Source organism: Heteronotia binoei, chromosome 21 (assembly GCF_032191835.1).
Source record: "Heteronotia binoei isolate CCM8104 ecotype False Entrance Well chromosome 21, APGP_CSIRO_Hbin_v1, whole genome shotgun sequence".
Lineage (NCBI taxonomy): Eukaryota > Metazoa > Chordata > Lepidosauria > Squamata > Gekkonidae > Heteronotia > Heteronotia binoei.
In genome coordinates, this window is record NC_083243.1 from 150,600,999 (window position 1) to 150,741,977 (window position 140,979).

At 41.2% G+C, this 140,979-nt stretch overlaps 2 protein-coding genes across 2 annotated transcripts; both read right to left on the reverse strand.

Moving 5' to 3' along the window:
* Positions 1-18,827: 18,827 nt before the first annotated feature.
* RPS13 (ribosomal protein S13) lies at positions 18,828-24,441 on the reverse strand. The gene is made up of 6 exons (XM_060262616.1): positions 24,245-24,441; positions 23,339-23,387; positions 21,602-21,680; positions 19,761-19,930; positions 19,463-19,563; positions 18,828-19,012 (listed from the first exon to the last, which is right to left on the reverse strand). Exons 1-6 carry the CDS (start codon positions 24,265-24,267, stop codon positions 18,979-18,981), a joined length of 456 nt encoding a protein of 151 aa, XP_060118599.1. The 5' UTR covers positions 24,268-24,441; the 3' UTR covers positions 18,828-18,978.
* Positions 24,442-29,153: 4,712 nt separating this feature from the next.
* PIK3C2A (phosphatidylinositol-4-phosphate 3-kinase catalytic subunit type 2 alpha) lies at positions 29,154-111,269 on the reverse strand. The gene is made up of 33 exons (XM_060263156.1): positions 110,795-111,269; positions 95,492-96,656; positions 91,582-91,682; positions 89,737-89,894; positions 87,758-87,878; positions 86,528-86,639; positions 83,627-83,703; positions 83,460-83,523; positions 81,118-81,261; positions 80,544-80,586; positions 80,255-80,465; positions 80,035-80,157; positions 78,452-78,619; positions 73,609-73,714; positions 71,491-71,633; positions 68,747-68,935; positions 68,536-68,629; positions 67,640-67,734; positions 66,217-66,397; positions 64,159-64,263; positions 62,897-62,989; positions 62,606-62,735; positions 60,264-60,400; positions 57,493-57,662; positions 56,555-56,711; positions 56,120-56,229; positions 49,696-49,903; positions 42,874-42,998; positions 40,606-40,723; positions 40,435-40,516; positions 36,884-36,993; positions 36,483-36,608; positions 29,154-32,356 (listed from the first exon to the last, which is right to left on the reverse strand). The coding sequence occupies exons 2-33, from the start codon at positions 96,587-96,589 to the stop codon at positions 32,174-32,176; spliced, it is 5,082 nt and encodes a 1,693-aa protein (XP_060119139.1). The 5' UTR covers positions 96,590-96,656; positions 110,795-111,269; the 3' UTR covers positions 29,154-32,173.
* Positions 111,270-140,979: the final 29,710 nt, after the last annotated feature.

Below are 140,979 nucleotides of genomic sequence, written 5' to 3' on the forward strand. Positions count from 1 at the left end.
TCTTTAGATATACCGTATTTTTCGCTCCATAAGACGCACCTGAGCATAAGACGCACCTAGTTTTTAGAGCCGTTTGTGTGAATTTAGAGGCATTTGTGTGAATTTTTTGCAGTATTCGCTCCTTAAGACGCACACACTTCTCCCTCCACTTTTTTGGGGGGGGAAAGTGAGTCTTATGGTGCAAAAAATACAGTATGTTAACTGCAGAATGAGTAGTATTCACAACTAAGTGGAAAACTGAGGTTTGCCCAAATCTTGAGAACCGGAAAGATAAACAGAGGATTATGCTAGGGTTGCCAGGTCTGTGTTGGAAAATACCTGGAGACTTTGGGGGTGGAGCCGGGAGAGGGCAGGATTTGGGGAAGGGAGGGGCCTCAGCATGATTCAATGCCCTAAAGTCCACCCTTCAAAGCAGCCATTTTCTCCAGGGGAACTGATCTCTGCCAGCTGAAGATCAGTTGTAAAAGCAGATCTTTGGAGGCTGGCAACTCTATGACAAAATTGACAAATCATATAAATGAAAGATCAAATAGTGGTTTTGAGAACAATTGGACAGCTTTTTATATCTATTATTGATAAAGCTGTAAGGAGATATGAAATTTAGGGACTTTAAATTGATAAAGATCAAACAATTATAGTAAGCATTGCAGTTATTGTTTTTAATGTTAATATTTTATAGCTATATATCTGATTTATTATTATAGAAATCTTAATTTTCATATAGAATACTATGTTCTGCTTTTTCTTTATTATTGCAAATCATAATGTTATTTTAAAACTATATATGAAGTCAAGAGAACTCTTTTCTTCTTGCCCATTTGTTTTTCTTCACAGCCTTCTAGAATAATGAAAATATATTGTTGAAATAGTAGTATAGTCTGTCTTTATAGTTGTAGCTATTTATTATGACTTTTAATGTCTTATATTTTCATATTAATATTTGTCCGTTAACATTTGTAAAAAAAAGTTTTGTCTCTATTCTTTCTCTTAAACCTTTTTTTTATTCTGTATTCTTATAAAACATTAAACATAACATTTTAAAAAGAATGTGCAATAGATATTACCAAAAGGCACAGAGTATAGTTTTACCTCATGGGATGGACATGGTATTTATTTACTATAGTCATATCTCATGTTTCTCCTGCTCAACAGGACTTAAAGTGACTTACATTACATTTACAAATGAATGCAATATCATTTTTCTTACAATATTGTATCAGAAATACAATACATACATAAAAGGAAGAAAGCTGGAATGCTTCAACAATGTGCTATTGAAAGCACAATGAAAAAGCCTCTAAAACCTATACAAGGTTGAGACTTTCCTCACATTCTGGGGAAGCCTTTTCCACACTACAGGCACAGCCACAGAGAAAACACAAGCTCAAGCAGCAACCGTTCTTACTGGCCTGTTTGGGGTGGGGGGACAACTAATAAACCCTGGGCCAATTATCAGAATGATCTTGTGGACAAATATTGTGGAGGCAGGCTCGTAATACCCTACAATATGCATTGTAGATCCAGCTACAGTATTTCAATGGCAGTTTGATTCCATGCACAGAAAAGCTTGTAACCAGAATTAAATTTTGTCTTAAAGATGCCACTACTCAAACGTTGCTCAACATGGAAAATCATTACATTCAATAATATCTGGAGAGAATTTTAACTTATCCTTAATATTGATTTATTTCATTCAATTTGTTGCCCCCCCCCCCTTCCCTGCAATGAGGGCTCAGGGAGGCTTATATCAAGAATCAGATACATACAAATGAAAGTAAAAATATTAAAATACATTAAAATAAGACCTCCAAACAAACAATATTACATCCTACATTCAAGATGGCAATCATTTCAGTATCCACAAAACCACCTGGGTGGAGGGGATGTGGGGAGAAAGAAAGGGGGTGGTGGATGGAACAGAAGAGTACCATTTTCTTTCAACCCTCTCGCAAATGACAGGTTTATGTTTACTTAAAGACATATTATCTCCTAGCTAAAGGAGTTTGGAATGAAACTAACCAAGAGGTAATGCAATTATAGGTTGCTCCAGCTCAGATTTATCTCTTTATTGTGAGACAAATGTAAGATCAGGGACATGGCATAATGGGTTTTATTTTAAAAAAATCTGGCTTGCCTGTTTTTCATCTATATGCATATTTAAAAGGTCTGATCCAAACATAAAAACAAACTGTCCTTCACTGATAGCAATACTAAGAGCTATGAGCTTGTTACGGCCAGGGATCAGATCAGAACAAAATTGCTAGTTGTAATAAAGACCTTGCTTCTACTAGAAGTGTTTTGTAGCTTTTCTTAGGTTAGATTTTTATTTCAATTGTTAATAATAATGCAGCCCCAAGAAAGAGAAAGATTAAAAAGAGAAAATCATAGCAAGAGCGTTTTGTTCCTTAGTCATAAAATGGAAACTCTTAGCATAACTCTGTGTGATCAACAGGCCTGTCATTTGCCAGAGGGTCGGAAGAAAATGGTCCCCACAACTCTGGAACATTCAATGTTGGTAGAACACGGCTGCCTCAGGAAATCTGTGGGAGGATATTGCTGTGTTTGTAAATGGCTGGCCTTTGTGTTGCTCCCATGGTTTCTTTTAGTTCAACTTTAATTTGCACTCTTTGAAAAGCTCTTTTCAGGACTCATTAATCTAGACGCCGAGAAAGCTTTTTAACTACCATATACTACCACATACCCAGTTTGCCTGACTTTTAGAGCAAGCACAAATCTCACTGAAACCAAGGGGAGCTGCAGACGCCTCCTGTTTTTCTTACAAAGTGGCAACTGCTTAGAGGCTGTGTATAGGAGCTTGACCCAACAGGGAGTGTGTCATCCTTGATTACTCATGTGCAGTGCTGGCTACTCCAGCACATTAATTACCCACCAGCCTGCCTGTCAAGAACTGTATCGAGAGACCAACACACCAGAAGTCTCTAGCCATGCATTTATTTTATTGGTCTCTCCCTGCCCCCTCAAGTACTTATTTTTGCCATATCTTTATATGTCTATACTTATTTTCATTTAAACATTTAGCTTCTTCTGAGTAAAAAAGTATAAAGGCCAGCCCCCATGACAAAATAGCTCATCCAGGGCCTTTCACAAAAATGAAGTGTCTTATCGTGAGACAGGATGTTAGACAAAGGTAAAGATATGCTATAACTACATAAAAATTGGAGGCATAGGTGTCTCCAGTTGAACTAGAATTAAATACTGGTGCCAGTGCAAATGACAGGTATGTAAACATTCTCTTAATCTGCTATAGTCACATTATGGGAACTAGTTCACACCACACAGTAAGAAAGGGAAAATATAGTCATATGACAATAGATACACAATTGTGTCCATCCTTGCAACTCAGCACTCACAGGCTATATATTGGATTGCATAAGAATCACACATAGAAAGAAAATAAAAGCTTGTGCAAGAGCTTATACAAGACTTGTTAGCAAGGGCCCCCCTTCCTAGATGTGTGCTATCTGCCCTGATTCCATTGTGGCTAAATTTGCCTTGACACCAATGTTAGGAACTAGGAATGCCTTGCTTTCCAGAAGGTGAGATCAAGGCACTGATGCCTTGCCATCACCACAGGGCTGATCTATTAATGTAATTTCATCACCAATTGCAAATTCTAATTACTGTCAAGCAGCCAGGTGGGTTTGATTACTTTTTCTGACTTTGAATGTCTCCTACCAGCCTACCTTGGGCATTGGCAGAACCTCCACCCTGCCTGGATACAATGACTTTTTGTTACCTTTCTCCCCCATTGACTCTGCCAGAGCCAAGAAATCCACGTTATTATCCTGAACTTAAGAATTATTTCTTTTATATTCTTTTCTGTTGGCTTCTATAACTATTCTGCCAGCCAAAATTGTGCAGTCTAATTCCCACTGCTGGCTCTATTTTTCTTTCTCTGGGACTTTGGGACATTTCCTCGTCACACAAGAATGTCCCTCTGCTACCTTAATTTCCCATTATTTACTCAGAATCTTTGGAACATCTTCTTAGAGGTTCCCAACATAAGTGTAAAGTATGCGGGGCTGGGGGGCTAGAGCCCCCCCCCCCAGATTTTCCCATCAGGGGCTAAGCCCCCGCCCGGCAACCAACACAGGAATTGGGGCTTCGAAGGCATGAATGGGGTAATACAGGCTGTGTGTTATTTTCCCTCTGAGCTGCAAATGACTTTACAACTTCAGCTCTTCAGAAATGCTAATAGAGCTCCCTCCAGAGCCTAGGTGTTAATATGCATATTAATCTGTGGTGGTAAGCTTTAATTGTGTAAATTGTGTAAATCAATATATTCGCAGCACACATTAGAAAAGCGAGAAAAGTGACTATTTTTTTCATCCAGCCAGCCAATCTAGAGTGTTGAAGGACACTCTAATATTGATATTGTAAGGTAATTACTAAAGTATTGATATTCAGCACATATCAATCCTTATAAGTTTGGTGTCTGTTGGAAAATAAAGCCTGGCTGGCTGCACCAGGCTCTCTTTGGTGGATTCAAAATACTTGCTTGGTTCCAATTTACATTTTGGGGGAAAGTGAGATTGAGTGTGGGTGGACATGAAGATCAGAGGCCTTTAAGAACAAAATTTGAGGCCAGTGGCACCTTTAAGAACCAACCAGGTTTTATTCTGGGCATCAGCTTTTGTATGTATAAGGTATAAGAAAAGGCCTTCATGGTTAACAAACAAAGTAATGGAAGCTGTAAAAGGTAAGAAGGACTCCTTTAAGTGGTGGAAAGCTAGTCCAAGTGAGATTAATAAAAGGGAACACAGGCTGTGGCAAATCAAATGCAAGACTGTGATCAGGAAGGCAAAAAGGGACTATGAGGAGCATATTGCAAAAAACATAAAGACCAACAATAAAAATTTCTTCAAATATATTAGAAGCAGGAAACCAGCCAGGGAGGCAATGGGGCCCTTGGATGACCACGGGGTAAAAGGATTACTGAAGGATAGGGAAATGGCTGAGAAGCTGAATGCATTTTTTGCCTCCGTCTTCACTGTGGAAGATGAGAAATGTTTGACTGCTCCAAAACAACTTATTTTGGAAGGGGTGTTGAAAGACCTGAGTCAGACTGAGGTGACAAGAGAGGAGGTCCTACAACTGATAGACAAATTAAAAACTAATAAGTCACCAGGTCCGGATGGCATACATCCAAGAGTTCTGAAAGATTCAAATTCAAAGTTGAATTTGTGGATCTTCTGACAAAAATATGTAATCTTTCATTGAAATCTGCCTCCGTTTCTGAGGACTGGAAGGTAGCAAATGTCACCCCCATCTTTAAAAAAGGTTCCAGAGGAGATCCGGGAAATTACAGGTCAGTCAGTCTGACTTCAATACTGGGAAAGTTGGTAGAAACCATTATCAAGGACAGAATGAGTAGGCACATTGATGAACACAAGTTATTGAGGAAGACTCAGCATGAGTTCTGTAAGGGAAGATCTTGCCTCACTAACCTGTTACATTTCTTTGAGGGGGTGAAAAAACATGTGGACAAAGGAGACCCAATAGATGTTGCTTACCTTGACTTCCAGAAAGCTTTTGCTAAAGTTCCTCATCAAAGGCTCCTTAGTAAGCTCGAGAGTCATGGAGTAAAAGGACAGGTCCTCTTGTGGATCCAAAACTGGCTAATTAATAGGAAGCAGAAAGTGAGTATAAATGGGCAGTCCTTGCAGTGGAGGACGGTAAGCAGTGGGGTACCGCAGGGCTCAGTACTGGGTCCCATGCTCTTTAACTTGTTCATGAATGATTTGGAGTTGGGAGTAAGCAGTGAAGTGGCCAAGTTTGCAGATGACACTAAATTGTTCAGGGTGGTGAGAACCAGAGAGGATTGTAAGGCACTCCAAAGGGATCTGTTGAGGCTGGGTGAGTGGGCGTCAACGTGGCAGATGAGGTTCAAGGTGGCCAAGTGCAAAGTAATGCACATTGGGGCCAAAAATCCCAGCTACAAATACAAGTTGATGGGGACTGATGGCAGAGACTGACCAAGAGAGAGATCTTTGGGGTCATGGTAGATAACTCACTGAAAATGTCAAGACAGTGTGCGATTGGAATAAAAAAGGCCAATGCCATGCTGGGAATTATTAGGAAGGGAATTGAAAACAAATCAGCCAGTATAATGTCCCTGTATAAATTGATGGTGCAATCTCATTTGGAATACAGTGTACAATTCTGGTCACTGCACCTCAAAAAGGATATTATAGCATTGGAAAAAGTCCAGAAAAGGGCAACTAGAATGATTAAAGGGTTGGAACACTTTCCCTATGAAGAAAGGTTGAAACGCTTGGGGCTCTTTAGCTTGGAGAAAGGTTGACTGCGGGGTGACATGATAGAGGTTTACAAGATTATGCATGGGATGGAGAAAGTAGAGAAAGAAGTACTTTTCTCCCTTTCTCACAATACAAGAACTCGTGGGCATTTGATGAAATTGCTGAGCAGTCAGGCTAAAACGGATAAAAGGAAGTACTTCTTCACCCAAAGGGTGATTAACATGTGGAATTCACTGCCACAGGAGGTGGTGGCGGCTACAAGCATAGCCAGCTTCAAGAGGGGGTTAGACAAAAATATGGAGCAGAGGTCCATCAGTGGCTATTAGCCCAGTGTATATATGTGTGTGTGTGTGTGTATAATTTTTTTGGCCACTGTGTAACACAGAGTGTTGGACTGAATGGGCCATTGGTCTGATCCAACATGGCTTCTCTTATGTTCTTATGTTCATGTACACTGTTTCATTTAGATTGTGCACACACTTATTTTATCTGATATGAGCCTTTTTTTGCTATTAATCATTGATCTTTATTGTTTTACTGCTGTTGGTTTTATGATGTGAGCCCATTTTGTGGGGAGGGCAGAATATGTTGAATACATGAAATGAAATGAAAGTTTGATTTCTGAGTATAAGTGAAAACTGAATGATTTAGGTATCAGCAGCAGCTGTAAACTGTAGCATATACTGAATCCAACATATAGTTGATGACAGCCAGTTTGGTGTAGTGGTTAAGTGTGCGGACTCTTATCTGGGAGAACCGGGTTTGTTTCCCCACTCCTCCACTTGCAGCTGCTGGAATGGCCTTGGGTCAATCATCACTTTTGTAGGAGTTGTCTTTGAAAGGGCAGCTGCTGTAAGAGCTCTCTTAGCTCAACCTACCTCACAGGGTGTCTGCTGTGGTGGTGGGGGGAGGGGGAGAAGGTAAAGGAGATTGCGCTTCAGGGTCATCAGAAAACAGCGGGGGGAAGGGAAATGTTCCCCTAAAGCTTTTCTGTATTGCCTTTTACTGTCAAATTTGTGACTATTAGTTTGTCCTATGCACATGATATTTGCAGATCTTAAAGTGACTATTCTAAAAGTGAATTTCAAAAACAGGACGCAGCAAGAGACGTCTGAGATACCAGTATAACCACTGGCAACTCCCACCTTTTTCTGGGTTTGGCCCAGTCCATGGGCATTGTTGGGGGGAGGTGCTCCCAAAATTTATGGGGAGGGAGCTTCTCCATAAATTCATAGGTAGTGATAATGGCGACCCCTCCCTGTGATGTCACTGGCTCCTCCCTATGATGTCACTGGATCAAATGTCTCTGGCTGGGCCCTAGCCCCCCGCCTCCCCCCCGGAAGTTGAAAAGTCTACGCCCCTGGTTCCCAACACTGAATCTCTTGGATCTGTATTCAGTTCAGAAGATGGAAGATAGGTAAACTCCTTCCCTGTTAATTTCTTAAAACCTTCCCTTTCCCCTTCTTTTAAATCCCTCTCTCTCCCACTCCTCCTCGTAGGTATTTCCTAGTGCAGAATTCTTGCTCAGCCAGAGGCTTGGCTCTCTTTCACTTTCTCTTCTCTCATGTAACTCTTCATATGCATATCCTTATGAACACAACAATTTTACTGTTCTAATGATTGAGCATCTTTTCAACTTTTGTACCCCTGTTTCCATCAATAGATTCCAACCCTTGCTTTGGAAAAATCTGGTTGTTTCACAGTTGCCAGTAGCCTATTAGAGGCACTTTGAGCTTGCTTGCACACTACCCAGGTAAAGATCCCTAAATCGTATGTTGTTCCTCCCACATGGCAAGTCCGTCATTTTTCAAGCTAGCCAGGCTGTGAGTGTGGGAAAATATTTCCTCTGACACGGAGCTTAATTCCTGCAAATTGTTTGTGGTTCTGGGCAAATGTCCTGAACTCAAGCTAGAAAATCCACACGTCTGCGTATACATGTGATTCTGTGAAAGGGAGAAATTGTGGTAACAAAGTCCACACAGTGCTATAATAGACGTTCCATAGCCATTTTCATGGTTCCACAAGAGATGACACAAGTGGGAAAATATTGCTGAATTTAGTTTCATCTCCCCCCTAATGTTTCAGCCCTTCCTAGAGACTTTGGAGACATGCAGCCTGTATGTTAAAATCCTAGTTCAATCATGAACTCTCTTAAGAAAAGGATAGTTTTAGTAATCATATCAAGTTGGTAAATTGAATATGTGAATGCTTGTGCAACTATGATTTTGCTCCATGTACTTGTTGGGAAGTGGAGATTTATAAAAAGAAACATGGAGGGTACTAGATTCCCCCAGCCCAAGTCCTCCTAATGTAATGTGTGCTACCAAAAAGGGGGCGAAAAACACAACCCTACATGAGAAAGGTAACCCAAAAGGGTTGAGACAAAGAAAAACAAACTAAAATACACATGTAGTGCTAATGCACAAAATACCATATATAATTTAATTATACATTCAAAACTGCTAAAATATTTAAAATCCACAATCCTATGGTTATGCATATGAGTACCTAATCATCATCAATAATAAAAAAAAGCCCTGCTGCGGTGGCAAATCTGAGAATTTTAAGTGGTTGGATGTGGCCTAAGCAGGATTGGTTCACACACTGTCTCTGGCATGCCATTGGCTGATTCTGCTCTCTCCCGTCCACTGCCGGCCCCGTCAGGCAAGAACGCCACCAGGTCACTGACCTTTGAGGGAAACAATTCTCTGCTGACAGATTCTCCTGGGGTTTACTGATCACTACTACCTCTCCTCAGGACTCACTGTAGGAAGTCCAGGACAGACTGTCTCCCCCACTGCCCCCCCCCAAATGCTGTCGCAAAGCTAACAGTGAAGCAAACAGTAAACTGTGAGAGATATGTTCATGAGACAAAACAGTAGCAGTTCCTTCTCTTCAACTGACACGAAAGGAATGTTCATTCACAGCAGCAGATAAACAGGCTGCCCCCTTTTGAGAGATCAGTTCCCCTTGGAGGGGAGGGAATGCCTTCACTTGTGGGGGTGGGAAGACAGCAAGGCGGGGGGGCACTCACCCAGAAGCCTTTAGTGATATCTCTCCATGTTGGTGGGAAATTCCTAAGGTATAACTGCAGGCCTCTAAGGGAGAGGTCTTTCCTCCTAGGGAACCACTGTTGCCAATCTCCAGGTGAAGGCTGTGGAAGCTGACTGGGTGATTTCAGACCAGTCCCAGACTTTCAGCCTAACCAGCCTCAGGGGGTTGTTGTTTAGATCCAAGTGGGAAGAGGAGAATGATGTAAGCTGATTTGGTTCCCCCCCCCCGCCATGGTGAAGAAAGACTGTCCTTTTCCTATGTGGAGGCTACAGGGAGGGGGCAGGTGATGGAGAGCTGAAGTCAGAAGGGGAGATAAAGAGAAGAAGATAGGGTTGCCAACTCCAGGTTAGAAAATTCCTGGAAATTTAAGGGGGTGGAGCCTGCAGAAGGTGGGGTTTGAGGAGGGTAGGACCTCAGACAAGTACAGTGCCATTTCCTACTGGGAAACCACTGGACATCGCTCAGATTTACAATTGCTCTCTTGATGGCAGAGATCAGTTCCCCTTGAGATGTGGGGGGAGTGAGTGCCTTAAATTAGGTGGGTGGGATAACAGGAAGGGTTGCAGGCACTTGCCCAGAGCCTCCTTCTAGAGCCTGTTAGTTTTCTTCACAACAGGCCTTACTCCTAGTTCTAATATAAAGACAAATGTCCAATAATATAAATACAGGTTAAAAGGTACATGTATCCATATACATGAACCAATACCAAACGTGTTTTGGCTAAAACCTTTCCTCAATGGTAAAATTCAAACTGAACACTCCATACATTTAACAAAAAAAATGTTAAACTCAACATACACAGAATGGACCTAAAAGGAAAGGGGGAGGGGGAAGGGAAAAATATAATTATGTTTGTTGGGCAACAATTGTTTTCAAAAAATTTAAATATTTTGAAATATATGGAATTAGGATAACTACCTTACTCACACTGAGATGTTCACCGATGGAGTAAGTGGTAATAAATATTCTTGAGATGCAACATGGGCAATTCATCAAGATGTACAATGTTTCATATGCCCATGGATCTAAAATATGCATTAAGCATATGACTAAAACCCTGCAAATTAAAAAGTCTCCTAAATGTTAGGAAGAAAAGTATGGAGCTAACTGGGGGGGAAAAACCTATATGGTACTGTAGCAGCAACCTTAGCTGTTGGTGGTCAGGCAGAAACGAGGCCACAGGCGAAATCAGAAAGAAACAGCCGTTTAACATGTACACGGACCCCAGATCAGACTCATATCTAAACGAATCTGGGAGCCCCGATTTCAGGAAGGTTTACAGTTTTGTAGTCACAATCATTTCCAGTAAACAATCGCACAATTACAGGAAAAGACCACCCCCATATCCCATACAGCATTACAAGTATCATATTACTAAAGGAACAAGGAGGAGACAGGGTCTTTCCATACATGGCATTGATGTTGCTAACACTCTTGCAGCAATATCCTTCATCAAAAACACATTTGTACCTTTGACTTGCTCCCGAGACATTTTCCAAGGTACATTTGCTCAATGCTTATTTTAGTGCTTATTCCAGCAGGTTTCTAGTTCCTCTTTTAGGCAGCTGCGGCAGAGTCGGTGGGTGAAGAATTAACTTTCTCTTTTGCTGCCCTATGCTTCTACAAGCTGGACACACTGCTAACTTCCCTTTCCTTACTTTCGCAATCTAGAAGAATTATTTCACAGAGGCATCTAGCAAGCACTTTTAAAATCTCTTTGTTTGACCTTTTGTTTCCTTGCTCTTGTGCCTAATTGATGGCTTTCAATTTACCTTATTTAATATCTTTTTATTTCAGCCCTGCTTCAGTAAAATATTTACCTACTTAGGCTCAATCTGCAATGCTCAAAGCTCCAATGGAGTGCTCAAGTACAAATAGGAAAGAGTCAGCACCATTGTTCCCTCTAAGTTGAGGTAGCATGAGCTAGCTCACAGATTTTTAACCTCCAGCTTACAGATTTTTGTTTTAGCTCAGGAAGGATGACCCCAGAGAATAATTTCTGCAGTAGCTCACAACTTTAATGCCAGTAGCTCATAACTTTAATGACAGTAGCTCACAATGTAGAATTTTTGCTCACAAGTCTCTGCAGCTTAGAGGGAACATTGGTCAGCACTATGGTAGTCCATCCCCCTGAATTAATAGAAAAGGTGGGGGTGGGGAAGAAATTGTTTCAAGAAATTGGAGGGGGGGGAGAGACCCTAGAAACTCTTTGGGGATACTCTTATGACCAAGGTCAAGGGAATGTCCTTGCTGCAGCCAACTGTTACTGCAGTAAAATATTATGGTGATACAAATCAAAGCAATTCCTTGGGGTAGCCAGCTGTAGAGCAACATTTTAACTGGGCCAAAAGCAGTTTTAAAAAGGAAATTAACAGTAGCTCAGCTGCGCAGCAGAGAACAAGTGGCAGTGGCAACAATGCGTTTGCCAACAAGATCCAGTGTTTGGTGATTCAGAGCAAGCTTTGAGCTGCCAAAATTGCACAGAGTGTCTTTTAATTACCCTTCTTGGCACTGGCCAAGCAATGGCCTGAGAAAAACTAAAAATGTGGCTTACAGTTTAAAGTATAGTGAAGGCTGTGTCCAAATATAACACTGCTTGAAGCACAGGGACCTCTACTGATTCTTTTCAGCAATAGCTGCATTTAGGCCCATTTAAATCATAGCCTAGTATTGTTATTCTGCCCCAGAAAATCTGTATTTTCTCCTTCTGAAGCATGCACTTTGTATGACTTGATTTTTTTTAGAAGTGTTAAGACTACATAGCTCAAACTGCCATATTCTGAGGACTGCACACAAGAATGGATTCTATAAAAGTTTCTCTCCCCCAGAGAAACCACAAACTTTTCATTTGATTTTGATAAGCCCGATCAATCTTCTTAGACTTATAAATATAATGGAACAATCAGATAAAAGTATGCACCATTGACTTCTGCAGGAAAAATTTAAACACCAAGAAGACTCCCTCTGAAATCAATAGGCCATAAAGAACTTAATTTTTGGTGGCTGCATTTCTAGGCAAAACTTGAATGGTTTCAGCAGAAATGATGTATTACTGAAATTACCTGTTCCCTTTAATTTTTTTAAAAAAACCTCTTGTACACAGTTGAAACATTAACTGTTAACTCAATGACACTGATGTTCATAGCTACATGTTTAAGTATATAAAATTGTCTGGTTCTTCATGGCAATGTGTCCCTGCTCAGTTACCATATAAAGTAAAGTAGTGTGATCATATTGCAGGGATTTTGCAATTCACTATATCAGTACCTGCTTAGTTTCCAGGATTCAGCCACCCTGAGACCGTAAGGGGACGGTGAGATATAAATTTGATTAAGTAAATAAATAAAATTAATTCAAGGTGCTTACAAACTGTTTACTACTTTAAAAGCTTTTCACGACCTGGGACTATAGCCCTCCCATTATGCTTTACTGCATCACCTCCATTAATCTGAACAGGATCTTCTCAAGCCTGCCCCTCCTGAAGACAAGTGCAATATGTTGTACTCAGGCTCATCTTGCTGTAGTGCTAAAATTTAACAAAGGAAGTTAAAAAGGCTTCATTACCCTCCCCTTCTGCTGACTATGTAAAACCAAACTTATTGGGTGTAGGGCTTTCTATAAATTGGTTTGTCATTTTTAACAGTTTTAACGATTTCATTTTTACTAGTTAATATTTTATTTATTGGCTTCAAATATTTCAGTTTTATTGTTTACTGGTTTTATGAGTGATCCATCGCAAGAAATAGTTACTATAAAGGCCATAAAATCATTTCTCCCAGTTCTTGGAATATTAAATGAAAATTAGTACGCACAAGAGCAGCAGACCAGGCAACCAACTCCAGTTCCTTTGTGGATGTAGTTGCAAATGTTAACATTTCCCTGGCAATAGAATCAACTAGTCCAACCCCCTGCTCAATGCAGGATCAGTCTAGAGCAGGGGTATCGAACTCATTTGTTATAAGGGCTGGATCTGACATAAATTAGACCTTGTTGGGCCATGTGTGCACCTGTTTAAGATTAGATAGGTTTGTAAACTTTATAAAAGACGCAAACACAAAAGATTTTTTTAAAGCTTAAAATATGCTTAAAACACTAGCAGTCTTAAGGGTGCTTTCTTTGTATTTCTCCCGTGGGATCCAGGGTATTGGGCAAAGGAAGCTCTGGATCTTTCTCTCCCTCCCCAGAGGACCATGAGCTTCAGCCAATAGAAGGAAGAAAGACTTGGCTCAGTAGCTTTGTTGTGTGGTTGAGAGAGCCTGGCAAAGCAAGCTCTGCCTCCCCACACTTCCTCCCCAAGGGAGGAGCCTCAGCCAATGGAGAAAATAGAGGTTTTGCTCTGTAGCTCTTGTGCGATTGAGCAAGCCTTGCAAAGCAAGCTGTTACGCAGAAGGAAGCAAGAGAGGAAGAAGGAAGCAGATGAAAGCCAGTTGCTGGAAGGCCTGATAGAAGCCCTCCGGGGGCCTGATTCGGCCCCCAGGCCGCATGTTTGACACCCCTGGCCTAGAGCATCCCTGACGTTTGTCCAGCCATGGCTTGAAGACTGCCTGTTAAGAGGGAGCTCATCACCTCCCTAGGTAGGCGATTGTACTGTTGAGCAACTCTTACTGTGAAAGTTTTTCCTAATATCCAGCTGGTATCTTTCTACCCTTAATTTAAACCCATTATTGTGAGTCCTCTCCTAGGCTGCGAACAGGAACAGCTCCCTGCCCTTCTCTAAGTGACAGCCCTTCAAATACTTAAAAGAGAGCAACCATGTCCCCCCTCAACCTCCTGTTCTTCAGATTGAACATTCCCGAGTCTCTTAGCTTTTCTTCGTAGGGCTTTGTCTCCAGGCCCCTGATCATCCTTGTTGCCCTCTTTTGCACCCGGCTCCATTCTGTCCACAGCCTTCTTGAAGTGAGGCCTCCAGAACTGCACACAATACTCCAGGTGCGGCCTGACCAATGCAATACAGGGGGATGACATCTTGTGATTTGGATGTTAGTCTACCCATACTCCAAGATCTTGCTCACACACATTGCTACTCAGAAGTGTATCCCCCATCCGGGATGCATGTTGCTCATTTTCATTACGCAGATGTATAACTCAGTATTTATCCTTGTTAAATTGAGCCTTGTTCACATCCATCCACTCTTCCAGTGTGTCTTCTGATACGTTCACTGCTTGTCCCAATTCAGTGTTATCTGCAAATTTGATGAGTAGCACCCCAACACACCTCATCCAGATCATTTATAAAAATATTGAAAAGGCCTAGAACCAAGCCCTGTGGCACCTGACTGGACACCTCTCTCCATTCAGATGAAATGCCACTGACAACTACTCTTTTGAGTTCAGTTCTCCAACCAGTTCCCTATCCACCTAACTATCCTAGAGTCCAGTCCACAGTCCTCTAGTTTACCCATCAGAACATTATGGGGAACTGTTAGAAGCTTTACTGAAATCCAGGTAAACAACATCAATAGCTTTCCCTCAATCCAGTAAGCTTGTCACTCAAAGAAGGAAATGAGGTTGGTCTGGCAGCATCTATTGGGAACAAATCTGTGCTTATTTCCCCAGATTGCCAAATTGTCCTTTAGGTTTTTGTAGATTGATCCCTTCAAAATCTGCTCTACTATTTTCCTTGGAGCAGAGGTCAGACTGACTGACCTGTAGTTTCCTGGGTCATCCCTCCTCCTTTTTGAAAAATTGGAGTAACATCTCCCTGCTCCAGTCTTATGGCACATCTCCTGTCCTCCAAGAGGTCTGGAAGATGATAGAACTAATTAATTCCTTTGAAATTATGTTAACTTTCAAAATTGTCACGTAATGTATTGACCAATAACATGCTCAAACATGCTCCATGGAAAAAATGGGTGAGTCTTAGCCACAACATTGTAGCTTCCATGGTCACTTCAATGTCAATCATGCATTTTTCACTCAACTGTATTTCTTAAATAGCAACATAACTTTGCCTATACATCAACATTTTTAAGTGGGAGGAAGTACTTGGGACAATAGATGAGCTTTTCCCCAGTTCTTACATAAATAAATAGCTGAAGCCTCAAACATGCCTGGGACACCTATTGCTTTATGTAGATAGATCCAGGTGGGCAGCAGTGTTGGTCTGAAGCAGTAGAACAAAGCAGGAGTCAAATATCACACTTAAGACCAACAAAATTTTATTCAGAATGTAAGCTTTCATACGCATGCATACTTCAGATGAGGGGATGGGGTGCATACAAAAGCTTATATTCTGAATAAAACTCTGTTGGGTCTTAAAGGTGCTACTTGACTCCTACTTTGTTCTAATGTTTTATACACACAGATGGAAATGTAGAATGATGCAGAAAGGGTGCACAAAACAATCATTTCCATGGTCTAAGAATTTTTTTTGCTTTAGCTCATGGCAACATGAGCACATTAAGTTTGAACCACCCATTCTCTTCCCAACTGGCCAGCCTCCGAAGTGCTTAGAAGCAGGAAAAGAACTGCTTTCCCTTCAGTACTGCAGTCCATCAAGCAGAGTCATTTTTGTCCAGTTTTTGAGGGTCAAAAAGCGTCGTGATGCGACATCACCCCAGAGTCGGAAACAACTGGTGCTTGCACAGGGGAAGAGGAGTCTATGGAAGAGCCACACCCATCAGCACTAGCAGGATACAGCCCAATGTTAAAAATCTGCTTCAGAAACTTCATTTACATAGAAGCCCTGAATACACATATGGCTGCTCTCACATTACCAGAACTGTGCACCTTCCATGCCTGCCTAACAAGCAGCAGCTATTCTATATGCTGGTGCTATTCTTTAGCAAATACTATCAAAGTTCTGCAGTGTCATGTTGAAATAGGTTAGTGGATTGCCTTGGGAATAATTAATCAGACCATCTTCTATTGGTGCAGAAAACCCCAAACTTTCCATTATGTAACCTCTTCTTAGTACTGGAAGCATTGAATTTGAAGGCAGACTGAAAGTCAAGAACAGTTTTAGATAATTTTATCCATTTTTTAAATTTGGCTATCTAGTTCTGACACAATCATTAATGTTATCCTAGCTTTGAAACTTAATACTGCAAACTCAGATCCTTGCAATATGTCTACAGCGTAAACCCCAAGTAACACCAAGCCTCTGCTGTTCAGATTCTAGTATCATGCCTCTTGTAACTGCCAAAGACTTTAGGGGAAAAATCAAATCCATGCCCAGGACTAGATTAGAGTATTAGGCTCTTATGTTCTATTTACTCAGAGAGATTAGTTCCTAAGCCATGTTAAAAAAACTGAATCTAGGTATAATTCAAATATTTTATTCTCCCAAACTGAAGGAAAAAATATTCTAGCATACAGCTTGCAATATCAGCCCTTCAATGAAATCAACTGGAATGGGTGCAGGAACTGTTTCAATAATTCATCAAGACTCCAAAGGATGAGCATGTATGCAATAGTAAGAAGTACTCTTAGTAGAAAAAGACCCCAGAGTACAGGAAGCTGTAGTGAAGTTAATCAGGCTACATGGATCTCCTGGCTATACCCACACCACTACTGCTTCTAGACTCCACTGGTTCTAGAAATTCTACCATGAAGTGCAGAGGATTTTTGTTTGTTTATCCCTCACAGCAGCCACCAAAACTGGGGAAGGGTAATTCTGCAGAGCACCTTTCGCAACCATCCTGCAGCATCCAATGTGGTGTTTGTTCCTAACATCTTCCACTTATTGTTTAACTAGAGCTACACACAATTAATGGGGAAAAGTAAACTAAAGGAATCTCCTTTAATAATATTCCTATTTAATCTACAGATGAGAAGGCCCAGAAATTGGAAATTGAGCACAGAACTCCCAAGGAAATGTTTTCTTTTGAAAGGAGTGAGGAATTCAAGACAAAGATAGGGCTCTATCAACAGAAGTATAGTATCCAGATCCAGCGAAGTGATAGTATCACTTTGCTCTGATTAGACCTCATTGAGTATTGTGTTCAGTATTGGGCACCATAATTTAAGAATACAGACAAGCTAGAACGTGTCGAGAGGAGGGCAACAAAAATGATGAGGGGTCTGGAGACCAAGTCCAACAAGGATAGACTGAAGAAGCTGGGTATGTTTAGCCTTCAGAGATGACTGAGAAGTTATGATCACCATCTTTAAGTCCTTGAAGGGGCTGTCATATAGAAGATGGTGCAGAATTGTTTTCTGTTGCCCTAGAAAGTCAGACCAGAACCAACAAGTTGAAATTAAATCAAGAATTTTCAGCTAAACACTAGGAAGAACTTCCTGGCAGAGTGGATCCTCGAACAGGCTTCCTCAGGAGGTGGTGGGCTCTCCGTCTTTGGAGGTTTTTAGACAGAGGCTAGGTGGCCATCTAACGATACTGATTTTGTGAACTTAAGGGAAGGTATTTGTGAATTTCTCCATCTTCTGGGCTTGGAGCAGGGGTCACTGTGCGTGTGTCTGTGTGTAAGGGGGAGGTACTTGTGAATTTCCCACACTGTGCAGGGGGTTGGACTAGATGACCCTGGAGGTCCCTTCCAACTCTATGATTCTGATTTGCTCTCTCAAAATGTGTAGTACAAAGGATTTTTAAAATGTAACACTATATATACAGTTCATGTATACAAGTGTAGTTAGCACAATGGACTAGTTCTGGAACACCCAGCTTCAAATCTCTTCTTTGCCATGGAAGCTTGTTGGGTAAGCTTGGGCAATTTACTCTCTGAACCTACCCTATCTCAGTGTTATAAGGATACAAGAAGAACAGTGTCATAAGCAGCTTCAGGCTTCTATTAAGGAGAGAAGCAGGGCATAAATGTTTAAGTGCCACAGATAAATATTTTAGAAAATATGTCATGCTGCTTAACTGAGATAACTTTTGCTCATAATATGCTATGTATAGTATACTGCTGAACAATGTGGTGTTATATGATTTAACTTTATATCCCAATGTTCTTCTAGCCTGTTGTGATTGCATGATAACATTCAAATAATACTTGTTTGCATCCAAAAAGATATTTAAAAAAATCTATTGTTTCTTCCTTCATATGGTAGAAACCAAGATAAATGCACTGACAGCACAGGATGTAATTGTTTGCAGCTCTCTGTAACATTGGGTATACCAGTAGCTGTACTTTCAGAAAACTAAGGCATTTGTAATTTTAAATTCCATAAATATGGCAGACAGTACTAACTGATATGGCAAATTTTAAAGTACAAATTTTATTAACCTATCCTGATAGTTCTGTATATCAGTTTCTTCCAAATTTCAGGTTTTCTACCTAAAACAAATGTTTTCCCATGGTTTCAAAATTTCTAGAAATTGTTAACTCTAAGCAAATTAATATTTTCACCAACATTCAGTAGAACAACAATTAAACAATATTCAGCTTCTATAAAGATGCTGGTATGGCATTCTCACATATTTCAATACACCTAATACCCATTTTATTAATCATGCATTCTAAAACACCAACAGGCAGTTGCATCATCAACAGCACAGATGTAATTTTATACCAATAACTCAATTCATAAAGCTGATGGAAAAATCAGATGCTTTTATTGGTATGGGTAATTTATTTTACCACAGCAAACAAGGAAGAAGCCTCTTTATGACATCTTTTTCTGGCACAGCACTGGAAGGGCTACTGAATATTAATGAGTTGGTTCCCATAGCAAACAGAAGCTCTTATGCAACCAGAGCAGAAGCTGTAGATGATTCACTAGGGGGAAAAGGGAGGGGGGGAAAGACATGCATTAGACAATGGCATCAAAATTAGGTAGATACCACAATCCCAGGATTAAATTTACAATTCAGTTGTAGCAGCTCAATGAGTTATCTAATCAAAGCTGAGGAAAACCTTATTGATATAAACTGCAGATAGCTTTAATACAACCATCACCATTAGCAATTTTTCGTGTCCTAAGCAACAGAATGCTTGAACTACAGAGAAAATCTAATTTGTTTTAAAAGGACTAAAACATCTCCTATACCATTTTGGACAAGAGCGTTCATCTAACCTTATTAGAGCTGAATACATAACAAATGTATCCCAACAGTAACTCATACTTTGCTTCTAAATTCTACTCATTACAGGCTGGGAAACTAAAATGTTGCCTGTTTTTTTAAGCAAGATTTTCATATCAAATTAAACAGAGCAAATCATACTTACTACTTCCAATTAGGTGGCAGTACTCTTTTGGTCTTGTAGTAACGAGCCAATCTATGAATTCTGCTCTCAATTAGAATGAGTCGGAATTTGGCATCTTTATCCTGACAACAAAAAGCAGTTCAGATAAATGACATTTCAGTGTGATTTTGGTTTCACATATACTCAGTTACATCTCACATCACTTTCTTCAAACTTGGGCCACAATCTCCTGAATAAAGAACTCTTCCACAATTTCAGTCATTTCAAAGTGAAAGTCCTATTTCACCATTTTGAGGATGGAATACAGACGTCTATTTACCTTCCGGTTCCTTTCAAGATGCTTACGAACAGCAACCGCCTTTTTGATTAAGTGGTAAAGGTCCTCTGGAAGATCAGGAGCAAGCCCCTTGGATTTAAGAATCCTTAGAATTTTGTTGCCTGTCACAAAACGAACTTGGGCAACTCCATGGGAGTCCCTCAGGATCACACCTAGAACAGAAACAGAATTATGCATATTGAGAAGTTTCTTGCAATTCTGCCATACAATCAGGGTTGCTCACTCAAGACATCCGAGGAAGATTTAGTCAATACAGAGGAAACTGGTGGAAACTTCTGGTGGAAACTGTGAATGGTTATAACCAATCATCACAGTGAGCAAGAAAGTATTCTACATCAATCTCTATATCAGTTGGGTGCAAACAGCTTTTTTAAAAAAAATCAGTTCAAAGTTATGTATTATGCTTTTTACCTTGGAATTCCAGTGAAGATGACAGAACCCCAGGACCAATACTAAAGTAAACACAGATCTTTGTGAGTTTTGTGGGATATGGCTGTTTATGGTGTGCACATCTGAAAAGAGCACTGCTGATGATATTTAAGTGTAAATATCAGTCTGCAATGACACTGCTAGTTTCCAAAACCAATCTAAAGCTTCCAATCTTACCCATCATTCAATATGACTTAAATGAGACATTTGTGCTTAACTGTGGACCAACTGCAATTTAATCACACATCGGTAATAATTCTTTAACTTAATCACACATCGTTAATAATTCTTAAACTGTTGTCCCAAAGGTTTCTAAACAGTTTGTGCTAGTATGCTTTAAAAAAAAAGTCTGTCCCCAGCACTAGCAAATCATATTATAAATTATAACTAATACTAGTGATTATAGATTCAGGTGGGCAGCAGTATTGGTGTGAAGCAGTAGAACAAAGTTTGAATCCAGTGGCACCTTTAAGAGCAACAAAGTTTTATTCAAGGTATCAGATATTCCAAATATCTGAGGAAATGTGCATGCCACTGTATCACTGCTACACCACTGAAGGCACCCAACTTAAAAAGTGTGGGCATGATTAGCACACCATTTAAATATCAAGTATTTCTTTCAAATCATTATCATTTCAAATCTTTCTTTTCCCAATCAAATGTGGCTTCTGAAAAATTAACACCTCTGAATGCAGAACTTTCATTGTTATGCACGCAAATTTCAAACAACTTTCATATTTACATGGACTTCTCTGCTCTTTCATAGGTTAGCTGGTTTTTTATTTGGTATAAATTGGGGGGGCCCAACTCTCTGGGTGCCTTTGGTGTTCTGACACAGTGTGATGGGAACAGCCACAAAACGGCTGCCACAGGGGGAGAAGGCAGCCACAAAAAAGCAGCCACAACTTGCTTTCAGTCACTCAATGATGATCTTTGTGCTGACATAGCAACTGCTACAAAAGCAACATTTTTTAAAATCGGCACAGCCAATCTATTCTTAATGGTCAATCAGAAGTCTTGCTAGGCAGAAGCCCACCTGGCTCCACCTACTTTTTAAGAGCATTTGGCAGGTGCCATGGCACCCATAGGCACAACATTGGGAACCTCTGGAAAAAATGGTTCAAAACAGACTAGTACCTTCCACATGCTGCAGAAGACAGAATAAACTGCAAAAAAATTGCATAGTCATGTAACATATGCCTTTCTTGGACTTTATTTCCTAGAGTGCTCCTGCCCTTGTTCTGTTTGTTCATATGCATATAACACCAAGGATAATGCTTCATACGTCTGACAGAGTGCTCCATCTCACAAAAAAGCTATAACAGGACGTTAAACAGAACAAACATGATTATTCTGCTTTTACTCTGTATGCTACATTTTAGCTGAAGACATACCAATCTGCGAGGGAGTCAAGCCTTTTTTAGCCAACTTGTAAATCTGTTCTTTTACATCATCAGAAGTAAGTTTCAGCCACTGCAAAATTCAATTGAGAATCATATTACTTCACAAATGGCTACATTCAGATATGCAAGCAACAGTTTGCACCAACACAGGTACACAACTGATTCTGCAAAACTGTTCTTAAAGGGAAACTCACTTGTACAGAAAGTCATCTTGATGTACCTTACAATGCTATAATGCAGGGGTGGCCAATGGTAGCTCTCCAGATGTTTTTTGCCTACAACTCCCATCAGCCCCAGCCACTGGCTGCAGCTGATGGGAGTTGTGGGCAAAAAAAAAAATCTGAAGGGCTACTGTTGGCCACCCCTGCTATAATGTATTTATTACTGGCCTTATACTCAGATCAGATTTAATTACTGTGCACTGGCCACATCATAAAGTTTTTATATATCATACCACAGAATCAATACAATAAACAAAAATGTAATTAGAGCAGTGTCTGGTTTTTTAAAAAGTGAGTTCACATCAAGGTGCCAGACACCTTCCTCTGTTCATGCTAATACACACACACGTGTATGTATTTTTTTCCCTGGTGACCAGCAGTTGACAATTTACTTTCAAATAATTATATTTCCATCAGTTAAGCTACCAGTTTTCACGCCACACTGGACTCCAAATACACTAACTGGATATAATGTACCACATTAATACAACATTAATTAAGAGCCTGCAAGACAAAGCTGCAGCCTTAGAATTTCCTGAACTTCATGCAAAATTGGCTCCAATAAAGCCTTTTGTTTTGTTTGAGGATTCTAAGCATACAGTAAACAAACTGTATAAGATATAGAGATTCAAAGGATATTTTGCACAATTTTTAGTGTTGGGGAATGTTCTGTGTGTACTTAAGTCAAGAGAAAATTAAGAAACAAACAACTATTTATTAAAATGTCTCATAATGTTCTGGTTATCACTTTTCTACAGAAAGGAAGCTCAACCTAGCTAAGTCTACACCAGGGGTGTCAAACATGCGATCCAGGGGCCAAATCAGCCCCCCGGGGGGCTTCTATCAGGCCTGCGAGAAGTCTGCTAACTTCTCCCCCTCTCTTGCTTCCTTCAGTTATCAGAGATTATTAAATAAAATATTGCAAGACTGCTAATCTTTTAAGCATGTTTTACTTAAAGCTTTAAAAAAAACCCTTTAGTTGTGTTTGTCTATGTCCTTTATAAAGTTTATATCTCCACTACCTGGCATTATATTTTATGACACACATGGCCTGGCCCGACAAGGTCTGTTATGTCAGATCTGGCCCTCCTAACAAATGAGTCTGACTCCCCTGGTCTACACTAAACATACACCACCACATCAATATGATCCAATATATGTATATGAAAGAATTAGTAACTATTTTAAAATTGAACTCCCAAAACAGATAATCAGCCAATTCAAATGTTCCAAGAACAACTGAATTTTGCTCCTCACAACAATTTGGAAACCTGATAAAGGTGCCCACTTGCCAGACCATTTTAAGGTGGCTGGTATTTAGACAGTAATTTAGAAGTCTATACAGCACGGGAGATTATTCATTCAAATCTGACTGTTCTTATGGGCTATAAACTAATGTTGTTGGTAATCTACATTAATGTTGTTTTAATCTGCACCATTAGGCACTTCTCACACTGAGTGAAAACAGGGTCACAGTAACAAACAGATCACAAAGATTGCTACTTACAGTGGGTACACTTCGCCTATATGGCAAGGCAGACTGGGATAAACCCTTTCTGTTGAGCAGAGAGAAACATTTTTAACATACACATCAAAAACAGGTTGGAATAAGTTTCCAAGCTCAGACCAATAAAACACAGTCACCGCACTCCCTGTGATCCCATCAACAAATCACTCCTCACTGAAGCAATGTGCCAAGAATTGGAACAGAATTACTTCATTCCATTTTGTTCCAAATCTCCTGCGTAGCTGTGAGCATGGCAATACTAATACACAGTGGTAAGAATACCTCATTTCAACTATCCACTGTGCCATAAACCTCACTGTGTAACCTTCAACCAAACACTTCCTCTTAGCCTAACCTACTCCAAAAGACTGTTTTAATAGAATGTATTTAATGAAATAAGGAATAGCATAATTTCCAGTTTTGTTAAAACATGTCTCGATGAAAACTGTATCCCCATATACCTAACTTGTTAAATTTTAGGCATCACCAGATCAAAGTGTTTCTGTAAATCAGGCTATTATTTTGTAACCTGCACGTGTGGCGGGGGCGCGCAAAAAGGGGCGCTAAAGATCAGAGGAGGCAATGCGAGGGTCTCAGAAACCAAGCCCGCATTTCTTTCTTGCGCCTATGAAGTCAACAGCAAGCTCACGACTCCCACCCTTCCACGCCCAAAACCTCGCACCGCTTCTAGAAACCTCTGTGGGGTGGGGGGAAGACATGAAAGAAACCCGGAGCTCCTCACAGCCCGCCTCAAAGAGTTCCTTTTCCGAGAGGCCGACGGTCAGCCAAGAAGACCTGGGAACAAAACGTCTTCTCTCTTCCCACACAATGTGACCCCAATCTACAACACGAACCCAGTAACTGCAACCTTCGGGAACTGTCTGTACCCCCGGCCCCGGCCCTCACCCTGGAGCGTGCATGCGACCCATGATGGCGACGAAGAGAAAGAGCAGCCCGAGCTTACAGCGCAGATCAACCTTATCCCGTCGGAAGTGACGTCAACGCGCGCCACGGGCCTTGTGCAACGCATAGTCGGAACCAAGAAATACAGCCCCCATCATGCAGCAGGGTGGAGAGTTTGTAGATAGTTTAATTCCCATGATGCGCTGCAGATGTAGCGCAGCTCGCAGTACCGCATTCCGTTGCCTGATGAAGTGTGCGTGCCTACGAAAGCTTACCTTCCGAATAAAACGTTGTTGGTCTTAAAGGCGCTACTAGGCTCTTGCTTTGTTCTGTTGCTTCAGACCAACACGGCTGCTCACTTGGATTTATCATGATGCGTTGCGAAAGGCATTGCTCTGAATGCTGATTGGCTCGTGTTGCCAGGGTAGTCTATCCTTCAAGAAATTTGATCGAGTGAAGCGTCGAGAGTGATTTTTTTGTGTTACTTTTCTTCTTTAAAATGAAACGTTAGTCGGTGCTTCAAAGACTGACAAAATGTATTCTGGTATAAGGTTATATTTTTCTTAAATTGGCACCGGGTCTGCTTTTGTGCTTTGCTGTTGCAGACTAACACGACTACTTAGCTGGAATTACTTGCTTCTGTAGGGATAGCCGCCTGGTTTATAAAACGCCGCACTGCCTTGAGAGTGAACAGACAGTAGCTCTTTGGGTGTCACCTCACCAATACTAGGCAGTCTAATGGCCACTGATTCCCCCACCCCTCCGACCTGTTTGTGTTCTTTTCCCATTTATTTATGTAGGAGCAGCGAGCACTTAGAATCCGTGCATTTATTTTAAAAACTAGGAGTAAGGCCCGTTGTGAAGAAAAATACGAGCTCTAGAAGGGGGCTTTGGGCGAGTGCCTGCCACCCTTGCTGACTTCCCACCCATCCAAGTGAAGGCACTGACCCCCCCCCCCAGCCCCCCTTTAAAGGGCGTTAATGTCTGCCAGTGTGAATTTGAGTGATCTCCAGTGCCTCCCCAGAAGGAAATGGCATTGTACCTATTTGAGGTCCTATCCCTTCTCAAACCCACCCTCAACCTGGAGTTGGCAACATTATATCCTTTCCTTCCTCTGACTTCAGCTTTCCATTGCTTTCCCCCTCCCTGCAGCTTCTACATAGGAAAATAACAGTCTTTCTTCACAGTGGGGTGGGGGAGGGCAAAGCAGTTTGCATTATTCTCCTCTGCCCCATGTGATCTGAACAACAACCCTGTGAGGCAGATTGGGCTTGAAGTCTATGTCTGGTCCAAAATCATGCAGTCAGCTTCCACAGCAAGAACCTGGGTCTGGCACATTCCACTCTGAAGCCATAACTCATATGTCTTCAGATTCTACCACAATCTCCAGGAATTTCCCACCAACTTGGAAAGGTACCACTAAAGGCCTCTGGGCAAGTGCCTCCCTGCAGCCTTGCTGTCTTCTCACCCCCCCAAATGAAGGCATTAACTCCCCCCTCACCTCAAGGGGAGTAGTAGATTGATCTCTAGAGGAAGAGGGAATGGAGTGTACCAGAGCAGCAAACACTGTGGTGTGGAAAAATAAAATGAGGGTTCATAGAAGGCTTAGCATAAACCTTGGATGGTACAGAGAGAAGGGAAGCCTTAAAATACTAATATTGTTCCAGCATAAACTTTAGGACGACAGCCAGCTTCTTCGGATGCATTGTTATGGAAGAGAGAAGAGAGTGCACTGTGATGAACTGAGAAGGGTGTCAAACATGCCACCTGGGCGCTGAATCAGGCTCCCAGAGAACTCCTATCAGGCCCGAGTGACTGTCATCTTCTTCCTTCTCCCTCTCTCTTGCTTCCTTCTGCATAACAGCTTGCTTTGCGAGGCTTGCACAATCACGCAGGAGCTACAGAGCAAAACCTCTATTTTCTCCATGGGCTGAGGCTCCTCCCTTGGGAAAGGTGGGGGGGAGAGCTTGCTTTGCCAGGCTCTCAATCACAGAGCTACTGAGCCAAGCCTCTCTTTCTTCTATTGGCTGAGGCTCCTCTCCATCCTGGTCCCCTGGGGAAGGGAGGAAACAGCCAGAGCTTCCTTTGCCCAGTTCCCTGGATCCCATGGGAGAAAGACAAAGAAAGCACCTTTAAGACCAACAAGTGCTAATGTTTTAAGCATGTTTTTTTAAAAGAAATCTTTAATTTGTACACACAAGGCTCAGCCAACATGGCCTGGCAAAGTCTCATTTATGTCAGATTTGGCCCTCATAATAAAATGAGTTCAACACCCCTGGGTTAGTATTAGTCCAATTAACTACACTGTGTTCTCCAACAGACTGGAAACTCCCAGTGGGAAGGCAGAAGGTACAAACAGGTACAGCTGGAAGAACAACTAGGTGGTGATCCTCTCTCAGATTCAGTACTTGAATATGCAGAGTACCTGATCCTACTTGCTGTTCATTGCTACTGTTCATTAACACTATACAAGTGTATTTTGACTCTTTCCAGGCATTCCTTCAGGATGGGGCCCAGTCAGTGCAGTGCCTATCATCTGCTATGCTTACAACACAACCATCAGTGGCAGTGGTATTTATCTAGATGCTCTGCTATGCAATCAGCAGATTTTTTTTGTTCTAGCCTAGCTGCTGCACCAATGTTAGCCACTTAACACAGTTGTTTGACAAATAGTGTCAACAGGGCTTTCAAAGGTACTGGATTCTTAATAGACGAAGAGACTAGAATTCCATTCATCTTATTTTTTAAAATTTGAATTGCTTCACTGTGTGGCTCTTCTAGTGTAATTTAGTAATAGATTTGTGCCCACGAATCTGCTCATTATCAAACCTCATCTATCTTTAAAGAGTTGCACTCCCACTGGGAAGGCTGATAGAATCTTCTAGTGTCTGCATAGTTATGCATAATGAGGGGTTCATAATCCACACAATTACTTCTAACATGTTGGGAACCATGCAAGTCTACATATATGATTGAGAAAGAAGATTTAAAACAAGGATTTAGAACAATGAATGAAGTTGGCTGTGGTAATTAACTTTATGAGTGCAGCAGAGATGGCTGCTTGGCAAGGTGCTAATCAAAATAGGTTTCTGAGGAAGTCAACTCACATGAATAGTGATAGCATGATTTGCTCTGGCAGTGCCTGGCTTCAGCTGTGCCTGGAACTACTTCCAATCATCTTGTACATACGGTAATCACAAGCCTTCCAGCAGCATCTTCAAGCATTTCAGAACTGAACAGCATCATGTCTTTCTCTATGCTTTGTCCTGCATTGGTACATGCATCCCATGTGTGTTTCTTAGGTGTGGTTAGAGGAACACTTGCACTACGAGAGATATAGGTTCTAGTCCTATTTTGTTGCTGGTCAAATTATGTGCTTTACCTTGTTTCATTTTTGCTTTCTTCCATCTGTTCCTTTGGGATCTGAGCACTACATTCCTGTTTCCCATATATTTTTCTATAATGAGCTACTGGGGAAATGGCAAATACTTTTCATCAGTGTGAGGCTCCTCCCCATCCTAGTCCCCTGGGGAAGGGAGGAAAGAGCCAGAGCTTCCTTTGCCCAGTTCCCTGGATCCCATGGGAGAGAGACAAAGAAAGCACCTTTAAGACCAAAAAGTGCTAATGCCTGTGTCTCCACCCCCACCCCACATTGCAATAAGCTGCTTTTTAGGGTACCAGTCTCCCCTCAACACACCCACTCCTGTGTGGGAAATGCCATGGCCTTCCATGGATGATTTTCCTGCAAGGTGAATTGTGGAGGTGTCTGGGTGATATGGCTGGAGTGGCCATGCTTCCTTCTGTGCATGTCTGCCTATAAAAAAGTATGCACTTACAAAGGGAATCTGACTCACACACACACATTTACAGAAATCTTAGTAGTGAGACTTCTACTGGGCACACCATAGTCTTCCCTAGAGTTGAGGATATTTTGTTACCTTTGGTCCTTTCCCTACTGTGAGAACCAGCATAAATAAAATAAAATAAATAACCTGTACTCCAAGTAGGGATATTGTGACAGAGATGGGTGCTGGTATCAGTGTGTATTAGTTTGGCTGCTTCTTTATATGGATAAAGCAGGAGTCAAGTTGTACCTTTAAGACCAACCAATTTTTATTTAGAACGTAAGCTTTCGTCTGTTCTTAAGCACACATCAGACAATGAATCCAGCACAGTGAGCAAAGCCATACATAGCTGAGCAGAGCCATACATAGCTGGTAGGCAGTTGCCCAGATTGCAACATGGTACAGATTTAAGAACCAATGACACTGAAGTAAAATTAACTGGCAGGCAGTGTTTTGGAATGTAAAATGGTACAATGACAAATAGTAAAATTAACAAATTGAGCAAACCTTTGATTTGAGTAGCATGAGCATGCGAAAGCAACAAAACAGTAGTATGTAAAAATGTGAGATTGTCTGTAATGACAATGAGAAATGGGTTCAATGTCATCGTCATTGGTTCTTAAATCTGTACCATGTTGCATTCTGGGCCACTGCCTACCAGCTATGTATGGCTTTGCTCACTGTGCTGGATTCCTCTGATGAAGTGTGCTTAAGAGCATACGAAAGCTTATGTTCTAAATAAAAATTGGTCGGTCTTAAAGGTGCAACTTGACTCCTGCTTTGTTCAACTGCTTCAGACCAACACAGCTGCCCACTTCAATCTGTCTTTATATGTATGTTGTCATACTGCACCATGAATGGTGGGCAATTTCACTATAATCTCCAGTGCAGTTGCTAATCTCTCAGTTCCTTGACTTGGGAATTTGGAGGCACCTGTTTTCCCTGAGAATGCAAAGGATATCAATAGCTGCACTAGCATCAAGGGTCTAGGACTGAGCTGTCCTGTTCCTGATCTTCCGTATCTCCACATTATTTAGCAGAAAGAGGAAAAGAGACAACACATTATCTATTCCAGAATAGTGTTTAATGTAATTGTAGAACAGTTATGGAGTCACATTTAACCCATGTATTATGGGTTAGGATACTGATAGAAATACTGTACATCTTTATTATCTATCTGTGTAATATAACTGAAGTATTTGGTTCTTAGAGATAAATAGACAATTCAGGGCAAACTGCTCCCAATAAATTGCATTATCTATAAATTTGCTGTAGTTTCAGTCACAGTATGAGAGTATAAAGCATAGGGGGAAAATTCCTATGGATTGTAATGGTACAATATTGCCTGAAAAATGTTTCTTTATGTAACATGCAGAGGCTACAATCCAACACAGACTTAAGCATGCTTCAGCCCACCATTATCATAACACGCCACTGGACTGCTGCCATATCTTGCAAATGTTCTATCTGAATGCTGCACCATATAGTATTCTAGAAAGAGCAATTGATTTTAAGGCAAGATACTACACAATTTTAATTTTAAAAATAGAGAAGTATCAAAGATCACTCATGCTGTGTGTGTGTGTGTGTGCAGATCATAAAAAAGACGGTAATAAAAAACTTCAGTGCAAAGTCCTAGCCAGGATATTTAATACAGAAAATCTGGAGGTTGTTTTTCTTACAGGAAGATGTCCTCCTCAAAAATTGAAAAATAAATGTAAATAGACAAATTGTTTCCGGCTGCAGTCCATTATGTTGCATAAGAGTTTATTCGATTAAGCAAAGTATAAAAGTGTCATGGTACCACCACCTCATTTAAAAAAAATTAGTGAAGTGTTAACTTTCATCCCAATTATTCCCTTCCACATTCTATTGTGTTTTGTCACTCTGAAAATCCAGAGCATATTTTCTAAACTGGAGAACCATCTGTTTTGGATCAACACTACTATAAATAGTACAAAAAGATGAAAACTTGATGTTCCTCTACAATTTTTGATGGGGATAATTTTTTTTTCAAGAGTACAAATAACTTTTGTGAAATGTTAAAAGTGGTGAAGGTGGGCAAAGGCCCAGGCTAGAACTATGAAAGACACTGACAAAAGCTACCAAAAGAAGTATAGCACATGAGCAGTGGCAGACAAATGTTATGGAAATAACTCTTTAAATGTCTAAGTTTGTGCTGCAAGATACAGCACTCTAGTTACAGACTGCAAAAAAAGCTGCGCATATTGCTTTTAATTACTTTAATGGAACGTTTCACGAAAACAGTAGTCTAAATTTCCTGCTTAAATGACTTGTGGTTCTGTGGATGGAATGGAATGAGTTTTAAAAAGCATCAAGTGATCAGGAAATACAATCTAGTTAGTTTATTCTACTTACTCTATAATAACTATTTACATATTGAGAATAATTACCAGTAGGGTTTTTTTTAAAAAAGCAGTTTCTTTTTAGCCACAATGCAGTTTTAATATTCAAGGACACATTCTAACATTTTATTGTGTATAGTTGGACCATGGATGTTTTAGGCACCAAATATTCATGTGCTTGTAACTTGCTCTATTGGGTTCAGAGCAGGGGTCGATCAGCAATGGTCACTAGAGAAAATAAATTAAAGCATATTTATCTCTGGGCAATTAAAACAAAGATTGTCATGGTCTTCCATATTTTCATTGGTCATTGCATATTTTGTTTCAAGTTCATTGTCATGGAGATTTGTTATCATGTTTACGAAAATATTTGGGCTTAGCATTAAAATATTGTCCATTTAAAAGCTCTCTTTCAACATCAGACATAAGCTGCATTTACATACAATCTACCCTTAGATGCCACAAAAATGTTAAATTTCAGATCAAGTTAGTCAGTGATTTAGGTTACAGTCTCTTCAGGGCTTGTGCAGAACATCTTCCATTAATTTCAGTAAAGGCAAGCCAAGTTCCACTGAAATGAATAAAGTGCTTGGCGGATTACTTTTTAGTGCTCCTGGAAGGTATACCTAGTTAACTCAAGGTACCACTGTCTCAATTTCATCACCAAAAGTTACCAGTGCAACTTATTTCTAATCAGCAATTGATACTATGGTCCTTTGCTCTTTGAAGTAAATTTAAAAAAAACATTACTAATGGTACAGAGAGATTTTTACAGAGGACTGCTAGAAACACAATCTGTAAACTGAATCCAAAATCCCTACCTAACAATCCATAATCTAATCAAGTTTCTAGAACCATATGTGTTGTGTATCAAGCCATAACTTAGTCAGTTGAATGTGCATCCATATAATATTTGCAGCATCAAGATACTTCCTAAGAGCACATAAATGGAGGTCCCAAGGTAAAGTGGATAAACATTCAAATGTTTGACATCATTTGAATTTGACCTAGGAAGCTGAACAAGTGTGAGGGAAAATATTCAATTAAATACTTAAAGAGTGAGCCACAAGAGGAAACATTCATTTTAAAAGAGCTAGATAAAAATGCTGTTTTTTTAAATATCAGAAGTGAAATTCAAGAAGCAGTTGAATGACAAAATAAGGCACTATAATTTGTAACTTTCATTATTGGCACTCATTCTGATAACAGCCTTGAAGTTTTATGGTGTCCTAGTGTTATAGGCAATAATAAAGTTTCTCAGTTGTCTGTCCAACCTTTCCTTTTGACTGTGCAATGACTAACACTTTCCTAAAAAGGTGCATTTTTTTACCTTGGTATTTTTACAACATGGTGATGCATATGACATCAGCGGAAATATAAAGCAGCTTGCAATATATCAAAGGGCAAGCAATTCAAATTTGAATTAATAAAAAATTTGGAACATCTAGTCATGGTTTAGAACATCGTTATTCACAAGTATTAAGTGTACATTATTAATTTACATCAATGCTTTGATATTATAGTAAAAGCATAAAGCTGAACTGTTTTTCCAGAAGTCTTGTTTAAGCTTTTTGAAGGCTGGTCCAACTATAATTGGATGCACTGCAGTGTCTTATGCTAAAAATGTATAAGTTATCTTCAAGTAGGAAAAGTGACCAGAAAGCAGTGGAGTCAAGTTTGATCAAATCTATTCTTATTATAATCTCTATGAATTGTCAAGCTCATATGTATGGTACAGCAGTCAGCCGATACCAGTTGACAGTCTCCTTATTCAAGTTAAAATCCTTTAAGGAGAGAGTGACACCACCCAGGAAAAAGTTCTCACGTAGCGATTCGGCACTGAGTACACTCAGCTGAAGTATCCTCTGCTTTAATGTTTCTTTGCTATATCCACTGTATACAAGCTATAAAAAAATCCAGAAAGGATGAAATTTTAGGACAGTTATATACAAATTATCCAGGACAAAGTTACAATGTTGATGAGTTGGACACTTGAACCCACAAAGGTGTCTTATTGGACACTGGTCTATCAAGGACAGTTCTTTCTACCTGGTTAGCAGTGGTTTTTCAGGGTCTCAGGTAAAGAACATACCAAATGTGGGTCCTCCTGCATGCATCACATGCTTTACCACTCAGCCATGATGCCTTGCCAAATAGGACATAGGGATTTCTGTATTTCTTTAGGACTTAGTTTTCTGCCATCTGCTACATGTTTAAGACAAAGGCAACTCTCCTTCAGTCTAACATTTGGAAAAAAGATTACTCTTTCTCAAGAGCACCAATGTATGGCTTCAATGCTTTGTTTATAGCTCAGCAACAGAATGCTAAGACAAACTGAAGTATTTCTTTTAAAAAAACCAAATAATTACTTCATCAGTTCAGAGTTACTCAAGGACAGTAGAATTGATGCCAACGAACTTAAAAAACTGGAATATGCTTATCAAGCTACATGAAGCCAACTGAAAATATCTCAGGAGGATTAAGGGCCATTAGTATTCTGATGACACCCAACCCAATTTTCTCTAACAAAATCAGGTGGGTAAATGGACATTGTGGATGTTTGGGACAGCAATGGATTGGATGCAAAGCAATAAACTGAGGCTCAGTCTAGGCAACAGTGAGATGGTGTGGGTCAGTGATGAGCCAGCTTATTGTTAAATAGGGTTGCACTTCCCCTAAAGAAGCAGGTGTACTTGCTTCTTCTATCAGATCCACATTTACAGCTGGAGGTCTTGGTTTCTTCTGTGATATACAGTGCCAGTTACCAACTTTAACTAGTGTTGTGACAGACAAGAGGCTGTCCTGCCCCTTAATGGTGTGTGGGGGGGAACCACTCAGCTGAACCTATGGGCATGCTGCTCCAGTCTCCAATCACTTTTCAGAAGGGGAATGGAATGTTGGAGGAACTCACAGCAGGAGTTCAGTTCTGCCTCAGGGAGAGAGCAGTGAGAGCTAAGGTCTGGCTCAGGAAAAGAGCAGACAGTAGAGAGCATCTCTGCTTGGTAGTATGGCAGAGTGTTTTAGCTTGACCTCTGAGAGAGAACAGAGTTCCCAATTGTTACACCTATCTCTGATAAGAAGTGGACAGGCCAGACCCGTAGTCACGGGGGGGGGCACAGCCCCTCCATTGAACCCCTCCTTTGACTAGTGTGGCCCTCGAACTCCCTGCCACTCTTGCGGCCCCCACTACCCTCCATGCGGCGCCTCCCCCTCTCTTCCTCCTTCCCACCCCGTGAAGCACTGGCTCCTCTTGGGGCTCTTTCCAGCCCCCCTGCGCCGATCATGGGGAAAGCCACGCGGGGAGGCTGGCGGTCCTCTGCTGGCCCCCTAGCGCTCTCCAGAGCTTAACGCTGGGGCTGCAGCGAAAGGAAGCCCTGCAAGAGTGCCCGCCGCCTCCGAAGAGGGAAGTAGGAAGAAAGCAGCAGTGGTGGCAGGTGCTCTTGCAGGGCTTGCTGGTGCTTCCTTTCACCGTGGCCCCAGTGCTGAAGCTCTGGAGGGCTGGCAGAGAAGCGCCAGCCTCCCCACGTGGCTTTTCCCGTGATCGGTGTCTGTGGGGAGGCTGGGAGGAGTCAACGCTTCATGGGGTGGGAGGAAGGGAGGGGGAGATACCACGTGGAGGGGGGTGGGGGCCACCAGAGAAGCGGTGTAAGAGAGTGGGGGCCGCGAGAGGGGGGCCCTCCATCTGAAATTTTATTCTGTGGGCCCCTCCACCGAAGATTTTCTGGCTATGGGCCTGGGGCAGGCTGGTGTGGGTGAAATCCTGCATGTGAGATGATCCAACTTAGTGGCTAGTCAGTAAAGGTCTGTTTATGCCTGAAAGTATTAAAGAAAATTCAAATTACTCTCTGAAGCCATTATTAGTTTAAATTAATGGGCATCAGCCAGATTTCTCCACTGTCTAGATGTGCTGCTTATCTGTCCTTTTAAACCAGCTTCTAAATAAATAAATCTTCTGTGTTGCTAATATACAAGTCTTGCCTCAGTGATCTCTGTATTCTATTTGCTCACCATAAAATTTTCCTCATGGTATTGAACCCTAAGCCTATACACTTGCTACCTTTAGAATATTTGGTAACTGCGGGGAAGGTTTATGGTTTAAAACAAACCTAGTCCCCCCCCCAGAAATCACAGAGACTGTGCAGGTCTCCTTAGTTGATAGAAATGGCCTGTCACTTGGCTGTTTTATTTATTTATTTCTATTTGTATCCCACCCTCCCTGCAAACAGGCTCTGTAAATCTGGAAACTGTAATCTGTGCAACATGTTGTAGCTAAATTACTGATGGAAGGTTAGAGATAATGTCACTATAGTATTAAGAGAACTATGCTGGCTACCAGTTAGCCTCCAGGCCAAAATATTTCTGTTAGCCCAGGCTTTTAATTAGAGGGCTAATTTCAAAAAAAATAAAAAAAAATTCAAAAGGAGCCCTGTGCTGCAGAGTGGTAAAGCTGCAGTACTGCAGTCAGAGCCCTCTGCTCATGACCTGAGTTCGATCCCAGCGGAAGCTGGTTCAGGTAGCCGGCTCCAGGTTGACTCAGCCTTCCATCCTTCCGAGGTTGGTAAAATGAGTACTCAGCTTGCTGGGGGGAAAGTGCAGATGACTGGGGAAGGCAATGACAAACCACCCCGTAAAAAGTCTGCCGTGAAAATGTTGTGAAAGCAATGTCACCCCAGAGTCGAAAATGACTGGTGCTTGCACAGGGGACTACCTTTTACCTTTAATTTCAAACACTTTTTTTGGGGGGGGGGGACGAGGGTGTTAGTCTGGAAAAAGCTGCTCAGTCGATTTATCTTTTTATGGCGTTAATTTTTTATGCTGTGGCTGGGTTTTTTAATGCTGGATTTCATTAATAACTTAATGTTCTATTTTTTATTCTTTTTCTTTTAAAATTTATTTTGCCTTGTTCAGGTTTCCTCAAAAGGCAGCACAGAAAATTTTTAAATAAATGTTTCTGGATCCAATTTAAAATATTATGTTTAAAGCCAGGGTCTGAGGCCAGGACACTTGAAGGACTGTCCTCTTCCCATACCTGATCTGCATCCCCAGCCTGGCTTTGTGTGTTTCCTTTCCACCATCTGAAGTCAGGGGGTGATTAGTGATGGGCGTTTTCAGTTGTGGCACTTCAGCTGTGGAATACTTTCCCCATGGAAATTCAAGTGATCCCTATTTTGTTTAATTATCAGGTGAACCACTGTAAGCTGCTTGGGCTTTTTAGTGTCACATTTTAAACCTTAGATCTGTTTTGTTGTTGCTTTTACAATTTGTATATGTAACTTTAAAGTTGCCTTATCCATTTATTCCATGGCTTAATTGGAAAACTCAGTTATGAATAATTGGTTTGGGATAAAATAACAATGCAGTTCAAAATTAATTGTTAGCTGATCCTGTGAATTTAGGGAGAGATATTTATGAATTTCCTGCATTGTACAGGGGGTTGGACCCTGGGAGGGGGTTCCTTCCAATTCTGTGATTTAAGGTATTCTGCAATGGCAGCACTTTGGAAAGATTCTTATAAAGATATATAATGAATAAAATAAGGTTCAAGTGAAGAAGAGGAGACTGGACTTATACCTGCCCTTCACTATCCAATGGAGTGGCTTACAATCTCCTTTGCCTTTCCCTCCTCACAACAAACACCCTGTGAGGTAGGTGGGGCTGAGAGAGCTCTGACAGAAACTGCTCGAGAGAACAGCTCTGACAGAGTTATGACTGACCCAAGGTCACACCAGCAGGTGCATGTGGAGGAGCGGGGAATCAAACTCGGTTTTTCCAGATAAGAGTCCACGTACTTAACTACTACATCAAACTGGTAAATTGATCACACACATTTTCAGGGAAAAAATCCAGGTACTAGGATCCAATTTGAATGGCATGTTTTTGAGAAGTTCCTTTCTTCAACATCCAAGCTGGTATACAAACACAAGTGGATGAATGAACTTCCCTGTTTTAAAAATTCCAGCTACAATGGCTACGCAAAATGAATTTGACAGGCTACTCAACACTCTTGCATAGCATGCTGTTTTAACTTACCATTTCATTGAATGTAGGATTCCTTGTCTTCCGTGATATTTTGGTTTTCCGTTTAGACGTCTTATGTACATCTGGAAGGAGGTACGTTTTCACATATGGATTTGGGTCTGTGCCATCATCAGTAACCTGATAGCAACAACACACTACAATTACAATTATGTACACGTTCCTGTATGTTTCCAAAATAATGGTTCATTTTTTCAGCGACAATATGTAGTGGTTAGAGTACTGGATGACAACTTGGAAAACTGACACTCACTGGATGACCTTGGACAAATTTCTCAGCCTAATCTAGCACAGAGGGTTGCTATGAAGATAACATAGGAGGACAGGAGAACACTGTACATGATCTTCAAATCATTGGGCAAAGCATGGTAAAATCAAATAAATGTTTTGCTTACCAGATCTTTAATGTGCATCACCATGATAAACAGAGTACTGTTCCTATATGAGATGGACAGCTTAACTTCTCCTCCTACTTTGCCTGAGGTGGGACTTGAAGGACATGCATCTAAAAACCAGTAAAATGTAAGTATTTTTTGCCCTGTGAGGTCATCCTCTTCTTTTGCAGAGTCGGAGTGGATATTTAGTTAGTTTATGAATTCCTGCCCTCTTTAAATAGTACTAGGCCCCTATTTAGTGTTACACTGTGTTACCTCTTTCTTCCCCAGCTGAGCAAAACATGATAAAACTTCCTGTTTCTGGGAGTCTTTGATCTAACCACAGTGACATTTGAGTGTAACACACAATTTGTTTTTGTTCATATGCTGGGATTCAAAACAGGATGGTTTAGAATCCTGGTCTGTAGGGAAGAAACAAACTCCAATTTGTCTATGCAACCACAATCACATGTCATGACTGAAGATTTCAAGAACTAGGAAGTCTTCAATCATACTCTGCATAAATGGGAACTGAGGAAGAATGAATGAGCACAATTTTCCTCCATGGTGAACAAACCTACATTTGAGAGGCCTAAAATGGCACGAAAGAACGTAGACAATTCTAGAAACAGCATATTAATCATACTCATTTGTGAGTCAAACAATTATTTAAAAGGTAAAGGTAGTCGCACCAGTCGTTTCCGACTCTGGGATGACGTTGCATCACGATGTTTTCAAGGCAGACTTTTTATGGGGTGGTTTGCCATTGCCTTTCCCAGCAGGGTCGTAGCCAGAATTTTAAAAGTCAGGGGGCAAAAAAATTTTTTGTGGGGCACCCATTATGCTTAGACTTTGGCTTATAATAAATAATTATGTCATTTTTCACCCGTTTATCAATTAAATACATTTCCAGTTTATTTCAAAAATGCTAACCATTACAGATCTTTTGTTTTGCCATGTTATCTATCTATCTACCATTGTATTACTTGTCATATTTGTTTCTCAAAAAAGTTTCTGGTTCTGGTCCTTATTTGTGAGTGCAGCAGTACTAGATTGTGTTTCTGCTGATGGGATATCAACAGCTGTTGTGGTTTCAAAACATGACTAAGGCAAGAGAATTCTGCCTCACATGTAGCTGTGGATGCTCATCTGGTTATGAGCCTGTCCATTTCCTGGCAATATAACATACCTTTTCTCACTAAAAACAGAAAAAAATTGCACCATGTATGCCTCCATAAACTCTGGAGACAACATAAGCTGTATTTTTTTTATCTATTAACACTCTCTGATATGACTCTGTGTCCTTGTGGCAGAAGAACATAAGAGAAGCCACGCTGGATCAGGCCAATGGCGCATCCAATCCAACACTCTGTGTCACACAGTGGCCAAAAAACCACCATCAGGAGGTCCATCAATGGGGCCAAGACACTAGAAGCCCTCCCACTGTTGCCCCCCTCCCAGAAGCACCAAGAATACAGAGCATCACTGCCTCAGACAGAGAGTTCCAACAATACACTGTGGCTACTAGCCACTGATGGACCTCTGATCCATATGTTTATCCAAGCCCCTCTTGAAGCCTTCTATGCTTGTAGCCATCACCACCTCCTGTGGCAGTGAATTCCATGTGTTAATCACTCTTTAGGTGAAGAAGTACTTCCTTTTATCCATTCTAACCCAACTGTTCAGCAATTTCATTGAGTGTCCATGAGTTCTTGTATTGTGAGAAGGGGAGAAAAGTATTTCTTTCTCTGCCTTCTCTGTCCCATGCATAATCTTGTAAACCTCTATCATGTCACCCCTCAGATAAGGCACTAAGCTGAAAGTGTGGGGAAAACCCAGCTGCTGTCTCCAAAATAGCAGCAAACACATTAACTCAAGAAAAGCACACACCCATACCATGAATTGAAGTCTGGCATCCCAACCTTGAGTCTGCCTTGGCATCTAATTCCCCTCCTCCCTATGCAAACCCTGGAGAGGCCTCACCAATCTGAGCACATAATACAGACTTTGATGGGTCAATGGTGTGATTCAGCAGGGCAGCTTAATAGCAATTGTATCACAGTTCTTTAAATGGGGATCCCCAGGTTGGCAGCATCCCATTCCAACCCACCCACCACCGTGCAGAAATTTAATGACTCTTTAAATGAGGATGCACAGGAGACTGAAACTAGACTGAGCCTGGCAGCAATTCCATTCCAACCTCACCCCCCTCTGAATGGGGTTCCCCAGGTCCCACCTGAAGCCTGACATCCCCACAGACAGTTTTTGGGATAGATTAGAATGCAGTTTACACTGCCTTGGAGGCTGGACTAACCCTCAATTTAGCACCAAATTGGCAGCATCCCATTCCAAACTGCCCCCCCCCCCGTGCAGAAATTCAATGACTCTTTAAATGAGAGTCCCCAGGAGATTGAAAGTGGACTGGCAGCATCCCTTTCCAACCCCACCTCCCTCGCCTTTTGAATGGGGATCCCCAGGTTCCACCTGGAGACTGGATGGGAGGCGGGGCTAAGGGCACAATAGAGCAAGAGATTGGGCAGCTTTGGAGGTGGGACTTTCCTCCTTGCTGGGGCACGGCTGCATTGCAAGCAACAAGGGAAGTGTGAGAGGCTTGGATTTTTTTCATGAAATAATGTTCTGTACTTTCTTCTTCACTGGCCGCAGGCAGCCCAATTCAGCGTGGGAGAGGGGGGCTTAAGTGGAGGGTGGGAGGAGCTGGCTTTACATGGATTTTTTGGAGGTAAATTAGGCGGCGGCAGCAGCAGTTTCAGGAGCCTGTGAGGCTGCAAGCCTTGCTTGAGGTGGGAAGAATGCAGCCACTGGCCGCACACGGGCTAGTAGAGTGGGTGGGAGAGGGAGGCTGACTCTCTGAGAGCCCGGCTCAGTGCAGTGAGACCGCACGAGGTGCCGCAGCAGTAGTGGTGGTTAAAAAAAATGTTGGAGGGCCAGGTAGGGCTTGAAAGTCAGGGGGGGGGGGCTCATGCATAAATCAGGGGGCTGTGCCCCGGGAGGCCCCCTCATGGCTACGGGCCTGTTTCCCAGTCATCTACACTTTCCCCCCAGCAAGCTGGGTACTCATTTTACCGACCTCAGAAGGATGGAAGGCTGAGTCAACCTTGAGTTGCTACCTGAACCAGCTTCTGCCGGGATCGAACTCAGGTTGTGAGCAGAGAGTTTGACTGCAGTATTGCAGCTTTACCACTCTGTGCCACGGGGCTCTTACCCTGATACAATTAGCAAAACATTAATGAGAAGTGTGAAACTAATTCTTATGCTTCTTATGGAAAGTACAATACAGACTTTTGCTGCAAAATAAAAGAACCTAGAGCTATGCTTCACAATTAAGCACCAAAAGGGAAAGAGAATGCACAGAAGCAGGAAGAATCCAGCTACACCCTTGTTCAAGGAAATTTAATTTGCCTGAAGACTGTAGCATAAAACATGTACATACAGTTTTCTTTAAAAGTTCAATATGTTCTTTGCTTCTTTCATGCTTATATCCTCCCTCCCAATAGAATATTTCCACTATTCACATGATACATATCATCCTTATTGCAAAATAATATTCTTACCAGTACACCTAGCTATTCCATCAATTCCATCAGCTTTTTCATCACGGAGTAAAGGATGGAAGAAAGTATAAACAAGATCACACTGGTGATAAAGACAAAAAGTTATGTTGAGTTGACTATATTAAGCAATAAGTTCTGAAACCAAGTAATTAATATGCTTTTTGTAATCACCTCTGACACATCAGTTGATGTATTCATTAAACTCTGTATGTAGCTATTCAGCTCTACTTTCCTCTTGGCTGCCACATCCTTTATGTGAGTTCTTCCTAGTACCATCTTGTTAGGAAAACTACAACACAGACAGCAATGATTATAGCAACAAAAAAATTACTTTTCACTGAAATCAAAATATTGAGTAAAAGCCATACAATCTACATTTTTGTAGCCCAAAGGGAGATTTGACAAAACAGAGATTCAGTGATACTACCAACCATGTTATTGCCACATTCCAATGTTTCTACAATATAACGTCTATTCTATGAAAGACAACATGGAAATATAGTAATTTAAACAGCCTAAACACAATATTCAAACCCTTTTAAAAACACTCTTCTTTCCAAATATAATTTGCAGAATCACCAGCGCTCAAGAATCAGATGTCATTATAGCAGTTCTTGCGCGTGGGGGAAGAGAAATTTTCATGTGGCTATGTATCTTAAGGGAACTGTATTTGTTACAGTTGAAAATCAGCTACTAAAAGCAGACTACAAATTCAGAAACCTTTGTTTTCAAACATTATTACAAGACCCTTAGGGTCAGTTAGGTGCAGGTTTCATATCTTGAGTGTCTAAGCCTTCCAATGCTATAAACTGAGATTTAGGGAGATACATTTTATTGGAAACCAACTTGGAAGATACAGAATTTGCCCAAGTAATGGACATTTTAAAAAGCTTGGTAAGTCAAACAGCACCTAGATGTAGTAAAACATGTGAATGTTTCAGACCTATGTACTGTAGGGTCTGTTTACTCAATATTTGCAGCTCTATCCTTTGAGACCTTGTCTTTTACAGACAGAATTTGTCCTGGAATGGAATTTACTGGAGATGCATAAACAGGGGGGGGAATTTCTAGAATATGTAATGAGACTTTTACACTTTGATCAGCATACTCCAATTAAAGGATCTAAAGCACCTGTTGCTGAGAACGACCTCTGTCTGATACCCTAAGAACATAAGAACATAAGAGAAGCCATGTTAGATCAGGCCAATGGCCCATCCAGTCCAACATTCTGTGTCACACAGCGGCCAAATATATATATATATATATATATATATATATATATATATATATATATATATATATATATATATATATATATATATATATATATATATATATATATACATACACACACACACACACACACACACACACTGTGGCTAATAGCCACTGATGGACCTCTGCTCCATATTTTTATCTAACCCCTTCTTGAAGGTGGCTATGCTTGTGGACGCCACCACCTCCTGTGGTAGTGAATTCCACATGTTAATCACCCTTTGGGTGAAGAAGTACTTCCTTTTATCCGTTTTAACCTGTCTGCTCAGCAATTTCATTGAATGCCCACGAGTTCTTGTATTGTGAGAAAGGGAGAAAAGTACTTCTTTCTCTACTTTCTCCATCCCATGCATTATCTTGTAAACTTCTATCATGTCACCCCTCAGTCGACGTTTCTCCAAGCTAAAGAGCCCTAAGCGTTTCAACCTTTCTTCATAGGGAAGGTGTTCCAGCCCTTTAATCATTTTAGTTGCCCTTTTCTGAACTTTCTCCAATGCTATAATATCCTTTTGAGGTGCGGCGACCAGAACTGCACACAGTACTCCAAATGAGACCGCACCATCGATTTATACAGAGGCATTATGATACTGGCTGATTTGTTTTCAATTCCCTTCCTAATAATTCCCAGCATGGCGTTGGCCTTTTTTATTGCAAACGCACACTGTCTTGACATTTTCAGTGAATTATCTACCATGACCCCAAGATCTCTTTCTTGGTCTGTCTCTGCCAGTTCACACCCCATCAACTTGTATTTGTAGCTGGGATTCTTGGCCCCAATGTGCATTACTTTGCACTTGGCCACATTGAACCGCATCTGCCACGTTGACGCCCACTCACCCAGCCTCAACAGATCCCTTTGGAGTTCCTCACAATCCTCTCTGGTTCTCACCACCCTGAACAATTTAGTGTCATCCGCAAATTTGGCCACTTCACTGCTCACTCCCTGGAAAACTGTTGCCAATTTAAAGTAGATAATATTCATAGGTAAGAGTGCCTATGGGCAAGATGCAACTACAGCATGCTTTGAAATGCTGTAGTGTGAATTTATTCTCAGAGGTTCATTGTAGAGCAAATCTTAGGAAGGCAAAACATTATGTCTACGTAGAGAGGAAACTTACTGCCAGTAAATGCAGTATTTGAACATAAGAACTGTTTGAAATATACCCTGGTAATTTCCAAAGAGGAAACAGGATGCCAAGCTTGTTGTGGAGTTCCTGAAATTCATCAAATGTTCGAAAGATGAATGTGGGTTCAGCTTGCCCCTCTCTCAAAACTCTGACAACATAGATCTGCCAAATCAGAAAGCAAATAAATACCTTTTCAAATGAATGTATATAAGATATATCTGTTTTCCATCAAGCCAAGAAGAAAAACAAAGAAATAGTGTCAGCTGCTCAGATTTTAGGTTTTAAGGACCACAACTGTAATATCAGAAACTGCCACTGTATTTAATTATTACACTTCTCTAAAAGGTCTTTTGAGGGAAGATCAGGAATTGAAGTCTACCGGTAAGGTAGTTAGTTTAGTTTATTTGATTTATATCCCGTCCTCCCCGCCGAAGCTATACTGAGAAAATTAACTTGAACAGCTATACTGAGAAAATTAACCTGGCTGTTTTGAATGTGGAGGCTCTTTCCCCTGTTCACCATGATAGCATTTTGCTATGTATCAGAACAGGAAATAAAGCAAGGAAAGCAGTGCCACGCAATGCTATTTTTAAGTAGTACTATATGACAATATATAAGTCTAGAAACATATTCCTTTGCAGGCATTGCATCATCACAAGCAGTGTTCCCTCTAAGCTGAGTTAGTGTGAGCTAGCTCATAGTTTTTTAGCCTCCAGCTCACACATTTTTGTCTTAGCTCAGAAGAAATGGCCCCAGAGCAAACTAATTTATGCAGTAGCTCACAACTTTAATGCCAGGAGCTCACAAAGCAGAATTTCTTCACACAAGATTCCACAGCTTAGAGGGAGTATTGATCACAAGGCCTGGTTTTGGTCACAACCTGAGAGCCATAGCTGTTGGAATATTGTTAGATTCTCATACACACAGAAGTGTATAGGAATTGATCATGGTTTGCTAACCTGAGGATGAGACAAGAAAAGCACACAGGTAGAATCAGCAGCCTTGGAATAGTTTTATGAACCTCTACACAGTGTTGTCCCACTTCAGCAGCCCACACCAGCAACCTCATATTGAGCACATACATCCCTTTTATTTCTCTTTCTTTACACTACAGTAAATAGTAGGTAGCAAATTTGTAAACAGCTTTAGCATTTTTTCTGTTTTGTCTTCAAGGTAAACTCAATATTGATTTCAAGATGGGTAGCCATGTCAGTCTGTCTTTAGCAGTAAAAAAGAGCAAGAGTGTAATAGCACCTTAAAGACTAACAAAATTTTTGGAAGGGTATGAGCTTCTATGAGTCACTGCACTTGCTCTTTTGTACCTCAACATTTATTTATTTGTGGTATTTATGCATCCCACCTTTCCCCTAACACAGACAGGATTTACTACAAACACAGACAGGTAACAGTAGAAAACAGCAAAAGTCCGGTAGCACCTTAAAGACTAACAAAATTTGTGGTAGGGTATGAGCTTTTGTGAGTCACTGTTCATTTATTTAGTGGGTAACAGTACATATGAACATATGAAGCTGTCTTATACTGAATCAGACCCTCAGTCCATCAAAGTCAGTATTGTCTACTCAGACTGGCAGCAGCTCTCTAGGGTCTCAAGCGGAGATGTCAGGTCTATTTACCTGGACCCTTTTTAGTTGGAGATGCCAGGGATTGAACCTGGGACCTTCTGCTTACCATGCAGATGCTCTACCACTGTCCCTCCCAAAACAGTAACAGTGAGTGACACTAAATGCAATAAAATATTAATTAAACCAATTAAAACAGTTAATTAAAACACATATGTCCAAGCCCACAGATAGTTCTGTTAGAGCCTCACCAGACGGTCCCAAGGCTAGGTGCTTCCTGGGAAGCTGCTCCATAATAGTACAACAACAAAGGCTTGGATTATAGGATACTGAACCCTTGAGAATGAGGCAACTGCTGGGAGACCCCCGTGAGGAAAACAGCACTCCCTCTACCAGTCTCTCGGAGGCAATTAGGAGATGTGAGTGCTGAAGTCAAGACATGTTCCTGGTTTGCTGAAATATGACAGTAGCTTATACATGACCAGGATGCTACTGAAGCCCTTAATATGAAAGTAATCAGTAATACTTATAGCACCAGTACTAGATGCCTTACAAATTTGGTGACTGGCTAAAAAGTAACATGCTATATATGCACTTTTCCTTTTGAGTGTGCAGCTATATAGCCTGTTTGCAAATCAAGAAGCTCTCTTCAGTAGTAAAGGCAAGAGATTACCTCAGTCTTTTCCCAAGTTTTTCCTATAAAGTACTCATTCCATCACCAGATAGATTTCATTGTCTGTCATTTTATTATTATTGGGTCCTGAGCAACCTTCCCAACTCGCAGAGTAGCTAGTGACACACCCCTTAGAACCCATGAGCAAAGCACCAACACATGTGGTACCTTTAAGGCAAAGCCTGTTCCTTGTCAAGAACTAACCCTTTAACCACTCATTGCCAGATTAGCAGGTGGGATGCAGACTCGAGCTAGGGGTAGGGAAACAGGAAGATGAATCTCAGCTAGGATGTGGGAGCAGCAACAGCTTCCCACAGTAAATGCTTCAGATCCCACAGCAGTTCCAGATGGGCATGTCGGAGCGGGAGTAGCAGAGTGAGGGAGATGACTTGCCCGACACAGGGCTTCAGGAAAGAAAATCAGGCAGACACGTGCAACTAGTGCCAAAAGGTGTATTAACATATATACACAACAAGTGCTCTCTTGTGCAGTCTATACAATATCACCTCCACGGACAAAGTGCTTCGCCTAACCACCATCTCACAGGGAGAGACCTGTGTGATGCACACACAGATCATATATAGTCCAAGCAGCCAATCCTGGCCGTGCTGACTCAGCAGATTGCATCACTTGGCTTCTGCCGGCTCAAGCCGGTCTGCTGATCAGGTCACTGTGACCTAGCCTGGTAGCTAGATCACCAGCTGTCATACTGTAGCTGTCAGACTGGGTTTATGTAGATTCTTGCTCCAACACACCTCCTAATCTATTTAAACCCAGTGCACCAAAACACTTTACACAGTTTACATACATGTCCACCAGCAACATTACAGTTCATATTTACGTAGCTCGGAACCCTTTCCGGAATTCGTTCAGGAACTCATCATGATTGTAAAACACATCATCGTGTTCCTGTTCAGCCAGCTCTTTCAGACGCTTGGCTTCAGCCTCCTTCTCCCTTGCCTCGCACTCTGCCACCCAGGCTTTCCATTTCTTAGCCTTTTCTTTTAACATTTCCTCAAATCCGGGTGGGTCTGGATTGACAGTCAGAGTGACATAGGGACACTTGTACCTAGCGGGACGTTGGCCTTTGGTGGACCTGGCAGACACCCGTGGCCCTGTGCTTGGACCAGCTTTGTCTTCTTCGGGTTGCTCTGTTCCCACCTCCTGGGCTGGTTGCTCTGCCCCTGTAATTGGGTGTTGAACCTCCTGACTCTCACACTTTACCTCCAGTTCCTGCATTTGAGGCTCTGCCTCCTGACTCTGCTCGTCGGGCTCTGTGCCAGCATTCGGCTCACCTTCTCCAGCCCCACTGGGTGCCACCTCCTGGGCTGGAGTTCTGGGCTGCGCTCCAACATTCTTATCAGTACTTGGCAGCATTCCCAGGTCTCTTTCCGTAGAGTGCAATCTTGCCCAGCTGGACTCACTAAATCCAGCGGACCTACTAAAGGTTAGCTTCGCCCGCTTATCACAAAAGCGATATGATTTGGTTTCTGGCTGGTAGCCCAGAAAGGTTAGGCTCACTGCCCGGTCACCTCCTTTCCTTCTATGTTTCAGAGGAATATTCACCCAGGCTTGGGTTCCAAATACCCTCAGAAAGCTCAAATCTGGGCAGTGGTTATATAGCCGCTTATAAGGCAAATCATTTACAGGCTTACACCAAACCCTATTATGTACGTATGCCGAGCAATGCATCGCTTCCGCCCAATAACGAATTGGCAGCTTTGCATCCTCGAGCATGCTGTGCATTAATGTTTGTAACACGGCGCCTGTTCGCTCGGATAGCCCATGTTCTTGGGGCGTTGCTGGGTTCGTCAGACGGTGGGCAATGCCCTTGTTCTCCAGCCAACGTTTCATCTGGTTAGATAAGAATTCCCCCCCTCTGTCGGTTTGTACAGCTAGGAGATTAACCCCTAATTGTCTCTCCACTGCTTTGACCCACTTGGTGAATGTCTTATACACCTCAGACTTATGCACCATGGTGAAAACCCACGCGTACCTCGTGTGGTCGTCGGTGGCCACCAAGCAGTATCTCCTCCCCGACAGACTCTTTGGCAATGGGCCAATAACGTCTAAATGGACTAGTTCCAGGGCTCGTGTGCTTTCCCTTGAGCTTTCTTTAGCAACAGCACACGCCTTGCTTTTGGTCTTCTTGCAGACCTGGCAATCCAAGTAACATTTGCAAGGATTTACTTTCAAACTAGGCACAAGCTCCAGGGTTTTCTTTAACGCCCTAAATCCGCAGTGCCCAAGTCTCCTATGGAGCAAATGTATACAATTATTGTGCACAGGCTCATTCGACACCTGAGCCACCTGGGCACAATCACTCTGGACCACATACAGTTTACCTTCCCTCTTTCCTGTCACAAGCAACTTTCCCCCACCTCCCAGGATTTTGCAGCAGGTTTTCTCAAATCTCACCTGGTATCCCTGGTCAAACAGTGTGCTAACACTCAACAGGTTAGACTGCAGTGAGGGTACATACAACACATTTTGCAACATACATTTCAGTGCAGGAAATTCCACATTGCCTGAGCAAACAGAATTGGCAGTGGTCCCATCAGCCAATCTCACATACTTATGCTCAGGACTGTCAATGTTTTTCAACAACTCCTTCTCGCAGCAGAGATGGCTCGTTGCCCCGGAGTCTAAAATCCAAGCAGACCCTGTGCTCTCTACTGCAGACGTGACCAGCCGGGTTGCTTCCTCACACGGGCTGGCGGTCCTCCGCTCTCGCCGCACACGCCCCCGCCTCTTCTCCCTCTCAGGGCAAGCTCGGAGCAGGTGCTGCGACGACCCGCATCCATAGCAGCGACGGACTGCAAACGCAGTCGGCTCCACTTCCTCCACCTTCGGACGCCTGCCAGCAGCAAAAGCTGGCTCATTCTAGGCTGTCTTCCCGGACACACCGATAACAGCACGCTGCCCGGCCGACACCCCCGGACAGCTCACGGCCGCAATTCTCTCTTGGAAGTCAAGCAGGTGGGCACAGACGTATTCCATGGTCAGGGTCGCTACGTCCACCGTCTCCAGAGAAGTTATCAGGGGAGTGTACTCAGGTGGCAACGACGACAGCAAAATGTACACTCTGTCGTCTGGAGCTACAGTCTTGCCTCTTGCCTCCAGCTCAACGAAACAGTCCGTTAGCCGTTTGATGTGATCTTTCACACACCCTCCAGCCGGCATAACGGTGCGGAACATCCTCCTTGTCAAGGCCATGAGGGAACCAGCAGTGGTGCTAACATGCACCGCACTCAACGCGTCCCAGGCAGCCTTGGGAGTGTCCTTCCCTCGCACATAAACCAGCTGGTCATCTCCTATAGATAGCACTATGTTGGCCAGTGCCTTATCCGATAACACCGTCTCGGCAGGAGATAAGTCAGCAGGGGGGTTACTCACGAACAGCCATTGCCCTTCACGCTTGAGGTAGTGTTGCATTCTCAGGCTCCACACCGCGTAGTTGGCTGAGGTGAGCTTCTCAACGGCTACTCCAAGCTGTTGCTGAGCCATCGTGCCGACTCCTCCTCACAGCTGGCTGCCGACGTCCCTCTGGCTCTCAAACAGAGAACGGTGGTGCTTCTGTGTCCTTCACCGGCGTTCCTCGCCTCCGGCTCTTTCCAAACTCACAGTCAGCTCAACTCTCAACTCTCTCCTCCGCGCAGCGGAACCGCCCTGGGCCCATAACCCTGTCGGAGCGGGAGTAGCAGAGTGAGGGAGATGACTTGCCCGACACAGGGCTTCAGGAAAGAAAATCAGGCAGACACGTGCAACTAGTGCCAAAAGGTGTATTAACATATATACACAACAAGTGCTCTCTTGTGCAGTCTATACAATATCACCTCCACGGACAAAGTGCTTCGCCTAACCACCATCTCACAGGGAGAGACCTGTGTGATGCACACACAGATCATATATAGTCCAAGCAGCCAATCCTGGCCGTGCTGACTCAGCAGATTGCATCACTTGGCTTCTGCCGGCTCAAGCCGGTCTGCTGATCAGGTCACTGTGACCTAGCCTGGTAGCTAGATCACCAGCTGTCATACTGTAGCTGTCAGACTGGGTTTATGTAGATTCTTGCTCCAACAGGGCAAAGCCTCCAAAGGGGCTGGACTCAGGATAAGCTGGGCCCTTCATAAGGCACAGGGGAATAGCTCAGAGAGGACACCCTAGATCTTGCTCCTGAGGTTGAAAGGAGTAGGATCAAGAGAGAGGTGAAGGACCAGGGTGACAGAACCCTCATTCCCTCTCAGTCTGAGGTCTGTGGTAGGGTACACAATGCCCCCTGATGGCAAGGGTATTCCAGACCCGGGGAGGCAATCTACACATTTATAGTCTGCCCTTCTCATGGAACCTCTACAGTCAGTGAGCAGATTACAATATATGGTAACATTCAAATCTAATAGCAAAGTATAAAGGAAGTGAACAACAACAATTATCTAACAGAGACTGACAATTACACTAACAACAAAATGAAAAACAGCAACATCTAGAACTGAGACACATTATGGATGGGGGAAATTGGAGACATGATTAGAAGTGAATGGGAGAATGCAAGGTGGCAAAACAGATTTAGAAAATATCCTTAGAAATCAAAATAAAACACACTCACATAATATTTATCTGGACTGTATCTCTTGTGGTATGTAAACACAGACACTTCCTTGATACGGCCATCTTGTTTAAGTGAGTATGTTTTAGGAGAGAAAGACAGGATGGGCTCGTCATTGGAAGGTAGACCTGAAAAACGGAGCTGAGCAAGGTTGTGAATGAAGAAGTTAAACTTCGTGGCAACGCTTCCCAAACTTGATTCAATCAGTCTGAAACAAAGGAATAACTAATTACATTCTGTTCCAAGTACTGAACACTCATAACGTTTTGGCTGTGCCATACTTTCAGAACTAGCAAGTTACCAATTCACAATTAGAATTTCAAACCACTGCTTTAGTACAAGGGTCCCCCAATCTTATTGAACCTATGGGCACCTTTGGAAGCCTGACACAGAATGGTTGGCTGCCAAGGAGGTAGAGCTGACCACAGAATGTCATTGAGGTCATGTTCAACTCTAGTAGTCTTGAAGAAAATGTACAGAGAAATTAAGACAGGAAGACAGATGGCCCTTGACAAGGCATGAGGATATCTCATCTCAGCTATCAACTTTAACAGTAACTCTTTAACATTGCATGCAGAAACTCTTTTTAATGGATGCCTTGTAAAATTAACATACTGTTAAAAATATTTTCTTTCATACATCTTCAGTCATGCAGTGAAGATCTTTATGTTGGGGTGGCAGCTGCTGCTGAAGCATCTTTTCTGAACAAAGATCTCTTCTGACCAGAAGTCCTGTTGGGTAACAACCCCACCTGGTCCACACACTTTCTAAAAACACTTGGTGGGCACCAGTATGACACCCCTGGTATGCCCTACAATGGAAAGAAGCCTGCAATGCCTGAGTTTACATGACCCTAATCTGCAGAACACCTCAGGGTACCCCCCCCCCCCCCACAAAAAAAGTACCTCTGATGAATCTGTGGCTAGCCTTACACAGCCATGAGGCAGCCTAACAACACCAGAAAGAGAACGTCAGCCTTGACTATGTGTCATATGCCTCCCCCCACCTTTGGTAAGTATTAGGTTCAGCAAATCCCAGCATCTTCTCCCTCTTTGGGAGATCTTTTTATCTCTGATACCATTCCTCTGTGACACATTTGCCTCTGTCCTTTCATGGTCTCTCTCTCCCTTTGTAGTATGAACATCTCTGGTCACCCTCTCTGAAACAGATTTATGATAGTCTTCCTGGGTTATTATAGCAAAACAGATTACCTTTTGAAGTATCAAAACAGATAGTATCAGCCATTTATCCAACACACACAGATACACCCCAATGGGGTGCCATAACACTTTACTGTTAAGCATCTGGGGCACTCCTGATCAAAGCTGGGAACCTCCTGATCAAAGATGAGAAAATTCTCAATCCTTTGTTCAAACTTATACCCCTGCCTCCAGGACATCTTCCCCAAAAGGTATGAATAGCTGACCAACAGCTCTGTGCATCACTCTAAGAGCACCTATATAGAGTTGCACCCCAACTTCACCATTTTTGAGACCCTGGATCATGATACGCTGGTCGTTCATGATCTCTCTTCAAGAATGTCTGCACATTTGGATTGGTAAATATTACTCCCAAAACTCCTTTATATGTACTTAAACTTCTCTGTTTCTCTATGGTCTTGTTTGCGTGAATTGCTTGCTTTGTGTGAATGTGTTGTATTTAGCAAGTATTTTTCAATAAAACAACTTCCTTTTACAATTAATCTCAATTATTTTGAGAGTCTTCCTCTTGGAAATTGACCCTGGTATACATAGGTGTACAACCCCACTTGTTAGCCCCCTTGCCACCTTTGCCTCCCTGCTAACTCCCCCATCAGAGCAAGACTGGCAATTAGGGTAACACCAGGAAAAGTGATGGCAGGTGCCAGGGTGCCATGTTGGGACACATGCTTAAGTTAAAATGGGCACATTTTTCTCATTAACTTTTTATTGTGTTTAAATATCTCTTAGATTTTATAGAACTAGAGGGGACTGTTCCCCCCCTCCCCACTTCAGGTATTTTTAAGAGGCGACTTCTTCCTCTGTTACTATACTGAACAGCACTTCAGATGTCTGAAAATCTCCACCCCTTAGAAGTGACATAAAATAAAATTTCCTAGTTGTTGTTGGCAGCTCCTCCCTTCAACAGCTTCAGCTATCATTGCTCCTAACAACAGTTCTGGCCATTAGACGTTGGTTAAAAATGGTCCTCTGTGAATCCTCAAGGTTTTTTGTAGCATTGTTATATCAAGTGATTAACCCTATTGAATGTAGTTGCCAAACTGGGATTCTCTGAAGAATATCTGAAAAGCCTTGGTTTCTTTGCAGCTAAACTCATAATAAAGATTATTTTATATATGTGGTCAAGAAGATAGTGGCTCTTTAGGGATCTTGAGAACAGTTCCTTTGTATCTCACTTTTCTGTCCTGCCCTTGTCAGAAAATGAACTCCACTCAGACCAAATTAGAGTAGGGTTGCCAAGTCTAATTTAAGAAATATCTGGGGACTTTGGGGATGGAGCCAGGAGACATTAGGGGTGGAGCCAAGATCAAGGCTGTGACAAGCATAATTGAACTCCAAAGGGAGTTCTGGCCATCACGTTTAAAGGGACGGCACACCTTTTAATTCCTTCCTTCCATAGGAAATAAGGATAGGGACACCTTCTTTTGGGGCTCATAGAATTGGACCTCCTGGTCCAATCTTTTTGAAACTTGGGGGGTAGTTTGGGGAGAGGCACTAGATACTATACTGAAAATTTGGTGCCTCTACCCCCAAAAGATAGCCCCCCCAGTGCCCCAGATACCTGTGGATCAATTCTCCATGATTTTCTATGGGAATAAATCTCCATAGGGAATATGAGTTCCCAGCAGACATTTCCCTCCCCTCCCCCCACTTTCTGACGACCCTGAAGCAGGGGGAAGGTCTCCAAACCGGGGGATCCCCTGCCCCCACCTGGGGATTGGCAACCCTAAATTAGAGCCATTTTGAGGCCTCTGGCTTCCTTTCAATTAAACACTATTCCTTTGCCTAGCATTATTCTTACTGGGTAAAAGGCTGCCTCCAGGATTATGCTGCACGCTGCTTTTTCCTGTGTCAAAATATGCTCCAATATTAGAGCCATTCTGCTCTTCTAGCTACATGCTGGTATCTTACCTGGCTTTGTTTTTACATAAAATAATGTATAGAGTAAGGCACACCACATACAAAACCTCTCATATCAGCGCCAAGCTTGCCCAGAGAAAATGATAATAAAGTCAAAGTGAACTAGCCCCCAGTTTGAGATATGCCGATAAAACTGAAGAAATTTGGGAAGAAGTCCATATCCTAGAAACATCCAAAGGGGATAAGGTTGCTCATTCTATGGATCAGGGTTTCCCAAACTTTTCTTTCCCATGGCCCGGTTATTTTTACACTTCTCCTTCATGGCCCACTAAAATTTTGGGGTGGAACCAGGAGACTTTAGGGGTGGAGCTGGGAGACAGGAATTATGTCATTTCCTGTGGTGTCAGGGACCAAGTGATGTCACTTCTGGGGTACATTGAACCAAAACTCCACCTTTTCCTGTGATGTCACTTCCAGAGCACTCCCCCAAACCTGCCTCTTCTTCAGAAGTAATTTCATTTTCAGAAAAATCTCTCTGAAACTCATGCTAAACCAAAATGGGGGTGGAAAGTGGGCGGTCCTCTCTTTTCACCCCCACACCTGCATGCACCTATCTGTTTGTGTATTCTTCTCCAGCTTGCAAACACTCCTAATGCCCATGTTCAATTGCCTGCGCCACCTACACATCCCTTCCTCAACAGCACTGGCCAGTGTATGCAATTGGAAGTGCTGTTGCCATTGCCATCAGGAATGCCAGCACTGTGTACCACCCACACTGGGCCCTGGCAAGCTGCTATATCTCAAAATATGCTGACACATTTAGTAGGCCCTTCCTTCAGCTGCTACTACTGAAACCCTGCCTCAAGCTACAACCAAGCTTGCTTGGTTTCAAGAAAATTTTTCGACAGCTATTTTTCATACTTTTCTTTGGATGAAACACGAGGAAATTGCTGTGAAAGGTAGCAGAGAATTGTATTGCAATTAATGAATTAATTTCAAGTTATATGAAGTTCATGCAAGCTTTTCTGCAGTTATTCCAAAAAGGATATTTATGAGGGGCTTGCAGCTTTTTGGTGTAGGGAGAGCCAGTTTGGTGTAGTGGTTAAGTGTGCGGACGCTTATCTGCGAGAACCGGGTTTGATTCCCCACTCCTCCACTTGCACCTGCTAGCATGGCCTTGGGTCAGCCATAGCTCTGGCAGAGGTTGTCCTTGAAAGGGCAGCGGCTGTGAGAGCTCTCTCCAGCCCCACCCACCTCACAGGGTGTCTGTTGGTAAAGGAGATTGTGAGCTGCTCTGAGACTCTTCGGAGTGGAGGGCAGGATATAAATCCAATATCATCATCATCTTCTTTTTACTGACTGTGTTTCCCACGCCTTTAAAAGCAACCTGTTGTGCAGATACTTAGCCAGTGAACTACTTTCATCCTTTTTAATATCTACAGGAGGAGTTTAATTTTGGTGTCAGACAGCTGTTAAAAGCAGGACCAGTAAAATGGTACCAAGTTCATAGTACCATCTCTTTCAGTGGTGTTGAGGTATACCGCAGTAATCTCCAATAATCTCTTTCTGCCCCACACCTCTTACTTTCACTCGCTCACACAGAAATCTCATAGAAGTCCAACTGGCTACAACTGGGGGTGCCAACTTTTCATTGGCAGAGCTCCTATGTCTGTAACAAAAGTATGATGAACAGAAGGAAACAGCAGGAAGGAAAGGAAAAGAAAGACATGGAAAGAAAGAACATCACTTGGAAGGAAGGGAGGAAGGGAAGAAAGAGAGAGAGAGAGAGAGAAAGAGAGAGAGAAAGAGAGAGAGAGAGAGAGAGAGAGAGAGAGAAAGAGAGAGCGAAAGAGAGAGAGAAAGAGAGAGAGAGATGACTCCAGCCAGCAAAAATTCTGCCCAGGGGTCATTTGGTAAAAAAAATAGCTATTGGTATGCCCACTCTCCACCCCTCCCGGCTGAAAAAAACACACACACCCTTTTTTGCAACCCAGGCCTCCTGGGGAAATCTCCCCAAAAGACATACTGCAAGGCACATGAAAGCTCATACCTTGAAGAACACTTCATGGGTCTAACGTGGCAGCAGATGCTAGCTTTCCTCTCAAACACTGGGAGCGGGGGAGAAGGAAGGAGAGGCAGCCTAGTTCCTCTCTGCACAACACAGAGATGGGGCGGAGCTAGCTTTGCTGGGGGTGGGGCTAGCTTTGGCTTTTCTTGTGACCCGGTAGTGAGGCTTCCGTGGCCTGGTACCAGGTCACAACCCTGCAAATGGGAAACATTGCTATGGATGATTAAACCAATAACTGATACAAGGAGGATAGTCAAAATGGCAGGAATAAAACTTCACGCGCATCAGAAAGGAGGATCTTCATATTTTCTGTGTGAACTCCTAACCATCTCATCAGCGCTATCATGTGGGTAAGATGGTGCTTTGCTGCATTAAATGTTAATATGAAAAGGACCATGGAGTAAAATGACAAGATATGGATGTGAATTCTTTGAGGTGTGCTAAATGAACTTTGTATATATTCTGTGCCATGGTTCACTGCTCTGTCTCTGTTCATAGGGCTCTGAATGATGGGCTCAAGGTATTTTGTTAGCCTCTAATCCTCATGTGACAGGAAAGAAAAAGATGTATGCTACTTACTGTGGGGGTCTGGCCAGCCAATGCAGAGCCATTTTGGAGGGTGAATAATTACTTCCCTAGGCCAGTAGTCATGGATCCTGGAAGTTAACTTTTTGATACCCAACTACCTTGACTCTCCTTTGCTTCACTGAACTAATAAAGTTTGAATTCTTGTTTGTATTCCTGGAAGAGTTGCCAGCCAGTTCCTCAGCTGAACAAACAGCAGCTGGCCCATCAATCACTCTCCAGGCACCAGTGTCAACTGTTGACAATCAATCTCCTCCCAGCTCTCCTCCTCCCATCTCAAGAGTTCGAAGCAGGCTCCAGAAAGAACTTTCAGAGCTAAGACATGAGGCACGCCGATGCTTCAGGTCTCTCAGCCCTGAGTTCTAGCAGAGTCACTGCCACCCAAGGAGCAGGCTGATTGAGACTCCCATATAGCTCCCACTTGGGACCTGGTAACCTTGTGGAAGCAACAAGTCTACTCTCTGGCTTGCATCCATGCTCCTTCCTGATCCTGACCTGCTTGATTTCCTTGGCACCCTGACCTTTTGGCTTTTGGATATTGACTTCTGATTCTGGTTTGTGATTCTGCATTGGTGACTAGGCTCCTGCTTGACTTCCTGGACTTTGACCTTGGACTGGCTTTGGACTCCTGCCTGCCTGCACCCTGAGAATGTTACACATAATACTTTTTAAATCCCTGTTTTTGTTGTACCTTGTGAAGAAAATTGTAGCTTCCGCATCTGTAGTCTGGGGCTGAAGAGCATCCTGGACATATTTCAAGTCTTGCACTCCAGTAAGTTCTGGTAATCCAGAAGAGAGCATCTATAGAGGGAAAAAACATACCTTAAATCTTGCAGCACCTTTAAAGATTCTTTGTTTGCACAAGTAAATTATCTGTTCTTTTCCATTTTAAGTGCCACATTTCAAATTTAAAGAGGAATTTCTTGTGCTTGAAAACCACACAGTCAATATAGAATCATAAGGGTTGGAAGGGACCTCCAGGGTCATTTAGTCCAACCCCCTCCACAATGCAGGAAACTCACAAATACTGAAAACACATCAGCTGGCAATTCTTAACTTTTTTTAAAAAACAACAACAGCTGATTTACACAGATCAACCATACAAGACACAGTTTAGGACTATTACCAGTGACAGCAGATTAAGAAAAAGGTTGGCTTGTTTCCGGATTAAGTTATAAGCTTGGCAGCAGAGATCAACAAACAACTGGAAACGAATAGTAGGTTTTTCACCCCCATTGATGACATAGGCCATATCTGATGTCAGTACAAAAGGAGCCCGGTCCCTTTCAAAGAAGAAGGAAATATTAGTACAAAGTCTTAAGTAACAAATTCAAGTTGTCTGATCTAGAATGTGCTACAGCATTTAATTTACTTCAGAGATTCTCATCGGTGAGATTTTTACCTACATCCTATGCATCTAAGGAAAAAGATCAGCAAAGAACAAGCCTTGATCACAATACATAGTGGTACAATTAGAATGTCTGGGTTTCAGAATATGCTAAATTATGACCACTACATCAGAAATGGACAGATCAGTAGAGATGCCAGTGACATGCCACAGTGCTGTTTGCTGAAAAAGCCAGTTTAGAAGTCTTAAAGGCTTAAAAATTCACTTTTCATATTCTTTTTTGGTAAATCTGTAAGTTGATGGAATATTATCAAAACACTCAAAATAGGACAGTTAAACATGTTACAGCATTTGTGAAAAATTTCACACCCAAATGAAATGCAACCCTTACCCTCATTTCATCAATTGCTCACGAGCAGGACCTGGACAATGTTTGCCCTTGACAAGTGAGAACAAGAAACACTGAAGACAGGACACAGAAAGACGATTCAGGGCAAACTTAAATCCGAAGTTACAACTTAAGTCTGGAGAAAGCATTTGCAAAGTGGTCTTACCTTTTCACACATAATAGTCTTTTAACAGAACTGACAGTAAGCAAAGTATGTTGATAAAGACTGCCAGTCTTTATGATAACCATAAAGATAGATACACAGTGTCCAGAATACAAAACTGAGATCTGTCATCTCTTTTTATTTTTTCATTGTTCCATAGCATACCTCTTAAAGCTTCCAAACATCTGTGCATGGCCCAAAAACTTTCCAAAATCAATATGAAACATATGCCCTGTGCTGCGAAGCATTATGTTATCGTTGTGACGGTCACAGATACCAAGGACATATGTGGCTACGCAACATCCTGCACAAGAATAGATGAAGTTTTCAGAAGCCTAAAGTAAAAACAAACACAAAAGCAGTTACAGCTATATAGAGAAAATTATACTAAAATATGGGAATCAGTTAAAGTAAATCTGGGTAGATGGTAAGCATTACAACTTTCTTGGTTTGGAAAAATAAACAATCTTAAAAATGATGATCGTTCCAAGATTCTTTTTCTTTTTGATAATGTACCAATACAACAGACAAGACAAATACAAAATTCAGGGCACAAAGAATTCACCACATTTATGACTAATAAACCAAAGGTAGCATCACACATTTTACAAAGAAGAGAATTAGAGTGTGAGCTGGTATGTGCAAACATAGCAAATTATTACCATGCAGCAATATTAAAGACTATTCATAAGTGAATACATGCAAGTCAAGATTTCTATCGCATTGTATTCCATGGTATGCTTCTGAAGTAAAAATTATCAAGAGAAATTGTATTAAATTTAGTAACACAATGATTGATGCAATAATTTATATCTGGACATCTTTTAGAAGGACTTTAAACCCCCGAGGTTCGTTGTTGCTGTTGTCTATATTTAATGCACTTTAAAATCATGCAGCCAGGGTCAAACTGAGATAAAACAAACTGTAGTAAGCTATTGGATGTAACCCTTAATGGTAATTGTCTCTCATATCCTGAAGTAAAAAAACCAAAACGGCCAAAATGGTTTCAATTTTTTCAAATATGTAGCTTTATAATGGCAAAGCAGTGGGTAAAAAAATATGAATTTATGTTTGACACAATTTAAGAGGCTATTTAATAAGACAATGACTTTTCTCAGTCAATTATGGCTGTTTATCTCCAGTTCCATAAATATCAAAAAGCAATTTTGCAAAGAAATGGCATGAAATCATTAGTGAAATTACTGAAAAAGAATGGCAAACTTTTCTTCCTCTTCTGCTGCTACAAGAATACACGAGACAAAATTTTTACAAGATCATCTGTAATTGCTATTTAACTCCACATGAATTAAATAACATGTATCACATAAACCAATATACATGTTTCCAATGTGACAAAAAGAAGGCTGATCTTATACATCTGTTTTGGCAGTGTCCAATGGTGAACATGTTCTGGTCTAAGATTCTTACAGAAATGTATTACATTACAGAGACTACTATCCTTTTAGGTTCAAAGGTAGTATTACTGGGACTAGTTGATGCCTATAGTCCAGGACTGGCCAAACTTGTTTAATGTAGGAGCTACAGGTGTTTGAGAGACACAAGGCATGAATATCAGATGTTTGAGAGCCACAAGGAAGGAAGGAAGGCAGGCAGGAAAAAAATAGATGAGGGGAAGGAAGGAGGGAGGGGAGTTGGAAAGAAACCAACTTTATGCACTCTCCAAGCCGCTGGCTGGGAGAAGTGATTTAAGGAGAGAAATGCCTAGCCAGCCGACAGGGTTGTGGGGGCTTCGAGAGCCACACAATATGTGTGAAAGAGTCACATGTGGCTCCTGAACTGAAGTTTGGCCACTCCTGCTATAGTCTAAAAGCCCATATAACAGTGATTCATGACATGATTACAGCTGCAAAGCTGCAATTAGCAAGAAATAACAAATAAACATATCACAATCAAATCTTAGATGCAAGTAGTATGGGGTATTGCAAACCTATCAAAATTGTCAGAACTTGTTCAACTAAGAGATAGTCATATTAAATCATATATTTCTGATACTGTGCATCACTTTTACATTAAGTAGGTTAAATAAATGAGTAAATAGTCAAAACTGAGCATTATTAACAAACTTTAAATTTCATATTTGTAATACTGTAATGGTCGCTTATGTTTTTTTGGTGAGGGTGACTTATTTCAAAATGAAAAAAAAAGTGAACAACACTGTGTTGTGTTTTTCTTTTTGAAATAAAATTATCTTTTAAAAATGTAAAGTTAGACCCCAGTAACAGACTAAGAATAATTTGGCTCTCACAGTTCCTGATGCAGGGCTAACAGTGAATTGTTACAAACAATATAATTAGGGAATTTTAAAAAACAGTTCATTTTGCTAGCAAATTAGCAGGATTAGGAAAAATAAGGTATTGTATTGGAAAAATAAGGTATTGTATTTTTTTAAAAAAATCTTAAGATGGAGGAAAGGCAGGAGCAAAAGGAGTTTTGTGTTTATATGTTAAATAAGCAATGTGTGTAAAATGTATCATTTAAGCACCTGAATGTGCCTGAAATGAGAAAACAATGGCTATCTATCCAATAACCCTGACATTTTGAACAAGATGGACCTCCCGCTGCAGCCCACTGAGCCTCCTGAAATTCTGTTCCTGGGCACTAGTTAGACCCTCGGGAATAGCACAGAGGACTAAGTGGGAGGGACACTGAAGCAAATTGCTGCCTTTTAAAGAGCTAAGCGCTGTGAGGTCTTTGGAACTGTGAGGCTGGATAAATGCCATTAGTTTATGCCAAAATTAGAGTAATAGGCCTTGAAACCCTTCCTCCACACAGCGTATATATTTTAAAATTATGACATACTCCCAAAGACAGTTTATTTTTTTTAAGTCAGCAAGACATAAAATTCAGTATCTCATTCTTTAAAAGTCTAATAGTTTTATCATAAAAATTCATCTTCTGAATCTGCAGAAACTTACCTTTTCATATTCTTCTTCAGTAGGGTTGTATTTTCTTAGCCATTCTGCAAGAGGTTTGTCTTTAAAAGATCCAGTCACTCCATATTCTACTTGAATTTTCCTAAGTGTATCTGAAGCTGGAACAAGTTCCACCATTCCTTTAAACATACAGAAACTATTTTTTACCAAGAGGTTTATCATTCCTACTTCTTTTCTACCATATGTTAACTTAGATCTATGAATCTGTAAAGACATATTTCAGCAAATCCATACAACGTACAGACAATTTTTTTTTGAAATATATGCAGCAATACACATTACAATGCATTTTATCATCTAATGTCCAACATGACCAAATATATAGATACTAAAATCTGGAGACCAGAGCCATGAACAGACTAGGCAGGACTTTCTAGAAGCCTAAAAACTGCCCCATGTTTGAAGAAAAATCTAAAATCTTAAAAATAAAAAACCTTTTTTAAAAATTATAGAAGCAGAACCTGTAGTTTAAGAAACAAAAGTGCACAGTGGCTGGTGCTAGGTAACCACAGCAGTATCACCAGTCATTTAAGACTTGGTTTCTGTCAGTAAAAGGCAAGGGAAGGGAGCAGGACCCTTTGCAGGGTTGTTTTGGCCTTTGAGGGAGGACTCATCAGGACCAGGCCTGGTAGAAGAGCAGAAATGATTGGATTTATTCTATGCCCTTCACTTGGAGTCTCAGAGCTGTTTACATCTCCTTTCCCTTCCTCCCCCAGCAACAGATACCCTGTGAGGTAGAGGCTGAGAGAATTTTTTCAAGAACTGGCTCTTAAACCATTGACAGCAACCATTAGGCAACTTGCTACCACACGAGTTGCTTGATTTACCCAGGACTTGTTGCTCACTACTATTCAACACCAGCCACCCCACAAAAAGTAGTCTTGTGTAGTGGTTAGAGTTCCAGACAGGATCTGGGAGACCCAGGTACAAATCATGACTTTGCTGCAGAAGCTCAATGCTAACCTTGGTTCAGTTACACATTCTCAGCCTAACTTACTTTACAGAGTTGTTCTTGAGGATAAAACGGAGGAGAAGAAAATAAGGTAAGCTGCTTTGGGTCTCCAGTTTGGAGAAATGCAGGGTTTAAATGAAATAATTTAGGTGAAGAAAGGGCCAAATAAAAGGTAGGCTGGCTGGGTGGGAAGAAGAGAAGGAAAAAGTGAAAGGTAAGGATATGGAACTTGCCAGTAGCAGGGAAAGAGGAAATAGTGTGAGAAAGGTAATACAGGGGGAAATGAGGTACCGCCACAAGTTCTTGCAGCTTCTTTATTCTTTTTGTTTAAACTTTATTCTTTTTGTTTAAACTTCTTTATTCTTATTGTTTAAACGCAGTACACAAGGCAGCAAAACCCAGTTTGATCCTTAGTCAGTGCACTTGTGTGAAATTAATAGCTGGCAACAAAAAAAGACCATTAACCACTGTTTTCTTAGACTTTCATAAGACCAATAGCAGAAGTTCTACAATTTGCAGCTCTCACCCAGCCCCAATCATATAATTGATATCCTAACTAGATAGGCTGGGAATCTAGTAATGGATCACTTGAACTTTAATTCAATGTCTACTTTTGGGGTATAGTGGATAAGAGCATTGTGCAGTGGTTAAGAGTGACAGACTCGCATCTGGAGAATTGGATTTGATTCCCCAATCCTCCACAGGAAGCATGCTGGGTGACCTCAGGCCAGTCACAATTCTCTCAGAACTCTCTTAGCCTCACCCACCTTACAAGGTGCTTGTTGTGGGGAGAGGAAAGGAAGGCAATTGTAAGCTGTGTTGAGTAAAGCAGAGAAAAGTGGGATATAAATACTGACTCTTCTTCCTGACAGTACAGCCCCCCCCCCCCGGAGCAGTAATACCAAGGTTATAAAATGGGAAAAATTAGGTCTTCACCCCCTTCTCCCAACACTGTGCTCCTTATCCCAAGATCACTCTCCTCCTCCTGCTTCTATTTTCTATTAAAATACACTGTCAAGCTCCACCCCAAGGTATCTTATATAAAGGTATTTAACAGTTCTATGTTTATGCTTTCCATAGCTCATTTCCTGAGTTATGTATTAGTGCTAAGGAACACAGGTTTTTTGCAATTACACTGAATAGCTCAATCTATTTTACTCCATGACAATGCTACTTTACTTACAAAGCACCTTTCTGGCTTGCTTTGCAAATATTGCATAATTTGTTATGGAAGTCAGAGAGGTACTCAGCCTTCCAGCTCTGAAGTGTCTGCCTCTAAAATTACTATTTCCACTGGGAATTGAGATAGAGCAGATCAAGGTCTAAATGCCATAGAAGACACTGTTCAGTAAGAACTAGGAATCGTTTGCACCTCTATCTTTGCCAGTTGAAATACATTTGAAAATAACCATCCGCAAGTCCAGTCCTTCCTGTAACCAGATCTTATCCATGATTTTTATCATTTGTAAGGCCAACATATCCTGTCGCAGATCTTCTCCAACCTAAAATGGAACCAAGGCAGCAAATAAACAAAAGAACTTTCCACAGGACAAGCCTCACAGGCAAGGTGCATAATTTACTGCATGAGCACAGAAAGTGGCCATGTCCACAGAACTCTGCATTTTTAATTAATGGAATTTCTATTGCCAACATAAAAACATACCTTAAACATAACATTAATTTCTTCTCCCAACGGATCAGCGTTCACCAAAGCAACTTTAAGAGGCACTGCATTTGAACTGAAGTAGGAACATGCCTGTCAAGGATATTTTACATTGATTACCTTGAGGACAAGATTACTTGCATTAAAATAAAAAGGACTGTAAACATATTTAAGAATATTTGTTGATATCTTAATATCTGTCAAAGCATTACCATTATGTTGCATTTGGCAGAATGTTATTTTAGTGCTACTAAAATCTCTTTTGATTACAATTTTAAGTTACTACATCTTAGCCATGATAGCTAAATGCAAGCTTCCTATGTTCTGTCCTCAATAAATTCCTCAAAGGTATTTAGTAGCTGATATTGAAATAGAAAACTGGATTATGAAAACTGGGCTAGATAAATCTTTGGCAAGGCAATTATGTTCCTAACTTTCTTTAAAGATTCAGGCTGTCTTTATGCCAAGCAATTTGCTACTATCTATAACAAGAGCTCTGCGTTCTTTGTCTCCCCCTACTCTGGGCCTTTTGCTATGTTTAATTTGTATTCAACCAATTCTACATGGACATGGTGTTTAAAAACTACCCAACCAGCATCAGTTTTCATCTTCTCATCTGCCAGTCATGCTTGCATTCAGTTTCAGTTTTATTATTATGGTCAGCAACCAGATCCAACTGACAAAAACATTTTCAGGCATACAAATATTCAAATTAAACTCCAGCTATAAAAATAGAAAATTTAGCAAAAAATCTATATAAAATTAGTAGAAACAGAATATAAAATACATGAAATAACATTTCAGATAAGCACCCTTAAAATTTGAACCTGGAATCTAAAAGTTTATAACTATATAATAGACCTTGGGATGAAGCCTAAGTCAAGGCTCAAAGGGCAGGACTGAAATTTATTCTGCACTTTGATCACCTGTGCACAGAATCTAGCAGTTATCTTGGTAATAATTGAGTTTTCATCAGTTAATATGTTATCTAAGCATATCTGGTCCACCCTCGCCACAGGACTGTCAACAAGGGAAAAAATTGCCTTATCTCAAATGTGTTTACAGAGGGGGCAGGGGAAAAAGACATGTCCTGTTGTTTCCACCTCTCCTAGAGGGCAGGGGCAAATCCTCTCAGAGTATGTGATCTTCTTATATCTCCCTTTCAAAATCATGGATGGCATGGCATCACATCTGGCCAATGTGATACTTGCATTAAGTGCAATATGTAATTGAAAATTGAAAGTTTAGACACACAACTATACCTTGACATTCAGTTCTTTTGCTACAAGGCTTGGACTAAGAGGCAAACGGCATTTGTTTTTTAAGAAAAACGACTGCACACGTTCCATTCCACTTTGCAAGACGATCTGTTAATAACAATTTAATATTAAAATTAGACTTGTGAAATACTGAGAAAGTTTAGTAATCAGTACATACTAGAACTGCTTCAATTAGAGTTGCCAACCTCCAAGTTGGTGAGTGGTGGTTGGAGGTCTTCAGCTATCACAACTGATCTCCAGGCAACAGAAATCAGTTCACCTCAAGAAAATGACCACCCTGGAATGTGGACTCTATGGCATTATACCCCACTGAAGACCCTCCTGTCCTCAGGCTTCACCCCTTCCCCCAATCTCCAATGTGGAGCTGGAAGCTCTTGCTTCAATATTCCTAGACATAATGGTCATTCTTGGGAAAATAATTAAAAACAGCTATTCCTATTTATAAATCGCACTTTAAAGACAAGAAGGCTCAAGACTTTAGCAAGGAAATACAATGCTAGTGTAAAATAAGCTGAACATATATGGAATTTTTAAATTAAACATTTATTTTTATTTATTTGACTTGATTTATATCCTGTCCTCCCCGCCGAAGCAGGCTCAGGGCAGCTCACAGTATAAAACCACAACAAACATTTAAAACCGTGCATATTATAAAATTATACATTCAATAATTAAAACAATCAAAATAATTTGGTTCTAGTCTCTTTGATGTCATATAATTTCAATTTCAATGGCGACAGTATTTCTTCAATTTCCCTATGATACAGACTCAGCATCAGTTGAAAGTCAGCCGGAAGAGAACAGTCTTACAGGCCTTGCGGAACTGAATCATTCCCTCTACTAGTATTATAAAAAATAATATTTGAGTCCCATGTCCAAAATATTTGAGCCCTGTGTCAGCTAGGGTGTCACCTAAATGCTGCCCAGCACCTGTCAAGTACTGTCTACCAGCAAACTTCATGGTCTAGTCTTAACAGCAGGGAGCAAAACAGACTACAAACAGGCAAAATAGGATTTCCACATGCCCATGGGATATACAGAAAAACATCACTATGTGATTTAAAACAAACAAACAACCAAACCAGCCCAGTGGCCACTAAGCATATTTCTCCACCTTTCCAAAGGCACAGAATGTTAATGGCAGCTGAGCATTGGTTTAGAAAGGGGGAGGAAAGCAGAGTTCTGCTTGAATCCCTGTTCAGGTGAGGGGAGAGGGAGAAAAGTGGGAGGGTGTCATGTGAGACTGAATTTAGAGGAAAAGTGTTTCCTCCATGCCCAGTTAATCACTTGCCCTCTCTTATACTTTAGGCTCTGGGAGAACCTCTGTTGAGGGCTCCTGCTTCCAGAGGAAAGAATGTTTCCAACTAGAGCTGAGGAAGATCACTCTCCTGCACCTGAGAGCCTGCAGGAACATCTGTGAGGTGAGGGGTGGTTGCTTCCTCCTAGGGAAAAGGACTAAGTTCTTGTACATTAAGTTTTTGTTTTTACTATATTATTGCCATGCAGCTGGGGGATGATTTGCTGTAAGCTGCCTTGGGTGCTGCTTCATGGGAGAAATGCAGGGTCAAAGTACTTTAAAATAAAATTAAATACATAATATCTCCCCAGCATCTTTAAGATTCAGTAGGTGTAAAAGCCCAAACAGTTCAAAATGAGGGCTGAAAAATAAAATCTGTTCCATACAGCACAGGAAGGGTGAATTAAAATACATCTCTCCTCACATTATCTCTAAGATTTGATGACAGATGCCCACTTTCCTGCTCACCTATCCCAGAACAGTGAGGGTTTATAAGGTATTATATAGAGCTGTACCACTGCTGTTCAGGACTTAATAAGCAGAAAGTTATCTAGTTCCAAACTGCAGAAATATTGAGCTAGTTAGGGAGAATATTGGACTAGTTAGGGAGAATTCCCCAAGTGTTTATTCTGTTCATTGTCTTCACAGGATTCCTTTCTGCAGCGCTGTAATACAAACACTGACCAACCATTCTGATAGTTCAGCTGCCTATCAGACACACAAAGCCTATTAGCTTAACTAACCTGTCTGGCAGATCCACTTGTTTGCTTAACTTTTTCTGCTACCATTCCCAAGATCTTTACCAGTCTTGTCTGCTTTTCCAACTCTTCTCTAAGTCTTCTCCCACAGACTGAAAGGAAGGCACCAAGGATATGCTCATACCTTACACCATATCTGACATCATGTAAGGTGTCTTTTAGTAACCTGAAATATTACAAAAATTTGTGAAGGAAACCAAATAGACATGTGTTCTTCACCACACATGTATATGTTTGTGTGTAAAGTGCATGCCTACATATCTAAATATATGCATACATCATCCCCACTGCATATTACTTTGTATGCACAACAACATGGGAAAAACCAACATGGTTATAGGACAGGAATTTCTATTTGGATTTCTATTGCTGTCTCTCTCTACAGTACTACACATGCAACATGAGGTTCTCAACCTGAGAATTTTAGAGAAATGTACAGTTTTGTTGTCATGTTTGAATTGTAGCCCATTCTTGAAACCCGATATTTATGTAATCTGGGTAATGCTGCAAGAAATTTATGATTTAGCAAGGAATCCTAGGCAGTTCTACTTAGTAGATTTTCATTCAAATGCATCTTGTTTATGGCAGAATGGTTTGTGAATAGGTATGGGAACAAACCAGGAAAATGGTGGCTAATTTTGGTTGTGGTTCATTTGATTGCATGAACCAAATTAATAATGAAACAAACAACTATTTCCCTCAGATCGATTTGTGGTTTGGAGATTCATGATTCATTATGGCTGTGGGAGGGAATTATTTAAAAGCAACCCCCTCCTTCTCCAGCCCACAAGCTCTCCATTGTATCCATGGCCCAGTTCATGGGTGAGCCACAGTTCGTGGTTTGGTTTGTGCCCATCCCTATTTGTTAACTATACTTGAGAGACAGCCTATGAACTTTGGTGCTTGTTACTGATCTGTAATCAAGCCTGTTACAAGGGGTGATTGGCCCAGGACATGAGGAAGCATATGTACAGCACTTTTTTCATTACATTCAAGTAAAAATTATTTCTAGTGGTGGCAGTACCAATTTTTCTGCTCTGCAAAGCATTATGATTCTCAGCAACAATGAACTATGACTATCAAGCTAGCTAACCATGAGAAGTGGAGGGTACCAATGCAAGAAATAAAACAGGAAAACCTTAGAGGTTCTCTACAACAAATTGTAATGTGTCCTATTAATACCAGAAAGTTTGATGTAGGATTTTGGATACTCTCTTGCATTGCATTTACAATTAACTATATCCCCTACCTAAGAAAAACCGCAAAGTGAATTGAGACTTACTGAAATTTTTGGGGGGCATCTTATATGATTTTCCTTCCTTTTTTGTGCTCTCTAATTAGATAATCCACTAGTTCCATTTTAAAACAGTCTACCTCAAAACAGAAAAAGAGTTGCAAATATTCTTACCAATATAGGTAATGCGCTACTCGAATATTTCCTAATGCTCGGGCCAAAAGGAATCTGACTAGAGCACTGTCCAGATAGGTTTCATATTTTAGTGCCTATGCATAAAAAAATTCAAATGATTAAAAAAAATCAAACTCACTTGCACCACAGAATAATAGGCTATGGTTTTAAAACAGCCTGAGTAACCATAGCAATTATAATGTCAATTGACGGCAAATTCAGCTAGCTTTGGGATAGCCAATCATCTGCAGTTTTAGAGATATTCCAGGAGAAAAATGTTTTGCAGACACAACATATCATTACTTTTGAAAAACCAGTTATATATGACTGTGTTTACCCAGTTCAATGAAGAAATAATTTTAGTCTTTCAGCAGCCTTTCAAATATTTCTCCAGTCTTTCTTCTTGCCTCAGCATTCCTGCCTGCATTTTTTCAGGAAACCCGCCCCCCCCCCCTGCTACTGCACTATTATATCTACCAGAATCCCTTTGGGTTGCTGTATCTAGCTAACAAAAAACACAGCAACATGGTGGCTATATGAAGTCTAATGGCATAATGGCACCAACATATTCTTTCTTGGCACTTAATGCCAGGAGGGAAACACACAGCATTTAAGGCTACTATAGGTTTACATTATACCCTTTGCCATCCTGAATAGGAATACAGTATAAGATTACCTTGGTTTTTCAGATTTAAAGCAGCAGGATAGGCAACTGAGGCAGTGTGGCTGGGGGAATCACTTCCTTTATGAGACCACTAACTACTGGCTTCAGATAAATAGCAAACTAGCTCTGGACATCTCTGCACATAAATGTCTTGTTCTCCATAAATTAAAGGACCCTAATTAAAACACTGCAAACAAATATGTCTCCATTTCACAAGCTGAGTATACTGCACCTGCACAAACTGGGGAAGAAAGTCAACAAGTTCATCATCACTTATTGCCTCAATCCATTGTACAGCTCTTGTTCTTACTTCTTGATCTGCAAAACTTCAAAATATCACAAGATCTGTTATGACCTGTCCATCCCTCAAGATTTGTTAATATTTTTGTTGTTGAGGAATCATTTATTTCCATGTATATATGGAAGATACTATAGTGACTTACTTCTTGTCCAGTAATTCTAGTGCAGTCAAAGGTGGCAAAGAGGGCCACTGCTGAAGCAGTGAATATATTTCGGGGAGATCTGTCCAATCCCAGCTTGGGGAACTTGCCAACAGTTTTGGAAGACTGTTTGCCTCTGTATGGCAATAATGTCGCTTCTCCCACAAAAAGGCTTTATCCTTTCTAGACAGTCTGTTAAAAAAACACAGCAATTTATTAGTTCATTCCAAAACAAATGCAGCCACAACAACAATTAAAGGCTCTCAAAAATGTATTTTATCACCACTTGCTTTCTCCAGGAAAAAAAACACATGCCACAACATTGTTACATGTCACTTATGCATCAAGGCTAAGAAAGAAAAGTGTAATTTAGCTGCTTGAACAATACTTAAAGTGTTCTGGATAGTCAGAACTGTAAAGCAACATATTCACTTCATCAACAAACCTCACATGGGGTGAAGTGTTATCTCATCTATGCAGGATTTAGGGATTAATAGGAAAGAAATAGAATCTTAATTTGTGTCTGGAAAACAACTGCGAAGGCAGGATCTCAGTAATTAAATTTGCATGCTGGTGTAAGGTGCAGAGCATGGAGATGTTATTTATTTATATTTTCAATTTTTTAACTTGCCTTTCCCAGAAGTTTGCACAGAGATCCAAAAAATAAAAAAGAAACAAAAATTTAGTAAGTTACTATGGTGAAGGACATGGCTGTCATTTTGAGGGAGCATTCTTTCTTCTCTGCAGGGGCAACTGTCCCTTGTGAGAGATTCAAAATGAGTGGAAAGATCTCCTTCTTACATCCATTTCTGCATCAGGGCTAGGCACCTCTGCAAGCCTTCCTCATCGGTATTTGAGCAAGGTGAGTGGCAGCACTACATTGGGACGGGGTGGGGGGGGAGCCACTGACCCTGCTACATGAGGCAACAGCACAGTAGGCAAACTGATCAGCTAGAGGATGACCTGGTGAGTAGAGGGGAAGAATGGTGTTTCCTGCCCCCAGGATTCACATGTCTCCACACTTCTACCATCATCACTCCAGCAAGTTCAGGAGTTCAAGATTTTCTAAGTGTTGGTGTTGACCTTTAAGGCCCTTTATGGCCAAGGACCTATGTACCTTCAGGATCACCTCTCCTTATACTCCTAGGAGAGTCTTGTGCTCTGGTGATCAACATCTGCTGGTGGTCCTCAGCCTGAGAACTATCCAGCTGTCCTTAACCAGGAGCAGGGCCTTTTCTGCCCTGGCCTCAACCTGGTGGAACTCTGCCAAATTCCACCCAGGCCTTGCGGGATTTACTATCTTTCTGCAGGCTTGTAAGGCAGAGATGTTCTGAAAGGCATTCAATTGAGGGCAGCAATGGTTCAATTTGGCACCTCCACTTCCATCACCCACAGTGAGACAGTGGCACCACTGGGATTTCAATCGTGCCAGAAGACAGCAGCATTATTGGAACTTTGACGCCATCTGCTTTTAAAGGAATCTGATGTTTTACTATTTTTATGTTGGTTTTAATTTGTTTTTGTGTGTACCTGATGTAAACCACCTTGAGCCTGACCATCAGGAAGGGCGATCAAAAATCTTAACAACAACAGCAACAACAACAATAATGTAACTCTGGACAATTAAGGGCAGTCATATAGAAGACACTGTGGTATTCAATTAACCCTCAGTTTTATAGAAGCATGTGCAATGGTTGTTGGACCCCTATTACCTAGAAAGAGTAAAGACAGCATATTAGGAAACTGATAAGCTCCTTGCCATGGGCATTACCCAAGTTTCTTAAGTAATGACAGGGTTATAACCAATGGCCAGCTGAAAACTTGGCTTCTTTGGGGGTACACCAGATCCACCCATTACCATGCCGCCAGCCTCTACTTGCATTGTATATGGAGTCTGTCAGTTCTCCATCTTTCAAACACTAGTCCACTGCCAGAGTTCATGCTCCACAATATGAAATGCAGATGTCTTCAAAATATTTATGAGAACTTGCCCCAACAATCCAGATTATCCTTCCCCAATAAAATTTTAAACAATGATAACAAATCTGATTGTCACATGGGTCCTTTACATGTAAGTTCTTATTACACAGAATTTTTTTTCCAGTTCTGTCTTCCATACATAACCAGAAAAACAAAACTCAGGGCTATTCTTTGGATACCCACCAGAACAACCAAGAGATGCAAAATAGTCTGCTGACTAATAATTTAAAGGAGGAGTTAAAAGGTTCAAACTGAATCAACCCACTTTGATTGCAGAGCTTAACCACCATGAATTCCATAGCAATCTGGGTTCTAAAACAAGGCTTCAAACAAGGCTGAAAAGGTAAAAATTGTCCCAATTATCAGCTTCCCCAAAAGTCAAAGTCATCCCCATCTGTCCTAAAATTCCGCCAATGTCCAAATCATATATACAACAAAAATACATGCAAAGCTGATTGTCACATATGACATTCCACAAGCTGGCTGCATGCCCTCCTATACTGCAGTGTCCATGTCATAGGGATTTTGTCATGTTTCAAGTAATCCTATGAGCAAAAGGGAAAAGTTTATGCTTGATGTAAAAAAAGCAGATTACTTTGCATCCATAAGACAATGTAAGGGCAGATATAGCCAAAACTCTGTATACTGAAATACCTTGCCAACATCACACATTCTCAAAATTCAGCAAATTAAAAAAAAATGTGAACAGCAAAGTTAATAAAATACATAACATAAAAAAGCAGAGCTATTAGTGCAATGTGACATACCTAAGAGTACCGTCTTTGGAAAGAATGGAAAGAAGACGCTCTCTTGAATCTTCTTCCAGTGTGTCTATAGAACAACATATAAAACTACTTGCGGTTTCTGGAGTCTTGTATATAACATCAAATGGTAAGGAAGGGAAGTCAACCTAAAAAATGAAAAAGCAACTCTAAGCAAACTATAAAATGGATTCTCCAAGTGCTAGTTCAAATTCAATATGCAAATACCAGCAGAGATATTAGTGTATCAAGGAGATATCACAGATAACGCACATATACTGGCGGGGGGGGGGCAATTTTTCCTCTGAGATGCAGACTTTTATGAACAATAATTCTACTTTGTGAGCTACTGGCATTAAAGTTGTGAGGTACTACATAAATTATTATGCTCTGGGGTCATCCTTTCTAAGCTAAGACAAAATGTGTGAGCTGGAGGTTAAAAATCTGTGAGCTAGCTTACGCTAACTCAGCTTAGAGGGAACACTGCTGGAGGGATATGTAGCAATTAAGTTTTATATACATTACTTCCCTTTAACAATTTCTGATGCTATGTAAACAAAATAAGAACGAATGAGCAGATTTCTGTAGCTCCATTCTGTTCAGGGTTCAGCCCTCCATTCCTAAGATCCAAATCTGAAGAACTTCCATCAGAGTTTGATGGAGTAAGAATTGTCTATCCTTGTTTCCTCCCACTTTTAACCTACTTTTTCTCCAGTGACTGAAGAAATAATGGACACAGAAGACACACAGAGGAAAAATTACGTCCTTACATTTAGTGACCTTGGGAAATATACTTCCATTCTCCCAACATTACAGGAATGGTGACAGCACAGATGCCAAGGTCTCTAAATTGCAAGATCGCACTAATGTGCTCCTATGGCATTCAGAGAACATTTCCAGGTGGTGACTGAACTCCTTCAAGTGCACCATGCAATATGAAGAGTTCAGTTACCTTAAAGAGGAGTTTCACCATCAGGCAGTTCTGGGTTTCAGTCAGCAATTCTGTCTCTTGGGTAAGAATTAAAACCTTTAAATGCTATAGAACATTTGTGCAATCGTACAATATAATCAAGACTTAGAGACTTGAGGAAATTATCTCCCTTGGTTTCCTTAAGAGTCCCTGAAGTTTTAGAAGCAGTTACCAAGACTGCTCTGAGTATACCATCCTCTGAACCCTTTTTCTTTGATATCTACTTCCACCCCAATGATTCCACCCCAATAATTATGAAATTATGAATGGATACTGATTCATCAGGGAACATAACCTCATCCATAGGAACAAGCCTCAACTATTGTCACAAGGCACCTATAAGGATCCTGCAAACGAATGCCCAATCAGCCTTCTCTCACTTTGGGGTAAATTATATGCTAAGCATTTACTCCAAAAACAGGAAACTTGGATGAAGACTACCATTTTAGGCCCTAAACAGGTATATTTCAGAAAGAGGAATTTGACCCTGCACTATGCCCATGTTCTTGCCCAGTTGGCCATAAAAGATGAAAAAGTGGGGAAAGCCTGGCTGAATTAGAACCTTCCTGCTACTCTAGTTCTCCGCTTGTATTCTGAAACAGTAGTGCCCACACATACTACTCAGAAGTTTACTATCTTATCTCCATCTCTTACTATTCCACTGATGTGCAGACCTGGCCTCTTCTATTAACTTTCAAATATTATAACACTTCTATACAAGCATGTATTTCATAAAAATATGGTGCACTCATAACAATCCAAACAGATTTACAAGTGTAACATGCATGGCCCTGTTCATAAACAAAACAAAATGCTTAAATCCCTCAAACAAAATATGTAACACACAAAAGCCTTACATCTAAATTTCAGTCAAGCAACCCCAAATTACTTCACAATTATCAAGAAACAAGGATAGAAGCTTTTGCCCCTAGCAAATCCCCCAGATTACATACATATGCAATGGCTAAAGGAGAAAGGGGGAAAATGTAAGTTCCCATACTGATTTGCAAATTGTTCCAAGGAAAAAATATATGGCACTTCATTCCTATGTGTGAACATACACATGTCACTGGAAAAGTGACTATTTATCAGCGCTTTCAGAATTCCAGAGAATATGTAAGTTATCAAAGCAAAGTAAGGAGGAATATTCCTACCTGCAATACTATTCTTTCCATCAGATTTCCTTTTTTAAGGGTAATCCCAGCCATATTTGTGGAAGTTGTCCAAAGATATAAAAGTTTAGTTCCACAAGTCAACATTCTAAAAGCACCAAACAAAGAACAATTATATATGTATTAGCAGTAAAGTCTGTTGTAGGAAGAAATACAATGGGCGCTTGAAAAATATTGGGTGTGTGTGATGAATGTGTAGGTGGCAGGAAGGAAGAAAGACAGACAAATAGAAGAAAAAGAAAGAGACACAAAGAAAGAGTGGGAGAAAGATAGGAAAAAAGGAAAAAGGAAGAAAGGAGTGCAAGAAAGAAAAATGAAAGGAAGGTAGACAGAACGAAATAAAAAGACAGAATGACAGATACAGAGGAAGAATGAGAGAAAGAACAGAAGGAAGAGGTAAAAAAGGGGAGAAAAGAGAAACAAAAATTAAAAGGAAGATAGAATGATAAAAGACAGAAAGTCAGAGAAAGAATGACAAGAAGGAAAGGAGAGTTATGGGAAAGCTGAGAAGAAAGGAGTGAAAGAAAGGAAAATGACAGGAAGACAGACAGGCAGGCAGCCATTAGAAGTCTCCCTTTCACCCCCTCTCACTTGCAGGCGGGTGGGGGGGGGAGCAAAAGGGAGCCTTCCAATAGCTCCATGCCTCTTAAAGCAAGCAGCTGACAGGTGGACTTGCTCTGCTGATAGCTTTAAGAGGCAGGGAGCCATTGCAAGCCTCCCTTTCGTTCCCTCCTACTTGCAGGCAGCAGGAAAGTGAACGGGAGTTCATTCCATCTCATGGAGCCACAGGACACCGTGTGGTCACCATTGCATCTTAGGGGCCCATAGGACAGAAAGGACTCCATTCTATGCTATCAGCCCATAGAATGGAGTTCATTGTACCTTATGAGCCCATAGGACAGAATGCAGTCCATTCCATCCTATGGACTCATAGGGTGCAATGGAGTCCATTCTTTCCAATGGGCTCATAGTATAGAATAGACTCCAATCTGTCCAATGGGCCCATAGGACAGAATGGAGTCCATTCTATCATGAGCCCACATAGCCACATTCTATTATTTTATCATGAGCCCACATAGCCTAATTTGAATACAAAGAGTGAAGAGTATTTGCAGGTAGAAAGGGGGCTTGATACCTTGTATAGTGTCAGTCTGTTTATCTGCTGCAGTTGAACTGGCCCCTCCCTGCTGTGAACGAACATTCCTTTTGTGTCAGTTGAAGAGAAGTTAACTGCTACTGTTTGTCTCATGAATATGTCTCTTACAGTTTACTGTTTGCTTTGTGACAGCATTGTTTGTGTGTGTGTCGGAGGGGGGGGGAATGGACTGTCTGACTTCCTACAATGGACCCTGAGGAGAGACAGTGAACTTTTTCACACAGCCTATGTATTCCGGTATGGAAGCTGGTCAGTTACTGAACAGTAACGGGTTTCTGCTGGCATTTCAGACAGACCCGACTCAGTAACTGGCTGCTACCAGAATACTCTCACCTTTTCACACAGTCCCACGGCTGTCCTGGTAGTGAGGCATGCCTGAGTCGTTACTCAATCCCACCCAAACCCACACAATCTCTGGGTTTTTTTTGGGGGGGGGGAACGTCGGGCTAAGATCGCTATAGCGCTATATCATAGCAGCACCACCATAGGATGCCTGGGCTCCATTGAGATGCCAGAGATCACCACCGCTGTAACTTGGTAACAGGTGCCCCATTGGATACACAGTTCAAGTGGGAGATCAGGGCACCAGGAGTTGGTCTGTCACCTGATGCTATCACTTGCATGCCAACACGGGAGTCAGGGGAATGTGATTGGTTTGTAGGTTTCTCTGAGGCACATTTTTTTTTGGGGGGGGGAGGGCTGTTGCCACCTGGAGACGGGTTGCCCATAGGGCAGCAGGTTTCAGCGGGAGAACAGACCAACAGTGATTGGTGAGACAGATGTTGCTAACCTAGCCTGATGTGCACCCATCCATGCCCACAGGCTATTGGCTGGAAAGTGACTTGTGCCAAGCTGCAGCAGGTATAAATGTCAGGGGGGAAGCCACAGATTTCTGTGGGTTGTAGTTGGTGAGCGGATTGTCTGGTTTAATAGGTTGGTGAGTGGTTTGTCAGGAATTGTGAGGAGGATGAGTGGGTCAAGAGGTGTAGTTTGGAGTGAGGAGATTCTGGATCTCCTAGCAGTATGGGGAGATGATGAAATCCAAAAAGTCTCAATACTGTTGTGATGGAAACCATGGCTATTACAATAGAACTAACAGAACAATAGCCTTCCACACAAACCATAGGTCTCACCAATCACTGTTGGTCTGTTCTTCCACTGAAACCTGCTGCCCTATGGGCAACCCGTCTCCAGATAGCAACAGCCCCCCCCCCAAAAAAAATGTGCCTCAGAGAAACCTACAAACCAATCACATTCCCCTGACTCCCGTGTTGGCATGCAAGTGATAGCAACAGGTGACAGACCAATGCCTGGTGCCCTGATCTCCCGCTTGAACTGTGTATCCAATGGGACACCTGTTACCAAGTTTCAGTGGCGGTGATCTCTGGCATCTCAATGGAGCCTAGCCATCTCTATGGTGGTACTGTTGTGATACGTCACTATAGCAATCTTTGCCTGACGTTCCAAAAAAGAAAAAGCCGGAGATCACGCGCCAGCAGGCGAAAACGGCTGGCGCTGGTGGAAGCGAGATAAAAGCAGAACAGTGTGAAATGGCTCGCTTCAATCACGGAACCCTACCGGGAAAAAAAACATGTGTCTGAAAACTCCCATCCCTGTCTCGGATTACTGCAAGGCGGCACAATACCGACTCCCTTCCGGTTTCCACCGGTAAGTGTGAAAAGGGCCAGTAGTGATCGGTAAGCCCCCAGGAGAACCTGTCAGCAGAGAACTGTCTCCCTCAGAGGTTCAGTGGCCATCTGGTGGGGTTCTCGCCTGACGGGGCCAGCGGTGGGCGGGGGAGAGCAGAATCAGCCAATGGAACACCAGAGACAGAATGTGAGCCAATCCTGCATAGCCCACATCCAACCAATGAAAATCCTCAGATTTGCCACCATGGTAGGCTTTTATTATCTAAAAGATACTTTATTCCAATGTAAAAAAAAAAAAAAAGATTCAAAATTATCTGTCAGGTACAAAGCGATGGCAGTCTGCATATAAAATAATCAGATGTAGAGCAAATATAAGCAATTGTTGCTATATTCAACATTTAAAAATCTGTCATGTAACATCATGCAAAGTTTCAGTTCAGACACTTCAGCAACAGAAGACATATATCCTTTCCCTCCCCCACACATAAGATAAAGTATAACGTCAGTGCTCCATGCAGAGATCCATGCACACAAAAACATGATTATAACATCAGCCTCCACCACTTTTTTGCACTTAACTAAGCATTTAAAAGACTGTAACTTCTTAGAATTCTAATACACTTGCTCAAGGCTGAGTGTACGGTTGCCAGAACAGTAGCAACAACCATTCTTTTAGCCTTGAGAGCTGAAGAAAGAGGCACATGAAGACTTGATGGGATAGAAAATAATTTATGATCGTACCTTCTTCTGCAGACCCTCACTTCCTTTTTCTTCCCCTTCTTTTCCTCCCTGCCTTCTTTCTTATTCCTATTCTCTCCTCTCTAATCACCTACCCTTACAACAATGTTTGTTTCCTCTTCTAGTTGTCCTTGCCCCACCCACTCTCCCCTTCACCAGTCGCCCTCCTTCCTCAATCTACATTCCTTATACTTCATATTCTTCCCCTTGTCTTCTTCCATCTACTAATTTGCCTCCCTTCTTGGGTGCCATTTTAGATTGCTATAGCAACCCAAAACTATGCAGGAAAATTCCACCATGTGAAATCACTGTTCCATTTTTTTGAGCATTTAATCCTCATTTTGTTTTTTTAAAAAAATTCAGATTAGTATGCAGAACTGGGGAATTCCCAAGTTTGCCAAAACACCTAGCTTTGCTCTGGATGACCCCACATGGCCATTGATTGGAATTAGATATCTGATAGCATTAGTTATCTTTACAGTACAATTCAATCAACGGAACTCTGTGTATTCAAACAAGTCACTAATAAAACAACAGCAGGACATCAAACCACTCTGATACTCAGGACAACAGCTGACCAATAGGATATTCCCAAGACACCAAGCACCATTATTTTGGCAAAGGGAAAAGTGTACTGGGAAATTTCAGGACTAGGTTCTAAAAGTAGCTTGATAAGGGCTTAGTTATCAATAGCTGTAAATTCAGCGGATTAGGCTTCTAAAATCTTAATTACTTGAGTAATCTCTCTAAAGGTCCTAAAGGAAGTTTTAATTAGGACCCCAAATTATCTCAATTTCAAAACAATTATATCAGTTATAGGTAACTTACACTGTGGGTGGATCACAATGTAATTTTTCTCGGTAAGAAATACTTCTTGAATATGCATGTGTATGCAAAGTGCTGTCAAACTGCAGCCTACTTCTGGCAACCCTATAGGGCTTCCAAGGTAAGAGGCATTTAGAGGTGGCTTGCCATTACCTGCCTTTGTGTAATGACCATGGAATTCCTTGGTGGTCGCCCATCTAAATTCTAACCAGGCTAACTGTACTTAGCTTTTGAGATCTGAAGAGATAAGGCAAGTCTGGGCCATACAGAATTATATTGATCACAATTATAAGTGACAGGAATCTAGCATCCCTGTTGCCAAATGCACATGTATTTTCCTTTCTAATTTAGCTGGTTCTTTGATTCCTCCATATAGTCTCATTTGCAGAGAATAACTGCTAAGATAAAGTATTGACATTCTACACAATTTTGCCAAGAAAGACATCTTTATACTTACCGTTTAAAGTCAAAGAGAGGTAAGGAAACTTGACCCAACATCTCTGGGCCTTTTCTTTGTTTATTTGTATCAGGTGAACTACCACCATTTTGATTTAATATTCCAAAGAGTGTAATGCATAAGATAGATTCTAATGGCAACTGAGATATCTGTATAGGAAAAATTATCCTGTAAAATAAGAATACTGTTTTGTTAGAGATGACTACTTTGTTGAAGTATTTTTCAAAAACTGTTTTATAGTGCTACTTTTTTAATGCCAACAAAAGGTATAGGGCTGTTCTATCACAACCTCTCAAACCATACCTCACAAGAAGTATATTGCTGGGAAACCTAATTTTTTAAAACATGAAAGCTGCCTCAAATAAGGTCAATTTTAATATGCAAAAGTCTTATTTGTATAGGGGATTGTTTACATGAGCAACAAACAAGTATCTTTTTTGCCCTGTGCAAATGTGTCATATGTGACCGAGACAGGATTTTCTATTCCCTACATGAAAGCAATTGTTGTATAGGAGACATCAGTTTTTCATTATTTGTATATCAGCCAGAATTAGGAGTAGACAAGTACACAGAGGGAGAAAACTATTGCTATCTTCTCTTCAGTGGTGCCCCCACTTTCCTACTTCCTCTCACTAGCATGGGCTGGAACAGCAGATGGGGAAGGAAGCACCACTGCTTGCTCTCTTTATCAACTATATGGGAGCAGGAGCTTCGAGAAATGAAGAAAAAACAACAGCAGAAGGGCTTCCCCCACCTCTTGGCCACCACATGTCTGTCTTCTTTCCTAGTTGGCAGCTATGGAATGGAGAAAGCTGCTCTTGTTCCAGCCACTGCTATAGCTATGTTGCCCAGTAGTGTTTTTTTCTGCCTGGCAGCAGTGATGACACCAAATCCATCTTCTGTATTTTGCTTTTCCTGCTGCCATTCTTGTTTGTCTGGTTTGTTTCCACTCTATTGACCTCCTTTGCTCCCATCCCTGCAGATGCACTGAGATCAGCCTTCTGTCCCAAGATCTGCTTCCTATTGTATGCTTTAATTTTGATATATATATATATATATATATATATATTGTAATATCCTCAATTTTAAAAAACTTGTCTGCAAAGCTGGAGCTGTCATGACTCGGGAGGGGTGTGTGTGTTACCAATTGCTGCCATTGCTCTGGGTTAAGGGGCCCCTTAAGAAGGCCAGGAGTATCCTCCCAAGCCCTTCAGGCTTCCTTTAGCTTAGGCCAAATAATAGGCGTGAGGACCAGGCAGAGTGAACAACAGAACAAAAGGTTTATTTAACAGGAGATCAGTTCAGAATAATAAAGTGATCATTTCAGTACTTATCAACCTTTTCTTATGTTTGGGCTTAGCTCACCCCATGTGGAGGCCTAAATCTTTTTGACGGGCTACTGAAGAGATGAGCATTGTAGTATCTATAAAGGCCTATAAGTTCTATCCTAGAAAGGGGGTCTAAGTAGGCAGGTGATCATGAGGAGGTCCCAGAGAGGAAGGAAAGTTTCCAGGGGACACCTCAGTGCATCATAATTATGCAATTCTTAAGAAAAAAATTCTTGAAGTTATAAAGTCACTTACAATTCATCCCATTTAATCAAATAGAAAAAATTCTTGTACGTGCCAACTTTTTTGGAGTGCACAGGTTTGAACAGATCTCTTCCATTGTGGGTCAAAGAGCAAACCAAATAGTATTTTTCATAACTGGAAAGAGACATAGTGTTATGAATCAAAACACTGTGAGATATACTCATTTGGAGACTGGGGGGGGGTGTACATTTTAGTTTAATGAGCTACTCACGTTGAGACCCAGCCACTGAGAATTCCATGAGCAGCAAATATTGTGAACTGGAGGTGCTCTGTGGTGGTCCATGCATCTTTAGTGCTTCTATCATTCTTTGGAGTGCATGCAGGAGTGCCGCATGAGTTCAAGTAGAGTTGAAGAAGGGCATAGACTGCTGAGGTCAGCTGATCTATGCTTGTTTGCAGAGGGTTTGCTGGTTGTGATGAAGCTAGATTGTAAGGGGGTTTTTTTAGGACATATTAACTAATGGAAGTATTAAAGACAAAAGATTAAAATATACTCTTACCAACTGCATCCTTGCTAGTGTCATCAGAAGATGGCAAAGACACCTGCACAAAATGACATGAAAAAATGTAAACATTTTTATAATTGAAAAGCCTTTGGCAAATTATAGTATAAATACATGAAACATTCACAAGCATTTACCTATTTAGCCAACTGTCCTATCAAATATGAATAGTATCATACACATACTTGATTAAAATAATGGAACGTCACTTTATGTCTGGAGAATTCAACCAGAAATTCCTTTTTCCCAACTGCTATGTTATGGGCCCTTCCTATTATCCCAGTTTCACTGTGAAAGGCCAGCAGGGGGCAAGGGACTAGCAGGCTCTTTTCGCCTTAACTGGATAAAGCAGTTTAAAGGATGGGACTGTAGTAATAGATCAAAGCTGCCTTCTCCAAAAGAAATACTTCAGTCTTCTGAGGAAGAACTTTCCTTCATATTCAGTGTGTTTCTTTTGAAAAGTAACAGAAGTATGTGACTCACTATCAAATTGCCAGCACTTGGTTTCCCCCCCTGCAGCTGGAATGTTTGCTATGAACACAACAAAACACAATGTGACTGAACTAATTACCTCAGGGCTTTTACTCCTTGGAAGATTAACTGCTCTTCTTAACTTCTTTACAGATGTTGTAATTGCAGGTGTCTCTACCCCATCCAATGTATAGCAAATTTTTTTAACAGCCTTAATGATCTGCTCTACTGCTTTAAGTTGATTCTGACAAGAGAAGCACAGGATCAGAAATTAACTTTAAAAATAAATTTTAGTGCTGGATCAATAGTCTTCAAGCAACATTTATGAACACAAACAAGTTTTTAGTACCAAATAATGGCTAGAACAGCCTAGTTCACAGAAACCAAGGAGGCATTTACCCAAGAATAACAGGTTTGCAGGATGCAGCCAGTTGCTCTGGCGGCCTGCCACTGGAGGAGCAGAGGGATCAGACTCTTCTTCAGGATGTCCAGGTCCCATTAATAGTTATAACATAACATAAATGTTTGGATGTCAGCACAGACCAGACTGTTTCTGGGTCTCTTCTTCAGCAGTTCCTTGAAGTGTCCCCACAACCCCTCCAATTGGGACAATAGCTGTAGAGATACTATATACTTACCAGATACTACATGCCTACCAGAAGAATTGGAAGAGGGTTATATTGTATATTTGTATAGTTGTTTCCAATGGCCAGCAGTGTGTCACACAGCAATACTCATAGTCCAAACTGATTGCTAGAAGCCACTGTGCAGGCACAGGAAGAAGAGGCGGGTTTTATACCTTGCTTTTCTCTACCCTAAGGAGTCTCAAAGCAGCTTACAATCACCTTCCCTTCCTTTCCCCACAACAGGTGCCTTGTGAGGTAGATGGGGCTGAGAGAGATCTGAGAGAGCTGTGACTGGCCAAAGGTCACCCAGAAGGGTTCATGTGGAGGAGTGGGAAATCAAACTCACTTCTCCAAATTAGATTACGCTGGTCTTAACCACTACACCATGCTGGCTCCTTGCTCTTAAGATGCTTGGAAGAGGAGGGGACTAAGGGAATGTGCTTTGCATATTTTATTCTAACATGCAACTCAACACATTTTGTGCAGCGTCAAAAATGGTGTGTACTATGAAATAATTTTCTGTGTAGTTAGGAAAACAGGACTTAATAGGGAGCTATGTTGTTTCTTTAAAAGAAAGATAAGAAAAAGATAGGGCAGAAAATAAAAATGAATGCTGTTTCATTTTAATCATAATCTGCAATGAAATACATTATGAGACTACTCAGTTTATCAACTTATAATGAACTTTATTTGAAAAGTTTATATAGGTATATAGCAGGATAAGACAAACTAAGAAAATAAGACAATAGGATCCTGCCACATTACCTCCCTCACATTAAAACTGAGGATATCTACATACTTCCTGTTCTCCTCAGCCTCTGAAAGTCAGTACTTCCTGCTCAGCAGAAATTAGCCTTGGCAGCACTGTTAGCTCTATCTTTCTCAGAAGGCAGACTGGCAAAGCACAAACCAGGACCCAAACTCTATTTCTAGTCCTTTGTGTAGACTCTTTCTCCACCCCTTATATTTTTTTATGTTCAGCAGCTGTTGCATAGAATAGGTCCCTATTGTCTCAAATTACAATTCCCAGGAGTTGAGGCTTTATTCCAGTTTGCAAGTTTTTTACTGTTTTATTTTAAATTAACTCTGCCCCAACATAATTTCAGACAGGGTTGTCAATAATACTTGAAATCATTTCCAAATAATAGGGGGGGGGGGTGAGCATCCCCTTTCACATTCTTCTTCTAAAGGGAGCTTCTTTTTTATTGCCCCCCCCGTGTTTTCCTCTTCTTTCTTATATTCTCAACCTTTCCAGTTCTTCCTTCTCTATTATTACCTTTGTTTCTGCCCATCTTTCCCTATTCTGTAGAGCCAATTTGGTGTAGTGGTTGTGTGTGGTCTCTTATCTGGGAGAACTGGGTTTGATTTCCCACTTTTTTGCATGCAGCTGCTGATTCTCTCAGAGCTGTTCTTGAAAGAGCAGTTCTCTCTCAGCCCCACCTACTTCACAGGGTGTCTGCTGTGCAGAGAGGAAGGGAAAGGAGACTGTAAACTGCTCTGAGACTCTGAGTGAAGGGCGGGGTATAAATCCAGTCTCTCCATCTTTGTTTTAATTTTCCCTTCCCTCTTCTCTATTATCTTCTGGTTACAAAAGGCTGAGGCAGTGCACTGACTACTTGTGCAGTACTGCAAAAAAGCTCAGCATAAATCCTGATGCTTTAGATTGGTATAAATCATTCTTTAAGGACAGGAATCAGAGAGTTGCGGTCAGAGAGCAGCTGCCATCAGTGTGGGACTTGACTTGAGGTGATCCACAAAGATAAGTCTTATCCCACAGGTTATTCAATCTCATCAGTGGTACTAGGGTGCAGCTTACCTCATTTTTAAGTAGCATGTCAGCTTGATTATGGTAAGCTTCTAACAGCTCTTCAAGAGAGTGGCTGAAAGAAGTAAAGTGGACACATTTATACAAGTAAAATATAGTGACTTTCTTCCTAGTAGGAATTAATTTGATTACCAAGTTACATATATGACAATGCTCACCTTGGAATACTCTCCCTGAAAAGCTTTTCTACATGGTAGAGATGCTTTGTTAAATCAACAGGTGTCTCATCATCTTCCTGATTTTAAAAAAAAAGTTTTTAGAATAAATTATCAATATTTTACCTTGTAATTAAACGTGCAATAGTATTGTCAATGAACAGCTTTTGTGATTAGTTAAGTCTGAAAATGAAAGTTTTGCCATGCTTTCTTTCAGATATATGAGCATTCAACACTTAAGGCTTACTGTTGATATTGCGCACAGAACCAATTTCCATTGAATCTCTTAGAATGAACTTGTGTAGTAAGGAGCAATTTTGAATGCACAGCTATCAATTATGTATTAAACCCACTTTCAATTTAGTCATTTTGACCCATGAGTGATGTCTTAGCCCCAGCTTCATCACAGAGCCAATTCCAACTTTACAAACTTCAGGAACATATACATGGACTTTCTCTATTATTTCACTTCAGCTGCCTGTTTTGATGAATGCTGTTTTGAAAGGGCCTTAATGTGGACAGCAAATATAGCCCAATAGAAGTTAAGCATTGTTGGCCCTGGTTAGTACATGTATGGAGAATACCAATGAAGTACAAGGTTGCTATGCAGGGCAGGCAATGGCAAATCACAGCTGTTCATCTCTGGACTTGAAAGCTATATACTGTTGCCACAAGTTGGCCTAGACTAGATAAGGCTTTCTACCACTGCTATTTGAAGAGGCTCCTGATTTTGTCAAAGAGGCTCAGCAAGCTGCAACTTTTCTCTGAGAGTGCCTAATTGGATCATTTAATGTGTTTATACTTTTTTAAATGCAAAGGTTGTTCCCAGCATATTTAAGGATAAAATCAATACAATTATAAAAACTAACAACAACTGTTTAAATATATTTTATTGAGTTTAAATGGGAAAGGGGAAGGGGAGAGAAAAGGAAATCGGGGGTCGCATTCCATCACAGTTTATATAGTTCCACCAGATCAACATATACTAATAGTTTCCAATCATATTTTGCCTGCACTCTAAGTACCTTATATAGTCTAATGCCTTGTATTCAGATACATTTCACATATATCATTACATGGAAAACAATTAACAAAGGGAACAACAATGTCTTGAACTCTGACTGGAAATATTACACAATCTGTAGTTCAAATCACTGGCAACAAATAAATAAGATTGCCAACTGGCCAATTTTCCACTGACAAGACTGGTACTTTACCCTTCTGGCCAGCAGCCAGAAGAGGATGGTTGGTGGTTTTACAAGTGGAGAGAATGGGAGGTGTTAGTTATACTGGTCAGTGTTTAAGATAAAGGAATTTGCTGAGCTTGGCCTGTAAGATGCTTTCTGTCAGCTTTTACTTTCACTTTCTGCTTATGAGCTTGTCAGCTGATTCAGTTTTTAGCTGCCTTTCTGCTTCCCTTGTACCCCCTTCCCGTATCTGTTCAGCTGGGTGGGTGGGGTAGAAAGCACACACATGAGCACAAAGCACCACTATAAGTAGCACCCTGTTTTGACCCTGCTTTTGTACTACTTGGCAGGTTCTTTTTAAAATCCAAAATCAGACTTGCTACTGCAATAAGCATTCCGGAACCCAGTGGTGAGGGAACTTTGGTGATGTTCAGTTTGATAAAATGCATATTTACTCACACATTAAGCACAGCTGGGTTCAACTGAGCTAACAGGTAAGTGTGCACAGGACTGCAGCCTAGCCCAACATTGTTTGCTCTGACTGGAAGTAGATTCCTTTCAACTATGGATTATTCCATGCCAAACCAATGATGTATTTACATTACATTACATTTACCCTGGAAATGCCCGGGTCTGAATTAAAGAACCATCTGCAAAAACAGAATGTGTTTTACCACTAACTTCCCCACACTTTAATCTCAAAGAATGTGTCTAGTAATTTATGTCGTGTTCCAGCAGCTCCTGCCATCAAAAACAATTTTGTGTTTAGGGTGCCACAAACCTCTTTATCAGAATAACAGGTCTGCCCTCTTCCCTTTTATAGGCATTTCATTAAAAACAAGTAAAAAACTGAAAGGCAAAACAATTCAAAAGGTACAAAAGTATTTTTTTTCCCCCTGAGGGATAGTTGTATCAGTCTACTGCAGGGGTCCCCAACCTTTTTGAGCCTGTGGGTACCTTTGGAATTCTAACACAAGGTGGAGGAAGCAACCACTAAATGGCTGTCATGGGAGCTGAAGCCAACCATATAATGGCTACCACAAGAGAAGTCACACAGAAAGGAACCCCAAGCGCAAGGGACAAGAGGAGTAATTAAAAAAAACCCACTGGGAAAGAGAAAGAATAAAATCAATACTGTAGTGGTTATTGCTACTGAAATAACTAATTATTATTTATTTATTTGGTAGATTTATATTCCACCCTTTCCCAAGCGGGCTCAGGGCGGATTACATCCAATAAAACCAGCAAACTATTTTAATCTGAACAGCCAATTAGATTTCAATGGCCAATCAGAAGCCTGGCTGGGCACCCCAACTACTTTCTCATATACTTAGTATGGAATAGCTGTAAACCTTAGATGAAGACTGGTGCATTCAACTCTACCCCTTCATCCTGCCCCATGGTACAAGGTCTCATAATTTAGACCCCAATGACCCTGCCCCTAGGTGAGCAGGCCATAACTATCCTTGTGGGGAAGAGGTCTACTTTTGCCAGATCGTCCAAGAGCAGGAAACCCAAACAAATATATTTTAGTCCTACTCTTATACTGACATAGAAGATTACGATGATGTTTAATCCTCATTTGCTATCCTCAGATAAAACATATTTACACCATTTCAAGACATAAATACAACAAAATATATATGCTGCCTTAATAGTATTCATGAACTCAATAAACAATACTAATGTTTTGCATGTGTAATTACTTTGTACTTACTGTTCGTGCAAGATCTCTGCATATTAGACTTCGGGTTAAGAGCTGCAATTTAATCTCTGTGTCCCACTTTCGACAGTTCTGAATGTATTCATGGCTACCTATACTGTGTTTACTGTTAAAGAAATAAATACTGAGGTGATGTATCTTTTTAAAAACTAGCAATGGACTTCTACAATTTTGGCCTGCAAACTACATAAAACTTCTCAATAATCAATAAACTGAAGTCTCAACACGGTGCCATGTGTGGATACTTAGAATGGGACCATGAACAGACAAGGCAGAACTCAGGTTTGCAGAAAAATCTGAAATTGTAATAAATTATTAAATAAAATGGGAGTTAACCCCCCACCCATAGTAAGTACCTGTTCCTTTATGAAAAGAGATTTCAGTGGCCATTGTGGGAGCTTCTAGGGAATCACAACAGTATTGCCAGCCTTCAAGCCTTAGTTTCAGTCAATAAAAAGAGGCAGCAGGGAACCTTTTCAGGGCTGTTTTGGCCTTTGAGAGAAGACTCATGAGGGCCAGCCCTGCCAGTAAATACCAGGCAACTTACATAACTCACCCAGAACTGGCAGAGGCTTGAAATGGGGGCTGAGAGTGCGGACAGTTCTGTTCCACAAGCAGAGCTCCACATGGTATTTTGGATCCAGCTTCAACGTTTTGATAACTACTGTATAAATCGGAATAGCCCAAACTATCTCTCTAGAAAGAAGCCAGAATGGACAATATACCCTATTTTTTCTGAAAGGAAAACTGGGTTTCCCCCCATCACAAGTACCATCAAGAAAAAAGAAAAGGGGAGGACTGTTCATTAATTCATGTACCAGTTACAGTTACATACAGTAACTTTAAAAAAAAAGTGTGTAATTTTTTTAGGGGATTATTTTACATTCAGCCCTATTTTACATTCTGTCCTAAAAAATCTTCATCCACCCCTCTAACTGAATGTAAGTCATGTTTGTTTAGCCAACAAAAAGGTGATAAGATGTCTGACAATTTCTAATTTAATTCATAAGAAATAGTAATATGTATGCATCGACAATAGCACATATGTCAGAATGGCCAAGTTTAAACACTGAGATTTAGAAAATATTTGCCGACAAATTACCTTTTTTCACAAAAACTAGGAATGAAGTCAATTTACATGTTCCCTTTTATAAATGCAGCATTAAGTTTTTCAGAAGTCATTCTCTAAGCACAGTTAAATATCAATAGGGAAATTATCCTTACTTCTGCAAAACTTCTTCTGCTCCACAAACTTTCAGTATGTAACTGGCAATGTCTACGTCATTCAAGTCATCATGTACCCAACAAAGTGCTTGCATTATTATAAGCTCAACTGGAGAACTTGCTGTTTAAAAGGGAAAAAGTAACAGATGACAATAGGAACTAAAGACAGTTGCTGTTCAATTCAGTGCTAATTACTGATCGTTCTTCAGTTTATTGTTGGGTCTGGAGTGAGTGTTAATAAGTATATCTTTTTGTTCTGCTTTGTCACATAAGAAGGGCATGTCTTTTCATAAAGTAAATTTGTTGGTCAAACATAATGAAAATACTATCCTGTTTCTTTTTGAAGATCTGGAGGGGGGGGGAGAGCTAAAAGTAGGATGTGATGGCCAGTATATGTTCAGAGGGCCACCATCTTTCCCATGTCTACTCTAAAATATATGCTATTCCAGAAAAAAGTGTAGGCAAGAAAAGTGTTCTCAAGCTTCTCTATAAGAGAACTGCAACAATTAAACTTCCAGTTAGAAGGGCAATACATTTTATTATACATTATTCTTATTAACTTTATGAAAACAACTCTTGAAATAATTTGAATAGCAAGTATTATTCTAGATAAGCATTTAGATAATTACAAATGAAGGGTCCATGAAACTAGGAGGGGGGAAATCCCCCCCCCGCATTGGCTTGCCTTCATTACGGCTTCCCCAGCTGCCTTCTTTAAACTTTCCTACCATTTTCTAACTGGCCAGACTGCAGGAAGAGGCACTGGAGCTTGGGGGAAAGCAAAGAATTCTCCTTGCACCCCCTTCCCCCATCCTTTTGCACCAATCGTTGCAGTCTCGTCAATTAGAAATATAGGAATTTTTCAAAGACAGTGGAGACAGTAACGACATAGGCATGCAAGTGGGCAAAGAGGCTCCTTCTCACACCTCCTGCCCTGTAGTTGCCATCTCATCTACCCTTTTAAAACTTTCCTACTAGTTTCTAACTAGCCAGACTAAGTGGAGAAGCACTGCTAGAGCTTTGGGGGAGGGGAAGCAAAGAATCCTCCTTCTTCCCGTGCTTCCATTGCTGCTTCTCCCTGAAAACTCCCGTTAGAAATGGGAGGAAGGGGAGAAAGTTTTAAAAGGACAGCTGAGATAACACCTACAGAGTTGGGAGTGAGAAGGAGTCTCCACTTGCACAGCTCTATAATCAGTGGCTCAGCTGTCCTTTTAAAACTTTTCCTTTGGTTTCTGACCTGACTGCATAGAGGAGTGCTGGAGACAGGTTACTGGAAGTATCCCCTACCCCTGCACTGCTTCTCCCTGCAGTCTAGCAGATTAGAAGCCAGTGGGATAGTTTTAAAGACAACTGAGCCCAAGATCAGAGAAAAATCTTTCTTCTCTTCATGTGGGCTCAGTCAGCAGATAGAAGTATCTGCAGATGAGCTCCAATGGGGCTGTTAGATAAATAGACTGGAGATTTGTGCTAGGAAAGATTCTCTCAAGTCAATTTTATTGAGAATCTCTCCTTGCTAGTAGACACCTCTCTCATAAGAAAATGCAGATTGCTCCCAAAGGCTGATACGCTACTGCAGAGATCTCTGAGATCTTACATTTTCTGATGGGAAGGGAATCCACCATCTTAGCTAGAAAATATGTTTTTGTGCTAATAAATACAAAACAATGTTGTGCTAATAAATATAAATACAAATAGCACGCTTTTGTGCTAATAAATACAAAACATATAAACATGACTAGACTGTCAAATGAAATGGCTTTTTGAAAGTAGCAAATTTGAAACAAGTTAAATCAACAACTGCATTTGTTCCCTAATGATTTAATCCAGTTAACATTGCTAAATAACAAACTTTTATTACATTTATAAGCAAAAAAACCTTCCACAATAATGACTACTCTCATGTGTTTCAAGTTTGTCATTACAGAATTGTAAACTTAATTTCTGATCTCCTGAAACGTGTAAAAAATTAGAATACATACCATCACATGTAAATGTTACTGGCTGTTGGAAGCCTTCAATTTCTATTGAAATTTTGATGCTAGAATTCTCTCCACTGATGTTTCTTTGCAACAAAACTGGACTCAAGACATAGCCTGAGTTTGTATCATAAACGGTATAAGGAAACTTGGTCCTCAGCCTGTAAGCAATATGAAAAACATCGCTTCAATTGTAAGAAATTAAATCAGCAAAAACAAATAAGCCCATTAGGCTTCAATTCTACTTATTTGGAATTTCCTTTCAAATAGATAGGGATTATTTTGAGCAAATAATCAGACAGCAAAATAATCAGATCCCTAATTTAGCTTTTCTGAGAAGTGTTTTACATGCTTCTTCTCTAACCTACCAGGTTGATCCTTGACCATCTATATAAACCTACTGGCCAAAATATTTTTTGAATCTCATACAACGTATTATACAAATAACAGCATCCTCTACATTAAATCTTCAAAGCAACATAAAATATGGGTTGTTGTAGACTTTCCAGGCAGTGTGGCCGTGGTCTTGGCATTGTGAGACCTGACATTTCGCCAGCAACTATGACTGGCATCCTCAGAGGTGTAACCCAGAAAACTGGCATTTTCTCTGGGTCAAATTGAGAAGACGCTGGTAGGCAGGTAATTTATATCTACTCAGGCTGGTGGGGTAGGGCTGAGTCATCATCTTGTGGGTGCTTCCTGGGCTGTGACATGCTAATGGAGGAGCTTACCTGAGGGGGTTCTTTTGTACATGGATTGGGTACTGAAATTCTCATCTTGTCTGTAGTGCTGCTGTAAACTGTAGGGCATTTTGTGTTTTTCAGGACTGGAAGCCATGCCCTATTCATTTTTAAACTTTCTTCCTTCCTGTTGAAATTGTTTGTGTTTATGGATTTCAATGGCTTCCCTGTGTAATCTAACATGGTAATTGGTTGTGTTGTTTAGCATTACAGTGTCCTGGAATAAGATACTGCGCCCTACTTGAGTTAGGCTATGTTCAGCCACTGCTGATTTTTCAGGTTGGCCAAGTCTGCAGTGTCTTTCATGTTCTTTTATTCTTGTCTGGATGCTGTATTGCGTGGTCCTGATGTAAACTTGTCCACAACTGCAGGGTATGTGGTATACGCCTGCAGACGTGAGGGGGTCTCTTCTGTCTTTTGCAGATCGTAGCATCTGATGTATTTTTCTGATGGGTCTGAACACTGTTGGTAGGTTCCTCATAAGTTTTCCCATCTGATCAGTGATTCCTTTGAAATATGGCAAAACACCAGTTTTCTGGGTTACACCTCTGAGGATGCCAGTCACAGTTGCTGGTGAAACAGCAGGTCTCATAATGCCAAGCCTATGGCTACACGGCCCGGAAAATCAACAACAACCAATGGACTCCAGCTGTGAAAGCCTTCAACAACATATTACAACATAAAATAGTAAACATATTTATTCATGCTTGTATAGTTTGTACTGTAATCCATTCATATAATTTGGGAATTGTTAATACATATATTGCAGAAACCTTTACCATCTGTCCTCCCTCTATTTAATAGAATTGTTACATTTTAAATATAAAGAATTGCCAACTATCACAGCCATATACATATTTAATAACATTCAGGAACCAGTCCTTAATGCAATTGTTCCATACTTAAATCAATGGAACAAGTAAAAAAGTTAAAAGGCAGAATGAGCCTCTTGCTTCCTGTAGCAATGCAAGTCAAATAATAAAAATATCCAAGTTTTATTATGTGATTTAATGAAACCAATGTAGATGTTTACTTTCTTTTAAAGACACATATTATGATAGAGATCATGTCACTTGTGAGTGACAGCTGGCACTGAAGTAATGCTTACTTTGCAACTGTATCACAAAATGCAGCTTGTTCTTGATTTTGCTCTTCAATGTTTTTGAAAAGGTTATTTCCTGTTGGTAGATTAGTGGTCCCACTGTCAGCCTGAAATGTAGGTATAAAGAAGTCAAGCAATGACTGTGTATATAGCTGTTAGTATATATTATTTGACAGTCATGAATTGACAGTAAAATCATATTGAGTATCCATATTAAATTACTGATTTAGTAATATTTTCTGTCACATTGGACAACTAACCAATCCATAGTTATTGAAAGTAATGTCAAGTGGATTTCTCCCTCCCAAATCTGAGTGAACTGGAAAGAAAGGGATATACTCTGCAATCCCCACTAAAGAAGTTAAACACACAATATTCAAGGTTATGATTTCCCCAGTTTTCTTGTTTTTACGTTTCTAAAAATTAAAATTTAACAGCATTCTTGTGGAATTAGGAACTAGTATGCAGTAGCAGATTTCAAGAGTCTGTGGAATACTTTCATTCACATTATCAAAATATTTTAATGAAGCAGAGAAATAACGAGGTTCGCACACATTACTGGTATGAAAAGAGGTTTACTTTTGGTACCAAGAGCAGAACTTAGTCAGCCATGGGCCCCCCAAAATGACTAAGTTAAAATCATTTTACATACAGACCATTTTATTCACACAGACACCCAACAGCACAAGCACACAGGCTTATCTGATTCAATATTCCCCACCCCTTTGTAACTCTTTCTCGTACTTTTCCATTCCTCCTGTCTCCAGGAGAGCCAGTTTGGTGTAGTGGTTAAGTGTGCGGACTCTTATCTGGGAGAACCGGGTTTGATTCCCCACTCCTCCACTTGCACCTGCTGGAATGGCCTTGGGTCAGCCATAGCTCTGGCAGAAGTTGTCCTTGAAAGGGCAGCTGCTGTGAGAGCCCTTTCCAGCCCCTCCCACCTCACAAGGTGTTTGTTGTGGGGGAAGAAGGTAAAGGAGATTGTGAGCCGCTCTGAGACTCTTCGGAGTGGAGGGCGGGATATAAATCCAATATCATCATCATCATCCATGCTTTATCAGCTCCAGCAAGAAGCTTCTCTGAGGCCCCTTTGTTATCTAATACACATCCAGAGGCCTCAATGAGGTCACTGTTTCTTTTTCTAATATAAAACATTGAATTCACACCCACTTGGGGCTGTCTGTGCTTCTAACAAAGGGTTGCATCAGACATCCTAGTTCTGAAGGCAGAAGCATGCTTTTATTCATTATCATAGGGGTATTCATTAATTATTCAGGGATGTCCCTTCATTAACATTTATACAGCTGCTACTAAAGCTGCAAAATTCCCTAGTCCATCTCTAGAAAAAAATCTGAAGAAAAACTCATAAAAGATATTATGAAAAATGCTAAAATAGATGTTGTTTTAACTCCATAGTCCTTGCCACCTATGCCACTTTTCAGCATTTTAATCATACTTTCCCCCCAATTTAAACCACATTTGTATCATATGCCACAGTGGGAAACATTCCATTTAGGAGTGCCAAAGTATATGCCAAACAGTAGCTTGTATTTCGGTGAATCTCTTCTACTCAACAGCAAACAGTAAAATAATGGAAGAAATTCACCCAATACCACTTTTCCCATATGAACAAGTGAGTAAAACAGGACCAAAACTTGTTTATCTTAATTTGGATTCAAAGACTCCCAATAGAAAGGGGCATTTGAAAAGTTTCTCCTCCTCCCACCCATACCCCATAACAGACTACTCTATAATTGACACAGAGGTCATTTTGGATCTAACTCATAGAATACAGTGTTTCTTCCTAATTATTACTAAGGAAGCTCCTCTTTATGTGGGAGATAGATGAAAAAATACTTTCAAATCTGAATTGAAATACTACAATACTCTAAGTGAGATCTCTTCTGCTGGGTTAATTTCCATAATGAAATATTATATTGTTGTAGTTTTATAGGAAAAAGGAAAGCATTATCATGGTACTTCCAAGGAAAGTTGTGAAGATGTATTTTTTTTTTAGCAACCTGATTAGTGCCTTTTTAATCAGTGCAGTACAATTACAGGAAGGTAAAAGAGTATTGTTACCATGTTAATATGAATTTGTCACCAAGAAGGTATGTACTAGAAGTCATGCAGCTTTTCTACGACATAACATTTAAACATTACCTGGCATCAACACACATTAAATTGCAAGATTAACTAATGAAAAGACTGTTTATCTTTGAACAAAATGTGTACAAACCTACAAAATACAAGGTTTAGTGTAAGTATTCAGTTTGGTACAATTTGAGGAAGATTTTGGAAATATCCTAAGCGTTCTTTTTTGTGTTTGCCTTGGAATAACAAAACATTTATGACATCTATGCCTTGAAATGACAAAAATACTGATGCTGCACAACAATACAAGGAGTATGGGATAAAAAATATCTACATCAAGAGTCTGACCAGTGTTAACAGCCCAGCCCTTTGAAAGCCTGCAGTCTTCAGAAGTCCATTCAGGAAACTTCCCATCATCCAGCTTGAGAGGGTAGGGGTACTGTTTCTGACATGATGTTGGGAAACTGATAGACACCATTTCCTAGACACTGTTGAATGAGAGCCTTGTACTTCAGTACAGTGACATGACAAATATTTAAAATAGTTAAATAGTTCAGTGCTAGAAGTCCTTGTGTGTTGATGTATTGGTGCCTATTTATAAAGGAACAAATGAGGGCCCAGCAACACACTTCCTCTTCTTCCATCCCATTAGCCACCTACCTTTATTTGCTCCTCTGTCTTCAGCTTTCTCCTGCTCCCCTTGGAGCCTCTACCTAGGAAAGTATGGTGCAGTTGCACATGGCCAGTTGCTCGAAGTGTGTGTGTGTTTGCTTCCTTTAGTCCTTCCCACCCACCCATCAAATTTTAATATTGCATGGTGTTTGCTGCTGGGCCAAGAAGAGCAAGTGGGCCTTCCTCATCTTCCCCTGTATCACTTTCCCTCCTCCTGGCAACCTGCATATTTCACTTTCTCTGATTCCCTCCTTTCCACCCACCTACCCACCTTTGATCTGCTTCCCACTTCAATTATATTTTTTATTATTATTTGATATTAATTGACTTCATTTATACTCCTCTCTCCCCAACAAGTTCTCAAAGCAGTTTATATCATTCTTCTCTCCTCCATTGCATTGTCACAATGAAGTAATTGTTTTTCTCCATCCACACAGCCAGTCATACATCTCCTGGCCTTAATTTGCATGTAAATCAAAAGAGAAGTGCAAGTGACCACCTTTTTCCTAAGCTCCCCTTTTCTGCTTGGTTTCACCCACTTGCTGAAAATGTTTTGTGCGTACCAGGAAAGTGCTGGGGACCCTTGATCTATCCACTCATATAAAATTTCTTTGGATTTATGCTGATGTTTTACTTTAATGTTTTTCTCTATTTCATATCTAGAAAGTCTGACAGTAGTATTTTAAAAGAACAGTTAAATATTTAATTTTAATATTTTCTTTGATTTTAATATTTAATTTGTACCCCACATTCTCTATTTTAGGCAGTTTTTAGCAATAAGATCTTCAAGGAAGTTTGCCTGGGTATCATCCAGGTGTCTTGTCTCAGCTATGACTGTCTGACAGTATCAGTGGCCTGACCTGAACGGCCTACCCTACCCTGATCTCACCAGATTTTGCAAGCTAAGCAAGAGCAGCCTTGGCTAGTGCTTGCGAAGGAAATTCTGTGTTGCTACACAGAAGCAGGCAATGGCAAATCTCTCTACAGGGGTCATCATAAGATAGGTGCAACTTGATAGCACTTTACGCACTCGCATACCAATGATAAATTTTAAGTAGAACAAAAAGAAAACACATTTTTGTCCATTGTACAAGTTCTTACAGTCAGTGATAAATTTCAGTTTCAAAATAAATTTCGGAATAAATTTTACCTGTGATGACTGGCCCTGCACCTTAGCAAGCTGAGCAGTTCGAATGTTCAAAGACCGACTTCTTGTAACTGTAGCCCCAGAAGTAGACTTCCCACTAACTCTTCTTTCAAGGCGGCATTTTCCTGTGGATTTCTCCTGCTGCAGGACAGCATCCCAAGGATCTTCAACAACTATATTGCAGGTCACCTTTCCAGAATCTTCTTCAGCGTACAAAATATCCACATTGTCTACTTTTGGTTTACTTAAAGGATCCAAATCCAACCAATCAAATTTACTAATATCATTGGCATTTTCAGAAGTTGGCAAACTAATTGTAGATTTTGTGTCAGTTATTTCTAAATCTGTGCTTGTCCTCCCAGTTTTTAGAAATTCAGAAGTGCTTGCTATCTTATCAAATACTTTTGCCATTTCAGGTGTAAGAGCAGGATGATATCCAGGCAAACTTCCTTGAAGATGGAAAGTTGTGGCAGCTGGCAATGGGTATGAAATATATCTCTCTGGAAGACCAAGATAAACAGGCTTTGTAGACTGGTAAGTGGACATACCTGGATGGAAGCCATTCTGAAAGATACCAACTTGTTTACTGTAAGAAGGTGCAGAGTAAATTGAAGGTACAGTGCAAGCTGAAGGCCCAGGCAACCCAGTTGTCCACTGAACAGCAGAGCTAGCATAAAATTGTGACGAGAATGATGGACTCATAATAGGAGCTGGTGGCATTGTGGGTGGCTTGCTGGCTTCAAAGCTGTCCTCCAGCAGCAGTTTCTCTAGCTCAGCATGGGTAATTTTCTCTAGGTCAATAGTGTTCAACTTGTCACCCACTGTCTTCTTGGCATCAGATTCTGGAAACACCATTAGATCATAGTCCTGTTTTCTGCGGGATTGTACATTTGGCCAGGAGCTGCTTAAAGTATCAATGCTTTGCCTATTACAGGCCACCACTTTCTCTTTTTGCATCTTAGCCAGAGCCTCTGCTTCCATTTGCAAAGCTTCTTCTTTGTCCACTTCTTTTGCCCTAGCTGTGCCCAAAGATGGTGATGAACTTTGTTTGAATTCATTGCTGTTAGCTATCTGGGCCATACCGTGAAAGCAAATGTCCATTAAGAGACTCCGATACTTTTCCAAAAATCTTTAAGTCGGAGAATGTTCAAATGCAAATTCAGCAGCACTGGAGGGAGAAAAGAAAAACTCATGTTAAAATACACTCCCTTGATCAAATAGAGAAGTATCTACCATTAATTTATAAATTTATAAATCTCATGCCTGAATAACTACTTCCAATATACTTATTTCAATTATACTTTGCTTTTCTCATGGAGAATCAAGTACTGTGGCTCAACATACCAGTGCTGCATGCAACATCTACTGCTTACCTTGTTTCTCACACTAGTTATATGCAAATTAATATATCCAAAAATAATTTCTGTGCCATCAAAAATGGTTCATCTTTGAGAGGGCTCCCAAGAAGAACAGCACATGAAATCTATTCAGAGTGAGGCACCAGAACTGCTGGAATATCCTGGGAAACCAGGGGCTGCAAAATGCAGGCATTCCCAGTTCACTGTTAATCCAGCTAGAAAGCCTCAGTACCCAGTCACACAGAACTAATCTTACTTGCCAGATAGGATGCTTTATTCACACTCTCATGGGCAAATGGTCAGTGCTAAGACCTCAGCTTATATCAGTGCTAGTGCAACCCAGCTTCATTCTATTACTATTACCAGAGCTAGACAGAATAGATGACCACAATGGGAGAGACAGAAAAGGAAGTGCACCTGTTAAACCAGCATCATCAATATTCCTTCTTCTCAGTCCTGACAATCATACAAAGCAATGGGCTCTGTACACATGGCTGTATCCTGATACAATAATTACTTATTTATCTATTGCTCAGAAGTCTTCTTATTGAAGTTAATTAATGCTAAAGGATTCTTCTTTCTTTAGAGCAGCTTTATTGCAACAAAATTTAATTTCATCTTCTTGACATTCGAGGAATGCAAACATTCACCAGTCATGTTCATACTATTTATCTAGTACAACCAAGCATATTTGTTAAGAGTGTTATTCCACTTTCCCCCTCCCAAAATCAAGTAAATGAGATAGGGACAACTGAATTCTCAAAGCAACAGAGACCGCAAGTAAAATTATCCAGGTTCCTAAATCCAATCCTTAGTGCAAACTACCAGACACAATATTGTGAATCACTGTAATAATCAAGGCAGGATGCTCACAATTTGTTCACATAAGATTAAAGCACCTTGAAAAGATTCCAAGCAACAAGTCTGCTATTTTTATTGGCAAATAGTATATTTTGCTGTTATAAATCGTCTTTCCTCTAGTCTTCATTTGTTCCCTTTAAACTTCCAGATGCTGAATTTTGCACCACTCAGTATATTAGCAGCTGTGAATACACATTATTGCTACCTGACCCTATCTACAAGCAACCTTCCTGCTGTTATTTATTAAGCTAAAAGTAAAGGTAGCTTTAATCTCAGCTATATCCCCTCTCCAAATAGATACCTAAGAATATGATTTCAACACGCCTGCCAAGTGTCATAAAATTAGGGTATGACAAATCCCATGGCACATGAAATTTCACTGTAGTACCTAATATTTTTTGTTGTACCAATAGTTAGAAAATATGGTCATATATAACAATGAAGACTGAAATACAAGTCTGGTCTGGATCTGGCTTAAAAAACCAAAGAATATTTGCCAAATATAGCTGTAAACTGCTCCATTCACCTTGACTAATACAGTATTGTAATAAAATATATAACTCTTGCTAAGCAAGTGAGTAAGATAGAGCAAGGTGGCCAGAAAGTGAAACAGCCAAACAATAATGAGCCATGCTGTAGCCTTACAATGCCACTACTTGCAACAACTTTCATATGGAGCTTTAATTTGAAAAATGGTAGGGCCCTGTATATCCTGATGTCACGTTCTCAGGGTGCAGGCAGGCAGGAGTCCAAAACCAATCCAAGGTCAAAGTCCAGGAAGTCAAGCAGGAGCCAAGTCACCAATGCAGAATCACAAACCAGAATCAGAAGTCAATGTCCAAAAGCCAAAAGGTCAGGGTGTAAAGGAAATCAAGCAGGTCAGGATCAGGAATCAGGAAGGAGCATGGATGCAAGCCAGAGAATAGACTTGTTGCTTCCACAAGGTTACCAGGTCCCGGGTGGGAACTATATGGGAGTCTCAATAAGCTCCCTGGGTGTCAGTGACTCTGCTAGAACTCAGGGCTGAGAGACCTGAAGCATCGGCGTGCCTCATGTCTTAGCTCTGAAAGTTCTTTCTGGAGCCTGCTTCGAACTCTTGAGATGGGAGGAGGAGAGCTGGAGGAGATTGATTGTCAACAGTTGACACTGGTGCCTGGAGAGTGATTGATGGGCCAGCTGCTGTTTGTTCAGCTGAGGAACTGGCTGGCAACTCTTCCAGGTCTGTTAATCCTTTCAGCTCCTCCTCATCAGGGCTCATGACACTATCCCCCCCCCGCAGAACCCCCCCCCCCCAGAAGGGTCAGGCCGGTCAGGGTAGGCCATGTGGAACTGCTGCACAAGGTCAGGGGCATGTAGGTTGTCTGCGGGTTCCCATGAACGGTCCTTGGGGCCATAGCCTTCCCAGTCCAAGAGGTACTGGAGGTCCCTGTGGTGGATTCAGGAGCCCAGGAGCTGGTGGACCTCGTATTCCTCCTCGTCACTGACCAGGACAGGAGGCGGCGGTGCTCGAGGTGGCAGCCAGATGGGATCCGGTTGTGTAGCAGGAACAAGGAGGGACCAGTGGAAAACCGGGTGAATGCAGAGGGTGGCTGGCAGCTGTAGCTGGAAAGCAACGGAATTGATTTGGTCTGTGATCAGGTAAGGCCCCGTGAAGCGAGGGTCCAGCTTGCGAGACCAGCCAGGCCGATGCAGGTAATGGGTGGAGAGCCAGAAGTGGTTCCCGGGCTTCAGTGTGAGCCCCACCTGTTGCTTTTGGTCGGTGGCTGTCTTGTAAGCCTCTTTAGCCTGTTGGAGCTGCTCTCGGAGCAAGTCCTGGAGAGCCTGGAGTTCCTGCAGGTGCGCATCAGCAGCAGGGACTGCTGTGGGGGGCAGGACTGCGGGAAAGAAGCGAGGGTGGTGCCCATAGGTAGCAGCAAATGGGGTCTGTTGCATGGATGCATGGATGGCATTGTTGTAGGCAAACTCGGCCAGGGGTAGCAAGGTGGCCCAGTCATCCTGCTGGTAGCTGGTGTAACAATGCAGGTATTGTTCCAGCGTGGCGTTGGTGCGTTCGGTCTGCCCATCCGTTTGGGGATGGTACACTGAGGACAAATGCACCTGGGTGCCTAAGCTGGAGTGCAGGGCTTGCCAAAATTAAGAGGTGAACTGGGGCCTCAGTCTGAGATCAAGTGTGCCGGGAGCCCGTGCAGGCGAAAGATGTGCTGGAGGTAGAGCTGGGCTGTTTCAGGAGCCATGTGGGTGGCTTGGGACATGGAACATCTAAATAAATTATCACAAAGCGGTCGAGCAGGTCGCGTAAGATGTCGTTCATCAGCCTTTGGAAGACAGTGGGGGCGTTGGTCAGGCCGAAGGGCATCACGAGATACTCGTACTGGCCATAGCGGGTCCCGAAAGCCATCTTCCATTCGTCTCCTGCACAGATCCACACCAATTTGTACGCACCTTGGAGATCCAGCTTGGTATAGACCTGGGCTCCCTTAAGGTGATCCAGTAGTTCTGGGATCAGTGGCAAAGGGTAGCGGTCTCGGATGGTGATTTTGTTCAGGGCCCAGTAGTCATTGCAGGGCCAGAGCTCACCGCCTTCCTTCTTGACAAAGAGAACAGGGGCAGACAGCAGGCATGTGGATGGCCAGATGAAACCCCGTTCCAGGTTTTTGGCGAGGAAGTCCCGCAAGGCTGCTAACTCCTGTTCGGACATGGGGTAGAGCTGCCCCATAGGCGGGGTGCCCCCGGTACCAAATTGATGGTGCAGTCATAAGGCCAGTGCGGGGGGAGCTGGTCGGCTACCTTTTCCTCAAAGACATTGGCAAAATCTGTGTAGGCCGGGGGAAGTAGAGGACCAGCAGCTGGAGCAGCGGCGGCCAGGGTGGCCAACCGGGCCTGGTGAGGACAAGGGTCCTTGAAGCTCAGCTTTCCCTGTGCCCAGTCCACGAGGGGGTTGTGCTTTACAAGCCAGGAGAGTCCCAGAATGAGGGGAAAGTGGGGCATGTGAGCAACATCGAATTGTACTTGCTTGTGATGGTGTTGAATCTGGAGCATGACTGGGGGGTCTCCTGGGTCATCAGACCGGAGCAGAGGAGGCGCCCGTCGATGGCTTCGTCCAGGGTTGGGGTGTCTTTGTCCTGCACTGGGATCTGGTGTTGCTTCACAAAGGCCACGTAGATAAAGCAGCAGATGGCCCTGGAGTCCACTATGGTGTAGACGAACAGCCAGCACCCGTCTGGCAAGCACTGTGTGACCGGTACAAGGAATGGGCCCTGGCCAGTAACATAGGGTTCAAGGAACCCGGCTAGGTGCTCCAAATCAGGAGGTCCACTCAGACTTGGGACTGGTCTTTTACTGGCAGCAGTGACACGGTACTGGGCTGGGTGCACTTGGCAGGGCAGCCGGAGAAGTTCCCCGCCCCTCCACAGTACAGGCAGAGGTTTTGTGAGCGGCGCCGTGCTTTTTCCTTGGGGGTGAGCCGCGGCCCTGCAGCCCTGAGTTGCATGGGCTTGGGATCGTCAGTCTCGGGAGTGGTGTGCATTGGGGTTGTCACTGTCGCTAGGCGGCGGGGCAGCTGAGAGGGACAGGCACTGCTTCATGCTTGGCAGTGGCTTTCCAGGCGGCCATCAATTAGACCTTGCAGTGTGGCCAGTTGGTCTACTCGTGCCAGCTCATCAAGGACTTTGTCAGCCAGCCCCTCCATATACTGGTCCATGAGGGCAGCCTCATTCCAGGCTAGGTCTTGGGCCAGAAGCTTGAACTCAGTGGAGTACTGGGAAACCGAGTCCCTACCCTGCTTCAGGGTCCGAATCTTCCGATCAGCGGTGGCTGCTTGCTGGGGGTTAGCAAAGGCTACCGCCATATCATCCAGAAAGCCCTGGTAGTCAGTCATCAGGGGCGATGGGGGCTAGAAGCAAGGGGTAGCTCATTTAGCTGCCTGCCCCTTTAAGAGGCTGACAATGAAGCATACCTTGGTCTTGTTGTTGGGGAAGTCTCTGGCACATAATTCAACAGACAGTTTGCACTGTGCCGGGAATGCAGGAAACTCCTCCACCTTCCCAGTGAACTTCTCTGGGGGAAGCATCAGGCACTTGGGTGGGGCAGCGACAGTGGCTTGCTGCTGCTGTTGCAGGTGAGCCACCATTTGAGTGAGGTGCTGTACCTGAGTGAGCAAGGCTGCTAGCTGCCCAGAGCCTCCACTTGCCTCCTCATCCATCTTGTGGAGTGTGTGGGTGGAAGCAATCTGTCATGTTCTCAGGGTGCAGGCAGGCAGGAGTCCAAAGCCAATCCAAGGTCAATGTCCAGGGAGTCAAGCAGGAGCCAAGTCACCAATGCAGAATCACAAACCAGAATCAGAAGTCAATGTCCAAAAGCCAAAAGGTCAGGGTGGCAAAGGAAATCAAGCAGGTCAGGATCAGGAAGGAGCGTGGATGCAAGCCAGAGAATAGACTTGTTGCTTCCACAAGGTTACCAGGTCCTGGGTGGGAGCTATATGGGAGTCTCAATCAGTCTGCTCCCTGGGTGTCAGTGACTCTGCTAGAACTCAGGGCTGAGAGACCTGAAGCATTGGCGTGCCTCATGTCTTCGCTCTGAAAGTTCTTTCTGGAGCCTGCTTCGAACTCTTGAGATTGTCAACAGCTGACACTGGTGCCTGGAGAGTGATTGATGGGCCAGCTGCTGTTTGTTCAGCTGAGGAACTGGCTGGCAACTCTTCCAGGTCTATTAACCCTACTCCTTGTCAGGGCTCATGACACCTTACTGGAGTTCTTGTCAGATAATCTCCTTCCTTTGTGAAAACAGCCCACTAGCATTAGTCAAATAGCATGTAGAAAGGCATTCTGCCAACCTACACCTCTCCCCTCTTTCTAGGGATGCCAGGTCCTTTCTGGCTCTGGACAGGGGATGATCCTCTTGCATGCAAAGTGGAATGATGTCACCCAGAAGTGACATCATCATGCCAAGCACGCTGTGCATGGGATGCTCTATCAATTTGGGTTAAAACTCTATGGTGTCAAAGAGTTTTAACCTGAATTGCTAGAGTATCCCCCATGCAATGTGCCTGGCACAATGACATCACTTCCAGGTGGCATCATTGCACCAGTCACATTGAGCATGATGGAGCTCTTAGGGGACAGGGATCCCCCTGGGGGCCAGCTCTGTGCCAGCAGGTCGGGGGTTCCAAAACCGGGGAAAACCCCATCCACACAGCAGAAGGCTGGAAACCCTGCTTCTTCCCCAATACCCAACTCTCCAGGGAACTGTTGTATCAAAAATGTCGAAATGTGAAGGACTATAGACGGCAGCAGAGGGGGAATGCTGCAGCTGTACACCAAACACCGCAGCAACACAAAGAATACAAATGTTAACTTCTAAAGGAAAAAGCTTGTCCCTGCATTTTGGAAATATCCAGTGATCAGCCTGATTTTATAAGTAATCCAGACTTCTGAAGGGAAGCAAAACATAATGCAGAATTTTCCAAAATACAGTGAGCAGCTGTAGCCACCATAGCAGCCGCACAAGGCCTGAATGGCAGCACGACAGCTTCCAGGGCCTGGCTGCAACTAAAAACAGCTGGGTCAGAAGTGACATCTGCTGTTGCAAGAGCAGGGTCCATCCTGGTGGACCTGGGTTTTAAAAGCCACTGGCCAAAGGAAGGCAGGGGAGACTGAAGTTAAGGCTGAGGTAACAGCTGAAGATGTGGGTGACAGCTGTGGAAGTGGCAGGACCAAGCAAGGCTCTGATCTGGGGACAAATCAGGGGAGCGGGCCAGAAGCCCAAGTGGGGCTACCAGTCAGAGTAGGCGCACAGGTAAGGCAAGAGAAACAGTTAGGGCAGCCACAACAGTAGAAAGTGGCAACAAGAGGAGAAAGCACTGTGCAGAAGGGGGACATCTGAGGGGCCTGGTGCCCAGAGTGGGTTGAGAGACTCTGGCATAGGGATGATTGCACGCACTAGGAAGGCACAGAGATGTAACATAGCATCATATGTATCAGTAGTAACCATAGCAGGTGGCCTGGGAGGAAAACCTTGCAAACTACAACAAAAGGTTCCTTGTGGAAAGCCACAACAAGGTGTGACAGCAGGAGTTGTTCTCAAAAGCCACTTCCTCACAACAATTAATAGGTGTACCCTGGTGACCTCAACAGCTAAAACAACTGAAGTCTTTCCAAGAGCCCTGATGTTGGGTACAAAATAAACCAAAGACTACAGTGATGGAGAACCAGTTTTTCATTTAACAATATAAAGCCTCCAAATAATCAAATGTCTACCCTGCACAAAGTGGAACTCATGGATCTCTTGTAAAGCAGAGCAGAAGAAAAAATTACATAATTTATACCCCACTTTTCTGCCTTCATAAGGGCCAACAAAGCAGCTAACAAATTACATGATGTGTAATGAGATCATTTTTTAAAATCATGAACCTCCTCCCAACATACATTATAAAACAATTAAAAACAGCTGCAATATACACAAAGACATAAAAACAAACACTGGCAGGAAAGAGGGATCACACATCTATTGTTAATTTTTATCTGTATGCCAATTTGCTGCTATCTGCAGGTCTTACCAAATGAGTTATTTCAATCTTAGTTGTATTTATTGCTCAGATACTTATGCATCTTGACTCTAATTAGCCCTTCCTGGCAACTACCCCCCTCTACCTATATGTAACATCTGGTGAAATCTGTTTCAACATACCTGAAGGAGCATTCATCTAAGTCTCTCAGTTCTTGCTTAGACCCAGAATTGAACTTTGTTGGCCCTGGAGGTGCCACTGGACTCAAACTTGGTTCTCACATCTGTTTATTATCTCTTGTATTTGAATGCTAATTTACTTCTATTTATAGATCTTACCAACCACTTTAATCCAATCTCACTATAATCACCCTTGTGTATCTTGACTCTAACTAGCCCTTCCTGGTAACTAACCTCTCCCCATTTATATGTAATGGTTGAAGAACTTTTGTTTCACTGTATCTGAAGAGGCATGTTTGCTCATGGAAGTTTATACCCTTGTCTTAAAGGTGCCACTGTTCTTCATTTAAGCCAGAGGTGACTGATCTTTCAAAGTTAATGTTCCTGACATCACTTACCCATTTGCAACTATTTCAGCAGGTGTGGCTTGCATGTCTCCATCCTGCAGACTTTTGAAAAGATGCATAGACCAAAACAGCCCTAATGCTGAATGAAAGCTCCTAGTTTACAGTGCCCTCCTAAGCAAAGTTGCATCTATCTGAGACAACTGAAGTCAATTTTCAACTACAATACCTTTTGCTGTCAACAAACAGCCTACAGCCAAATAAAACTAAAAAGGGAATCGACAGGACAACCAGAAAGCAACCTAAACATATAGAGTTCTATTTTAAACTGATATATCTTTGGTTTAAATGTCTTGCTTTTTTATCACTGAAATTCAGAAAACCCTGTATACTTTGGAATGGACTTAAGCTTAATAGGTTCTGCTACTTACATATTTCCACTTTAACTATTCACTATTTAACTTTTGAAAACTCTAGAAAATATTTTATGTATCCTCTCTCAGCAGCAGATTTCTCTCTGGGGAATGCTTGAGATCAATGATGCATATTCCTCCTACGGTTCACAACCACCTGCCTTATAAACTCACAAAACTTCTTGATATAAAAGTGATTCCATAAGCAAGGATGCTGAGGTTTAGGGTTCTTTAAAATCTATTTCAAACTTTTAAAAGTTTTCTAATGAAAATATTCCTACAGATTTCAGTATTCTTTTCTTTTGGTTCTAACCACATACTATGCCTGTTTCCCTGTTCATAGATCTAAATATTGTACAGACACTTCTACAGTAACATTTTATAAAGGAGCTTTAGTGTTATTCTCAGATGTGTATTCTGCCTTTTTCTTTGACAATTAGTCAGAATTGCACTAAAGGAAAGACATGAGTTTTGGAACCACAGCTGTTTGAATAGTTGATATGGAACCATGTTATATATGATGGAAGGGCCATAGCTCCATGGCAGAGCACATTATTTGGAATGTGAATGGCCCAAGTTTAATTCCCAGTGTCTCAAGTTAAAAGGTTTTAGTTAGCAGGGCTGGAAAAGCCCTCTGGCTGAGAGCTTAAAGAATTGCCAGTCAATGCAGACAGACTAGGCTAGTTAGACCAATGGCCTGACCCAGTATAAGGCAGTTTTATATTCCATATGAGCGTGTTTCCAGATTTCTCCTCAATTCCTTAGAGCAGAAGTCCTCAACCTCTACACCGTGGACTGGTACCAGTCCGTGGCCTGTTAGCAACCGGGCCAGGGGTTGTATAATTATTTCATTATATATTACAATGTAAGAAGACAACATTGGATTTATATCCTGCCCTCCACTCCGAATCTTAGAGTGGCTTATAATCTCTATCTTTCTCCCCCACAACAGACACCCTGTGAGGTGGGTGGGCTGAGAGAGCTCTCCCAGAAGCTGTCCTTTCAAGGACAACTCTGTGAGAGCTATGGTTGACCCACAGTCATTCCAGCAGCTGCAAGTGGAAGAGAAGGTAATCAAACTCGGTTCTCCCAGATAAGAGTCTGCACACTTAACTACACCAAATAGAAATAAAGTGCACATTGTGTCATCCTGAAACCATTACATGTCCCCCCCCCCAACCCCCATCCGTGGGTACAACTGACTTCCACAAAACTGGTCCCTGGTGCCAAAAAGGTTGGGGACTGCTGCCTTAGAGGAGTGAATTGCCTTTTAATATATTAATGGCAGCAAAGGGTAGAAAGGTCCTGATACCTACTACTGTTAGCCTACCATGACAAAGAGAAAGCTAAATGTCATAGTCAATTCCTCTAGATTAAGTATTTTTTACATAGGTGTGGCCTTAGGAAAGTTTGGGGTTTTTTTTAAAGTTAGTACTCTGTGAATAGAATTACTAAAAATAAACACAATACTATATGTAAATAGTGGGTTTTATACTGTCACATTTCTACATACATTAATACTTTCTAACATCTCTGCTTGCAAGCTGATCAATATAAGGGAACAAGCCAAAGTTACTATTCTGTTTTTTATGGTACCATCATCTTAAAGGTAAAGGTGTCCCCTGTGCAAACACCAGTCGTTTCCAACTCTGGGGTGACATCGCATCATGACATTTTCACAGCAGACTTTTTTACAGGGTGGTTTGCCATGGCCTTCCCCAGTCATCTACACTTTAGCCCCAGCAAGCTGGATACTCATTTTACTGACCTTGGAAGGATGGCAGGTTGAGTCAACCTTGAGGCCGACTACCTGAACCCAGCTTCCACTGGGATCAAACTCAGGCTGTGAGCAGAACTTGGACTGCAGTACTGCAGCTTACCACTCTGTGCCACGGGGCTCCTATCAACATCTTACCTTGATACAAAAAATAAAAATCCTGAACCCACTGATATTAAAGAACATTCACAAAAATGCACAAAAAATAAAAATACCAATATTGGCTTTTAAGAAAGTGCATGCTGTCTTTGTATTATAAATGGCTATACAAAGCAGTCAGTTTCTGCAATAGAGTGGAAAGAGCAACACACACAGAGTGACAAAAAGCCTGCCACAAAGTACAATGGAATGTGGTGGCTGGAAGACAAAATTCTTTTGGGGGGAAAAACACTGATTGAGCATACATTGTGAAATGAGAGGAAAAATCCATGGGAAGTGGTAATTTTCCCCAGTTCTCTTTGAATGCAGGATTAACAATTTTAAATAGACAAAAAAGAGGGGAAGTCAAAGTAAAAAGTGAATTTGTAGACAAGTCTCACTTTCCCTAGATCAGATCTCAGCAAATTTCATCTTTTGGATTTGTGGCAGAGACAACACATTCTCTAACATATTATAACTTTGTTTGCCTTTGCACTTAGTCTTCAGCACTTACCAAATATATACACAGACTTCATGAACATTATTGAGCTCCACTGAGTGACTATAAAATTAGCACAACATGCAACCTACATTTTTATCCCTTCCATACTAAGGAAGCTTCAGTCCTCACAAGCTGTCACTGTAAAACTGCATATATTACATTTCTCATGCATCTCCTTTACTAGTCTGCTTTACTATTCTCAAAACAATACCTTAATGAGCCCTTTGAAAAGGGAAACTTTTTTTCACAGCAGTAGTCTATACAAGTTCTATCTAGCATTTTCATCCTCTTCTTCTTACAACTATGCCACCTTCCCTAATTTTGCACTTCAGAAGCTATGACAGTTTCTTGTTTCTCTGAAAAAATTGGACAGTTATAAGAGATTGCAGCAAAATGTTAAAGCACAAGTTATATATGTTACGACTACAACACCAATTTAAAAAATCTAGTAACTAGTACAGAGGTGGGAAACCTCCATCCCAAGGGTCGTATGCGGCCCTCGAGGTCACTTAGTGTGGCCCTCGGGGATTGTTGGGCCGAACCGAGCCATGTGGCAGCCTCTCTGGGGCCTGGCTGGCCAGCGAGGATCGTGGGGCCCAGCCACTCTGTGCAGCAGCCTCTCCAGGGCCTGGCAGGGATCACAGGGCCCAGATGTACTGTGCGGCAGCCTCCCTGGGGCCCAGCTGGCCTGCCAGAATTGCTGCAGGGCCTGGAAAAGTTACTGTCACAGTTCAGTTTGCACTTGATTATCCCAGATGGTGTGGCCTAATATGCTAATGAGTGTGTGACCTAGTATGCTACTATTAGGGGATATGGCCTAAAATGCTACTGAATTCCTGCTGGGCTTTTTCTACAAAAAAGCCCTGGACCTATGCATTTGCCTAGGGCAGCGGGCCGGGTGTGTGTGCGCCAGATTAGGTTCCCCCCACATGACTGCAAATAGAAGAACAATTACTTGTATTAATTTTGCTGGCTTGAATCATTCTCCCTCAGCGGAGCACTGTTTTTTAAGTTGCTGATTTTTATGGCCCGCAAATGATGTTATAAATATCCATATGACCCCTGGCATTAAAAAGGTTCCCCACCCCTGAACCAGTATAAGCACTTAGGTTAGAAGGTCTTGTGTATTATCGGGATTGCTGAAGGAGAAAGATGAGTCTGGTATCTACCCCACAATTCCTGCTAAGAACTCTGCTAACTGCCATCAGTGAGGCCAGATGGCAAAGTAACAGCAGCCTAGCAGCCAGCTGTCCAGTACTTAAAGATCCAGCTTTGAGACTCTCCCTTCACCACCACTGAAATGAAATAGAGCAGCAAGGCATCCTTCCATTTACACCTGGTTCACAACTCTTAAGGAAAACCATCTTCTCGAACACTTTCTTGTATCTTAAATGAAATTTGAATTGGTTCATTGCTGAAAAGTGTTAAACTAAATAAAACAATGTGACAAATTAAAAAGCGATCACACAGCTGAAAAGGAAAATGGAGACTGCTAAACAGTTATACCCCAGATTTCAAATGAATACAAATAACCTTTGTATTCCTGGGAGGATGCATTTCTGGGATCACCTGGGATGCATTCCTGGGATCACCACAAATTGACAAAATCCACAAATACTGACAAGGTAGGGGTCTGCTGCTTCCTAGCAGCAAAACAACCAAACTTCCCTCAAACTTTAACAATTCAATGATTATTGTGATGACACAGTAGGAGTGAAAACAAGCTAGAGACTATCTTATGACTGGACCATGAGGAAGTGAAATTGTGCAAATTACAAGGGTCTAATGAGTTGATATGTAATAAGACATTCAAGCACTTAGTCATTCCAGGTTAGTTACATACTTGACATACTGTGGATGTTACAAGTAATAGACTTTGTATACTTTGTGCCTTCAAATACCACAAGTAGGACTGAACAAAAATAATGGATTATACTGCAGTTCTCTATTCTTTCACTATCAATAACATGCATTTTTGGTTTAACGTTAATGCCGCTGATGATGCTGGTAATCCAAACATCCCCCACAAAAACTGCTCTTTTATTACTTGCCCAAGGGCCTCTGGCCATAAAAACCTTCACATATGCATACACTTCATCACATGAATATCGGTGAAACTACACCAGTGTTTACAACTACTATCAAAACCAGCTTGTGTTCAGAAGATTCAGTGAGCATTTGTCTCGATGTCAAGCAGCTTGAAAATGTTCAGGTCATCACGTTAGGCCTCACACAACCGAAAAGGCAGACATTGGTCTTCGAAATTCCACAATTTTATCCTCAGATGCTACACAATTAGCTGGAGAGCATAACCTTCTCAGTGTCAGGGCCAAAAAATGCTTTGCAAGGACCAGAAGAAACCCCATACTTGCAACATTACTGCTTGGAGAAGACCTCCATATCTACATAACTGCCTCTTTTTCAAATCCGAAGGCAGGCAACTCCTCCTCGGCGCCACCCTAATTGGCAGCCCCCGGGGTTGCAAAGAAAAAGTAGCACAGCCCCCCCTCATTCATTCTTTCCCTTGGCGAGGTGGCGGAAGTAACAGAATCCCAGGCAAGCACTAACGGTGGAAACATTCGCAACAAACAAGTCAGCAGCAACTACAAGCAAGGCATCTGGGGACGAGGCGCGCTAACAGTGAGAGACGGAAACCAGGGCCTCCGCAACGGGGAAATGCCCAAGCCAGGAGAAATGCATCCCGACAACCAAGCATCTTAGCAAACATACGCAGCCAGTTCCCACTCTCACTCCTCCGAAAGCTCAAGGCTTGTACGCCACTCTCTCCTTCCCACTCACCTCAGCGCGCTTCCATCCCGAGGCACTGGCAGTCACCACAGCCATTTCCCGTTGCAGAGAAAGTTCCTTGCAAACCCAACACCGCCCCCCCTCCTCTTCCTCTTCTGCCGCTGCTTCCCCGCCTCCCTAGTTCACCGCGCTGGGCTGCTTGCTGCTACTGCCGTCACCGCCGTGCGTTCACTTCCGGTCCTTAGCAAGGCCAAGCAGGCTGCTGGAGGAAGGGACTAAGAGGAGGGAGGGCTGGTGGGGGGGAAAGGGGATGGGGGAAGGCGCTACTCTTGAGGTGTTGCTGCTCACGTCGATGGGACTAGCAGTCTCCTTTACATTCCTTTTCAGCTGTGTGGTCGCTTTTTAGTCTAGGACTAATAAGAATAGAGCTGTTTAGGTTCAGGTGCTTGGGACAATAAATGGAACATTCTTGCATTGCTCTCACCTAGGGCTTATTTTCTGTTGTGCCTTTAACGGGTTTGAGAAGACAGACATTCAAAGGTGGGGATCTTTCCTGGCTGAATTTTCTTCTCATGTCACTGTTAAGGGTCCAGGTGTCTTGCGGGGCGCGCTTGGCATATCCCTTCTCACGCGTCATCGCGGGTTGTGACATCATTCTGTGAGCCTTTTTAAAAATTGCTCCAGAAAGTGTCTAGGACTAAGCGGACTGCGATACACTATCCTCTAAACGCCACAGTAGACCATAATATTGAATGAACTTTTCAGGTACGCCTTATTTGAAGGGCCTGTACAAGAATGGCCACCTTTTTATTCTAGCAGGGCTCCTGTGCCTTTAACAGCTCCATAACTGTTGGAAATTCAACATAGCATTTCTCCACGGTTGGCCCATGCTGAGTAGAACTGTGGCTAATTAAGTATTCTGGCCAGACGCAGAACTTGAACGTTTGCCGGAGAGTAGCAACGCTGACTGGTATGAAAATGTATTTAGTAGACCCAGCCTAAACAGTCACCTCCTTCTATAGCAATCCAAAACCCGCCCACTCGTAACCTCAGTGGCTGCTTCCTAGAGTGGGCGGTAACAAACAGCTGTGGGGTGATTGAGAGAGGTTGGATTTCAGACTGAATGTGGACAACGTGACTTTTGTTCTTGATTACGTGCTGCTTTTAATGGCAATATTATATCTATGATAAGCACGTTGGGGCTAGGCTGAGAATATCATCCATCCGTGCCTGAGTGACTACACGATTATTATTTCTGTTGCTCCTCAGCGATTCCATAACAAAATTAACATTTTGTGTGTATGTGTGTGAGTGAGAGAGAGAGACATCCTCGGAAACAGAAGACCGACCGGATATAGTAGGAGATTGTACAAAGTGGGTTTTTGAGCTTGGAATGCATATTCTGCTGCTTTTAAGCCAAGGCGCTTAAAAATTACTAAAAGCAGAATCCAGAAATAATAATTGGTAACTGAAACACTATTCACCGGTGAGTTATTTTCACTGACGTTAGATTAGTGCGTGATCAGCCGTCAGAGAAAAGGGTACGAGTAAGCTGTTCGTCATCATTTCCTCTTCCTGCCATTAGAAGTAAGAATTCTGTGGATTCTTGGAAACTTGTACAACTAATTGAATATCGTGCGCTGTGGGAAAAGGACACTGACTACACGGGAGAAATAAACGGGACGTATTTCAAACCACACCAGTAAAGGGAAGTTCTAAAGCTGTGAAATAGTAACTATGCAGTAGACATAAGTTTTCAGGTCGTCTATGGACAAGACTAGAGAGAGCGTCGTGGGTGTTTAAAAAGGAACATTTCGAAGTTTCCAGTGACAATGAAGTAGAGCAGTGATTCCCAAAATGAACATACTGCCCCCTAGGGGCCAGTGGAATTATTTAGGGGCACTAAGAGCAAAGGGAAGGGGAGAGGGCGCTAGAGGTGAGCCTTTCGACCTTGTTCATCTGTTATGATTCACCAGACCAGCGAAACCTTCCTCGTTTCATTTTTAAAGCGTTACTCCTTTTATCGCTTTCAAAGTTATATCCTTTGGTCAAGTTTGTTTGTATTGGCAATACTAAGTAATCACAAGGCACTTGATTATTGATTTTAAAAAGAACAAATCAGCTACCATGCATCTGTGGTAGGTGAAGGTTTGTGTATGTTTGTTAAGTAATTATTATATATAAATATTTTATTCTATAAATTTCCTTTACCCTTATGCTTTTGTTAGTAAGCACGTATAGAAATATTATTCATGAAATATTATTTGCTGTATATTCATGTTCTAGCTACAAGATTAGATCATAGCATTTATTTATTTTTGTATGCATAAGTGTCACAAACTCATGCCTATAAGTTATTTTTCTGGGAATCTATAGCTATAAAAAAGCAAGTGTAATTCCCCCCCTCTTTTGAATATTATTGAATATTGAATACCAAATTTACTGTGTGTTTACTGTATATGTACATTAGCATGCATTTCAAAAACAAAAATAATCCTTGGTAGCTAATTTTGTTTGTGCAGATGTGTGTGTTTTCTAAATAGCATTTGTTGGTCTAAAATCTTCAGCTTTTCAACTGATATAATTAAAATGTATCAGTAGTTCAGCCTGTCTGAGCTAGGAAGAGAAAAGTGGGATACAAGATGATGATCTGCAAGGTTTTTTGTGACTATTTGGATATGTTGCATGAACATATGTTTGAGTTTTTAGAGGATCTTATTTCCATATAAATTGGTTGCAGATAGGGTGATAAATCAATTTTCAGATACTGAGTTGGGGTAGTAGAGGAAGAAGTAATTGAGCTACAAGATGATAATGAGCTGAAGCCAAAGTTTAAGAAATCATACCAAGAATTTTAGTTATGGAAGGAAATTTCTGTTCGCTATCCTGCACTATGGACAGTGGTTAAGAAGCCCCTTGTTGCATTTCTGATATCATATTAGGTGGGACCGTGGTTTTAGTGTAGTCATCCAACCTCTTTCAGGAAAGAAATTGGCTCCAGATTACTAAGTGTGGTGATTTAAGACTCCTGCTAAGTGACTTTAACAGACTTTGGGAAACTAGTGCCATTTAATCAAGCCCATCCATTGCATCATGAATTTGCTGAACACAGAAGTAGTTACCAAATGTGGTGTCTAAGATTCTTGCTAAATGAGTATCATTCTTTGAAAAGCTGGTATTGCTAGAACAAGTTTATAGATTTTGTTGAATAAATTAAACTAAAATGTTTAAATTGGATTTTGAATAAATGTGCATCTTCTGTCCAAGATGGAAGTAACCCACCAACACAGCTGAATGATAGTGGATGAGTCTGTATGTTCAGAAACTGAGGAAGTGGAAGAAAGAGCGAGAGAGAGGAGAAGTAGAAATTGCTGTGAGTTGATTAAAGAACCTGAGAATACAGAACATCTATGCGGCATATATGTGGAGTAATGGATCTGCTGCCCTGTAGGAGTACCTCTTTATCTCTACCTGTGCTCTGTCAAATACCACAATGCTGTAAGTTATCAGTGCTTTTTCTTCAAAAGAACTTCTCGCCATTTTGGGAAGTAGGAAAAGTTTAACTATATCTATAGAAACCTATAGAAGCTATGCTAGTTGTAAGAGGGCAGGTGAGGGGTAGTAATGGAAAGTTTTGCTCAGTCTTTTCTGAATTCCACACAGCACCATTCCACATAGTCAACACTACCACCCTAAAAAGAAGAAACTGAATCTCTACAACAAAGTTCTATAACACAGCTAAGTTCTATAACACTGCTAATAACTGATAGCAAAACAGGCATCATTATGAAAGGTAAGATATACTTAGGAGATTTTTTGTTTACCTGCTGTTTTTGCTTTTTCATGTTAAATGTCTCTCAATGATTATTTGATCCAGTGATCCATCACACTGTTTGAGATAAAGAAATAGAATTTCAAGCAATTCCATAACAATAACAAAAAGAATAACTGTATAGAAGTAACAATTGTTAATACAAGTCTTCGCTTGCTATTCTATATTTTGTTATTTCTATACAGTTTTTCCTTTTGTTATAACACTTTTCTGTATAACCTTATTGTTTTTGTATTGTTTTTGTTTTTTAGACGTTGGCAGATATTGGTTGGTATGTAGATGTTGGTCTAAAAACCTTATAATATTCCAGGTCTCTTTTCATGGTGATAGCACTTCAACTGCTACATAATAGCAGAAAAATATTCATATGTCTTAGGACCAGTGTTCCCTCTAAGCTGCAGAGTCTTGTGAGCAAAAATTCTACTTTGTGAGTTACTGGTATTAAAGTTGTGAGCTCCTGGCATTAAAGTTGTGAGCTACTGCGTAAATTACTTTGCCCTGTGTTCATCCTTCCTGAGCTAAGACAAAAATGTGTGAGCTGGAGGCTAAAAATCTGTGAGCTAGCTCACACTAACTCAGCTTAGAGGGAACTCTGCTTAGGACTGTATAATATAGTGGGTTCAATACTATGCATAGCATAGTAATGACTGAATTCTAAGACTGCTTTACTGGGCCAATGGGGCCAACTGTATACAATTCAAGGTTCCCGCACTAGGAAGCCATTGGATCATTTAAACTAGCAGAGGGGACGTGATTGGAGCAGGGCAGCAGGGATTTGGATCCTACTGCCCATTGTTTCCGAGTCCCCAAGCTCCAACCTAAAGGCTCCAATGAGCCAGGCAGGAACACAGGTAAAAGCATCATTAGTCCACATATACAACAGACTGTAAACAGAGTTACAAAATAAAAGAACCAGTATCCAACTAATTATTTCAGGTAAGACCAGGCTTTTTGCAGATGTCCAGTGAGATTTTTTTTTGTTAAATCTCTAACTACTAACCTTTAACTATTAACTACTAATCTCCTCTCCGTTTCCTAAGTGGTTTGGGGAGCTGGGGCTGGCTACTGTTTAACCAACTTAAGTGCATCCCTTCTTTCACCAAAAAACCCCACTGCATGTTTCTTTGGACAAGGTAATTTTTTGACAGGACTGCTGTAATTTTGAAGTTTGTATAAATGTGTTAATCTGTGCAGAAGGACTTTGAGCCACCAGCAATATGAGTATAAAAAGCAGTCTGTTGGTGCTAGACTTAATTAACTCATACTAACTGCTAAAATCAATGATTAATTTTGTTATATCGCTTTACAAGGTCTCATTTATTAGTGTTTCCCAAAGTCTGACATGTGACATATATTCAGTTATCTAAACCTTGAAAAATCCACTACCCTGTGCTTGTTCATATTTTTTTAGTGAGAACATATGTTTGGCACCCCTGCTCTACATGGATTCTTTCATGATGAAAAATGGCAAATGCTTTATTGTAATTTTGATTTATAATTTTGGTTATGTACATCATATGTTATAAAATAGCATGAGATATTCCTTAAATAGTGAGTCTTTAAAAAATTCTTTGTACTGAGCAACTGCAGCATATTCTTGTAAATTTAACTGAAATTGACTTTTTTGTAGAACACAGGTGTCCCCTGCTTCCCACCTGGGGATTGGCAACCCTAGCCATGTGTGTTATAAAATGCAATGCCAGGTAGCAGAGATATAAATGTTATAAAGAACATAGACAAGCACAATTAAAGATAACATGCTTAAAACTCTTACAATATTTTGTTTAAAACTGAAAGGTGGGTGAATAGTGGGATTTGGCAATGCAGTTTTTAAAAATAAACAAGGATCACAGCACTAAAAATATAAAATGCCCTGAGCCTAAGAAAAAATGAAATGGCTGGGCACTGTAAACTTCTTCCCCCACCCACCCTGGGTCTACTCAGATTGACAATAGCTCTCCAGTGTAATATCCCCCTTTGGCTGTGAGTTCCCAGGTTAAAGTACTCACTAGGTCAGGTCTATTCAGCAGAGGCAAGCTGGCTCAAAGCATCAACTCTTTATTTGCAAGGCCACAACTCTAGGAAGCATGAGCTTCAGCTAGCCATAGGAATGCTGAAAAGTGAAACTGAACTCCACTCCATTGAAACACATTGCAGCACAGACAAAGTTGCAAAGAAGACATGGAATAGATTTTCTATTAAGATCTCTGGGCCCTATCTTAATGGACATTAATGGAAAATCCATCCCATGTTTTTCTTGCAGCTTTGCTTCCTGCTGCAGCCAGCAAACAAAAAGCAGAAAGAGTAGGGAACTTGTCACCCTCAGAGCTTCAAAGGGTGAGGACAGGAGCGGGGAAGAAATGAGCCCTGTGGGCCTGATTAAAGCCCTGGTTGGGCTAGTTCTGGCCCATGGGCTGGACAGTTGATACTTCTGCATTAAATGTTTATTAAAATGGGTTAACTGTTTTTGTAAATAAGTTTAAAAGAATGACATATTTTCTGAATATAACTCCCAAAGTAAATTAATGGCAGAATGATAGTTAATAATCTGTGGGTGCTGTGACTACAAAATAATAAATTGACATCTCAAAATACTCTATATTATGCATCATTGCCAGGAACAAATGGTAGTTTTTTCAACAGTCTCGCCCTGAGCCTGCTTCGGTGGGGAGGGCAGGAAATAAGCCGAGTAAATAAATAAATAAACAACAGATACACCGCATGTTTTTTCCAAATATTTTTTCCTTCTTCCCTGAGAAAGGCAAAAAATGTAGCACTTTCTCCAGACACTTTACTCAAAGAACTGGGAAACAGATCATGTTAACGGCTACAGCTGTCTTCCAAGTATTGGAACAGTTAGATTTTTTAAAAGTATCAACTGTCTCTTTTGTGCCTGCTTCAGTGTAAATAATCAGCTCAACTGAAGCTAGTTGCATTGAACTGCCATACTTATTTTTCATGGCACATAAAATGCAGCAGTACTGTCTTTAGAAACAAATATATTGATAGCTTGAAGTTTCAGATGGAGCCAGAATTAAGGCCAGAGTCTTTAAATGATTAAAAACAATCAAACCCAACCCTGAAATATGGCATGTGAGTTCAAGGGAAATTCCCTCTACTTTATCTTGTTTCCTGCTACTGTTATCACTGCTGGCTTTCCTAACTGACTGACTGAAGTAAGGGGTGGGGATGGGATTCATATGCAACATTCCAAACCTGCTGTGTATTTGCAGTAAAAAATTTTTGCTTCATTATATACCACGCTAGTCAACCAGCTGGCAGGCAGAAATTCAAAATAATCTCTAAACTTCAGAGATTTGTCAGGCTGAAATAGTTCAAAATACAGAATGCAGACTGAATAAATATATTAAAAACTTGAACAAGCAAGCAGTGTCTACTTGGCACGAGGAACACTAGTACAAATGGAATAGCCCTATGCTCAGGCTTCTTTAAATCATAAAAATAATAAACAATCATACACTCTTTGCCATACACACTGAGGACTTCTGACTTGTGCCAGATCAATATTCCCTCACAGACTTATACACTAGCATTCAGGATTCACACCCTTTGAGTGCTCTAACCAGCCCCTCAGTTCTGTGTGTCCCAACCAGCTAGAACCCTAGTCTGACTCTTGGGATTCCTTCCTATCCACAATAATCCAGTCCCAGTATTTGAGTGTTCTTATTTAGACCAGGAGTCTGCCCTGAAGTGCTGACAGAACTCGGAGCGTTTCTCCTCACAAAAGGTGCCTGGTTTTACCCCCTTCTGCCCAATAACTCTCTCACAGACAGAAACTGTTCTGTCTCCCAAGGAACTCAGCCCAAAGGCTGTCTCAGCTCCTTTCCAGTTGTTTTTTCCCCACAACTGACTAGCTTCAGTACTCTGACGGAACTCCTCAGTTCTCAGACTGATATCCACAGTTCCCAGACCGAACTGAACTGTTCCAAAACTCCACACTGAGGCATCTTTTTCTGCTGCAAGCCTCTTGCATTTTGATACATTTTCGTAACCTTGGTTACAGCCCAGCCAATCGTTGCAAGCTGTCTCCAGTTAACAGGCTAGCTACCTGAGTCCATTACAGGGAGCCTGAGAGTTTCCTGGATTCCCAGGATGAAGACAAGTATTTATAACTTATGCTGTTTCATTCTCTGTGTTACTGTCAGCTGTGTCTAGCTTGCATAGACAACTACAGGTAATCCAAGCCAGAAAACATTACAGATCTTACAAAACTTCAAAATAACTGGAAATGCATGTGAAATTAAGCCAAAATTTGTTGTATTGGTAAGATAGAAAACAAATTATCTTGTCAGTGAGGTGGAGTTACACACAAGAAGGCCTGATGCGAACAGACCTGATGCTAACTTGCTGGAAATGTATGACATAGATGATTCACCAGAAGAAGGAGGATTAACTAAGATTCAATGCTGTGAAGAAGTTGGCTGAAAAATTCTATTTCTTGTGGAAATACTATGTTTGATTTATTAAAACAATATCCTGATGACCTCAATGATGAGGATTTTTTGACAGAAATGCAGCATTTACCTTCAGTACATAAACCAAATTTTGGAAATGCAGTTTAAATCATTGGATCTGGTGAATGTATTAACAGACTACAGACTTGGTGCCCTGTTTCCAAATGTTTGTGTCAGCTTATGAATTCTTCAGACAATTCCAGCAACAGTAGCTTTTTCATAGAGATCATTTAGCAAACTCAAGCAGATTTTAAAAAGAAAAATTAAAGTCTACAGCATCTCAAGATCTTTTTGTGGATTTTGCCTGGCTGACTATTGACTCAAACATTGCCAGAACAGTTAATTTTGATGCTGGCATCAGACATTTTTCACAAAAAAGGCAAGGGAAGCTAATTTTAAATTAAATACAAAGGCTTTTTTTTTTTTTAAACTTTTTTGACCTTATGCTTAAAACCATTGTTGATTTTTTTTTAAAGAAGGCTAATGGAGCAGGAAAGGGGCCCTGACACCACAAGAACATTTATGCCCTCAAGTGATCTTGTCACATCATACAACATTAGCTTCAAGTATTCTAACTAGGTTGCCAAACCTGGTTGGGAAATTCTTGGAAATTTGTGAGTTTGGTCTGGGGGGGGAGGGCTTATTCCACAGCAAGATATAATGCCATAGAGTCCACCCTCCAAAAGCGGCCATTTTATCCAGGGGAACTGATCACTATTGTCTGAAAATCAGTTGTAATGCTGAGAGATCTCCAAGCCTCAACTGGAGGTTAGCAACACTAATCATATCTGAACCTGTCAGGTTGTAAACTATGACTGTGCATGACAAATTAAGAGTGAATTATTATAGTTTTAACCATTATAGGTGGTAAAGCACATTACAAAGGTACCTTGTCAGGCATGTTTTAAGCATTAATAGTTCAGCATAATTAATTAGAACCTTAAAAATGCAAATATTCTAGCATAGGTGTGACAAACACACCTTAAAACAAGTTTCAAAATGCTGCACTATCAGAGTACCAGGAGGTGAAGAGTTAAATTTCCTCAAGAATGGAGAACTTTGAGTGACAAGCTACTCCAAACATTCTGATTGGCCAGCTAAGGGCAGAAACTTTATTAGCTGGGTACTGAGGGGGGATGGACATTCAGAGGCTTGATTTGAAAAAAAAAACAGATGATTCTGTGCTTTAACTGTTGAAAATCTGCTCTGAGGAAGAATTCAGTTGAAAAACAGAGTGTGAGTCTTGGCATGTGCTGAAAGCAGTTTTACACAGACACAAGAACTGGGAATGAGATTGGCAAGGTTGTTGGATAGTGAGATGAAACTCCCTTTCAGGCCAAAGGAAAGGGGATGCATCTTCTAGGGCAGGGGTGTCAAACATGCAACCTGGAGGTTGAATCAGGCCCCCCGGAGGGCTCCTACCAGGCCCCCAAACAACTGGCTGTCATCTGCTTCCTTCTCCCTATCTCTTGCTTCCTTCTGCATAACAGCTTGCTTTGCAAGGCTTGCTCAATTGCACAGAAGCTACAGAGCAAAACCTCTGTTTTCTCCATAGGCTGAGGCTACTCCCTTGGGAAGGAAGGGGGGTGGAGGCAGAGCTTGTTTTTCCAGGCTCTCTCAATCACACAGCAGAGCTACTGAGCCAAGCCTCTCTTCTTTCTATTGGCTGAGGCTCCTCCCCCACCAGTCCCCTGGGGAAGGAAGGAAAGAGCCAGAGCTTCCTTTTCCCAGTCCCCTGGATCCCATGGAGAAGTACAAAGAAACCATCTTTAAAACCGAGTGCTAACATTTTAAGCATGTTTTAAGTTTTTTTAAAAAATTGTGTTTGTTTGTGTCCTAGATAAAGTTTATATCTCTGCTACCTAATTTTAAATAGGTACATATGTGGCCAAGCCCAACATGGCCTGACCCAACATGGACCAGCCCAACCCAGCTCATTTATGTCATATCCGGCTCTCATAACAAATGAGTTCAACACCCCTTTTCTAGGGAAATAAGAAGAATTCCTGCCCAGTTCAACAGGGAGAGTTATCTCTGAGAGGAGGAGATCCCTGCTCTGTTGTGAAAGGAAAGGAAACGGTGAAAGGAAAGAAGACACCTCGAGAACAGAAATTAGGAATTAAAAAGAAGGGAGACAGGTACTAGGAGGCTGAAGTTGGTTCCTTATTCCCAGTTCATTTGCAACCTATTCATTAATTAAATAAAATTAATGAATAAGAGGAGACTTTGAAAGCTCTGATCCCCAAAACAAGGTCTGGACCATACACCCCCACATTTCTAGGCGAAAGGTGCTGTTTCCCGCTCCAAAATGTGGTCCCCTGTAAGAAGACATACAGTAGTCCCCAGCCCAAACACTGGTTCTAGTGCCACAAGCTTCTATTTTACCACCAAGAGGCCTTTGTTTCAAAGGAGATTTGAATGAGGAACTAGTTTGACTCTTTGCACTCCTTGCACCCCAAAATAAGGTCTGGACCACCATGTATCATACACCCCTTATAGGACTCTCCCCTTCTAGGAGACAGGTGCTGTTCCCGATCCAAAACCTGGTTCTTGTACCAGCAGCACCAAAGTGCACTGCCTCCAGGACAGACACAAGCCTCTGTGGAGGAAGCCTTGTTAGAAACTTCTCATTCAGACCCCCGCTAACAACAAAGATCCAGACAAAGTGGCTGGGAAATAAATACATTTATTTTACTATAGTAAAGGTCCCCAACAATCAAGCAGTTAGGACCCCAAGAAAAGAAATACAAACACTTAAATACATAATGAATGTTCGAGGTGCTCTTGGTGTACATGGGTCTCCCACTTCGCTCCTATGGCTTTCTAAAGAGACAGGAGGGTGACAGCTGCTGTTGTTAGCCCGCGTAATGGCTTCCCTTGCATCAGGAGGCTAGAACCGAGGCCGGAACACTGTGCTGAAACTGTGGATTTGGACAGCTCAGGGTAGGTGCACTTCCCGTCCCATTGGAATGTGATGTCAGCTAGGAGTCCGTGTAGCCAAGATGAAGTCCAAGCTGTGTGCAGGCTGCTTGGACGATTGAAGCCTTGGAGTCATTGTTATAGGCCAAGCAAGGTCTATGCCCATCTCAGATGTTTGAGAGTTTTATGTACTTTTGGCCACTTGTCCGCTAAGCCAGGGATCACAACGTCCACCCTTTAGACTGAGAGGGGACCTTTGCCCACAGTTACAGAATTTCCAAATATTTTATTAATTCCCTATATCTACATTAATGTTCACAATCCTGTATTTCCAGAAAAACCACTTCTGCATTTCCAAATAGAGACAACAGCCAAGTTCTTTTTGTAGGTGGTGACACTTCCTAAAAATGAGGACAAAACTCTTGATCATAAGTTTCTTCCCAAAATTCCTGTAATTGTCAAACAATGAATAATATTATCTTTCTAATTCTTCTATATCAAGTAAAGAATTCAGTATCCACACCTCTATTTGGCATACCACCAGGAGGCTGGTATTTCAAAGGCGATCTGAATAAGGAACTGGTTTGACTCTTTGCCCTCTACACCCCAAAATAAGGTCTGGACCAGGGCCGTAGCCACAGGGAGGGGGAGGGCCAAGGGGGCACGACCCCTCTATTAAAAAAAAACCCTTCCCTCTGTAGGGCCCTTCCTTTGGAGGGCCTCCAGGGCTGCTGCTGCTCAGCGGGGGAGGTGTTTGCACTGACCCCACTGGCCTTTCCCCCACCACGGGAAAGCACAGTGGTAGTGGAGTTTGCCATCTGGCCCCATGCCCCCCCACACCAATTTTTTTACCTCAGGGGCCCCTCCACCCAAACTTTTCTGGCTGCAGGCCTGGTCTGGATCATTTTACACCCCCGTTTTCAGGGGACTCTCCTCTTCTAAAGGACAGGTGCTGTTTCCTGGTCCAAAGTGCAGTTCTCATGCCAGTGGCTCTAATGTGTGGTGCCTCCAGGACAATCACACAAGCCTCTATTTCATGTACCACCAAGAGGCCTTATTTCAAAGGAGATTTGAATAAGGAACTGGATTGACTCTTTGTGATCTACACCTCAAAATAAGGTCTGGAACACCATGTATCATACACCCCCACATTTTTAGGGGACAGTACAAAGGGCGGTTCTTGTGCAGTGCCCCCAGGGCAGGCACAAGCCTCTATTTAGAACAAGTGTTTGGACTGGGCACCACTAAGTGTCTTCTTGCAGGGGACAGTCTCCTGAGCATGGGGATGCATCATTTGGGGTGGTCCAAATATTGTTTTGGGTTACAAGCTGATCCCAGTGTCTACCTGTGTATCTGTCCTGGGGGCACCGCAATTTGGAGTCCCTGGCATGGAAGCTATGATTTTGAACCGGGAAACAGTACCTATCCCCTTGAAGTGGAGAGTCCCCCTGAACATGGGGGTGTATGATACATGGTGGTCTAGACCTTATTTTGAGGTTCAGAGCTTTCAAAGTCTCCTCTTATTTATTAAATTTGTTGAATTAGTGAATAAGTTGCAAATAAAGAATGAATAAGAATTTGGGAATAAGGAACCAACTTCAGCCTCTTTTAGGTACTAAAAGAAGGCACCAACCTCAAGTAAATAGAGAAATAGGAAACTATTAAGAAGCATTGTAGTGTTTGGAAAACATGGGGGGAAAGCCTCTTGATATTAAGATCTCAATAACTGAGAAAATAGTTTTCAGTAATTCTCATTTGCCTATATAAAGAATTACTGTTTGTACAACCAGTGATTTTTGCCTTGACATTAACAAGTAATTGATTACACCCGACCGTCCCCTGTCTTTTAAATAAAATCTTTTATTCTGTTTGAGTTTTACTTTGTCTCAAGTGCCATTTGAAGGGGTTCAACCCCCTCCCTCAGGTTCCAGGGGTGGGTTAAAAGCCAAATTATATCTCTGTGACAGGGTAGGGCAGACAGCTCTTTTAAACGAAGAAGAAAACCATGTTACTTCAAGGTGGCTCAGTCACAGAAGGGAACAAAATTTTGGAGGGAAATCTGCCTCTGAGGGAAGTATGAGAGGCTATCATAATAGGCTTTAACTAAGTTCTGGTTCTAATAAAAAATATTACACAACTTTTGTTTCCGGCGGATGATCTAATTTAATCACCTGATTCAACAGTAATTGAAGAGCAGAATCACAGATATTTATCTGCCTTAGCAGATTGTATAGTAACCTGTTTGAGAGATGTTCATGTAATTATGCATGCATAGAAGCCCACGGCTGCTGGTAAATGTCTAAGAGTGCTGATGACATGTTTATTGCTTATGTAATAACTCTATATGTTATACAGAAATGACAAATCCCTTACGTTTCTGTGGTAAATTATCTGGATATATGCTTATAAATAGGAGGTAACTACTGATAGAACTGGTTTCTGAGTTTTAGAGTTGCCTGGCTAATTGTTGCAACAACTTGTTCCTTCAGAATTTGGCTGGCTGCAGAGGCTTATCTAACTGCTCAACAAGCAGTTAAGGTGGTGGAATAGTTAATAATTGGGAATTAATTTGGTCTTCACAAAATGGAACATTTTACTTTTACAGAACTTTGAAATTGCAATAAACTATCATTTAGTTTCCAGCTTCATTTACAGAAGGAAAAAAGGAAGAAAGACAAAGGGAGATTAGACAGAACTATATTGTTTTCATTTTACAATGGGTATTAGAAGAAACCAAAAAAATATGAGGTTAGACTCTACAAAGGCAACTGTAGAGATGGGTATTCTCAGGCCCTCCCCGCAGCATTTGTGATATCCAAAAGCTGATGGAAAGAATCGGAGAACTCTCTTGGACAAATTCTATGTGACATGGTGAGGGGCAGCAGTGAAGAGCTGGGATCAGGCAATATTGGTCTCATCCATTAGTGGAGGAATTCCTGCCACTGCTACTGTACAAGGGGAAAGGGATATTTCCTGGTTCTTCTTCCTCACTTTTCCTGCCCCCTTTGCAATATGCATATCATCGTCATTGTCTCTATATACTTATAGCAAAGTTGGCTAAATCTGAGGATACTTAAATCCAGTAACTGAAGCTGTGAACAGGCAAGACAGATCTTTCTACAAACCAGAAAAAGGGCTCTGGGTGTGCAGAAAAATGTGAAACCTAAAACCCCCCACAAACCCTTTCCCCACCCAAAACAAAACCAACATGGGGTGGTTTAAAAAACTCAAATAATAAAAGGAGGCCTGCAGCTTTAAGCAAAGGATTCCCTTTGACTGTTGTTAGGAAACCATAGTATTCCAGGCTTGGTCCCCTCAGTAAAGGGCAGGGGGAGAGGCAAAGCCCTTTACAGGCTTACTTTAGCCTTTGAAGGTGGGCTTATTTGGGGCCAGGCCTAAGTAGGGTTGCCAACTCCAGACTGGAAAATTCCTGCAAGTTTTGTGGTGCAATCTAAGGGGAGTAGGGTTAGGGACAAGAAAGGCCTCGGTTGAATATTATGCCATAGAGTCCACCTTGCAAAGCAGTCATTTTCTCCAGGGGGACAGATCTCTGTCATCTGCAGTTCAGTTGTAATTCTGGGAGATGTTCAGGTCCCATGGGGAGTGTGGCAACCCTAGGTCTGGAAACAACTTCTGGATGACTTGATGCTGCCCAATTTGCAAGACTCAGCTAGGCCTGACTGCTTGTAACTGTTAACCTGAGCCACTTGTGGGAAGGGCGGGATATAAATCCTAAATAAATAAAATAAATAAATTAAAAAACAACAGCGATCCTAAGAAAGCCAGTGTGGCATAGTAGTTAGATCTGCAGAGTAGGGTCCGGGAGACCCATGTTCAAACTCCCATCTTGCTGTGGAAGCTCAATGGGAAATTTTGGACCAGTCACATATTTTCAGCCTAACCTACCTCAAAGAGCTGTTGCGAGGAGAAAAAGGAGGAAAGGAAAATAATGTAAGGAGAGAAGCAGGATAAGGGGTGAGGCTATGGGAACTTTCAGGAAAGGGAAAGAGGAGATAGTGTGGGAGGGAAAATGAGGTGCCTTCTGCAAGTCATGCATTCCCACTTATATATTCTAATAGAGAAGTTGGCCAAATCTGAGGATACTAAAATCCAGTGATTGGAGCTGTAAATGGGCAAGACAGTCTTTCTGGAAACCTGAACAATAGAAAAATCAAGAGGAAGAGTCCAGTAGCACTTTAAAGATTAACAAAATGTGCAGAGCTGGCACATGGGAGTAGGCGGCTTAGGCAATTGTCTAGGGCACCAGCTCCCAACAAGGGCAGAGGGCAGGTTCCCCCTCCCCACTCTCGCTGCCCCTTAGCCTCTGACTGAAAAAGAAGAAGATATTGGATTTATATCCCGCCCTCCACTCCGAAGAGTCTCAGAGCGGCTCACAATCTCCTTTACCTTCCTCCCCCACAACAGATACCCTGTGAGGTGGGTGGGACGGGAGAGGGCTCTCACAGCAGCTGCCCTTTCAAGGACAACCTCTGCCAGAGCTATGGCTGACCGAAGGCCATGCTAGCAGGTGCAAGTGGAGGAGTGGGGAATCAAACCCGGTTCTCCCAGATAAGAGTCCACACACTTAACCATTACACCAAACTGGCTCTCCTCCCCCGGCCCCTCAGTGCCCAGAAACAACGGCGCTGTCAGTCCTTGGAGCTCTCCAAACTCGAAGAGCGCCATTGACTGAAAGCGCTGCACATTCTTTCTGGGTGCTGAGGGGTTGGAGAAACTCCCCCGGCCCCTCAGCGCCCAGAAACGGTGCTTCAGTGACCAACATGATGATGTCACATCTGGGTGATGTCATCAGGCCGCACGCAAGCGAAAACTTTTCCCTGGTGGGGGTGGGCGTGCATCAAGGTATTGCCTTGGGCGACAGAACCCCACGCCCTGGCCCTGCAAATGTGGCAGAGTATGAGCTTTTGTAAGTCACTGCTTATTCTGAAAAAATAAGCAGTAACTCATGAAAGCTCATACCCTGATACAATTTTGTTAGTCTTTAAGGTGCTACTGGACTCTTGCCCTTTTTTACTGCTACAAACAGACTAACATGGCTACCCATCTTGATCTATCTCCAGAAAAATCTAAAATCTTAAAAAAAATACATTGGGGAGGGTTAAAAAACACAAAATGATAAAAGGAGCACCCACAGCTTTAACAAATGGATTCCCTCAGCGACTGTTGTTAGGAAACCAAGGCTTGGTTTCTGTGAGTAAAAGGTAAGGGGATGGGGCATGGTCCATTCTGGTTCTGTTTTGGCCTTTGAGGGAAGATTCATGAGGACCAGGCCTGACAGCAATTACTGGCTGATTTGATACCATCTGACTTGTGTGAGTGTGACTTACCTTGGCCTGGTTGCTTGCTACTCTTTAACAGCAGCCACCCTGTGAAAGCCAGTGTGGTGCAACAGTGAGAGCTTCGAAGTAGGCTCTGGGAGATCCAGGTTCAAATTCCCATCACTCACTGTGGCCTCTTACTGGGTGATTTGGAGTCAGTTACATCCTTTCAGTCTAACCTACCTAACCTATTATATATCTAATACACTTATTGGTTGCTTTTAAAGTCCTCAAAGTAATTTATGACATATACTAGGAGTAAGGCCCGTTGTGAAGAAAAAATACAATAGGCTGTAGAAGGAGGATCTGGGCATGTGCCTGCCACCCTTACTGTCTTCCCACCCACCCAAGCATTAACTTCCCTCCACCTCAAGGGGAGCTTATCTCTGCTATCTAGAGAGCAGTTGTAAATCTGAGTGATCCCCAGTGGTTCCCTAGGAGGAAATTGCAATTTACCTGTCTGAGATCCCACTTGTCCACAGGCCCCACCCCTTAAATATCCATGAATTTCCTAACCTGGAGTTGGCAACCCTATCTCCTTCCCGTTATCTGCCCCTCTGACTTCAGCTTTCCATCTCCTTCCCCATCCCTGCAGCCTCTACATAGGCTGTCCTCCACTGGGGGGCGGGGGGACAAAGCAGCTTGCATAATTCTCCTCTCACAACTCTGTAAAGTGGGTTAGGGTGGAAGTCTGTGACATCCAAAAAATCACTCAGGTTCCACGGTAAGGACCAGGGTCTGCCAGACCCCACTCTGAAGCCCTAACTCCCTTAGGAATTTCCAACCAACCTAGAAAAATATAACTAAAGGCCTTTGGGTGAATGCCCCGCAGCTTTGCTGTCATCCCACCCACCCAAGTGAAGGCATTCACTCCCCCCCAGAATTCCTACAACAGGCCCTGAAGAGAAGCAGTACTCATCAGTAAGCTCCCTGTCAGCAGAGAACTGTCTCCCTTGAAGGTCAGTGGTCTTCTGCTGGGGTTTTGACCTGATGGAGCTAAAGTATAACTACCGCTTTTGAAGCCAAGATGTAATTAGTTTCCATTCAGGTTCCCTCCCCCGCCCCTTGGGGGGAATGTGGTGGAACATTATAATGGACCTCATAATGGAAACAAAATTCTCTGAAAATGTTTAAAAGTTCATGAGGGGCATATGTTTCTCCTTAATTTCCCTCTTGAGAGTTGCTGCACCTCTTTTTCTTAAAATAACAACATGCTGATTCCATCCATTCCAACAGTTTATGCAATAGATAAGAGGAGTATATCCTGCCAAAGCAGGATAATAAAAAGAAATTGGACAGTAACATGCTGGGTCAGAGTGTGACCCTTTTTAAAATATGGGGATTATGATAGTCTGCTTCCAAATGTATGGAATGTCATAGGAGGCATTTATCACATTAAGACTGGGACTAAAATTTCAGCCCACCTGATAGGATTAACTTTAAATATCTCTTTAGGAATTAAATCACTTGCTTGCAGATGAGAGATGTGTTCAACTACTTTAGGAGTGACTGGGAGCCAAACAGGAAGAATGTCAGGATAAATAATTAAGAATGAATTAGATTTCACTGAGGAAAACAGAACTGAAATAGTTAACCCATACAGATAATTAAATGCAAAAAGGGATATTATGATAGATCTTCATTCCTAAATTAACAATCGACCAGAATGCAGATGCATTATTATTGTTAGCAGCTGATGCTATTTATTATGGATATCACCACCACCTCACTTTTCTTCCCAATGTAGATTTATAGTGGTTTACAAATTCATTCTTCCTTCCTCTAGTTTAAAAGTATGTTATTTTATGCATCCTCCCATTAATCCAGGAACCTGTCTTCAGCACTGGCAAATACTAATGAGTGCCTCTACATATTTGCAGAGGATTTACTGAAACAGTATTTACAGTGCAGAATGTAAAACAAAGCTAGATATATGAGTTAAAAAGAAAGAATACAAGGATCTTTCCTGAAAATATTTTTTCACATAGTTAATGTGCAGCTGATATTTATTTTGTTGAGCTGTTCAAATTCCCTCCATCCACTGTAGTAGTCAGTAGTTACTCAATGCAAGACTAGATTTCCTTCCCAGATATGCCATCAAAAAGAGAGGGGGTGTCTTACATTCATATACAAGTTACAGTTATGTTCAATAATAATTTTTGGGGGGTTAACACTTTTTAAGGGATAAACTTACATTCTGGGTTGTCTTCCTATGAGTAAATATGGTATTTAATTGTGCAGATATTGCATTTTCTCCATGCCAAAATATTGACGTATGTTCACCCCTTTTTCTGGAGCATTAAATGGAATTATGAGCAATCATATGGAAGCAAAATAGATTGTATCACTAGTATTATCTCTGCCACTGAAAGCATAGATCGGATAATTGGTTTGTGTTTGTTTAACTCACTGAAAAGGCCACAACAGATCTAATAGTAAGTTAAGTTTATCAAGAGCTCAAATAATTTGGTGATTCACCAGAGGAAACACAGGAGCAAAACTACATTAACTGAAACCATCCTCTGTATAATTGGGCTGTTTACAACTCTCTTCTGTATATTAGGGACAAGATAACGTTCTACATAGTTGCTTGCAGATACCAGTTATATTGTATTCTGTAACTGCCACTTAATAATAAACAATACTTAAATGGAAAATTCCAGATATTGAATTTAAAAAATAAGATTTTTGTTGTATCAAAATCAACAAAATTCCAGTTGTTGTTCAGTCGCACAGTCGATTCCGACTCTTTGCGACCCCCATGGACAAAGTCACGCCAGGCCCTCCTGTCGTCCACCAACAATACTGATATTTATTTCAATATGAGCCTTCATCAGTCACTGCTCACTTCTTCAGATATAGGGTGTTGAAGAGTTTACGCAGAGTGTTAATTCCGTCATGGGTAAGTGTATATTCCCTGTGTGGAAAAAATAAGGTAGTCTCTAGATCTAATGAAAAGAATCCCTCGCGTTTTCCTTTCTCCTTGCCAAGGAGTAGCCAACGATGGGAGACTCGGCAAGAGTCTTCCGGGCTTCTCCCATTGGCTTTTTCTCTGCGCTGCTCACCATTCCTTCCCCAGCGTAAACGTCACCGCGATTAGCCAGTTCCACCCACTCTCGCTAGCGCCACGTATCTTCAGCAACACAACCCACCTTCGTCCCATTTTCCTAGCTTGCAAAACTGAACATGGCTGCTTTGCAGCTACCCAATCGTAATTCTACGCGATGCCCCGAAGGAGGGCAGACTCCGCCAATCCGTATACGCCAAGGGGTGGAACCTATTGCTATGGGAACGGGAACTAGGTTTTGTAGGAGACCTGCTTAAGGGGGTGTATCAGCAAAAAGAGAGAGAAAGAAGGGAGAGAGGGTCAAAAGAAGACGCCCGGCAATCGTGCTGCTGTCACTGTAGGCTGTAAGTGCTGCGTCTCTCCTAATGGGCGCCTTTATAGAGAGGAAACGGGCCGGCTCATCAGCTGAAGGCAAAGACGCTCAGGATTACTTTATCTCCACAGCAATGAATCCTAGCCAGCTAAAGGTAAGATCTGTCTAATGCTGGCCCAATGGGAGGCGAATTAGATGTGTATTGGGACACCTCCCCCCTCCCGCTTTCTTTTTTCTCTTGGATCCTTGGGCACGTAGAAGTGTCCCAAGTTTCTTCTTTGCCCAACAGGTTATTCTATTAACATCTTTCAGCCTTAGGAACCGTTTGAGTGGTGACTGATCTATTTTTTTTAACACAAGGAGCAGGTGGTGGTGACCCCCAAGTCCGTATTGCTGTTGTTGACACTAAAGGACTTGTTCTCTTCTTGGGCATTTTAGAAGTGTGAATGCCAAAACAGAAAACATGGTATATTAAATACATTGATGAGACACACCTATTCAAAGAGGTTAGCATGTTGGATGCTCACCTTAGAATGGCAGAATGAATACCAGTAAGTAAGCTTCTTTAGGTAACATCCATTTGCTAGGGAAGAAAGAAGGCTGCTAAAAGTATCAGTAGAAGCCTCATTGCTTACACAAAGCATGGTATTTAATTATTCTGTACAGTAGGAGTATGCTAATGGGATAGTCAAAGGGAACTTGTTCAGGTATTATGCTTCAGACTCTTTTGCTGACTATAAACCTATCAACTATATATAGATGTACATAGTACAGAATATAGATATACATAAACAAACAAATTTAGTACAATTTATATATTTGTGTTAATCTGTTGCAGCAAGCACAACTGGCAAACTTGTGGCATTTTAAAGAGTAACAAAACTGTATTCCAAACAAAACTATTTAAAGAGTAACAGAACCACTTTTGCGGGTTAGAGACAGCTTTTGATGCTGTAACTAGATCTTTCTTATGCAGTTACTTTATAAGAGGTTTTGGGGGGAAAACAGAGTCAAAAAAGCATGAAATACCAAAAATACAGAATGAAATGTAAGTATAATAAACCTCTCATATCACGAGGAAGAAAGCAGGTACCACTAAATGAGTTATGCCAAGATAGTTAATACCTGTAATGGATGGTGAGTTGCCACCATTTAATTAAAGATTGGCATAGTTAATAGTCCTCTTTTCTCTGAGAATGATATACATGTGAAAAAAAGGTTAAGGTAGTCCCCTGTGCAAGCACCAGTCGTTTCCGACTCTGGGGTCACATCACAACATTTTCATGGCAGACTTTTTTACGGGGCGGTTTGCCATTGTCTTCCCCAGTCATCTACACTCCCCCCCCCCAGAAGCTGGGTACTCATTTTACCAACCTCTGAAGGATGGAAAGTTGAGTCAACCTTGAGCCAGCTACTTGAACCCAGCTTCCACTGGGATTGAACTCAGGTTGTGAGCAGAGCTTAGTACTGCAGCTTTACCACTCTGAGCCATGGGGTTGTGAAACCTCTTAGTAAATTCTGAATAAATAACATCACATTGTAGTGTCCATTCATTTCTAGTGCTACATTGACATTTTTTGGAGCCATGGCACCTGGCATCCTGGATTTGTTGATCCCTGCTTTAAGGTACTATAAGATGCCTATTTGTTTCTGTTGGGATGGGTATATAGTAACCAAAATTTACAAGTAAACTACCTGATTGTCATATGTCTAATTGGGTCTGGAGCTGTATATTATACCTGGTCCATCTTGTTCTTGAATGTTCCTTGTAAGTTAGACATTCCAGAGTTAATGGAACTCTAGGAAATGGTGTTTGATAAATCTGCAGGTAAACAGAGTTAGCTGTCATGTTAGTGTATGCTGAATACTCATTTTTCAATGGCAGAATGTTGCTAGTATGTTTGATTGGGCAATCAAAACAATGGTAATTTGTGTTTACAGTTAAAATAGCAGGAGATAATAAATGAAAGCACTGAACATATGGATAGTGCCAGAAGAAGTGATAAAAATAACAGCTAAGACCGATGAAGAAAGAGGGTTGTCATACAATCAACTATTAAAAACACAAAGCGGTAAAATAGAATTGAAATCCACGGAGAAGTTGAATAACAAATATGATTGGTTTCAAATGCAACAAATAAAGAGCCTGGTGGAAAATGATATTAAAGATGAAGGAATAAGATGAGAGCAAACAGAAATGGAGAAAGTTCTGCTTGGAGATAATGAAAAATTAATTTCAAAAATATATAAGTTACTCTTAAAATGGTCTACGGAAGATGAAGTAGTAAAATCTCAAATGATTAAATGGGCAATCAATGTAAATAAAGAAATACAGATGGATATATGGGAATATCTTTGGAAGAACTCTATGAAACTTTCAACATGTCAGAGTATTAAAGAGAACTGTTTTAAAATGATGTACAGATGGTATATGACCCCTAAAAAGTTGGCAAAGATGAACAGTAAGATGCCAGATAGTTGTTGGAAATGTAAAAAACATCAAGGTTCTTTCTACCATATGTGGTGGACTTGTGAAAGAGCAAAAAAGTATTGGCAGATGATTCAACAAGAAATTTCTAAGATCTTGGGATGTGCATTTAAGAAAGTAGCAGAAACATTTCTGTTGGGATTACAAATGGAAACATTTCCAAAAGAAGATAGAACTTTGATTTGGTACTTGCTTTCAGCGGCTAGGATATTGTATGCGCAGTTATGGAAGCAAGAAAAAATACCAGAAAAATGGGATTGGATTACAAAAGTAATAACATGAAGTGAGATGGATAAACTAACAAGAATCTTAAGAGACTATGATTTGGAAGTTTATAGAAAGGAGTGGAAAAAGTTTAGAGGTTATGTTGAAAAACAATGGAAAATAAAAGGACATTGGACAATTTTTTAATAATGATTAAGTATTAGAAAAAAGAATAACATGAATCTAGGCTTATATGGTTCATATGGTTTAAGGGTACCTTTAAGTGTTAACATTTTAAGTTTATAACATCGGCGGGAGTCAAGTAACGGGGAGAGGGGGATTTAGAAAATAGCATATAGGGAAGATAAAAAAAAGTTATTAATGGATAATGTTACCATATGATATCAATAAAATTCTTTAAATAAAAAAAAATTGGAAGCACTGAACCAAACTTTGAATTTTTGCTGATGCTTTTACAACTTTATGTTAAAACCTTGATAAAAAAACCCCTAGCTTTTTTATTTACAAAAACACCTGACTGGGTTTTTAAGTAGTTCAAGGCTGAGTCATAGTTTTAGACAAGACACATGTTTCCAAACACCTCCTATGGGTAAATACGAACGTTTTACAGGAAACATGAGTAGTTGTGGCTTTTATAATACAATAATCACATTAGCAAAGAAATTGCTCTAATATTTGCTCTGTTCAATTAAAGTGAGGTGTATTTGGAAATAAAATAAACCAGTACTTATATTGAGTATAGGATTTCCAACATTGAAATGGGCTGATGCTGGGAACAGCAGGTCAGTTGATAAATGTGTGTTGAAATCTTTCATTTTTTTTTATAAGCTAGTCTGTAAAATTAGTTAGATCAAACTTGTCAGTGGGAATTTTACTTTGCACCCTGCAAACTATGAAGACAAATGTAGTTAAAAATCCATTATACCTCTGTAGAGCTTTGGGGACATATGCTGTTAGGGAGAGCAATGAAAGTACTTAATTTGCATATTGGGAGGAGTGTATGTAGGAGTGATTAGAAGAAAAGTAAACTGGGTAGTCGGAGGAGCAGGGGCATAGTCGTTTTGGTCTCTCCAAGGACTGAAGTGCTGAGTTCTCAGCTGAAGAGATTTTTGTCTGGTGTGGGCCTCTATTTTTTTGGAACCGACTGTTTCTTCTGGAGGAGGTTAGTCCCCAGACCACCTGCCTATGGACTGATGGTGATGTCTTCCCTTGGATGGTGAGGAGAGAGACCTGAAGACTTTCCTTCCCACTGGAGGCCTGCTGCCTCTGAGGGACTGCGACTGGATCAGCTTCATCAAGAAGGCAGCACTTCTGGGACACTGACTGCTGGATCTCTGGTTTGGGAAAGGAAAGTAGTTTGGCGATGGGGAGCACCATACCCTGTGGAGAAAACTGTGTTTACTCTTTTATAATAAATAGTTATTTTGCTTAAGTCAAGGTGTGTGAGTGGGAAGGGGGCGTTTAAGAAAGGAGGCCTTAAGCCTTGTACTTGCCCTTACTTCCAGTGCCTGGGTTACACCTCTGTCTTTTGCCCTGATCTAGATGGCCCAGGCTAGCCTTGTCTCATCAGATCTGAGAAGCTAAGCAGTGTAAGCCCTGGTTTGTCGTTGAATGGGAAACCACCAAGGAAGCCAAGCGTTGCTATGTTGAGGTGGGCAGTGGTAAACCACCTATGTTTGTCTTTTGCCTTGAAAACACTGTGGAGTTGCCATAAGTCAGCTGTAACTTGTCAGTGCTTTCTGCCACCATTGTATTTCTTTTTCTAGTACGTTGGTTGTATCAGAAACTTTTGAAAGGGCAAATAAACACATCGAATATGCAGCAAAAAGGTCAGTTCCCTTGGTGTAATAGGAAAGTTTCTTTAGCCACTTGGCTACTAGACGAGACTTTCTATGCTGTTTTGAACCTTAGAATGTGTTTGCTGCTTCTTATTTAAACAAGGATCTATTATTATTCCCATGTACTATTCTTTCAGATTTATTAACCATGGTGTGTGAAATCCAGGAAAAGCATGGAGACATGTATTCTTCCTTTAGTTAATTATTTATAACTCCCACTAAGCCTTGCCTGAGATTTCTCTGACTTGTAAAGAGTGATATAAAAGTTAGGTTTTTAGGACAGTGGTGTCATCAAATATGTGACCTGAGGGCCAGATCAGGCCCCCAAAGGGCTCCTATCAGGTCTACGAGCAACTCACTGTCATTTGCTTCCTTCATTCTCTCTTGCTTCTTTCTGCATTACATCTTGCTTTGCCAGGCTTACTCAATAGCACAGGAACTGCAAAGCTTCTATTTTCTCCATTGGCTGACCAGCACATGAAGCAGTTTATGTACAAAAGCTGGCAATGCCCAGCCATTTCATGCTTTCCTCTGGGTCTTAGGCTCAAAGCATTGACCATGAGATTTCTGTAGTGAATGTCAATAAATCAAAAACAGGGTTGCAACTTACACACACCTGAGCAATCCCTGAATAGCATACTCAAGATTGCTACAGCATAAACATTGTCTCCAGATTTTGATGCAGTAATTCAGAGCAAGCGGTGTCAGTTATCAGAAATTGTTAAATAAACAAAATATTGCAAGACTGCTAATCTTTTAAGCATATTTTATTTGATTTTTCTTAAAAATCTCTAATTATGTTTGTCTGCATCCTTTATAAAGTTTATGTCTCTGTTACCTGGCATTACATTTTATGATGCACGCCCAGCCCAACAGGGTCTCATTTATGTCAGATCCAACCGCCATAACAAATGAATTCGACATCCCTGTTTTAAGATATCCAAAGTAAATATATTCTTGATACATCTGCTTTGGCACCTGAAATGTATCATTTGGATCTGAAGTAGATAGTAGCAGTATGTTGGCTGCTTTACAATTTCCTCTAAACAAAATCTAAACTTAGATCATACAGATAGTACACTATATGCATTAAAAGAAAGAATACTGTAACATATACTACTTAAGACATTCACATTTAGCTCTTTTTGTAGAAGGCAGTAGTTTCAGAACTCATTCTGCAGAAATATGTAGCCTTTATCTCTTCCTTCAAATCACTCTTTGAAGCTTTTCAGTTTGATGCTTAAGCATAACAGTGTTTTAAAGTAAGTCTCGTTGAATTTTTCCCCATACATCCCTCCTAGCCTTGTTCTTTTTAATATTTTCTCATTGTTTTAGTTTTACGCTCCTATAGGGCAGGGACATGTACATTTCAACCAGTGAAGCTCTGTAAATCTGTTGGTGCTGTATACCTTATAATTTTATACTTTTTAGAATATGGTGTAGTTAGTAGCTTGTAACTGAGGGTTTTATCTTTTTAGAATGTGGCAGGGGTGGTCAACAGTAGCTCTCCAGCCCCAGCCATAGTTAGTAGCATTCTCACTTAGACTGAATAAACCTAGGTTTAATTCTTTGCTCTGCTTTGAAGCTTACAGGGTAACCTTGGGTCAGTCACTATTAGTGCTCTGCCTCACAGGGTAGTTATGTCAAGGAGAACCATATACTACCTTGGGCTTCATGTATGAAGGAGGGGACAAAATATAATAGCATTAAAGTGTTTTCATTTTTTTAAATAAAGGTTTTAGTTGTAGTAATTATGAGGTAACAAAGGAAAACCACAAACCACATTTTGACTGTTTTGTGTTGAAATGGCTTAAGCAAGTCTCTGCCTCCAAACTTTCAGTACTTGTGGTTTTTGTTAGGTTTAGTGTAGATGAAGACTATTCTGGTAATCAATAGGACAAGGAGCAATTATTTTAGACTTCTAAATGTTAGGTTTAGGGTAAATATTAGGAAGCAATCATGAAGGATGTGGAATCTTTCTTTTTGGATTAGTAAGTTTTCAAAGAAGTTTGGAATGATCTATGTTTTTCTTTTGAGGTTTTTAAACAGAGGCTAGATGGCCATCTGACAGCAATGCTGATTCTGTGAACTTAGGCAGTTAATGAGAAGGAAAGCATGAAGGGTTGCATCACTATTTAGTTCTTGTAGTCCCTTCTTACCTGCCCAGGGAAATGCTGTTTGCCACTTTGAGATCAGATAGCAGTTTTTTTCCAGGCCAGTTTTGCCAGGGATCCTGGAGATTTTTTTTTTTTTTGGGCCATCTTTTCAGCTTGGAGCAGAGACCACTGGGGGCATGTGCAGAGGAGGAAGTACTTGCGCATTTCCTGCATTGTGCAGGGAGTTGGACTAGATGATTCTGGAGGTCCCTTCCAACTCTGTGATTCTATGAAACATGGAGAACATTCTGTCATAGGCCAAGAGGATTAGAAGTTTGATTGGATCTCTCCTAGTTCTGTGAATCTCAGTGGTGTCATGGTATGCAAGGAAAGGTTAGCTGAAAGTTAGACTGTATTCATGGGTGGGATGTGCTATTTTATAAATTATGTTGTTAGAATATTTTTTAAAATATAGTTTTTAAGGATAAGTTTGTCCTACTTCTTAATGTTGAAATTTTACTTTATTTGGGGATTTCATATTGATTTAGCTAGTATATCAGAATAACTGTTATCTGCAAACCAAAATTCTAAATTGTGGTTCAATCCTGGCTTGGAATTCTGGTTTTCAAGGAAAACAAACTAGAAGATTGTATGAGCCTAAAAGTATTTATATTCATTCTCATAGTTTCATTATGTGAACTGGTGTCTGCTCTGTTTCTGAGCTCAAATAGAAGTGCTCATTTTGATTGCTAAACCTTAAGAGTGGGATATCTGAAGAACTGCCTCTCCCCACCCCCCACGCACATCACTCTGCCTGGGTTTTGAGACCCATCCATGCTCTATCATGTGGAAACTAGCTTTAGCAGAAGTTCAGTTACCGTGTTTCCCCGAAAATAAGACACTGTCTTACATTTATTTTTTCTCAAGAAGAGACACTAGGGCTTATTTTCAGGGGATGTCTTATTTTTATTAAGTATAATACAACAATCTACATTTATTCAAATACAGTGGGGCTGGTGCTAGTGATGCGTGAACTCCTTTCCTCTAGCCATTCGCGCGTGCGCAATAGGATGCCTGCGGCCGCGGTTACCACATGCGCACCCGTGCATGCGCGAACGGCTAGGAGGAAGGAGTGATGTGGTTGTCACCTGCGCAAGTGCAAACGGCTCGGAGAAAGGAGTTGTAGCAGATAAAAGGTATTTCAAGTCTTCCTTACTGCTCCGCGCCAAAATGCATGGCGTGGCTATGCAGATACGCTGCATAGCCACGCCCATCACTAGGTCTTATTATCGGAGTAGGGCTTATATTTAACAAATGCAAAGAAATCCTGCTAGGGCTTATTTTTTGGGTAGGTCTTATTTTCGGGGAAACACGGTAACTTCTAAATTTTTTCCACTCCCTTTTAAAATCTTCTAAATCATAGTCTCTTAAAGTTCTTGTTAATTTGTCCATCTCACTCCATGTCATAACTTTTACAATCCAATCCCATTTTTCTGGTATTTTTTCTTGATTCCATAACTGTGCATATAGAGTCCTAGCAGCTGAAAGCAGGTACCAAATTATAGTTCTATCTTCTTTAGGAAATTTTTCCATTTGTAATCCCAACAGAAAAGTCTCTGCAGCTTTCTTGAATTCATATCCCAAGATCCTAGAAATTTCCTGTTGGATCATCTGCCAATACTTTTTTGCTCTTTCACAAGTCCACCACATATGGTAGAAAGATCCTTCATGTATGTTACATTTCCATCATCTATCTGGCATCTTGTTATTCATCTCTACCAATTTTTTAGGAGTCATATACCATCTATACATCATTTTAAAACAGTTCTCTTTAATACTCTGACATGTTGAAAGTTTCATAGAGTTCTTCCATAAATATTCCCATGTATCCATCTGTATTTCTTTATTTACATTTATTGCCTATTTAATCATTTGAGATTTCACTACTTCATCTTCTGTAGACCATTTTAAAAGTAACGTAAGTTTTTGAAATTAATTTTTCATTATCTCCAAGCAGAACTTTTTCCATTTGTTTGCTCTCATCTTATTCCTTCAGTTTTAATATCGTTTTCCACCAAACTCTTTTATTTGTTGCATTTGAAACCAATCGTATTTGTTATTCAACTCCACAGCAGTTTTCAATTCTATTTTGCCACTTTGTATTTTTAATAGTTGATTGTATGACAGCCATTTTTCCTCACCTGTCTCAGCTGTTATTTTTATCACTTCTGCTGGCACTATCCATAATGGTTTTCTTTCCTCACCATATTTCTTATACTTCATCCAGGTATTCAACAGATTATTTCTTATATAATGGTGAGAGAAAAAACTATCCATCTTTTTCTTCCCATAATACATATAAGCGTGCCAGCCGAATTTATTTCCATGAACTTCCAACGCTAAAAGTTTTTTATTCAACAGCATCACCCAGTCTTTTATCCACACTAAACAAACTGCTTCATGATATAATCTTAAATCTGGTAATTGGAATCCTCCTCTTTCTTTAGCATCTATTAAAACTTTCATTTTAATCCTTGGTTTCTTCCCAGCCCATACAAATTCTGAAATCTTCCTTTGCCATTTGTTAAATTGTTTACTGTTTTTCACAATCGGAATAGTTTGAAACAAATACATTATTCTCAGCAAAATATTAATCTTAATTGCAGCTATTCTTCCAAGCAATGACAAGTTAAGCTTATTCCATTTTATCTTATCTTCATCCATTTTACGCCATAGCTTTTCATAGTTATTTTTGAACAGGTCAATATTCTTCATTGTTATTTTCACACCCAAATATTTTACTTTAGAGGTAACTTCACATCCTGTTAGTCTCTGCAACTCCTTTTGTTTATTTACTTGCATATTTTTACATAAAATTTTTGATTTTTCTTTAACATAAAATCCCACCAGTTCTCCATATTCTTGTATTTTAGCTAACAACAAAGGTGTCCCTTGTGTAGGATTTTCATTTATAAACATTATATCATCTGCAAATGCTCTATATTTGTAAGTAAATCCTTTAACTCTCAACCCTTCTATTTCTTTATCATCTTTTATTTGCATCAATAAAATTTCAAGAGTCATTATAAACAACAAAGGTGAAAGTGGACAACCTTGTCTTGTACCTTTGCTGATTATCATTTCATCTGTAAGATCTGCATTTATACATAACCTTGCACGTTGTTCAGTATATATTGCCTTTATCACTCTTATAAAGTTTTCCCCCAACTCTATTTTCTCCATTGCTGCAAACATAAAGTCCCAGTTCAAATTATCAAAAGCTTTCTCTGCATCCTCAAAGAATAATGCAACTTCCTTCTCTGGATGTCTTTCATAATATTCTACAATATTTACAACAGTTCTAATATTGTCTCTTATTTGCCTTTTAGGGAGAAATCCCGCTTGGTCTTCCTTTATGAAATTTATCAAATATTGTTTAAGTCGTTCTGCCAAAAATCTTTTATATATCTTATAGTCATTATTTAGTAATGAAATTGGTCTATAGTTCTTTACATTCGTGACATCTCTATCTTCCTTAGGAATCAAAGAAATTACAGCTTCCTTCTATGTATTTGGTATTTTCCCTTTTATTCTTATATTCATCAATTTTCGAAGTTTCGGTACTAATTCTTCTAACTGGCATTGGAAACTTTATAGAAGGTTGTAATGTAGTATTCTGACAGATCCCTGTTTTATTTGTTTTATTATTTTACTGTTTTAATTATTGTAAATCGATGTATTTTTTAAAACCAAAATGTTAGATCTTATGTTGTGAGCCGCCCTGAGCCGCTTCGGTGGGAAGGGCGGGATATAAATTGAAATAAACTGAAACTGAAATAATTTACATTTTTATCTGTTTATATCCTGTTTTTCTTCCTAGTGGGAATGCAAAGCAGCTTTCCACATCATTCTTTCCTCTCCTCCATTATACTCAAAGTAGGTTCCAGATCCTAGTCCAGCATTCTAACCCTGGAACCCCACATGGCACCCTAGGTACCAGTAGTACTTCTTTTGGTCCCACCAAACTATTTAGAAAGTGGGCAGGGCTGTTATAAGGTGGGTCTTGTGACCAAGATG

Bases quoted from the DNA above. Each gene is read 5' to 3' on its own strand.
- RPS13 (XM_060262616.1), bottom strand. From the start codon at position 24,267: ATGGGTCGCATGCACGCTCCAGG. The intron at 19,931-21,601 runs GTATGTCTTCAG...TTTCTGTTCTAG, and splicing joins CTTGACTCCCTCGCAGATTG to GTGTGATCCTGAGGGACTCC. The intron at 19,013-19,462 runs GTAAGTATGATT...TTTTCCCCCTAG, and splicing joins CTGCCACCTAATTGGAAGTA to TGAATCATCTACAGCTTCTG.
- PIK3C2A (XM_060263156.1), bottom strand. From the start codon at position 96,589: ATGGACATTTGCTTTCACGGTATGGCCCAGATAGCTAACAGCAATGAA. The intron at 91,683-95,491 runs GTAAAATTTATT...CCTACATTTCAG, and splicing joins TGCAGGGCCAGTCATCACAG to GCTGACAGTGGGACCACTAA. The intron at 67,735-68,535 runs GTGCAGTATACT...TTTTATGCATAG, and splicing joins TTCTTCCCCAGTTTGTGCAG to GCACTAAAATATGAAACCTA.